The sequence below is a fragment of the Pimephales promelas genome, chromosome 14 (genome assembly GCF_988280905.1).
Source record: "Pimephales promelas chromosome 14, fPimPro1.hap1.1, whole genome shotgun sequence".
NCBI classification, from domain to species: domain Eukaryota; kingdom Metazoa; phylum Chordata; class Actinopteri; order Cypriniformes; family Leuciscidae; genus Pimephales; species Pimephales promelas.
In genome coordinates, this window is record NC_142782.1 from 14,395,067 (window position 1) to 14,539,245 (window position 144,179).

General features: G+C 37.9%; 1 protein-coding gene across 1 annotated transcript; it reads right to left on the reverse strand.

Moving 5' to 3' along the window:
* Nucleotides 1–3,875: 3,875 nt before the first annotated feature.
* gpat2 (glycerol-3-phosphate acyltransferase 2, mitochondrial) lies at nt 3,876–71,128 on the reverse strand. Its single transcript, XM_039663415.2, has 22 exons — nt 71,063–71,128; nt 60,309–60,404; nt 51,019–51,129; nt 48,549–48,622; nt 40,534–40,644; nt 39,269–39,403; nt 38,574–38,673; nt 34,095–34,228; nt 31,524–31,623; nt 26,182–26,367; nt 24,526–24,624; nt 22,686–22,768; nt 21,406–21,524; nt 21,231–21,301; nt 17,690–17,954; nt 13,135–13,277; nt 12,682–12,759; nt 9,840–9,965; nt 7,533–7,653; nt 7,316–7,384; nt 4,488–4,543; nt 3,876–4,293 (listed from the first exon to the last, which is right to left on the reverse strand). Exons 2-22 carry the CDS (start codon nt 60,360–60,362, stop codon nt 4,168–4,170), a joined length of 2,361 nt encoding a protein of 786 aa, XP_039519349.2. The 5' UTR covers nt 60,363–60,404; nt 71,063–71,128; the 3' UTR covers nt 3,876–4,167.
* Between the last annotated feature and the right edge of the window lie 73,051 nt (nt 71,129–144,179).

A 144,179-nucleotide genomic window follows, 5' to 3' on the forward strand; every position in this document is an offset into this window, starting at 1 on the left:
AGCTTTCTCTTTATGATTGAAAAATACTAGTGATGATGATTCTTCACTGAATGAATCATTCTTTTAAGCTGGAAACCAGTCGAGCCGGTTCAAAGAATCAAACTATGTAGCTCTGCTCCTTGTGCAGCTGGATGAACCAATGATGGCTTATTGAACCAAAGAACCAGTTCGAAATGACCGAATCAAAAAGAACCAAATGAGCTGGTTCAGTCAGTTTTCCTGGCGTTATCCTCGACAGTAGAACCAGATCATTCGTTTGTTTGTTGTTTAATTGGCCATGATGACTGAAAAGCTGACTTTTTCAACTCTGCTTGCAAGTTTGATTCATTCATGTCAATGCAGTTCTGTGGTTCAATAACCCATCTGGATATGCTTATTAGCTCATTAGGTGCCATTCACTCCTATTACTCATGAATGGGAGAAACTGCAATGCGGAATACTTTATTTTAAATGGCTGATTGGTTAAGTCATTGCGCAACTTCAGCTTAATTCAAGTTTCATTCTGACTTTAAAGGGGTCATGAACTGGCTCTTTAAATTTTATTATATTGTTTTTTTTTTATGTAATTTGCATTTAATGTAATGTTTAGTTTTGTTATGTAATTATTACTCAAAATATTGTATTGACCTATGTGGTTCCTATAATATGAAGGTGGAGGCCTGAATTCTTTCAATGTCCGGTGTTCTGCTTTGTGTTTTATGATGTATTGCGGACTTTTGTGGTTTTCACAATGAGGTAGGATGGACGGGTGGCAATGGGAAAGGGTTGATGTGTATGTGTGTGGATGTGTTAGAGTGTCGAGTATGGGTGTTTTTTTTTTTTTTGTGCGTGTTGCTCATACCTTGAGCGAATCTAGCTAGGGGCTGGAGGGTGGGTTTGGGTTGGGTAGGATATGGGGAGGAGAAGAGATACTGGCATCTGAACAAGCAATATTGTGTGCTTCTGTTATACTGGTAATGATGGTCAGCCTATTTCTCTCCTGTGAAAATGTTTCCCTCTCTAGTGTGTAAAGGATGATTGTAAGAAATTGAATAAATAATTGATCAAAAAAAAAAAAAAAAATTATTATATTGTTGTCTGAGGTCGACTTATGACGTTCGCTTGGTTTTTGCATTCAAAAACATCAAAATAAATAAGTAATAGGCTATTTTCTACCCTAGCTTTGACACCAGCTCAAAAACGGTCGGTTTTTAAGGCAGTCTCGCACTGAAGACTTGGAAGTAAACGCCCACTGCTGTGAGTGGATAACAGTTTTGCATATTATAATGAGTTTCAACTCACCCGTCGGTGTACGTGGGGGAAATTGTTTTGAAAACGTCCAATGTTGTAAAATGGCAACCAGAATGATTGGCCCATACATGTTCGACCCAGAGTCTGTGTGTTGCACAATTCCTGTCAGATCCAATGTAGACGGCACAGGACCGTTCTTTACTCTTAATCGGTCTGCAAATCCAGTCTTGTTTACAAAACAATCCTCAGTGAAATGAAACGAACAGACGGATAATGTTTTACCTCATCAGCTGGAACGTCATTAAAAATAAAGTTTATCCGTCCTATTTGAATCCAGAGGAAGCTTATGCAGCCACTGTCTTCTTCCACAATATTCTGTATTGCTCGGTAGCTCGATCCGGTTTGTCATCACGAGGTAGGCCTATGTTATTTAGCTATGCGTGTAATGTGCAAATCGGTGGGCGGGGCTAAACCGGCAATGCTGACGTAGGAGTTGATCTTCTTCTGCAGGGGTGGTGTTTTATCCTCTTTGACGTCATATTTCCCCACTTTGAAAACGAGTCGTTTGACCTCTTAGATATCAAAAGCTCAAGGAAAATTTGATTTCTCAGTTCATCACCTCTTTAAAACACTTGAATAAATGTATGAAGGAAAGTGGGACCGTAACACAGGGGACAGTGTTAATCCTGTGAATCCCAGAGAGCAGTTGCCAGCTGTTATTTCTCAAGCCATCTTATTTCTTGTTAATTACCCAATTCTTTTGCTGTCTCCAGCTTTCCCGCTCATGTGTTATTGATAGCCGGTTGTCCGCGGGTCGATTGTCTGGATGTCTCCAGAGAGCTTGTTCAGCATTTCTGCACTACGAGCAGCAGCCGTCCGTTAAGTCTTTTTGTTAAGACGGACGTGTTCAGGGCGACTCACTCGTGTGTTGCTCAGTATTAAGATACACAAGAATGATGTTCCTGGGTTAATGCACATTTAGAATGGTTCTCGTGTTGCATGGACGGGTGTTTATAGGCTATATGAGATTGTCAAGTGATAGATATATATAGAGCCAGTCATTTCCAGTGAGTGATCGGCACTGCTTGTGTCTCTGTAACCATCCATCATGCTTATTACCCGTCATTTAGTGAAAACCTGAAACTCAAGACCAATACACTGCTTCTTGAGACGCGGGACTTATTTAGGATTAATCTGTTATTCATTTACATTTTGAAGTATTACATTCTCTAAATGTCAAATGTCTATGATATGCTGTGAATCTAGCATTTAACTCTAGTTATGAGTATTATACGGGATGGTTTCAAAAGATTGTAGCTGTCTTTTGAATACAGAAAATCTTACAGTGGTGATACCATGACAACGTTCTCTTTAATCTGACATAATAATGAAAGCAGAGGCAAATTATCTAAAAATCTTTTGAATTTGTTTTGATGGCGGATTTGACTCGACTCATTTCCTCTCACCAATTACTGAGAGTTACTGAATAATTTCACAAGAGCCTGTGATGTTGAACACAACAGGTGGGGTAAAAAGGAAAAGATTTGATTTTGGTATTTGATTTTTTTTTTTTAAATAGTTTATAAAAACATCTTATGAACAGTATGAACGTGACTGAAAACTTGAACACCTCCCTCTCAGAACATGGTATATGTTCATCATATCATATACAGTATAAGATGTAGACGTGTTGGTCTGGGTTTTTATTTATTTATTTTTTTGAAAACGACACTTTTTTTTCATTTTTTTTTTTAAATATTAGTGTACAAGAACCTATTATTTATTTTTTGAAAACAACACTTTTTCATTAATTGTTTATATATTAGTGTACACAAACCTATATTTTTTACATAAGAATTGTCTAGATGATTTTTAGTGAATATTTATAGATATTTAAAGAATTATCATTTTGATTTGCAGTAAATAAAAAAACAAAAAAAAAAAACTTGAATACATCTCTCTCAGAACATGGTACAGTATATGTTCATCATATATAAGATGTAGACGTGTTGGTCTGTGTTTTTATTTATTTATTTATTTTTTTTTTTAAACGACACTTTTTTCATATTTTTTTAATATATTAGTGTACAAGAACCTGTTATGTATTTTTTGAAAACAACACCTTTTTCATTAATTCGTATATTAGTGTAAAAGAACCTATATTTTTAACATAAGAATTGTTTAGATGTTTTTTAGTGTGTATTTATAGATATTTAAAGAATTATCATTTTAATTTGCAGTAAATAAGATGTATATTCTAGTGATAATCCCATACTGATTTTAAAGCATGACAGGTTAGAGCGGGACATGTTTTGGTTTCAAGATTCAGTGGAATAGTTCTTAATGGTATTCAGTGTTTGTGCTAAAGGAAGCAGAATATGCATGGGAAGGAAATGTATGTGATACTTCATCCTAATGTTTTAGGTAATGTCATAAAGATAACGCAGAATGTTTGTGCATATGAAGATTCATGCAGTATATAGTGATGTGTGGAAAAACTATAAATCAAACCATGACAGAAACACTACAAACTGGATCAATTGTTAGAAACTTGTGTACGGAACAGAGCCATATATATTCATTATACAAGTAAACAAGACTCAAACAAAACCATTCAATGAAAAAAGAAGGGAAAAAAAAACATCTTGCCATTTATCTGCTCTTTATAAACAGAGAACAATATTTAACCATCTGAATGGTGATTATCTAACCAAAAACTAAACCAAATCTGGGCAACAATGAACAAAAAAAGCAACCTCAGCATCACATATGCTACAGAAATAAAGTGTGTTAGGTAATATGCATGTATAAACACACACACACACACACAAAATAACATGCATAATTAATTATTTAAACAACCCTGAAGAACTGAATAGTAAATTCAGAAGCGCCAACTGTTCTCATTCCCAGCTGAGACTGACTCCTTGGAGTCTTTTACTTTTCTCTTTTAGTAATGAACTGTTTGAAAAACTGCAAGAGTTTCTCTTTGTAAATAGACTGAGAGAAGAGAGGGCTGACGTCTAGATACACATCTTCTCTCTGTCTGTCCTCAGTCAACACCTGAAGTGCAGGAACAGAGAAATGGTGTTTAGTCAGGAGAGGCCAAATTAACTGTCCTTTATTACAACACCTGCTACAGTTTGTTACACTTTACTGTTCTCAGTGTATCTTGCCTTGGGTTTTTATTTACAGCTACTCTAGTTGTGTGTGTGGGGGGGTATATACAGTAAATCAGGATGTATAGAATCACTTACCCCAAGATCAATGAACGTACGGAGCGCCATTCCCACCAAGTCAATAGATGAGCTCTCTACAGAAGATTCACACAAACACATCAAATATACAGCACCCGAGCATCAAATGACACGAAGACCTCGGTCTTGAAGCATTATTTAATAATGCTGGAACACAATTTGATCTGCAGAAACTCTCTTATAAAACATCAAGGCTCTAGTCTTCAGCAGAGTTAGATTACCCAGTTACACAGAGCAGTGATTCATAAGTCTGTTATAGACAGCGGGATTAATAATACATTAAAGAAGCTCAAGTGAAGTTGTCAGCATCTATGTAGGGTGGAACGGCTAAAGCCACTTCATTTATTCTCTATCCAGGAGAGAAACTTAAAGGGATACTCCACTTTTTTTTTTGGAAATAGGCTCATTTTACCACTCCCCCAGAGTTAAACAGTTGAGTTTTACCGTTTTCAAATCCATTCAGCCGATTTTCTGATATTTAGAAGAATATCAGTAACCAGGCAGTTTCTGGTCTCATTGACTTCCATAGTATATATTTTTTCCTACTATGGAAGTCAATGAGAACAGAAACTGTCTGGTTACTGATATTCTTCTAAACTTAACTCGCGGACTTAACAAGACCAGGCTCCTATCTAAATGAATGGGCAGAGAGTCAGAACTGCACTTTCACTGGTCACCGAAAAATAAAAACTGCATGTATAGAAACAGTAATAAAATATGATAAAAATCGCTGAAAAAGTTTGATGACTTTGCACTAAAATAAGGTTTAAAACGCCGTTTTCCCACAGGTTATACTTTTACTGCGCATGCGCAAGGGTTCTCTCGCTCTCTGTCGCGAGTGCGCTGCACAGTTTAAAATGCGCGCTCTTGCTCGCTCGCACTAGATTCCGGGAGATTTGAACTAATTTGCGGGCATCAGGAGACACTCGGAACTTCTGGGAGACTTGGGATGTCTGATATTTACACAACGCACACATACACTGCATATCTAATCTGCCGCCTTTTCAAACAGTTACGTATTTAAATGTTTCCCGGCTTGAATGTTAAAAGCAGACGATTGGCTGTCCAACGGGAGGGGCGGGGCATTTGCATACAACCGCCATCTATGGTGTTACGGGTTTTCCCTACACATTTGTATTAAGGATTGAGGAAGTGGCATGTCTCTATAGAAATAGTCTCTGTTAATAGACAGTGTACGCACGTTGTGGACCCGCCAATAAACCTTATTCAGAGCAGCGCCATAACAGGTATGAAAGTGAGGCTGTGAGGGATAGACTTACCGTGTTTCCAATGGCATCCGCTGTAAAAAGCTGAATAAAGCTCCTAGATTACTTACAATTTTCCACAGCTTACATTGTCGGAAATTTTTTGTCAACTGAAATTTCTTAGGAAGATATTTTTCCAGTGTTTCATGAGCAGAACAATCCGAAAACACATTAAATAACAGTATAGCCCATTGAAGATATGCATGTCTATCCCTCACAGCCTCGCTTTCATTCTCATTAAAAATCAAAGATGGCGCTGCCGTGAATAAGGCGTATAGGCGCAAATTACTAATGTGTCCTTTAACCCTTATGCTGCATTAGGGACATTTTTGGTCTTTTGCAGTTTAATTTCTTTGACCATTTTGGCTGTTTTAATGCAAATGGTATGAAATTTGGCAAAATTGTGACTTTTTGGATACTTGTAAAAAATGTGATCCCATTTTGCAAAATATGTATAACACACACTGTGTAGATCAAATAGTAACACTCAGCACCATAAAGACCAAAAATGGCCCATTGAAACCCATTAAAACGTTGTTTAAATCTGAGGCTGTCAGTAATACATGAAACATGATTTTTGCACAAACATCCTTTCATTTTGAAGCAAAAGCATTATAGTTGCATTATATAGTGTATTCCACCAGATGACATCACTACATATTTATTCCCTATGGGTGGAAATGCACCTTATTTTAGGCAATAGGCAATGTTTAATAGGTGGCCATTTTTGGTCTCTAACGCGCTAAGTGGGATTTTTTAAATTTAAAGTTTTCTCTTTGCATTTAGTTTATTGAAAATAATTGAATTTTTGTGTTTTTTCCTCTTATACAAATCGATGGTTTCGCAAACAAAACTGGTAATTAAAGGGTTAAAATCCTGAAATTGAATAGATTTTTGGTAGTTATGATGAGGACTGATGCTGGTTAAAAGATTTAACTTGGTAAAAGTGGAAAATAATAATAATATATAATATTATTATTATAGGCAATGTTTAATATGTGGCCATTTTTGGTCCTTAATGCACTCAACGGTGTTAAAAATCTAATGCAGCACAGGGGTTAAATAACCCCAAAAAAGTAAATGATACTACGTCATTGACTTTACTAGACTGGGTTTCATTTGGTCAATGGCGCAGTCTATTTCAGTTGACAGAAGCGCCAACAATGTGCCTGAACACACCTCGTTGTCAGACCAGCATGCCCAAATTTATTTACTATTTAAGCAACGTGGCGCAGAACGTGAAAATTATAACTTAAGTATATTTATTTAAACAATTAATGCATTTCGACCTTCTCTCTCAGGCTTTCCCTCAGAATCAGACTACACTTGTACTGACATGTTTTTTTTTTCATACTCATCTGTGCTGCGTTAGGATGATTAAAGTCATGTGCATTTTTACCAACCTCAAAATGTGGTTGAAAAAAACATTTTGGACCATGTGTTGTTTACACCTGAATTTAGTGCTGACCACTTGTTATTGGATGACCACGTGGAAACATCTAATCCTTTAGCATCATGGTGGTGAGTGTAAAATGAAAAGCATGTTTGTTTTTTTTTTTTTACCATAGTGTGCGTTGTCCAGCTGAGCTCTGTTCTTCAAGTGTGTGTGTAGTTGGCTCAAACAGTCCGTCTCTAAAATAAACAGTTTTTAGGTTATAAACACTCATCTGTTCACACTCGGTGAGAATAGTGACAGAGATGCTGCCAAAGAACACTTACTCATCACAAATGGCAACAGCATTGTGTGGGCAGAGGTCAGAGTCTGTGTGTGTGTACTAACCTGTGATGGGTGTGGGGAGGTAATGAAGGCTTTCTAGCGCCCAGCACAGAGCTCTCAGCTGGACACTCAGTAAACTACAGAGAAAGAACAGCAGCTCTGGGCACTGAGACGGCTGACTCAACTAGAGAGAGAGAAGAGGCAGCAGAAGGGTAGAGGACAGTGAGAAAACATGTAAAGGTTATTAATTAGGAAACAGATGTTGTTTGGGCAGTAAAGACTTTTACATGGTTACCAAAAAATTATATTTCCAATAAATCAGTCCTCCGTTTGATCTTGGTAAGCATCTTTCAAAAATCTTACCAACCCCAATCTTCTGAATGCTGTTTTTGATCATATTTGTATAAAGGCTCATTTTCAATTGTTACATACACAGGTTTTCAAAATGCAATAAAGTGACAAATTATAAATATTTTTTTAATTCGAAATCCATGCACGATACCATGTTAACATGTTTGGATTTCTATAAAACAATAAAAGAAACACTTAATTATGATTATATTGTATGCTCTTAATATGTATCATTTTAAAATATGTATATTACGTATTCATTTACTGAAATTACACACAAGCCACTTTAGGTGCACCTGTTCAACTGCTCATTAAGGCAAATATCTAATCAGCCAATCACATGGCAGCCTGATGCATTTAGGCATGCACACATGATCAAGACGATCTGCTGAAGTTCGAACTGGGCATTAGAATGAGGAGGAAAAAGTGACTTTGAATGTATTATGGTTATTAGTGCCAGATGGGCTGCTCTGTGTATTTCAGAAACTGCTGATCTACTGGGATTTACATGAAACAATATGAAAGCTAGGATCCATATCCTGCCTTCTGTCAACGATTCAGGATATTTTATTGGCACATACCGGGCATCTTCGTACCCATTGAGCATCGTTTAAACGCCACAGCCTATTCGAGTGTTGTTGCTGACCATGTCCATCCCTTTATAACCAGTCTATCATCTTTTGATGGATACTTCCAGAAGGATAACATGCCAAGATCAAATCATCTCAAACTGGTATCTTGAACATGACAGTGAGTTCACTATACTACAGTAAAACACCAGATCTCAATCCAGTAGTGCACCTTTGAGATGTGCTGGAAGGGGAGATTTGCATCATGGATCTGCAGCAACTGTGTGACGCTATCTCGTTGAATCCGTCACAAAGGTTTAAGGAAGTTCAGAAGGCAAAAGCGGGTTCAACCCGGTACTAGCAAAGTTTACCTAATAAAGTCGCCAGTTAGAGTGTATATAAATATATAACATAATTAAACCATTTAAAATCCAAGTAAGTGTTCCTCAAAAAAAAAAAAAAAAAAAAGTAGTGTCTCAGTTGTAGCAAGAGTGTCCCTCATTTGTTTTGATTGTCTGTTTTATTGTTATATATATTTTTTTTTTTTATTATTATTGTTTTTTTTATACAGTCCACTTTGTGTACACAGACAGGAGCCATCTTTGGAAAACAGTCACGACTAGTCAAACCACGAATGACATGCTGAGTGAGCTGAACAGTATGAACGGCTTCGTGGTTCGACTTGTCGAGCCTGTTTTCCAAGATGGCTCCTGCCTGTATACACGAAGTGGACTGTCTTTATAAAATATCATCTTATTAAATGGTCTGTTTGTTCTCTGGTCTCTATGTTCTCAATGCTTCGGTTTGCATGTATGGACCCTCATTATGTTACTGTGTTAGTGTGGGGCTATTTTGAGCCTTTTTAGTGGTATAAACTAGCTATTTATTTTTACTTATTAAATGCCCCAATTACAAGCGTTATACGCTAAACCGATTTTAGAGATAAAACTCTTTACAAAATCTCAGAGAACGGTTGACTAGGTAGCACTGTGTAATTAAACCAAAAGGTTCATTTTGGGCCGGATTTCTCCTTTAAATAATCGTACAAAAGCTTTAACATGTAAACGGAAAGTACCACAAAATATCAATAAGGATAAAATAAGCTAAAACCTGAGGGAAAGCATAAACCTGTGCCCGAAATGTTTGGTTGAAGTTCTGAAGCAAGAGACGCCACTATTAACATTCCCTTCCTGTTCTCTTTCTGCTGGATTCATCGCAGATACCGAGCAACACCAATTTGCAGATAGAAGCACACTTCAAGGGCAGCAGAACTGTCTGTCTTAATTTTTGGGGCTGTTTGTCTGACCGTGTGCATCTACAAATGATGAATGAGGTTTGCATGTTAGTGGTTTTCATCTCAAAGTACTCGATGATGCGAGTATGAATCTCAATATATGATTATAAACACAAACTATATGTCCATTGATGATGGGTCTGTGGCTTAATGTACCTTGTAAGAGTGTTTGTCTGGTTCCTCACAGTCAGAATCGCTGCTCTGGTCAGGGTTGTCTGAAGCAGCCCATGACAACACGCCCTGCCTCTTCATGAAGTCACATGCTGGTGTATCCTTCTGAACCTGCATACACATAAAGTTCACATATCTAAAGAGACGTACAAACAAGGTGAATAATGATCAGTTTAGGGTTGAAATGACCTTTAACCACAGAAAACAAAGATAGCTCTCATCTCTGTGGGTGTTTATGAATCAGTCAGCTGAAAACTCTGGCGGCACTTGAAAATAAATAGGCACAGACTGAATGGTCAGTGTCAGAGATTAGATTGAGCCTGAGAGCTTGCTAGATGCCAGGGCAGTGGAGTGAAAACTGTATTTTTGGCCATGTCTCCTTGATTTTAGCTTGTTGTTTTGACCTAAGCATTGAAAACGTGTGTGTGTGTGTGTGTATGTATATATATATATATATATATATACACATTTAGAGAAACAAGATACCTGATATTTTGTGGGGTTTTTTGTTGTTGTTTTTTTAAGTTTTTAAGTTTAGTTAATGCAAATTATGGCCTTATTAGTGGAAAATATATTTCGAGATTCGAGAAGACTCGTAATGAAAAAAATACCGTGCAGCGAACCCAATGGGCAGTGAAATGCTTCGGTGACTGGTGTAGTGAAAAGGGTTGCAGCATAGATTTTAAACAAATCACCAAGACGGAACTGAACGCACTTCTCCGTGACTTCTACGGAACTGTCAGAAGCTCCACAGGAGAAAAATATGGGATCAGTAGCTATGTAGCGTTACGTGCGAGTCTGAACAGATTCCTGAATGATCCACCTTTGAGTTTGTCCTGGTGTCTGATGACAGCGAATTCACCTCATCCAATAATGTTTTCGTTGGCGTCGTAAAGACAATGAGAAGAGAGGCTCGTGATAAAACGGAGCATCGCACACCGATTTCTACTAAAGATTTCAGCACCATAAAACTGTCCGATGCGCTTAATCCCAACACTACACCAGTCACCAAAGTATTTTGGTCACCACGGTATTTTTTTTCATTACGAGTCTTCTCGAATGTATTACATTTCAGCACTTCAGCATGACGAAGTCTCTCCAAATTGTTCCTCAAACCACTTATCCATCGTCATGCCACCTAGTATAAATCGAAATTTACATTAAACATTTTAGCCTTTTTAAATTATGTCTGTGAGTGGACATAAGTGTAAAAGTACAGAGCTACTGGAGGCCAAACATAAAACAAAACAAAGAAAGCACTGGAGTGACATTCTTGCTGCAACAGAAAACACCGCTGAGCCCCAACTAAAGAGGAGGTTGAATATCACCACAGTGGAGCCGATTGAAATGAGTCAAATATTTAATGCGTGCACAATAAACGGAGATGTTCAAATAAATTTAAATAAACAACAATAAATAAAGTATCTCTCAAAATATGTGCCCTTGTGTTTTTTTTTTTTTTTTTTTATTTGTTAGTTTGCTGAGACATAAGCTATGCCTATTTGTGTGAGGAAATTTCACAAATTTTGTGTTGTAAAAAAATAAAAAGAATGAGTTTGTTGTTTTTTATTTGAGCTTTCCTGCATATTACACATTGGAACGTTGTTGTTCACAGTCAGGGACTATATTTTTCTAGCGGAAGGAATGTATTTATTGATTAAACTACATGAAAGTTGCACTAATACATTGTTTTTTATTTTAATATTGTGTGGCAACCGTTTTATAAAATAAGTATAACAAATGCTGTATATAACGGCTAAAAATAAGTAACGGCTGAAGGGGTTGCAGGCACTCCGCTTCGTGTCGTGCCTAACAACGCCCTTCAGCCGTTACTTATTCACGATACAGCAAAGCCTCTCATACCTTACTGCTTACATAATAATAAATAAATAAATAAGGTTTGTTTTGTTGTATTTTTAATCAAATAAAATGCAGCCTTGGTGAGCAAAATCTTGATGAGATAAAAAAAATCGTACTGTTCCCAAACTTTTGAACAGCAGTGTGTGTGTGTGTGTGTAATATATAGACTTATATAAATATATATAAATTGACTAATTAATCACACATTTTTTCTGTTATTAATCATGTTTAACCACACCAAACATTAACCTTTTTCATGTTTATATATTGTAATACTTTCACATTAAATCTCTAGATTTGATAGAATAGATTTTTACCTGCACTCTTAAAATGCACAAAAAAGGTTGTTGTTTTTCTCATTTTTGAAGAATGTAAACATTGTTTAAGATTTGTTGGTAGGTCTAACAGGCAAATATACAGATATAGTATAGTCTTCACTACATAATAATACATAGATTAATCCTTATTAAAGCTACACAAGTCATTCAGTGAACAGTGAGGTATTATCTCTTTGTATTTTGTTCTTTGATTGACATTAATAACAAGATGTCAATCGGAGGTTTATTAAGACCTGACGCTCATGACCCGGATCTGATACACACACGAAAAGAACTCAATGCGTTGCAACAGACACACACTGTCTGTATTTGTTCACAGATAGCCTTTTCTTTGCATATCGCACTTGAATGGTTTAATAGCACTTGACTGAATGATAGCATGATTATATATTTTACCACAACCAAAGGATGACAGCATTTTAATGTAACATTTGTATTAAATTGTACCATCTCTGTAGTAAATGAATCGGTACTATATAATACACAATTTCATAACATCAAACTGTAGCTACTCCGTACAAAACCCACTTCGACTGACCACTGATGAGGATTTAAAAAAATGTGCATGTGTGAAGACTAAGTATTGATCAGAGAATGAGAGCATTTGTTTGTTAATGCAGGTGTCTTACCTCCTCCATAACAAGAACCCCACAGTGCACCAGGCTGTCCACTACATCAAGTGCAAAGCTGTGAGCGTTCTGACACGGCTGAGAGACAGACAGACAGATATGAGAGAGAGCAGATAGTAAGAAGAAATAATTAGTTGTGTAGTGTTCTTGTTCTTCTTGACATTTCACAATAAGTGTTTATTTGCTGATGTAAGTATACAACGTGCCTGCAATAATTACACATTCTATTCCAGCCGCTGAAGAACCCTTGAAGGGGAAACTCGATTTAAGAGACAACGAGAGAGAACAGATGGGGAGAAACTGATCGATTGGAAGAGCGAGAAAGAAATTTGGAGACTGTTTGAAAAAATTGAGTTTTTTTTTTATTGGCTGAAGAACAAGACAGCTGTATGAATCACTACTTGCGTCAAAGTGATTATTAACGTCATATGTGCGTGTTTGAGCGAGACTCACCGGTATGTACCCGGGAGATAGTAAGTGTGTGAGTTGGAGGCTTTTATCTGTCAGCTCCTCCTGACCCAGGACAACATCAAACTCCTGGTCTTCACCTCCTCCACAGCCTACAACCTCACTCAGCATGGCTGAGACGGCACACGCTTCACACAAACACACATGCCTTCAGGGTTAGCATTGTCAATAAACCCTGCTGTGGTACAAACGTGACTCAACCCAAACACATCAACACCCTGAAGCGCCGTTTAAAAAAAAAAAAAAAAAAATCTTATATCATTAAAGGAATAGTTGCACAAATATTGTTGGTAAAAAAAGATTGGAGAAGACAGTTTAAAGTTAGAAAATGTTATTGGTTATTAAAATGCCAAGTTTTTTGGGTGGAGTTTGATTGATCGATACTTATAATCTCAAAATTATAAGATTATTCTAAATGACTTTTAAATTAAATTAAATAAATTGAGTGACAGTAAAGACATTTATAATCTCAAAAAAGATTTGTATTTCAAATAAATGCAGCTCTTTTGCATTTTTCATAAAAAAAATCCAGTGAGATGAAAATGAAATGATGTCAGTTTCCCCCCAAAAAATTAAGCAACTGTAACAAATGTTTTCAACATTAATAATAAGAAATGTTCCTTAAGCAGCAAATCATATTAGAATGATTTCTGAAGGATCATGTGACACTGAAGAGTAATGATAAATTACATTTAAAATAAATTAAAATAGAAAACAGTTATTTTAAATTGTGATAATACTTCACATTATTGTTTTCACTGTATTTTTGATCAAATAAATGCAGCCTTGGTGAGCATAAGACACTTCTCTACGTTTGAATGGTAGTGTGTGAATGTGAAATAGAGATAATAAATCAAATAAACCCAAATTAATTGGCAACGAATCAGGAAATCTGTATCAATATCAAGATTTGAACCCTGCTTGCTAGTCAAAAAACATGTCAATAGTCTAACATGCCGTATACATAAAAACTGTTAAGTTTTCCTTTTCTTTAGTCACATTAGAGTTTCACGATGTTCGATTTTTCACACCAAGGTTATTGTGGCCAAAAGAATTCATGATATCGATGTATCGCGATATCTATAGATATGGGACGGCAAGCATGTGAAGTTTATCTGGTTTCAAACTGAAGGGAAACACTGAAGTGAATAATTCTTGAAGAACTGAAAAGCTCTTAAACCTATTGTTGCGCCAGTCCGGCGACGACAATAAAGTCATGCAGATAGCAGATTTGAACAAAAAAGGTTAACTTGTCACGTTAACGTCACGTTTCCCATTCCAGGACTAGTAAAATAATCGCAATTTATTCTCTGTAAAATTGTGTAATCCGCAGGGTGATGGACACGGAGATGGCTAAAAAGGTTGGTGGCTACACATTCTGCAGCGCCACGTCACATGTAGGACAACTCGAGGTATCGCACACTAGAGCCAGACCGATATATCGGCCGATATCAAGCATTTTCCAAAATATCGGTATCGGCAGTTATAATAGCCGATAAATGAATACTTTAAAAATAAAATAAAAATGGACGAAACACGCTTCAATCATCTCTCCTTGGCCTGTTATATTGAAAATGTATGTTTTACAATTTGCAGTATGATGTTATCAATTGCTAAATTATGGCTCATCATAGACTAGCTAACCACAAAGCTAGCTAATGCCACTATCATCAGTGGAAGACCGCTAACGTTAACATTAATGAGCTTAGAAACCACAATGAACTTGTTCTGCCTAAATAAAGTAATGATTACTGTATTAATAACTAGCATATCTCTAGTTACAATCCCTGCATTGTAAAATGAAGTTATACTTGCGAGGAGTGAACATTTAGACATAGAAAAATGGTGCAGAAAAGTTAGCTTTTCTTTTACGCATGTGTGAAATCCAACAATATTTAATAAAAAAAATATTGGCCGATATATCGGATTTTAAAACCCAAAAATATTTGTATCGGTATCGGCCTTTATCGGTCGGGCTCTATCGCACACCGGATGCGCACTTTCTCAGAATAGAGCTGGTAAGTCCCGCCCATCCGTAAAGCTCCAAGTGGACCTCTAGATTGAAAAAGCGTCAATGAGACGCTTCAATGAGAAGCGTCAAAGTGAATGAGAGAAAATAATTATTTTCTGATCCCGTTTGAATAGTGCCATGAATGTGAACATATGTTATCTGTGAATTTTTAATATAATTTCTCATGTAACGAGTTTGACAGTTTATTGGATGATTCGTTGGCTAGCAGTTGTGGAATAGACATAACGAGAAAGACTACACGTCGCATTTGTGACGTCGCCTCACAACACATTTTACCTCCACAAATCACAGTGCGATAATCTAAGGAATTAGATCGAGATGCCTGTGTGTTTTGTACCCAAATGTCACCATTCAAACAATGGTTTGTTTAGCGGGATCCGTGTGCTAGTGGTGGTGACGTAAATCAAACGCGTCGAAAGCAGGAAGAGCTGTAGTCCACAAAGTGCTCTCACACAAAGTCTAACCGTATGAATAGCATTCTTTACACGAAAAATTATATAAAAAATTCACAGACAACATATGTTCGCATTCATTGCAAAACTCAAACGGGATTAGAAAATAATTATTTTCTCTCATTCACTTGTATTGACGATTTTTTAACCTAGAGGTCCAGCTGGGTTAGCGGAAGGGGCGGGACTTACCAGCTCTATATGGCCAGTAGAATTGTTATGTTTAAGGACATTATGAAATTAAGATAATGTCTGTACTATGTTATGATTATACTGTACAATTAAATACAATAGTTGCTAAGTCTGTTATCTGAACACTTTACCGCAGAGCAACCATTAAAGGGTTAGTTCACCAAAAAATGAAAATTAAGTAATTAATTACTCACCCCCATGCTGTTCCAACCCCGTAAGACCTTCGTTCATCTTCGGAACACAAATAAAGATATTTTTGATTGAATCTGAGAGCTGGATCAGTCCTACATAGACTGCCTAAGGGACTGGCTCTTGACGGCCCATAAAGTCATTAAAGAAAAGGTTTAAATATTCCATGTGCCTACAGCGGCTCAATTATAAGTTTATCAAGCGACGAGACTACTTTTTGTGCGAAAAAAAACATAAATAACGACTTTATTCGACTATTCTATTACTTCCTTATGGGCGCATGCGCGAGAACTGAGACGAGGACGGTCTCCTTCGACTTGTTACCGGCTGCTCACCGCTTAAGAGTTTTACCGCCCCCTACCGTATAAGATGATGTGCTGATATAGCTGGAAGCGCAAAACTTTCTGTTTACAAGCAGAGGAAGATGCGCGCTGTACATACGCTTTTCAATTTGCGTATTTTCCGCACTACAAGGTGCACTTAAAAGCCTTTAATCTTCTCAAAAAACGACAGTGTTCCTTATAATCCGGAGCGCCTTATATATGGATCATCATTTTATACAGTAGGTGGCGGTAAAACTCCTAAGTGGTGAGCAGCCGGTAACAAGAAGTGGACGAATGAGAACGTCCTCGTCTCAGTTCTCGCGCATGCGCCCATAAGGAAGTAATGGAATAGTGGAATAAAGTCGTTATTTATGTTTTTTTCCGCACAAAAAGTAGTCTCGTCGCTTGATAAACTTATAATTGAGCCGCTGTAGGCACATGGAATATTTAAACCTTTTCTTTAATGACTTTATGGGCCGTCAAGAGCCAGTCCCTTAGGCAGTCTATGTAGGACTGATCCAGCTCTCAGATTCAATCAAAAATATCTTTATTTGTGTTCCGAAGATGAACGAAGGTCTTACGGGGTTTGAACAGCATGGGGGTGAGTAATTAATGACTTAATTTTCATTTTTGGGTGAACGAACCCTTTAAGTAAATTAATTGAGAATATCACCTGAAAATCCGATAACATCAGCGATTTTCATTCAGGCAGCTGATTTCTGTAAATGGATGTAAAACTAAATGTGTATTGCAGCACAGGGTGAAGTCATTTACGATGATTTGAGACAAATATAATATAAATTTAATATAAAACTATGTAAATGGCGCTCTGTGTCGCGGCAGGATTTTGAACAGTCTTGAGCCTTTGCTGTGGGCTGCGGACAGAATGCCAATTGACAACGCCGTGTGTGTACACTCATAGAGAAAATGTGTGCGAATTTTAAAGACGTGGCGCTGCGCTTCTCGTTTGGTGTGCTCCTTTAAAGAGCTGTTTTCTTTTGAGCCGAAGAACTCTCATTCAGGCGAGCTTACTGTTATCAGCCGTGGACAGAGTGTTTCACTCTCTCGCTAAGACAACATTCTTCTCAGAGTAGCTGTGCGTCGTCTTGTTTGATAGGTGTCATAATGTTATATTCATTTTAAACATTGTAGTTATTGCCACACTCTGAAATGAACACGATGTCGATATGTCATGCTTTGAATATCACGATTATCGTCAACAACGGTATATTGCAACACCCCTTAGTCACATCTTATCTCACCAAGGTACAGTATACTAAATAAGCCTGCCTCTTATTGCCCTTCAAAAAAAGATTGGTACATGACGCCTGCCAACGCCAACACACTCTGCCCACCTCCTACAGCCTCGTGTATGAAGACATGAGTAAGCAAATGGCAGTGTTGGCTCAGTGTGAGCAGAGACTCTGGATCGGGCCGCGGTGCGATGATGGGTTCTCCCGTAGGCGGAGCTGCAGCCATGAGCAGATACGGGCGGAGCAGAGAGAGCGCGTGATGAACCAGCCCGACCAGAGAGCCGCCGAAACCCACGTCTGTGTTTCTGAACAACACCTCCTCCAACAGCCAACAGATGTCCCTGCACAGCACGGATACACGCACACCCTGAGAAAGAGGGAGAAGATTGTTACAATCATTAGCAAAATCATTCAAGCGAGCAGAATCATGTTTGGTGCTTGTATGAATCATCTACAACCAGTCGATGACTAATTAACCAATTACTGTACTATTATAGTACAGTAAATGATGAGAAAAATGTTGAAAGGTATCAGCGGGTAATTCTAGCATTGGTAATCCATCAGTTGTGATGGATCTGCCATGAGTCTTAGCAAATCACAACAAAAAAAAAAAAACTAGTCCATCGCCACAAAACGGAGTAAATTGGTCTTCAACTGTGACAGGTTAATGTCGCTTATGCAAGATAAAAAGCGACCTCAGAAGCCTCCGAGAGGTAAAAGGCCAAAAAAATTACAGTTAAAGACCATTTTGCTCCCTGTTTTGGGGCGATGGACTCATTTTTTTGTTGTGATTTGCTAAGGCTCATGGTACATCCATCATATACTGTATATATACACACACATTTAACATTTAAAAAATGTCAAAGAAACATAAAATTATTTCATTTGATTGGAGCTGTTCTTTTGAAGAGACAATTCTCTTTATATGATGAACAGATTTAATTTAGACTTTTATTAGAAACCGTTTAATAAAACATCATTTACATACATAGAACACAAAATCTGGAAAACACTTGAATTGTGATGATTATAACGTCTGTTATTTGAAAAGCAAATTAACTGACAAATATTGATAATCTATTGTCAAATATCAACAATATAAACAATATATAAATATATAAACAATTAGGGCTGGGTATTGAGACAAATTTCACAATTCGATTCGATTTCGATTCACAAGCTTGCAATTCGATTCGATTACGATTCGATTCGATTCAATATCGATTATTTTGGATATCAGTTACAATAAATGGCCATTTTTCTCAAGGGAATCAAATCTCTTAAATGCTGTAAACTATGGGAGTCTAGTTGTAGCCTACTAGGCTTCATTAGCCTAATATGAAGTTAATAATGAACTGTTTTGTAGCCATACAAACACTTAAATTACACTTTTATTTATTTTTATAATAAGAAGATTATATGAAATATAAACATTTAAATGGTGGCTGTCATAAAAACTTGCCAGATTTATTCAAATATGCATTAAATATTGAAGAACATTAAGATTATAATGCATATGTAATATGGTGTATATATTTAGCAAAATGCTCCTCTCTGGAGTTATTTTTTCTAGCTGACTAACGAGTTTATATGGGTTTTCTGAGGTAAATATGACGATACATTGATTACAAGCTGTTTAACTGACATCTTTCCTCGGTTGAGCGAATCAATGTGACATGATACGGATTTAGATAAGTTGTACTCTATCTTTTAACACACTTTCAGATGCTCATTCATGTTTTTTTCGTGCGGTAAATGGTATTATTAACCCGGAAGAGAGATCAGCGCTGCTGCTTTTCTTGAGCTGCGCCAGAGCGATCTCACGCCACAGCGCCACAACGCTATTTATGTTTTTGAATTTCTAAAGAAAATGGACGTAATTTGAAAATTGAGACTTTGTTTCATATCAATAGTAACAAAGCACAAAGATTATTGCGATTTTTTTGGATGTGCACAGCCGCAATACAATGTCCCATTAATTCAAAAGAAACAGGATGACTAATCGATTCTTGAGATTTAAGAATCGATATCGGTTCATAAAAATGAGAATCGATTAATATCGAGAAATCGATATTTATTACCCAGCCCTATAAACAATAGTGATTAGAAAAAATGTAATCTGCTTTTTTAAGCAAATTAGGTAAATAAAGCAAATTATATGTATGTGTCTGTGTGTGTGCGTGTAATTTGCTTTATTTACTTAATAAATCAATATTTTTCTAATATTTTTTTATAATCTAGCAACATTAAGAAAAAAGTAACTTAGATATGTTGTGTGTACATGTAAAAGTAATGCGCTACTTTTGTATGTAACTTGAAAAAAAGTAATCCGAATATGTAACTCACGTTAATTGTAATGTGTTAACCCAAAACACTGTTTTGGGTTAACGCATTAAAGCATTGGGTTAATGCATTGGTCGAAGTCCACAGTAGTCGATTGTCGAGTTTGTGCAATCATTGGTAACTAAGCAACAGTGGAGACTGACTGTCAGCTGTCAGCCGATGACGGTGCTGTGTGGTGTTCAGAGAATATCAGCTCAAATGGATAGTTCATCCGAATCAGATGTTGAACATCATTTAATTATCAATGATCGCGAGCAAACTCGACAATCGACTACTTTGGACTTCAACCGAAAACAGGAAGTAAATACAGGTTTGTGAGCTGGCTGAATTAACATCATTTTTATTAATATCTTTCACATCTACTGCAGTCAGATTGACCGTGATCACTCTTACTAACACCACTCACAATGGCTGTGCACTTGTAATGACCATAGACTGTAAAAAAAGATGGACGACGCCCCTTCGCTCTTTTCCATCAGAGAGAACCGAAGCCGCCAGTGTCTCGATATGACGCTGACATCTTGGGACCTAAGTCTGCGCACTTGCGTGTTTCGGGACCAGTCATGCGCAGTCGTGAGCAGGAAGTAAAGCCGCGAAATCAAGGCCGCGCCCTCATTCTCGCCGAATCAAACGCAAGCACACGCCCCGCACTTTCATTAAGTGGCCTCTGTCTGCTTCGTTCTTCTCCAATGATGTCTGCTGATTGCAAAACCTCGTAAAATAAGGTAAATACAACTACTAACCACATAATCAACATTATTAAAAAAGTCCGCTGGTGCTTCAGTGACTACCTCGCACAGAGAACCTGTCAATCACAGCTGTCAATCATGATGTCAGAGCACCGTTTTTATCATCACATAACTAACTAAAAACAAACTTATTTTAAAAACGAACACTTGAAATTACATCAACGTGATAGAAACTACAGTAAACGACAGAAACTATATTTGGAAAAAGGATATGTGAAGTGTAATTTAATTGTTTAGTTGGTCTCGCGTCCCATTGAATAACATGGGGAGGCGGGGGTTATGAGCTTTACTAGGACCGGTCACAGGGGGGCGATCGAGACGCTTTGGCTTTACTTTTGAGGGCTTGTGCGGCACGCTTGGTAATGACATATCAAGGATGTTAAGAGGCTAAAAGCAGGTTTACAACTTTAGAACAACGATTTTTGTTGGTACTGACAGCATTCCAAACGTACAAAAAAATGAGCTCAATGTTAAAATTGAGCGGAGTTCTCCTCTAACAGTGATATACTTCATATATGATGTGATGCCCAAAAGGAGTTTTTAAAACACACCCTGCGATGCTTGTGCAGCAGCAAACAGGACACCAGACTGGTAGACATGACGGCCATACTTGTAGTTGAAGCTAAAAAAAAAAAAATACAATAAGACACACACAAAACCTAGCCTCATAAATAAAACACATACTAAAGCGCAAGGGTTTGCGTGTGTTGTGTCGATCAGACTCACAGTACATTAAATGAAGAGTCAGTGCGATAGTCTGGTGTCTATCAGCGGGAGGCAGTTCAGGCATGACAGCTGGTGGGAGGAGCCAAGACACATCCTTCTGGTTGAAGATGGAGTCCATCCTGATGAAATAAACCACATTTCACTTTATTACAACATACTTTGGTTTAATATATAGGGGTGTACATGCTTTCATTCTCTGAATCCCAGCATTAAAATTACATTACAGTCCTCTGTAAACCTCACCTGTTCACGGTTCTCACTTCCTAATGTTTACAACAAAAGGCTTTAGAACAATTCATTACCAGCTGTCAGAATGCAAATCTCGAGCCCTGCAGGGCTGAATCTTCACCGCAAGGCCTCCCCTGCTGTGGATGTTCCGCTTTAAACGTATAACAGCGCCTGAGGCTCTTAGGAGACAGTGAAGAGCAGATGAGAAGCTCTCTGTAGATTTTCCAGGATATTCCAGCTCATCATGAGCCGGAGTTGGAATAACTTGCTTCTCCCGAGAACCTAAGTTGCTTGAAAGGAGTGTACTGCAGAAACATTTTATACACTCTGATTCAGCAGACTGGAGTGTTAGTGCTTTGCATCACATGAATAAATTATATTTTAATATATATTCAAATAGAAAACTTATTTTAAATTGTAATCATATTTCACAATATAAATGTTTTACTATAAACTTGATCAAATAAATGTAACCTTGGGGAGCATTAGAGACTTCTTTCAAAAACATTACAAAATCTTACAAACTCCAAACTTGTAAGTCTAGTGTGTATAAATATTGCTTCAATTTCTAATAATGATATGAATAATATTCATTCAGCAGACAGAATCAGACCTCCAGATCCACGTGCATAAAACATTTGTGCAACGTACTCGTTTTAAGCAACTCAGGTTACACAGGAAGCTCAAAGAAAGCGATACGTTGAACTGGCTAAAAGGTCTCGTTCATCATCCTCAACCAGAATCCCTCCATCACTATTTATTCTTCCTGTTTTTGTAGCTTTTTTTGTCTTACCAATTTGGTACAGCAGAGGTGTAACAAAGGTGAATACAACAAATAACAAAGGTGAAGAAGAACTGAACTGGAGGACCAGAACCCCAGGGACCTTCATGACTGACAAAAAAAGACTGCAGGATGGTGAAGGGAAGTGTGTGAGCTCTTTCGTCTATGATATGGCCCTATGTGGGGACAGATTCTAGGGTGTCAAATAGAAAGAGATGGATGATAAGTTGATTCTGCCAATGTGATACAGGAACAGAGGGATTGAAGAGACCTGTTGTTCAGTATGGCGGTCAACATCAGTTCCTGTAGGGGGCGCCCTCCATCCACACGACACCTTCCACTCTCGCACATCTCCTGAGAGAGAGAGAGAGAGAGAGAGAATGAGTCTAAAAACTTTTCCACAGTGCTCATACATAAGCTTCAAAAATTGAGATGTGGCATTAAGGCTAAACCGGTTCTGATTCAAGACCAGAGTTTGGACATCAAATGGCAGTACTGTACGAAAAGTTCTTAAAATCAAACATGGAATTTTATTAATATTACCAAACGCTGAACAGTCCAACAATGTAGTTTTCAAAACCAAAAAAGCAACACAACGAAAGAAACAGAACACCACCAAAGTACTGTATATCATCTCAATTCAATGCTAGAGTGGCGCTGTTAGACTTGTGACCAGCTGGCCACTCACATGGGTATTCATGCTCTGAAGAACACACCGAATCGTGTATCTGTGCAGTCTATGCTGTCATTCAAGTAGTTCATATAAATCAAACAATATTATTGGCGAGAAAACAAGTATCACTGCTCTTTGGATGGATAACTTTAGTAGCTCTAATAAAAACATGTCAAACAGCATCAAATTAGTATTATATCTAGATAAATGACTATTATATTTATTTAGCATTTTATTTGCACATTTTCCTTTGTTTTTATTTGTTCTATTGCCTGTAATTTGTAAATGTGTACTTATTTTATCACTGACTTTTCACTTGGTTTAAACAATTAATGGAGAAATTGAAGCAAAAAAAAAAAAACATAGTAAAATATTATTACCATTTAAAATAACTGTTTTCTATTTGAATATAGTTTAAAATGTCATTTAATCCTGTGATGGTAAAGCTGAATTCTCAGCATCATTACTCCAGTCCTTAGTCATGTGATCCTTCAGAAATCATTCTAAAATGCTGATTTGATGTTCAAAAAAACATTTCTTATGATCAATGTTGACACATATGCTTAATATTTTTGTGGAAATACATTTTTTTTTTCATTTTGTTCATCATACGAACAGCATTTATTTGAGATAGAAATAGTTTGTTTTAATTTGTATTAAAATTGTATTAATCGTACTAAAATTAAATAAATCTTACTGACCCCAAACTTCTGAACGGTACTCTAAGTATTTGACGTTTATTTTATGTAATTTGTCAAGTATATTGATATTTAACTTTTTAAATAGTGTGTTCAATAGAATATTAGCATATTTTCAGTATAATAATAGCATATTTTGCGGTATACAAATTATTTGTATTGAGAATCAGGAAATTCTGAAGAAAGTTTTTTAATACATATTTAAGGTATTAGGAACTGAAAATTTGGTATTGCGAAAACCCCAATATCACTCATATTTATAAGCTCTAGATAGATTTGCGAAACTACAAATGGTTTTCCTTCTTTTTAAAGGAATAGTTCACTTCAATGTGAAACATCTGTTATCATTTACTCACAAACCTGTACGAATTTCTTTCTTCTGCAGAAACACGAAGGAAGCTATTTAGAAGAATGTCGGTAACCAAACAGTTGTTGGACCCCATTGACTTCCATAGTAGGAAAAAACATACTATGGAAGTCAGTGAGGTCCATCAACTATTTGGTTACTGACATTCTTCATTTAGAAGTGAACTATTCCCAAAACTAACCTACTATGCATTATAATATAGCATGCATTTCAGTATTTGCATTTTGTATTATTTCCCTGCTGTCATGAATACACCACCCACCAGCCGAGAATCACTGCGCAAAGGCTCCGCATTTGAATGAAATTATTGTATTTTATTTGCGGGTGTATACAGATGAGCGAGCGTGTGTAATGCCATGCGTGTGAGTCATACCTTCAGAGAGAAAGCCTGAGCAAAATGGATCCTAACACTTCCTCTGTGATCACCCTTCAGCAGGGAGACCACAAACCGCAGAGCAGACATCACGCCGGCCTAGAGAGCACACAAACAAACGAAAAAATACGCTGCCACTCACACACACGAACTGAGGAAATGACTTGGATCTAATTCGAGAAAACTATTCTGATATTCACGGCGCTCTAATGGTGAAGAGCCATTAGAGGAGAAATTAGTGGCTGTAATCACCATAATACCTGGTGTTTATTTGAGATGGATGCATACAATAATATGGATTTCTCAGTTCCAATAATCCCTCTCTTCTACTCTAAATGTGAGACGGAATGTGAATTTCTTGCTGTGTCTTTACCAATGCTTGTTCGGAAAACACATCTCACAATCTGGATATTAAAAATCATTAAAGGAGAAATTAAGGTTTTTGATGAAAACATTCCAGGATTTTCTCCATATAATGGACTTCATTGGGAACCAAACGGTTCAAGGTCCAAATGAGAGTTTCAGTGCAGCTTCAAATGGCTTTAAACGACACCAGTCGATGAATAAGAGTCTTAATTAGAACCCCTCGAGTCATGACTCGAAAAAAAAATTGTTAATTTTGATGAAACAGTTTGAACAGGAGTCACAAAAGCTCATCACAGAACAGAGCAAGGCGAGCATTTGTGCTTATAAAACTTAAAACTTTTTTTATTTATTTATTAAATGACCGATCGTTTCGCTAGATAAGACCCTTATTCATCATCTGGTGTCGTTTAAAGTCCTTTGAAGCTGCACTGAAACTCTCGTTTGGACCTTGAACCAAACGGTTTTGGTTCCCAATGAACATCTTGGATGACATGGGGGTGAGTAAATTATCAGCAAAAGTTGTTTTTTTTTGTTTGTTTTTTAAAGTGAACTACTCCTTTAAATCAAAATGCAAAAACACAGCGTCTGGTTTTAATTAACTGAATATTGCTGCTAATTAGTGTGTAACTAATCAGTTCACCTCAGGAATTACAAATACAAAACTACATGACTACAATTCCTGTGCAAAACTTCTGTGTGGTTTATAACGCATTGCTGTATGTCGTTCCAAACCCGTAAGACATTCGTTCATCTTTGGAACACACATGAAGATCTTTTTATTGAAATCTGAGAGCTTTAAAGTAATCCATGTGACTTTAACCTCAATTTTATGAAGTGGCACGGCGGCTTCGTTTTAGTGCAAAAAAAAAAAAAAGCTCCACTTTATTTGCAAAATGTTCATCTCCAATGAACATTCACCCGACAACATCTGCTCAATTATGTTTTGTTTTTTTGTGTTTTTTTTTGCTCAAAGCATTTGTCACATCATAAAATTGAGGTAAAACGCCAGCAGATTGTCGAGTTTTGTTGATGGGCAAGTTTGAACGTTTTAATGCATTACTGATATTGGTAGCAAAACTGAGTAACATTACAAGTTTATTACTCAAGTTAAGAGTTTGGTAAATCCTTCCCCAATTAGTCAATGGCCATTATAATTATGATTATCATGTTTGCCTTTGTCAGGAAAAATGTGGATCTGCTTCTGTTTAATAGCCCTGGTGCACCGACGGTGATGGTGACTGCCGGGTCATTATGGAATGGAGTGTGCATTGTTAATATTAAGGTCATCACCTGTGGACGCATAAAGTAGCGTGGTAGGCAATCGTAGGAAACGCCCACTGGCACGATGCTAACATCAGGCACTAGACCGTCACTGATGGCCTGATGTACACGAGCCAGCCACTGCCCGCCGTGACCTCTGGCTGCGGTGATGCCCACGCTGAGAGCGGCGCCCTCTCGTAACAGCTCGCCAATGAACTGTGGAGTGGGACAAAAGAGGAGAAATGATGGATAAAAACGTTTGTGGGAAAGTAGATAGGCTGGATAGTTTTATGTAGAGGAGATATGAAGCAGAGAATAAACGAACTGCAATATCTGCTAAATCAGTCACATAAAAATGAATTGAAAGCGTGGTGTATGTTTGAGGAAAGTGTCTATATGGGAGAGGGGAGAGATAAAATGAGCAAGGGAGGTGGCAAGCTGACAAATCCATATGACTCACATGGAGAAATTCTGATGTCTGTTTTAGTGATATTACATGCAGTGGCCAAAGGGCTATACAGCTATTCCATAAAGGACATGAAAGCACCATAGAAATGGTTTGAGTGACTCATTTGCTATATTCCTAGTAGTGACCTGTCGGACTGAACATTAAGTCATTATAAAAATCTAGCTCTCATATCTTAAAGGGGTCATGAACTAGCTTTTTACATCAAAATGAATAAGTAATAGGCTATTTTCTACCCTAGTTTTGAGTCCAGCTCAAAAACGCGCGATTTTTATGGGCGTCTCGCATTGAAGACTTGGTAGTAAACGCCCACAGCTGTGAGTGGATAACAGTTTTGCATACTATAATGAGTTTCACTCTCGATCCGGTTTGTCATCACGAGGTAGGCACCTATGTTATTTAGCTATGCGTGTAATGCGTGAATCAGTGGGCGGGGCTAAACCGGCCGTGTTGAAGTAGGTGTTGATCTTCTTCTGCGGGGGTGGTGTTTTATCCTCTTTGACGTCATAGTTCCCCACTCTGAAAAACGAGTCGTTTGCTGAGGCTGGTGTCAATAAAAGCTTTTATTGGACTAACAAGGACGTTTTCAGTTCTGAAACTTACAGTATATTCTTATAATAAGATGACCTCTTAGATGTTAAAAGCTCAAGGAAACTTTGATTTCTCAGTTCATCACCCCTTTAATAATGCTTGTGCATATTCAAACCATTTAAGTGTAATTTTTAGTATTTATCCTCCTGAGAACCAGATTTGTTTAACTTTGTAGACATGGCCATACATACCAGTCCAATTCTATGCAATGTGTCGACACATTATCTAATCTGCATATTAATGTGTTCTTGGGGCAAAAAGACATGTAATAATTGGGAATATTGTCATTAGAATATCTCATAAGAATATTGATATCTCATTTATTTCCCTATTCGCTTGTTGTGTCACCAAATTGACAGTGGACGTGTAAGAAATCAATGCCCTATTTTGTATCAGAAAGCAATATACTGATTTGAAACCCCCGAGATGTTGATTTCTGACAAACAATTAGAAATTTAGTCTGATTTAAATGATAATTACAAAATATTATCATATTTCCATGTGTGCTAAGTTTTATCATTCAGTCATTTTTAAAGACCAATGCGAGGGAGTTGTCATGGTTACACCTCCAAACATTTGGTATCTCTGTAAATGTGCTCTTTACATGACACCCAGACTTAAAGCTGTGACATTCATGTTATCAGAGTAATTTGCTAAAATATAAATGTCCTCTACATAAGAACATTTTCTTTGAACATTGCTGGGTCTCAGGATATTTTGAATAATTCAAAATATCAAAATATCGAGTTTTCATTTTAATTTAAGCTTTAGTCATTTGTGTGTTTTTGTCATTTTTATTAATGTATTGTATTTTTTGGCAAATATTTTCAGTTTTCATTTTAATTTAAGCTTTAGTCATGTATGTGTGCTTTTGTCATTGTATTTTTTTTTCAAATATTTCTATTCAGCTTAAACTTAAATGTACGTATTTTAGTTGTCATTGCAACACATTTTTCAAGTTTATTTTCATCTAACATTTCCTCTTGTATATTTTTTTCATCTAAGCTTTAATTCAGTTAACTTTAGTTTAAGTTTACAGTTAAAAAAAACTAATTTAAACTTGCTGTTTCAAGAAGTTTTACAACCGATTTGACATCAAAGTCATTGCTCATTGTGTGCATCGAATATGTTTTAAGTAAAATCACGATTGCACATTTCCCATTCAGATGTGAGAGCGATATGATGAGTATGATGAATAGAGCCCACATCCGAGAGAAGCGAATGATGTATTACCCACCTTTAGATTTTATAACCATATGTTAAAGACACATTAGGACACATTCGTGTACATCTGACTGTTTTGATTGTTGTCTCTTTAATATTTCAATTCTATTCTTCATTAATCCTGACTCATTGTCAATTAAATGGATAGTTTAGCTAAACCAAAAATAAAAATTCTTAATTTACTCACCCACACATATTTAATGAAACCTACAATATGAGATTTGTGTTCCTCCTCTGGAAGTCCACCAAAATGCTGACGTTCCAATGAAGTGTCAACATTTTGGTAGAATGGACTTTCAATGGAAAGATTAAAAAAAAATCTCTCAGATTTAATTAAAAATATCTTCATTTGTGTTTCAAAAATGAGTAAAAGTCGTATGGGTTTGAAATGACACAAGGGGGAGTAGATTATGACAGAATTTTCATTTTGTGTTGGTGGGGGGTAAACTATCCATTTAACAGCCCCTGCTCTCAGTTTTTTAATATATGGGAAACAACAGCATCAATGCCAAAACATTTTGTCACTCACGCAATAAAGTAATTAATACATGTTTTCAATTAAATAAAGGTGAGTAAATGACTAAATGTAAATTTTGGAGTGAACTATTCCTTTAACTCTCTCTCATACATGCACACACACACACCAACACACACACACACACACACACACTCAAATCCTAAATCCATCTTGAGAAGCCTGATAAGCTCATATGCTTTTCCAGGCATGATTATTGCCTGGAATAGCATATTTATTTCCTCTGTTCATTCATGCCAATAAGAAGTCGCATATGCACATATCTAATCAAAGCCTATCTAATCAATAAGATGCTCCTCCAAAAAAATCAGATTAAAGTATGAAATCTGGAGGCTAGGGAGATTTATTATCCACCTCCAAGTATCAGTGAGGCAGAGTAATGGGTTCAGCGACTCATGCAACATCCCAGTGAAACATCTGCAGTCCGCAGGTGCCTCATTGTCATGGGAACCACTGTGCCCATTAAGGCCATGTTACTAATGTATTCTCACCCGTCCTGAAAACGTGGGGGACTGTCCGTCTTGAGACTAAACCTGGTATCAATGGCATTCGAAAGCAGTGTGTCTGTGTAAACGTCTTAAAGGGAGAGTTCACCAATGACGTCACCCTTGTGTCGTTCCAAACCCGTAAGACCTTCGTTCATCTTCAGAAAACAAATTAAGATATTTTTGATTAAACCCAAGGGGTTTCTGACCACACATTTGTAATATCATTGCAACTCTCAAGGCCCAGAAAGGTAGTCCATGTGACCACAGTGGTCCAACAGTGGTTTTAAATGTTAAAGAAGCATCGAGAATACTTTTTGTGTTCAACCATCCCTTCTCTTCCACATCACTCTCCTACTCTGTTGAAGTAGTGTAAACAGCGCAACGCTTCAGGGTTCTACGTCAGAACGCCACCTCACTGGCACGTGACGTGAGCCCCATGAAACCATGACGCAGGAGCTAGCCATAGCCAATAAGTATTCTCGTGGCTTCATGACATTAAAGCTACACTGTGTGATTTTTATCCCCATCTAGCGCTGAAAAGGTATCCATCCAGTAAATATTACTTTCTGTTCCTCTCAATTCCGATTTCGTTTTAACTCCTACGGTGGCCAATGTAGTCCAAGATTAACATGGCTTCCAGTTCAACCTCGTCCATGAGTGTTAACTGAAACGTTAACGCGAAAGGCGAAGCTTGAATTAACGGGTATGTCCCTCTTTGGCTAATGTACTTTCAAGATGGAGGGGCAACATGACGACCGACATTAGAACCCCTTACCCGTATGTATTTTCAATGGCATATTGTACACTCACGAGAATACTTTACTTTATTACTTGGACGAAGTAAATATACATTAATGAGCACATATATTTTTGAAAGAACGAAGTTTTTTTTTAGCTACGAATAAACCAAAAGGGTTACACAGTGTAGCTTTAAGGTTGAACCACTGTAGTCACATGAACTATTTTAATGATGTCTTTACTACCTTACTGGGACTTGAAAATGGCAATTAAATTGCTGTCTAAGGGTGGTTCAGAGACCTCTCGGATTTCATCAAAAATATCTTAAAGAATTAGTTCACTTTTCAAAAAACATTTGCTGATAATTTACTCACCCCCATGTCATCCAAGATGTCCATGTCTTTCTTTCTTCAGTCGAAAAGAAATTAAGCTTTTTAATGAAAATGTTCCAGGATTTTTCTCCATATAATGGACTTCAGTGGGAACCAGACGGTTCAAGGTCCAAAAGAAACTTTCAGTACAAACTGCAAACTTGTTCAAAGGGCTTTAAACGATTCCAGACGATAAATAAGGGTCTTATCAAGCGAAACGATCGCTCATTTTTAAAAAAAAATAACAAAGTTTTAGTTTTATAAGATCAAACGCTCGCCTTGCTCTGTTTTGTGACTCTCCTGTTCGAACTCGTTCAACAAAATGAACAAATCTTTTTCCGAATCAATTCGTTCGCTTCTTTCGCCGAATGAACCAAATGACTCGGAAAAAGATTTGTTCATTTTGATGAAAGAGTTCAAACAGGAGTGCGTTACAGAACAGAGCAAGGCGAGCGTTTGAGCTTATAAAACTTAAACTTTGTTATTTTTTTATAAAACGAGCGATCGTTTCGCTTGATAAGACCCTTATTTATCGTCTGGAATCGTTTAAAGCCCTTTGAACAAGTTTGCAGTTTGTACTGAAAGTTTCTTTTGGACCTTGACCCGTTTGGTTCCCACTGAAGTCCATTATATGGAGAAAAATCCTGGAATGTTTTCATCAAAAACCTTAATTTCTTTTCGACTGATGAAAGAAAGACATGGACATCTTGGATGACATGGGGGTGAGTAAATTATCAGCAAAAGTTTTTTTTAAAAGTGAACTACTCCTTTAACTTGTGTTTCGAAGGAGATGAGCGAAGGTTTTACGGGTTTGGAATGACATGAGGGTGAGTAACTAATGACATCCATTTCATTTTGGGTGAACAAACTCTTTAAGCAACAATCCGTTTTGAGTGTCTTATGTGCTGAATCTGAGCAGTTCAAGCAGAACAGCATACTCAGCCTTTGCGGGGGCTTACAGAGGTCATGACTGGAGAATAGAGGCAGTCCATCTCCACGTCTCGCTCCGAGTCAGTGCCTTCTGGGAGCAAGACGACACCCAGCCTCTGAAGGATGGACCTGAGAAGACAAAACGGCCTCAATTAACAATGACTAATGGGACATTCCTTTAGGTTATTCAGCCAAATAAACAGTCACCACAGATGAGGCTTCAAGGGGCCATATAAAAGCACTTCTGTAGCACTATTTCCCCCCCTGATGTCTACTTAGGGACAAGGTCAGAATTTAGGGTGTCACAATCCCATCCCTAGTTCAGTGGTAGGTGCACTGCTAAAGGGTTCAGCCATTTCTACATTTACATTTATTCATTTAGCTGACGCTTTTATCCAAAGCGACTTACAATTGTTATATATGTCAGAGGTCACACGCCTCTGGAGTGTCTTGCTCACAGTGGATTCGAACCCGGGTCTCTCACACCAAAGGCATGTTTCTTAGCCACTGCATTTATTATCAAAATAGTTAGATAACTGCAATGTTTTCTGCCTAGAAATTCCCAAAATGCACCATGAAAACCTGCAAGGCTATGGATTATATTGACTTGCAGGAAATGTCATCATAACTTCAGAGCCTTTCAAGTCATAGTCATGGTCAAACATGTATGAAGAAAAGCCTTCCTTTTATGTTTCTAATTATTGTTGACACGACTGTTCAAAGCTCGGTAAGCTTGTTTTTTCTTCATGTTTTTAAAATGAGTCTTTTATGATCATGAAAGCTGCATTCATGTTATCAATAATACAGTTAAAAAAAAAAAAATGATCAAGGTTCAAATACCTTTTTTATTTTTAAAATGTAATGTACGTGATGGTAAAGCTGAATTTTCAGCATCATTATTCCAGTCTTCAGTGTCACATGATCCTTCAGAAATATGCTTCTAATATTCTGATTTGCTGCTTAAGAAACAGTTGTACTAATGTATTCAAATCTTGTTTAACTGCTTTGTTCAATATAAAAAGGCAGAACAAGCGCATATATTTCATAATACTTTCTAACACCTACAACAAAGGTGTCATGCAGAGATGATAAATACCAGCTATCTTTTAACGCACGACCTTCATAATCGTGTTGCCGGCATATCGCAGGCTATTGAGTCATGAGTAGACTGTTGTTTAGTGGATAAGGTCCTTGCTAGAGCCTGAAATTGTGTTTTCTGATTCATCCACGTGAAATGACCATTTTCCACTTTTATACTGCTTTATTGTTATGAATTAAGAATCCAGGAACCAATAAAAATCCAGAGCTTAGCACGGAAATCACAAAGAAATCAACGATTCTTCATCCAACTCCAATTATTTCTCGTACTGGTTCCGGTTCCTTAATGATTCAATTAATGAGTCCTTGAACGGCAACTCATTTGACCGATTCAAACCAACAAGTATTTGTATTATTTCATCTCAGGCAGTCGTTTAGTCAGATTCAATTCAGACTAAGCTCACAACACCGCTAAAAAATAAATTTGGTGGCAGCACTTCACCAACATTTAATGATACAACTGCAGGAAACATGGAAACATGGAAAAGGGCCCAGGGCCCACTAGGGGGCCTCAGCAAACTTCAAATGGGGCTAGAAGACTAATACTTAATAATATGTTATATATATATATACAGTATATATATGTATATATATATAAATTAAATTGCTTAATTTAAAATAAAACAAGATGTAAACTGAAATCACATTTCCCCTTTTGTTGTTTCTAATCAAGAACATACAGTTCTTGATACTTCTGAAATGACAACATTATTTGTGTCTAATTAAATATATAAATGCGAAGATTGAGAACACAACACATTTAACTCTTTCAAAAGATCAAGACAAATCTAGTTTGTTTGTTTGTGTGTTCTTTCCCACAGTGAATCTGTGGCACATTTGAAACTTGAACTAGCAAATGAAAAAGTGTGAACTGTTCAAGCTGTATTTTTACATTTTTAATCATGTGTGCTCCACATCCAGTGACAATCAATCAAGCATAAGCTCGAAGCATATCATAAATACATTAACAATTACTGACAGGGCAATTTGTATGAACAGCTATTAAGTAATTATTGATGTAGCCTTGTAAATAAAGCACAAACTTCCCCACGGCTTGGAGTCGAAGTCTTCCGTTACCTGCAGCCTGCAGGAGAAAACTATTTACCCCCACCACTCCCTCGCCGCGGTCGACTGCCGTTTCCAGCACTCGGTGTCATGATTCTTTAAGAATTGTACGTTTCATTACTTACCGAACCATTATGCCCTGTTAAATGCGAACAAGTGCTTCTATTGGCTGTGTAACAGACTGAATAAGTGCACTGAACTTTAGAATATGCTGCGCTTGCACCAAACTAGTAAGAAACTAATGAACTATAATGATCTTTTTAACAATACTAGTACAGCTGACGCAAACAGAGTGGATATGTAAATGTACAATATTAGAGGACAGGCAGGGAATTAAACTTGCGAACCTTTCTAAGCAAACTATGCATCTGTGGGTGCTGCAAGATGAGTGAATTGTTTTTGAGAGAGAGTGTGTGTGTGTGTGTGTGTGTGTGTACCTTAGCCAGGTTTGTCGGACGTGGGCTGGATAAATGGTGTAGGGAACCCTCAAGTTGTGGCAGAAAAGAGTCAGACAAATGAGAGCATGATCGATGTCGCTCTGCCGAACACACACGTAGACCAGCGGAGCTTTCTACAACACACACACACACAGACAGACACGGACACAATTAGAGGACACTTCAGCGCAGGGAGAAATAAAATTCAGTGGTAAGTACGCACTTGAAAATGAACCCGTAAATGAACTGTTTTTGTACTTCAAAAAAGGTTTCTAGACCCTTTGTACCAACTGTGCTAATATTTCTGAACTGGTGCCTTCTTATTTAACAAACATTGAGAGAAAAGAGAACAGGTTAAAGGTCACAATATCCCTATTTCAGCACATAATAAGTGTTCATCTTAACTCTGATCAAGTTTTCTACGCATAATATTATAGAGACTACATGAAATCTCAAATCTATTGCCACATTCTTAAAGCTATTATTTAGAATAAATAAACAATTACATATGAACAGTAAAAATGTAAATGTTAATAAAGTCTAACCCCTAACTAAGAAATGATTTATTTTAAAATCATTTACACTCACATGAGATAGACGCATATCAGACTATATATATATATATATATATATATATATATATAGCCCGACCAATAAAGGATTTTGAGGGCCGATAACGATGCAAATATTTATTGGATTTAAAATACGATATTCCGATATATCGGCCGATATTTTTAAAAAATTATTTCAGAAACGCGCAACAAAACATTAACAGATTTCCCTAACATTAGTTATTTGTAGTTATTTATGAGTTTTAACTAAAATAATATGATAATGCATTTTATAAAGAAACTTTTTTCTTTTATTGTCACAGCAGAACAGACTGATGATAGTGGCATTAGCTAGCTTTGTAGTTAGCTAGTCTATGATGAGCCATAATTTAGCAATGGATAACGTCATACTGCAAATTGTAAAAAATACATTTTCAATATAACAGGCCAAGGAGAGATGATACGTCCCATTGCTATAACTGTCACGCGCTATTAAAGAAAATACTTCAGTCGCATTGTCAAAAGTTAAAAGGATAGTCAGTCAACTACACTGCAACAACGTAACGTAACTATTACTAGCTAATTCCGCTTCACTCTCGGCTTATTTAACAGCAGCAAAACTGGACATGAGTCACAAATTTTGTCGCTTATTTGAGTGAAGAGAACTGATGCGGATGTTCTTTTAATTGTTATTCTAGCAATGTATGTCTCGTGACCAACTCAACGAGTGTTGCCAACGGTGTAGAGTGCCCTCTCCTCTGGTGGACAAACTATACAACTCCAACACTCATGACATGGTTGAAGCGCGTTTCGTCAGTTTTTATTTTATTTTTGAAATATTCATTTATCGGCCATTATAACTGCCGATACCGATAGTTTGGAAAATGCCTAATATCGACCGATAATATCGGCCTGCCGATAAATCGGTCTGGCTCTATATATATATATATATATATATGAAGAGTTCAGATGCAAAAGCCTCTAAGTGCCATTTGAAATTCTCTTCTAGAATAATAATTTGTATCAAGCTTGTATATTTAAATTCAGTAATTTCACTTAAATGGCAATTCATAGGTAATCTTCATTGCCATTTAAGTGAAATTACTGAACTTAAATATACAAGTTTGATAAAAATTAACATTCTTGAAGAAAATTTCAAATGGCATTTAGAGGCTTTTGCATCTGAACTCTTCATATATATATATATATATATATATATATATATATATATATATATATATATTCAAAACAAGGCAAAAATGCCGATAATGAATATTATTTTGCATGATATGTCCTGAATCCTTTCAAACTCTCTATTTGTGGAGTTCAACTGAGTGGTGCAGAAATGTAGCAGTGCTATTCAGGTGGGCGGCAACTGGCAAGAAAGTGAACAGGTGAGCTCAATACTTTCCGGAGTCATGCACATGGACTGAGGCCAAAAAGATGATCTCTGGCTGTGCTGTAGAATGCATGTTTAATTGGTTATAAAACCACAAGCTAATGAGGTCTAATCGGTTCTCTGATGTTTTCTTTAATGTTGCACCAAATGTAAGAATCACACAATCGAATGCTACAAAAAAAGCTTTCAAAGTGTGCTTTAACTTCCATATAAAGGATTATGTGTGACCAAAAGCCTGAGGTGAAAAACCTGACTGCAATAAAAATAAATGTGTAAACAGGATAAATTGAGCAATAGTTTGAGAGAAGAAGAAAGAGAGAGAGAGGCACACACAAAAAGAGCATTTTGATATAGAGAGCAGCCTTCAGCTTCATACTGTATATTTAAATCGCAATATCATACTGTGAAATCGAGAATAACTGAGTTTGGGTCAGAAAAACACTGCAAATGTGAAAACTTGAGGAGAAACAGTGGTGAAAGAAGAAAAGCAGTTAAGACTAATACGATATGGGAAGAATGAAAGCATGCAATACATGAAGCAAAGGATGCCTACAAGGAAGGAAAGCTGTTAATATGAGAGAATGGGGTGAAGAAATACAACCCCAGTTCCAAAAAAATGGGACATTTTGTAAAATGTAATAAAATAAAGAATTGGTAACACTTTACTTGAAGGGGTGTGCATAAGACTGACATGACACCGTCATAATCATGACATGACACATGTCATGAATATGAAGGAGGTTTTTAATGCATGTTTATGACAACTTCCATTAAGTATCATCCGCTCAATTATGACATTTTAAATGCAAATATGACATTGTTGGAGATGTCTTTATCTGTATCTCTACACCTGTCAGTGTCTTTGTCATGACAACTTGACATTACTAAGACAACACAACCTGTCATAAACATGACAAACATGACATAGCAGATTAATTATCAAACTTAAAAAAAAAACACTTTATGAGTATTCATGACATTGGAGAAATCATAACATTTTAATGACAAATTCAATTTGTACCACTGCAGTTGAGGTCAAGAAAAAATTCATGACAGTTATAATGGCCTCATGACAGCCAATGTCATGATTACTCATAAAGTGTTTAAGTTTGATAATTAATCTGCTATGTCATGTTTATGACATATGTATGACAGGTTGTGTTGTCTTAGTAATTAAACACATAAAGCTAAGTGGTTTCTTAAGTTTGAAAATGAATCTGCTATGGCATGTATATGACATATTTATTTATGTTGTCTTGGTAATGCCAATTTGTAATTACCAAGACACTGACAGTTTATGAAGTACTGATTTATGTCAAGTTGTCATAAAGACATCTTAATGTCATATTTGCATTCAAAATGTCCTTATTAGGCGAATGACACTTAATGACATTTGTCATACATATGCTTAAAACCTCATGTCAAAACCATATGTCATGTCATGATTATGAAGGTGTCATGTCAGTCATATGCACACCCCTTCAAGTAAAGTGTTACCAAGGAATCTGTGATTTTTTTCCATTCTCTTAACTTCTTTTTACTGATAGTAGTACAAAGAAAAGAAATCCAATGTTTTCACTGACAAACTGTATTGAATTTTGTAAATCTAAACAAATATTGCTTGCTTTTGATGGCTGCAATACACTCCCAAAAATCTATCACATCACCTTTCCTTTTAATTGCACATTTAATTTAAATGTTTGGTAATTCAAGAATACTAATTGTTTTCCAGGGATTTTTGCCCAATCTCGCCTGATATAAGACAGTCGGTGGTCATCGTTATCCGATCCTCCTTTTCATGAGCCATACGTTTTTAATAAGAGACAGGTCTGGACTGATGGCAGGTCAGTCAAGCACATCCACTGTACGGTGTAGTTCTCCTCTCTTGTCCTACACAGACTGAGATTTCTCTGGATTCCCTGAATCTTTTCACTATAAGCAGCTAGATGCAGAAATACCAAACTACTTCGCAAACACGTATTGACAATTCCCTCATGGCACAGTGGTGAGCCATGACACATCTTTGCTTACAAAGACTGAGATGCTTCATTTAGTGAAGTGAAGCGAAGTGACATGATGTGAAGTGTCCTCTTCATTTAACCAATCCATGTTAGTGCAGGCATATTAGGAACAGTGAGTAGTGGACACACACACTGCAAGCCGTGGACATACACACCCGGAGCAGGGCATCAGTGCTCATGGGCACCTTAGTCAGTATTGCAAACTCTCTAACCATTAGGACCACGACTGGCCCTGCAGTGTTATCGCTTTATACCCAAACACGATACCCTTATTAATTACCAGTTCAACTGCTAATTATGGACCAAATCAAAACCATTTACCTTGGCGTTTCTGTGATCTTTTCACTTTTTTTTTGTCTCAGTCCCAAAATTAGTTTATATTTGCAAACTACAATTAAGTTGGCCAGTGAAAATATTGAAAATCTTTTTTTTTTTTTTGTACTGTCGTTAGTTTAATAAACGTTAAACAAAATGGAATTGGGGTTGTAAAAGCTGTATATTTGGTTACCAGTCGTGTGGCACGGTGTAAAGCTGCCAGCTGGTTGAGGTTGATCTGTACATTGCAGAACATTAAACTGAAGAACTTCAGCAGCATCCAGCTCGCAATCCTAAAAGAGTATGAGGAGACATCGATTGGAAAGATCAAAATATCTTAATAATAATCTGCAGAGGGACAGTTGACATGACATGTCAAGCAGTGACAGCAGTACCCTTAAGAATGTCATGCTACCCTTTCTTAAAAGCAATCATATTTTAGTTCTTTATAAATCAAATAGAGCAGTTATGTAGCCGCCATGACCTCATATTAATTAAAAGGCTACATGGAATATCTGAGCTTTTAAAAATTCATGTCACACTGCAGAACTGGACATAAAGATGATTGAAAAATACTTGTACAATGAGTTCACATGGTCAATGTCCCAAATTTGCTTAATTAGTGGCCTAGAAAAGCATGGGGTGAACTATTTCTTCATTTGACAAATTTCCTTAACTTTCAAAATCCCCAAAATGGATTTTAAATGTCAGATTTTCAATGTGGACTTTTGCAACCCACCAAGGGTAATTTTAAATTGTTACATTTTGAATGCTGAACAATCTATTTGTTTTTTAGACTTGTTAATTTTTGCAAACAAAAATCTCTGGCTGAATTTATTGCAGAAAGAGGAAAGAGATTTGCTTTCAGAATGAGAATTACGTTCAGACCTGAGTAAGCTGGGGGAGATGAAGGTCTGTGTAAGGTCCAGAAGTCTGCCTAAATAACCTCTGACCTTAGGCATCACCAAGTCCACCACCTTGGTCTCATCAGAGGAACATGTTGTTTCCAGAGCCTGCCTCACTCTGGATAAAAACACACACAGTCACAGGACAACAGACCGCAGAGAAAACAAAGAGAATATTGTGTGAAGGATCATCACATAAACACCACGGAACACACCGCTTATGGCCGCAGAGTGAAAAACACACCCATGCTGTTTGGGAATATAAAAGGTTATTTTAATGTTAGGGCCAAAATTGGGTTAGGTGAATGGAGGGAGGGTGTGGTAGCAGGGTTGAACTGAGGTTAGAAGCAAAAAGAAAAGTTAGCATGGCGTATGTGGCATACAGTTGACAGAAACATTAAAATAAATGCCATTCCAGTTGGCGATGGGACACAGTTGTCCAATAGTGCTCTGTCGAACTGCATGAATACATCTTATTTAATTGCTCCTATCAGATATGCATACAGTCAGGGTCAGGTAACTGTACCTGTATACAGGGCTTCATGACCGATTAGTCTTTCAAGCAACCCACCAAAGGGTCTGCCTCTTTTTCAAGTCTTTAAAATGTCATTTGACATTTCTTTAAACTTTAGTACTAAAACTTTGGATTTCTAGACTCTTTCAAAGGTTTTTTTTTTTTTTAACCGACAGAAAGGGAGAACATTTTACACCTCTGCTACATTTTGAATGCAAAGATAACATTATTGACAACTATTTATTTTGTTGCAATTCATTTTATTAACATCCATAATTATTACTTTTTTGTAGCAAAGGCTAAATTTACAGGTTAGCAGTGTTTTCTTTGTATTTTAAGATGGCATGATCTCTCAAAAGGTATAACCGTTTTATAAGTTTGTTTATATTAAAACAATATACACCAAATGGATCAATGGATCATTAGGCCTATATATATATATATATATATATATATATATATAAATACAAAGGGAATCATTATATTTGAAATTCTCTGTATGAAATCCCCTGTACTGGTCGATGTTGAAAATATGAAGGTTTTCACATCTCTGCATGCAAGCTAATGTAAGAATAAGTGGCTACCAATCTTCTATATTAACAGAGGAGAAAGACATCTGAATTAAATCTCAATGGGAGCGCCTTTCAATCCTCAAAAGCATCTCTCATCCTCTCACTCTCTCGCTACACGTGGCATGTCATCTAATCAGTGAAGAGTGCTCAAGCGAGCCGCACCTATCGCTGCCGTGGACTCTATGCCGTCTGTCTCCATCAGGGCTGGGGTGAACTTCACGACCCCAGACAAACAGCAAACAGCACACCCTCCTTACTAACCAGCCACGGTACCTGAAAACACACACACACACACTACATTCAAGTATGCCCGCTCTATTTTACCCAATTAGCAAAATAAAAGGAGCCCTTGTGTAAACAGATATTGTCTCACTCACCTTGGGACAATGAAAACAATCACTGGCCATTCAGCAATTGTATACAATTGAATACTCAGCATAATCAGGCTCCAAAATGTTAATTAGCGCTACCAATGAAAGAGCAGGCTCCGATTTGGTCCTATTAAATTAAGACGAATTAAACGCTTCAGCAGGATTTGCAGAGCTCGGCTTCTGACACTTTCTAAAGTGAGAGGATTGAAAAGAAGATAAACTGGGTGCTCACAGAGTCAGTCGCTGTGTGTTTTGATGCAGGAGAGCCGAATCCCATTTATTTGGCCTAATAAAGTGTTTTCTAGGAAGTTAGAAACCCCTCTTCATGAGAGCCCTTTCTTTTCTGAGAAACAATGACTGCATCACCACATGTCAGGATCTATCAGCAATGGCTTAAAGGGCCATTCACACAGAACACTGCGGTTAAAACACGAGATGCATCAGTGGAAAGAAAAAAATATGCTAGGTCTAGGGACGCGACGCATTTTGTTAAAAGTTGAAATTCTTTAACTTAAGCGCTGCATTTTGACCGTTATTTTTTTTGTCTCTTGACACACCGCAGCCACAGCACTGTTTGGCAGATGTATCGCTTTTATTTCACTTTTACTCTGGTGAAGTTACAAACACAATGTATCTGATATGAATAAAACACCTTGTCAATTTATAATTGAATGTATTGTCATTGCCGCTTCCATAGACAGTGTGTATTTTACAAACTATACATGTATTGTTTTGCTACTTATGTTCACTTAGGACATAAACGACTGTTTAAAAGGACACCCGCAAAGACGGCATTTTGATTTAAAGACTTAAAACTAGTGCTGTCAAACGATTAAATTATTTAATCGTGATTAATCGCATGAATGTCATAGTTAACTCGCGATTAATCGCACATTTTTATCTATTCTAAATGTCTTTTGATTTCTTTTTGTTACATTACAACTTATCAACATGGAAAAGTGGATTGGCTTGTTTAGTGCAAATGTTTTTTTTATTATTATTATTATTATTGAAAATAACATTGGAATAGTGCTCAATTTCACACTAACATATAATCTCTCACACAATGTAACACTGTCTATCAATAAAAGGGTGAAAGAAATACTGACGAGGTCCTGATATTGACGACGGGGTGGAGAATTCGCATTATCTGTGTGTCTGTGTGTTTGCTTGGCCATCATCAAGTGTTGTTTCAGACAACGTGCTCATTTCACAACAAAACACACAGATCACTTGGTCTTGTCAATGGGACAATTTGGCAACTTTTTAAAAGTAAACTTTCCATTCAGAATCTTAGGGCATCCATTTCGGCGTCTCGCGCTCGTCATCCACTCAAAACGTAACGTTACTATTTGGCCGGCTCGTAAGCCGAAACGAGTGTGTGCAGCACAAAACTTCCTCACGCTGGGTTCTAAAACCCATTCACTTCAATGGTTTGCGCCACGCGAGGATGTTTTGTTGCTTCTTCGACCAAAGCGCAAGCGGATCTAGACCGTAAACAAAACAACAGGCACGCCCCAAACACGTTTCGGCTTTTGAGCCGGCTTTGAGTGGATGACGAGCGCGAGACGCCAAAATGGATCAGGACGCATGCTGGATCCTGTTGCAAAAGCATGTGAAAAAACTACAAAGTTTGCTAGGACAAAAAGACTGTTAATCGCACGATAAAAAAATTAACGCCGTTTAAATTGGTTTGCGTTAACGCCATTAATAACGCGTTAAACTGACAGCCCTACTTAAAACATATTCAAACGATCAGCTTTCGTGACGCGCTCTACCATGATAGAGACGATAAGTCGACAAATTTCTATAGGTTAATCATGTCTACCGGTAAATAGCCCATCCCTAAAGTCATTGTAGTTTGACAAAGACAGCATAATGGTGGTTCTTCACCATTTAATAAATAGCCTTGTGGAAGTCTTGTTTGACCTAAACCGCATCCAGTAAAAACAACTTGGTCATAACAAGATTTGATATTAGGTTTAATATTCTTCTTATACTAGGATTTATTTCATGTAACTTATTTTCTTGGCATTTATGCCATTCCATTCTGCCATGTTATTAATACTTTATTACTGGTTTGAGATAAGAGGTTAGAATTTGACACTGAAATTAAAAGTCGATGTCTGCTTTCTCATTACCAGATTAACCAATATGACCTGGTACCAAAAAGAAAATGATACTGATGATTTTCTTGCATACCATATCTACTTTAGCTAAAATACTTAATTATGGGATGATCAGTCTTTACAGATTCAAGTCCCTGAAGGCAGGATTTTGAGTTGGTGGATTAAAAAATTGTCCAAATAAAAGTTCAGGTTTTTCAAGTAAGGTTTTATATAATTCTTTAGAGGCAATTAAGGGGAAGTGATATCCATATCGCCAAGTTTTATCATAAGCCTTCTAAAGGTCAAAGAACACAGCATGTTCTTTTTTTTGATAAAGGTATTGTAGTGTTACAAATATATTAAATGTTTAACTTAGGTTCCTGTACAATAGTATATAAACTGAGAAAGTCTACAAGACTGAATTTAGCATTTGATGTATAAATGTGCAATAGATTCTGCCAATCCTGGTCTCTTTATTGTAAGTTAAATGAATCAGATTACTGAGACTTTGTCTTTAATGGCTCTGGGAGCCCCTGGCTCAGTTTGAATAGTTATGCTTATTGGATTAAAATTGGTATCACTAAGTATAAGGGCAGGTTCCTAAACCTGTATACCTAATTTACATGCTTTGTTTCAGAGTGTCTCCACCTCTATGTAACCCCTCACCCTTGAAAGGTATATTAAATACAAGGTATTTTGGCTTAGCCAGACTTGGGTAAGAAGTTAGGATGAAGCAGACTTGGGAATACTACAGCGATGCAACAGCAATAAAGAACCCTGCCTAAAAGATACACCCGAGTCTTCGAACACAGTCTCACCCCAAGACGTCATACAACTGACACTTTTGACCATACGTCAACATCCGCCGTTTTACGGTACCCTTTAACGTCAGTTAGATGACGATCCTGGGGCGTCATCCAACTGACGCTTTACCATTAACGTCAGTTAGGTGACGGGATAGGTTCAGGTCTGGGGTAGGGTTAGGATTAGATAACGTCACAACAGCATCACATAAAAATTACTCCATTCTAATAAGACGATGGATCTAAAGTACTTTTACCTCGTCTAAAACCATATATTCGGTTCGACTACAGTATCCACAACAGACGTTTATTAACCATTCTCTCTGTTGTTTTGCAAAGGCAGCAATGCTATTGGGCAATAGTTGCTTGTATCAAAATGGTCCTTGCCTGGTTTAGGTAAAGGAAAAATTACGGCTTCTTGCCAAGATTGTGGTATATCTGTTATTGCAAAGATTGCGGTATATCTGCTATTCTCCAGATTGTATTCAAAATTGAGGAGGAGAAATAATACAGCATGGTTGCTTCAGAAACCCAACAGCAGTATTTATGGGAGCATTTAAGAGCACTTGAAAGCTCTTTCATAGTGAAGAGATCGTTATATGGTTCTGTGTCATTTGAGAAGTCGTCCAGATATTGAGTTCATATTGTTTGAAATTCAGGTTGTCAATTTTCTAATAAGGCATTCTTTTCAAAAGACTAACATTTGCTATTTCTTGATTGCCATTAAAAGAGTATCTCAATATTTAATTTGTATTTGTGATCCATCTTCTTTGATGATCATTTTTCGAAATGATATCCCAGATCTTGTTGCTCGGTGTGTTTGCAGTTAAACTTGATACAAAACTTTTCCAGCTCTGTCTCTTTGTGTTAATAACTCTGCATGTTTATACCTGACACATTTTAATCTTATCAGATTATCTGTTGTTGGATGTGTATTCATTCTTTCTGCTTTTTTAGGATCTCAATGACCTTTTTACAGTTTTAATAGAACCATGGGTTAGACCTACAACATGGCTTTGCTGAGAGTTTAGGAATAGCTTTGTTTGCCATTTTAGTAAGACTGTCAGTAAACCTTTTTACTGGATCTTGAAAATCTTGACGTGCCATGTGAAATTTTTGTAGCATAGTGTTTGAAAATATTAATAATTTGCTTTAAGTTGCCATCTTGGGATTCTTTGTTGGATTTCCAATTCTTCAGAGGCAAATAGCAAGGGGAAGTGGTCACTTTCACATAAATCATCCCAGGTCTTCAGTCCAAATTTCAATCAAATTTCAATTCGATTGAAAGGGGTGGTTTATTCCTTTCTAATCTAATCGAGAGAATATGAGAACATTTGATTGGATTGAAATCACTTGTGTTTCTCACGTCACAAACTACCTTGTAACCAATCACGTCAACGAGCCGGCAGGTTTAGCATATCATTAACTATTCACTGAAGCAGGGCTCAAGCCATCAAGAAAAGCCAGGTTATCCCGGTATATTTTTCTGTTAATTTGAAAAATCGTGTACATTTAACAATATAGCAGGTGAATTACGTATACAGTATATTACAATGTAATGATGAACTACAGTAGTCAACATTTGTTGACTACTGTATCTTTCTCCACTGACGTTGTTCAAGTTGTTTAAAGTGTTCCTGCGGATGCTGATATTTAGTAGGCAGCTGCCTGACTCGGAGATGCTGAGCGGAACATGGTTGTTGTGTGTAACATTAGCAAAACATTATTAGCTGTTTGATAACGCAGTCAAGCAAAAGGCTAATCATATTAATAGTGGTGCAACGGATCATCACTGATCCGTGATCCGTTCGGATCAATGTCTTCGGTTCGGCACACACGTGATCCGCGAATTGATTATGAAAAAAAAAAAAAACGTGCGCATGTTGTTCAGTCAACGCACAGCTTCGTCATAGCGAACGGAGGAACGGAGAAGCTTGAACGCCCCGCCCCCGCGTCATTTCAGGGCTCCAGACCAGACTGCGACCAAAATTTGAGAGTGTGCGACTGAATTTTACATCCAGTCGCACATGTGCGACCAGTAAATTTGCCACACGTTAAACGCATGGTAAAGCGGCGCGTCAATGAATCCGTGACAAGAATAGCGCGCGTAAACATCTGTGGGAGGGAGACGGAGACAAATATCACAACCTGATGTGCGTCTGAGCAATCAGCGATCTATCAACTCGTTAGTCGTTGCCTAGCAGCGAATGCAAACAAAATGAAAGTGGAACGAAAATACGCTACTCATTTATGATTAGGACCGTGGAGCAGCAGCAGCGATCCATTGACAAAATAAAGCCCCGAACTTGACAGTCGCTGGCCGATCTCGCTCACGCAACACTGTTACTAGGAGATCCAGTGAAGAAATCCATTGAATTCGCCTCAGAATTAATAACATCAACACCACGAGATCCAGTGAGAAACACTCCGATTCGGCGCAGGTTTCTGTTATAAACCATATCAGATCAAACAGAGCTGACGTGGAAACCAGGAGAAACACTTATAGAAGGCTTTCAGTCCACAAATCAGCCTATATATGATAATGTGTAAGAAATAGTCAAATGCTTACAAGTAGCCTACTACACATCTTTTCCCAGCACTTCAATAATATCATAAATAAATGTTTTATTTTTTTGAATTTTTTATGTGATTACCAACACATTTTTTGTTTATCCTTTAAAGATTGTCCTAAAATGAAAAAAGTACGATGATATTTTCACTACTTTTATTAATTGATATTAAGACATTATAAATGATAATAACTAAGTTAATTTCATCTACACCCTAAATTAATCTAAGTGATTTATTGTCAGCCCCAGTGCTACCAGAATTTTTTTTTTTTTTTTTTTTTTTGTAGAACTCGCTGTGAGTTCTCATTTGAGGTGATGCTGCCCTCAACTTTCAGTCTGGAACCCTGTGAAGTTAAAATAAAACAGAATATCATAATGTTAAGTCTATTTATTATTAAAGAATTTGTCAGTAGGCTATTACAGTTATTTTGGGGGAAATTTTTTTTTTTTTTTTTTTTTTTGCTGATCCGAAAAATGATCCGATCCGTGACCCTGATCCGAGAAACGATCCGATCCGTGAGTTTTTTGATCCGTTGCACCCCTACATATTAATTACTGTTACATTGCAAAGAGTGATACCATTGTGCAGCGTTTACTACAGTAAAGTTGACCGAGTGGAACTCTGAGCTGGTGTGAGTGAGTGGAGGCAGGGCTAATTTGCATATATTCATGGTACAGCATATACTTAATGATGTAAGGGTGTTTAGACTGAAGCTATTTTAAAGGGTTAGTTCACCCAAAAATGAAAATTATGCAATTAATTACTCATCCTAATGTCGTTCCAAACCCAGAACACCTTTGTTTTATCTTCGGAACAACATTTTTTTATAAAATCTAAGAGATTTCTGACCCCCATATAGACTGTATCGTAATTGCCACTTTGAAGGCCCAGAAAGGTAGTAAAGACACCGTTAAAATAGTCCACGTGACTACTGTAGTTCAACCTTAATTTTATAAAGCGTCAAGAATACTTTTTGTGTTCAATAACAGTAGTGTCAGTCTCTGATGCTGTTCACGTTGTAAACACAGTGCAGCGCTGTCCAAATGCCGGCTCAGTATCAAGTGAACAGTGTCAGACACAGACATGTAAGAAAAGAAATTGTTGAATAAAGTCGTTAATATAGTTTTTTCGCGTTCAAAAAGTATTCTTGTTGCTTCAGAAAATTAAGGTTAAAGCAGTTGAGGTTGCACTATTTATTTTTAATCTTTAACATCTGGACTACAACAAGCCCTAGAGATATTGATTTAAAATGTTCAGATTTTTTATTATTAATCGGTAGAACTTTATAATAAGGCTCTATTAGTTAAAATAAACTGACAATGAAAATTGCTTCTAAAGCCTGTATTAATCTAATGTTAGTTTCAACATTTAATAATACATTATTAAAATCAAAACCTGAGCGAACACGGACAAACAATGATCAGTTGCATTTTTTAACTAACATTATCAAAGAGTAATAACTTTTGTAACAAATGTAGCAATTTAACATTGTTCCCTGCCATTGACAAGTTTTTATGGCTTTTTTTGTGTTTTCACTGTTATAAGGCAGGGGCCGCTATTAAGCATCTCCTGAACAAGTACAGACTCTCCAAATCAAAATCACAGGCAAAGAAGAAGCAGAAAAGAGCGATCTCATATGAAAAAAAAAATGCAATCATCAACAATAAACAGCATATAAACCAGAACAGTAATGTTACAGAGTGAAATGCCAAACCAGGGAGTGGTTAGGACTGTGAAGCTTTGGCGGTGTTGATGGACTCCATCTATATTCTGATCATCATTCTGAATCCGATCTGGATTTAGTCTTTGACAAAAACGTGATTTTCTCCGCTTTTTGCTCAAAATGTTGCTTTTTTATGAAACTTACCCACAGTCAAGTGTTGATAAAAAAGAATGCATGTAGCTACAATAAAACTGTGTTTGAAACCGGAGAGAGCTAGAGTTTTTGTATTGTTTTACAGTATTTAAATGTTGTTTTTGGATATAAAAAAGTTATTAAACCTGTGCTTGTGCTTGGAAAGCTGCTTTAAAGTATCTTCCCCAGCTCTGATGTCTGATTGGCTAAAAGTGTACAAAAAGCGTACCCTTTTACAAAAGGGTAGCAGGATTGTGGAACTACACTTGATTGATTCTTAGATGTTAAAAATAAAGAGAAGTTATTCTAGGGCTCTTCATTTGGCGACTGAAGTACATGTGCCAGGCTTACGAGTCAAACACAAACAGTAATTACAGTTGAGCAGTTAGAAGCTGGAGTTGAGAGGTGCATTGTTATTTTAATGGCCCGGATGAGGAGGGCTAGAGTTGAGTGAAGGATGTGCACTTACCCGGTGTGTGTCTCGTTCACACACGTCAGGTTTTGAAAGCCCAGGGGAGGAGTGTTACACAGCAACTTCAGACCCTGAGAGTGGCAAGAGGATATTTGATCAAACTTGATGGAAAGCCTGCTAACCAGCCTCCATCACAGTACAGAGAGTCTACTCTGCCATCCTATATAGACGGAGATAAATGACACACTTTAAAGAAGCCTTTTAGTGTTCAAAATAGCACCCCATTAGTTCCACTATAAATCATAGCATGAAAGATGTTAAAAAATCGGGCCTAAATAAAATTCTTCGAAAATAAAACATAGTGACATCATGCGAGTAACACTATCATGAAGGTTTGTAAATGATTCAATACAACACTTAAAAACTGCTAGTCCCTGATTGCTTAGTTTTTGACTCCTTTTATTTGTTTAAAATACATTAATAAAGTAGATTAGGGTTGTACAGTACAAAGTAAAGTCAACAAAAAAAGGTGTATTTAATCTCTGTGAAAGGGTTAATTTAAGATTTTTCAAGCAGCTGCATCAGCTCCAAATAATTTAGCACTAAAAAGTATCTTTGAACAGACTTATTTGAAATGCTGTTAATATAATGTGGAACATTTTTTGCTGTCATTTGGGTCGACCATAACTAATCCCTTGGAGCATCAGCGCTCTTAAAAGCTTCTGGAAAAAAAAAAAAAAGACTAATTTGTAAAAGTTTGTTGAAAAAGTAAATTCATAACTCGAGTATTATATTTTCTGCAGCATATAAAGCACTCAGAAATGAAAAGGTGACATTTAGGTAACCATTCCCAAAAAATCTTATTATTTAGGAATTAAAATTGTGGGGTCAGTAAGAAATTTTTATCTTGTAAGCCTTTAGAAAAGACAATGTTTTGTGCTGTTCTCTTTTATTTTTCAGTGAAGAATCCTAAAGTTTTCAAAATTGACAATAATAAATGTTTCTTGAGCAGCAAATCAGCATATTAGAATAATTTCTGAAGGATCATGTAACACTAAAGACTGGAATAATGATGCTGAAAATTAAGATTTGCCACCACAGGAATACAAATACGTTTTAGAATAGAATAAAATAGAAAATGGTTATTTTAAATCAATACTGTATTTGCTGTATTTTTGATCACATAAATGCAGTCTTTGTGAAAAAAAAAAAAAAATTTAGCAACCCCACACTTTTTATCAGTTTGTTAAAACGGTTCCACACAATTGGCCACATAAATGTCACCGCACAACAGATATAAATCCAATCTTTAATTCCCGTGCTATATGCAAATTTAACGGCGGTCACGTCAGTCAAAAGCAACGGATATGTTCTGCATTTTACTTATCAGCTACTTTCAAGATTAAAACTCATCAGCGGCGACGCTCTCACATGTTTGTTTTCATTTCAGTAAATTTACATCCGGGTTTGTGGTTTAATTAAACAACCACATTTACATTTGTAGCGTTTTGCCAGAAATGCGTGAAGTGATTTCAGTGATGTGATTCTCTAAAACTTTTTGGCATTTACACCTGGTCTTTTCACAATCTATCGGATCAGAGAGGCGACGAGGTGTAAACAGGCCCTAAATTGAAAGTACAGAGCTAAATTGCAACTTTAGATCTTCCACAATCTGGTAATTGCAACTTATTTGCCTGGTTTCACAGACAATGCTTATATAGTAGGAATAGTTCAATAGTGCATTTTAAATTCTCTCACAATGTGACCATTTCTTATTTAAATGTCGCAAATATGTTTTTCTTTTACTTCAAGGCGTAAAATGAAAAAAGATACATCCTTCTAATCTTTTTTGCGCTCTACAGAATGACATAGCTGAGTAAATAACTCCTCATTTTAGGCACTGATTGTCATTAATTATCTCAGTAAAACTAGAGAGGGGGCAAATGAAGACATCTCATAGTACAATTATGGTAGTTTATATACGTACCTAGTTCAGTACAGATTTATTTGATAGGGCTGTTAAATAAAATCCAAGCTTGCTTTTTAAATGACTTTTAATACAAACACCAGATCGCTCAAATATGAATTATCTGGCTGGCTGGCCTGAGATTAATAGATTAGTTTAGGAGAGGTTCGATCCAATAACCCTCTGATTACTGCTCCATTAGCCTCACATCCCAGCTCTCAGCACCATGTGCCCACTGGGACCAGTGCTGCTGGAAACAAGCTTAGTCATCTGCAGTTTTCTGAAAAGCTCTTCATAGCATGTGGGGGGAACTATGCTCTTGAGTGTTCATTATTTTTCTCTCCAATACTAATCCCTTTTTTTTCTTGCTATCCCTACCATAAGTAACACGTTTGCCGGCGCTCTGCACTCCCTTTGATCGCCCCTCATGATATGGGTTTGTGAAAGCAGTGTCTGAGTTTTTTCAGGTAAGCCTAAATCTGTGTACTTCCCCCCTCTGCCTCTGGCTGTTTGTCCTTTTATTATCTTCAAATAATCCTTTCATCCCTCTCGTTTTCTCACCAGACTCTCTGGGGTGCATTGGTGACAGCACTGTCCAACCATCGGCCTGAACCTGCCCAGGAAGGGAGCCACGCTTTTCAATTTCCTCTTGATTTTCACACCCCACGAGAGCTACAAAAAGAAGAAACAGACACAGAGAAACATATAAAAGGGTTTGCAGGAACACAAAGAAAGAAACTGAGGATTTGAAACTGGGACTGGGCGTGATACAAGCGTCAGCACTTTCCACATGGAGAGAGATAAGAAGCAATGCTCATGGAACTAATGCCCGTGTTCTAATTTTATCTTTTCTATGATCGCTTCATTTGTTTCACATTTTTCAGCATCAAAGCGGGAAGGATCAATTTTTGAATGCAAAGAGGGATAGAATATGAAATCTATTCATGAGTAACCGTGTCGCAATTGATGGTACAATTTATTCGCAGTCAATTTGGGCCTTTTTGACAGAGTGCCGTCCCCTGAAAGATTTCAAATAAAGATGACATCAATTTAAATTGGTACTAATAATAACATTGTAGCACAGACAGATAAGAGACATGGCTGGAGACAGTAGGACTTATTTATCATCATTCAAAGCTGTCTCAACAACAGACGCCATTACAATCATCTGTGTGGGGAAATATCACTTACAGCAATCAATTATTAAATAAGACTGCATAATGGATGGGGGCTTCAGCACCCAGGTTAATTATTTTAATCTCCTTTTCAACAGAAAATGATTGCTGCTGGTAATGTTTCATTAGCTTGAGCTCACAGACATCATAATGTCTGTCTTTGGAGTAATAAAAGCAAAAAATATATATTCTGACATACAGAGGAATTGCTGTCATGGTTTTATTAAAATTCACTTCGGCTCAAATTTCAGAACAGATAAGAATCAAATGCTTTGGTTTTTAGAGTAAATGAGAAATAGTTTGCAAATAATAATACTATATGAATTAGACCAATCAAATTCATTAAATATTTCAATAATTAAATAATAAAAAAGTTCACACTTTAGGGGAACCCGATTATTCTTAAATTTGCTATTTCAGGTCAACTTTTAAAACTGCGAGGTACCACTTGCTATCTGTGCGATCGCAAAAGGCTGTAATTTTCTTTACTCATCTCAAATGTCAGATACATCTTTTTTTTAACTAAGTATCACTCAACTCAAATGTCAGATATATACAAACACATAAATTAGATATTAAATTTGTTCACACTACAGGGAATTTTTTATTTATTTTTTCAGGTCAAACTGCAAGGTATCACCTTTGCTATCAGGCACACGTTGGTTGTCATAGTAACAATGCAAACTTGTGAGGATTGTTCAAACTCTGACGCATTAACAAATATCGAATTTCAATGGGATTTCAAACCATTTACCAAGGTTGTTTGGCTCGTGCTTGTTAGAAATTGCATTTCATGTATGCATGTTTTTTTGCCATCTGACCTGAGATTTCTCATTTGGACAAAAATCAAAATTGTGATTATGGTTTTGTGCACTTATCCATCTCTGCATGTACTGAGGGTTTAACGTGAATTTGATCACGCAATGTGTGCCAGTTAAGCTTTAGTTTCACATTCCAACATTAGCATGGACATATGATTTACAGATGATTCATAATGAGAAGCATTTGCAAATTTGTCATAAAGTGGCAATGAAACTGACGAATTGTTATGCACACCTGAGTGCAATGGATTACAGGAAAACATTTTTTTCTATCTCCTGGATGTTGATATGTAGGCACCAGTGATGCGCGGGTTGATCCGAAATGAGCGGGTGCCTGCAGTTACGGGTCATCCAAAAATGTTTTTAATGATATTCGGGTCGCGGTCGGTCGGGTCGTTTGATAAAAGATGCCAATTAAACATTTGTATATAGTACTAGACACAATTTTTGATGAAATATACAGCCCTACACATTATTGGCTGAATAACTGGCACGAAGATAACACACAAGCTCAGTCTAAACAGTTCTCGGTTCTATACTGGTGATTCGAGAACCGCTGTCCCTGTGCGTACGCAGTATCAGCTGCTCGTGCTCATCACTTCTCTCAACAGTGGCACCAACATGTCTCGGTTCAGTGAACTGTTGGAGTTACTGGAGTAAAATATAATTCAGGATATTGATTTATTTAGATTCGGAGGCGACTGTCAGGCATGTCTGAAAGTGAGTAACTTTAGTAACTTGTGGATCAGCACTGATCCACTGAAGTGTTTCGAACGATTCAGTTCGAGTGTACTGGTTCGACCGGTTCACTAAAAAGAGCCGGTTCAAAAGAACGATTCGTTTACGAACCGGCCATGTCTACGATCACTACAGTCTGCAGAGAGATGGAGGCGGCAAGAGAAAAGGTGAAGACTGGGGAGTGGAAGCTCCGCAAATACACAAATAGAAAGAGTAAAAGTGTGGGAGACATTTGCTGAAATAATGAAAGATGATGACCAAAGTGCTGGCTTTGCCTTTGTTATGTGTAGGTCTTCTTGCGATGCTGTGTTGTTACACGTCTATGGCCCAATAACGCTCCGATGAACATTTACTACTTTAAAAAAATGCGGTCAGGAAGCGGGTCGGGTACAATGTTTTTTTTTTTTACTTTTTTTGCGGTCCGAGTTGCGGACGGGTAGCCGAAAACGTCGGTCGGTTGCGGGTTGTTTATACATTGACCCGCGCATCACTGGTAGGCACTCATATCTGAATGCAAGCTTACAGTCAGTAGTAAGAAAGGGGCAGGGTTTAAATGGACCAAATGATTGGAGAAGTTGTGAGTACATCTGGCGTTTTCACTAGAACAATGGTTCCCAAACTGGGGTATGTATTTCTACCAGGCAAAATGTCACCTAAAAACGGGAAAATGGTAGTGCTGTAAAATGTCAAATAACCTGTGACAAATGAACTGTTTACAAAGATCAGGAGAATTTTCATTTCATGCCAACTTTATAAGTCTCCCAGCAGTTTCCACCAAAATAAACATTTGCAATTGAAGAATAAAAAAGTATTGAGACTTGAAGAAACTCTTGCAATTGAAGAAATTAAGGCATAAATATTGCAAAAGTGTAAATTACAAAATTGAATATACTTACTATGACGTTTTTTTTTTGTTCGTTTGTTTTTTTTACAGTGCAGCTGTATTACAATAGTAAAATACATTGTATATCTGTATTTGAAATACTAATACTAATAATTACTGAGACACACTCTCACAAGTTAGAGTTGAGTCCACTTTAAAGTCCAGGTATAAGTCAACGAAAATATATATTTTTTATTCTGTTCAATTTGGTTTGTTGATGTAGATACATTTATGTTCCTTTTTATTATATATCTTATGATTTAAAAGAAATGTATTTGGCACTTGGAGCATCATTGACACCAAACGTTTGGGAAAAGACAAAAAATTATGGGAAACACAATTCTAAAGAATCCTTTTGGACAAAAAGTCTGGTTCTGGTTCTTCTACAGGTCCTTCTCAAACATTTAGCATATTGCGATAAAGTTCATTATTTTCCATAATGTAATGAGAAAAATTTAACTTTCATATATTTTAGATTCATTGCACACCAACTGAAATATTTCAGGTGTTTTACTTACTGATGATTTTGGCATACAGCTCATGAAAACCCAAAATTCCTATCTCAAAAAATTAACATATACATACATACATAAACGAGCTATTAACCTAATCATCTGAATCAACTAATTAACTCGAAACACCTACAAAAGATTCCTGAGGCTTTTAAAAACTCCCAGCCTGTTTCATTACTCAAAACCGCAATCATTGACACCCTCAAGCAAGAGGGTAAGACACAGAAAGAAATTTCTGAACAAATAGGCTGTTCCCAGAGTGCTGTATCAAGGCACCTCAGTGGGAAGTCTGTGGGAAGGAAAAAAGTGTGGCAAAAAACGCTGCACAACGAGAAGAGGTGACCGGACCCTGAGGAAGATTGTGGAGAAGGACCGATTCCAGACCTTGGGGGACCTGCGGAAGCAGTGGACTGAGTCTGGAGTAGAAACATCCAGAGCCACCGTGCACAGGCGTGTACAGGTGCCGCATTCCCCAGGTCAAGCCACTTTTGAACCAGAAAAAGCGGCAGAAGCGCCTGACCTGGGCTACATAGAAGCAGCACTGGACTGTTGCTCAGTGGTCCAAAGTACTTTTTTCAGATGAAAGCAAATTTTGCATTTCATTCGGAACTCAAGGTACCAGAGTCTGGAGGAAGACTGGGGAGAAGGAAATGCCAAAATGCCTGAAGTCCAGTGTCAAGTACCCACAGTCAGTGATGGTCTGGGGTGCTGGTGTTGGTCCACTGTGTTTTATCAAGGGCAGGGTCAATGCAGCAAGCTATCAGGAGATTTTGGAGCACTTCATGCTTCCATCTGCTGAAAAGCTTTATGGAGATTAAGATTTCATTTTTCAGCACGACCTGGGACCTGCTCACAGTGCCAAAACCACTGGTAAATGGTTTACTGACCATGGTATAACTGTGCTCAATTGGCCTGCCAACTCTCCTGACCTGAACCCCATAGAGAATCTGTGGGATATTGTGAAGAGAAAGTTGAGAGAAGCAAGACCCAACAATCTGGATGAGCTTAAGGCCGCTATCGAAGCATCCTGGGCCTCCATAACACCTCAGCAGTGCCACAGGCTGATTGCCTCCATGCCACGCCGCATTGAAGCAGTCATTTCTGCAAAAGGATTCCCCACCAAGTATTGAGTGCATAACTGAACATAATTATTTGAAGGTTTACTTTTTTTGTATTAAAAACACTTCTTTTATTGGTCGGATAAAATATGCTAATTTTTTTAGATAGGATAGATGTATGCCAAAATCATTAGTATTAAAAAAAATAAAAGACCTGAAATATTTCAGTTGGTGTGCAATGAATCTAAAATATATGAAAGTTTAATTTTTATCATTACATTATGGAAAATAATGTACTTTATCACAATATGCTGATTTTTTGAGAAGGACCTGTATATTCTCTCCAACCAAAGACTCGAGAAAAAAAAGGGGGAAATTGCTTGTTGTACCCTTGCTCAGAAAACTGTGTCCATTTCTGGGTAGTTCAATAATTTGGTAAAGTTATTATTTCTACAACTGCATCTAATTTGAAACGTTCCTAACCTCATTCCTGACCAGGTGAGTATTTATCGGGGGAAAAAAACAACACTTTTTGGCCGTGGGTGTGCATTTATTAACGGAGGCGAGAGCTACCTTGCACTTACCTGGTGCTGTGCTTTGAATCTGATTATGATAATCACCATCATTTCAAACACAGATAACATTTTTAAATCTGATACAGCAACACTAATGAACCAATCAAAAACGGAATACATTTCAGGTCATTTCCATCAGCGTTTGAGGGGAAACAGCTTCTGAGAAATGTATCAAAGAGCTTTTTGACTTTGTTCACAATGAATCCAATTTTATCTTGTTTTTCAAACAATTTTACAAGAGAAGAAATCAGATCTTTTCGTTTAGACAGTCATCATCTATAAAGGTTTCCATAGTAATGACAGGGCCAGGACACACCACTGAAATTTGATAGGACCGATCAGGGCTCATTTTAATCACATTTCCAAACCGTTTATTGTAGTTCATGTGACAAACAACAAAACAGGTTTGAGTGGGATACAAAAATCAGATTTTTGCTGCTCGTCTAAAGCTTTTGTCATCTTCAGTGTTCTTTTCTTGTCAACATCAGTTTCATCAAACACTATTGTCACATTGCATTTTTTACTACTCACGATACAGTGCTAATAGTTGGGGACACACAATACAGGATTCAGCAATATTATTGATTTGACTGTACTGACACTGAAAACCGAACGGAGCTGAACGATGACATCATTGTGTCTACATTCTGTCTTTATAGCTGAAATTGATCTTATTTCATTTTAGATGCTCTTTATACAGTTATTGAACAGAACAGAATCAATTCTGAACTGACATCAGCTGAACAATGACACTTTTCTCTTTAGAGCAGAATTGAATTATGTTTGCATCATTGAATCGTCATTTCATTATCTGTGATGAGACGACTCAACGCCGTCAACGCGATATGATTAACTAACTGTATTTTTCTATGCACATTTCTGAAATGCACTTTCTGTAAATCTGCTTTGAAACAATGTGTTTTGTGAAAAGCACAATAAAAAAAATTGGAATTGAACTGAATTTCCCTGTTGTCTTTACCCATGTAAAGCTGCTTTGAAACGTTCTGTATTATATAAAGTGATATATAAAGGTGAATTGACTTGACAGTAGCTCATTATTTGTGTTATGTATCCACCCTGCCCTTGAATAAGAGGATTACTAGATGATCAAAGACCCAATCAAGAACCCTCAAGTGGACTGAATCACAGATAATCTACATATGAGCATTGTTCAGGTGAACTCAAAGTCAGCAGCTCTTCGGGGTAAACCAACACTGCCAACAACAGCTGGGAGAAAATGGGATGGCATTTGGACTAATCGTCTGCAGCTGGTCTGAGTTATGAATTCAATTATCTTCGAGAAAGTAGGTGGATTTGGGGAGAGGTGGGATAAGTGAAAATATGAAAGCAAGAGCAGTCCTTTGTTTATAGATATCATAGCCTCTGTGTAGCATATTCTGCACACAGACCAGGCAATTTTGACACTGGATGCTAAGGGTGTAACGTACACAAAACTGACGGCTATGACATCACGGTTTGGTACAGCGGGAACTAAACATAAAACTGGCTTTTTTATATATTAAACAATGACTTCCTATACAAATTGTCTCTGTCTTTAAATTTATTGAGTTTTATACTTAAAGGTTTCTTAAGGATAATAAAAGTATCTTACATCAACATTACTATAATATTAAATGTTAACAACAGAGACCAAACTATTAGCCTAAATTCAGTAGCTATTTATTCTTAGATTTAATAATCAACACTCAAATATCAAATTGTATGCAAACTGCACAATTTAGTTATGTTATTACTCCAATTCGTTGTTGAAATATAAACATTTACATTTTCATGACACATTTTAAACATGATACAATAAATAATCAAGACATCAATAACAGATTAAGTAAAATATAAACAATACATTGGCTAATATAGTGCATATATTTAGCAAAAGTTTATATATATATATATATATATATATATATACATATACATACAGTGAGAAAATAAGTATTTGTCATTGTAGGTGCATGTCCACTGTGAGTGAGAGACATAATCTAAAAAAAAATCCTGAAATGTATGATTTTTTAAAACTATTTACTTGTATGATACAGCTGCAAATAAGTATCTGAACACCTGAGAAAATCAATTTGGTACAGTAGCCTTTGTTTGCAATCACAGAGGTCAAATTTTCCTGTAGTTTTTCACACACTGCAGGAGGGATTTTGGCTCCTCCACACAGATCTTCTCTAGATCAATCAGGTTTCTGGGCTGTTGCTGAGAGAAACAGAGTTTGGGCTCCCTCCAAAGACTCTCTATTGAGTTTAGGTCTGGAGACTGGCTAGGCCAAGCCAGAACCTTGAAATGCTTTTTACAGAGACACTCCTTGGTTATCCTGGCTGTGTGATTTGGGTCATTGTCATGTTGGAAGACCCAGCCTCGACCCATCTTCAATGCTCTAACTGAGGGAAGAAGGTTGTTCCCCAAAATCTCGCAATACATGGCCCCAGTCATCCTCTCCTTAATACTGTGCAGTCACCCTGTCCCATGTGCAGAAAAACGCCCCCAAAGCATGATGCTACCACCACCATGCTTTACAGTAGGGATGGTCCTCATCATTCTTCTCATCTGACCCCATGACTTTCTCCCATGACTCCTCTGGATCATCCAAATGGTCATTGGCAAATTTAAGATGGGCCTTGACATGTGCTGGTTTAAGCAGGGGAACCTTCCATGCCATGCGTGATTTCAAACCATGACGTCTTGTATATTACCATCAGTGTATTACCAACAGTAACTTTGGAAACAGTGGTCCCAGCTCTTTTCAGGTCATTGACCAGCTCCTCCCGTGTAGTCCTGGGCTGATTTCTCACCTTTCTTTGGATCATTGAGACCCCACGAGGTGAGATCTTGCATGGAGCTCCAGTCCGAGGGAGATTGACAGTCATGTTTAGCTTCTTCCAGTCATGTTTAGATTGCTCCAACAGTGGACTTTTTTTTCACCAAGCTGCTTGGCAATTTCCCCGTAGCCCTTTCCAGCCTTGTGGAAGTGTACAATTTTGTCTCTAGTGTCTTTGGACACCTCTTTGGTCTTAGCCATGTTAGTAGTTGGATTCTTACTGATTGTATGGGGTGGACAGGTGTCTTTATGCATATAATTTAGGATAATAAATGGAATGGAGGTGGACATTTTAAAGGCAGACTAACAATTTGGTGGTCAAATACTTATTTTCGTTACTGTATATACATATATATATACATATATATATATATATATATAAATGGGAGTTCATTTCGTTTGTTTAATGAACTAAATGACACGAAAAAAGATTTGTTCATTTTGATAAACAAGTTCGAACAGGAGAGTCACAAATGCACATTACAGAACAGAGCAAGGTGAGCATTTGAGCTTATACTTAAACTAGGGCTGGGCGATATGGCCTAAAAAAAAATCCCAGATTTTTTTACAAAAAATCCGATTTACGATTTAAATCGATTTTTTTCTGTCCCTACTTAAAATCAACCTGCAGATGACAAAGAAATTGTTCAAAACAAGTTTTAACTTTTTGTTTTGATATTCTCTTCTGTGATATTTGGATTAAAGTGCAATCAGAAACAACAAGCCAAAAAGACAAGAGGGCAGGCCCTGTCATTGTAAATAGTGTAAATGTAACATAACATGAAATGGGTGGGGGAAATTAGGCGCAAACTACAAATTCGAGTTAATCGATAAAATCGATTTATCGCCCAGCCCTAACTTAAACTTTGTTTTTTGTATTAAATTAGCGATCTTTTTGCTTGATAAGACCCTTACTCATCATCTGAAATCGTTTAAAGCCCTTTGAACAGTTTGCAGTTTGTACTGAAACTGTCTTTTGGACCTTGAACTGTTTGGTTCCCATTGAAGTCCATTAAATGGAGAAAAATCCTGGAATGTTTTTACCAAAAACCTTAATTTCTTTTCGACTGAAGAAAGAAAGACATGGACATCTTGGATGACATGGGGGTGAGTAAATTATCAGCAAAAGTTTTTTTTTAAAAGTGAACTACTCCTTTAATCTAAACATTCTGCAATTTTTAACATTCAGCACTTCTAGCCCCACATATATAACAGTAAGACATGTCATGTGAAATGAAAAATCTTACCGTGGGGCGTTTGGGCTGGAAAGAAACTGCAGTTTTACTGGAAGGATTTTCCATGATTCTTCAAACCAAGCTGCTACCTTGCCATCAGAAGTAATCCTGAAGAAATAAAAATGATAGATTATTAAAAATGCATTGTTTATCAAGAGGTGAGTTTCTGAGATACTCCAAGACTTCAAGTTAAACAGGAAGAACGACACACTTGACGCAACAAGATTGAGGCAATGTACATCTTTAAATGAGAAAGAAAAGAAGCAAATAGACGATATTCCTACATATATAATTTAGTGTGTTTTTAGTGATTTTAAAGCTTTAGCAGCTATAGCCACTAAAAGAGCTTTGTGAAATATCCTCAGAAACAGCATATGGTTTGGATTATTTGGAGAAAGTGGGCAGCACAAATCTTGAAAATTTAAGCCAATCGATCATCACTCCCAGGTGGTTGGTCCCAGTATGCAGTAGGTCATAAACCCTGCCCTCTCCATGTAATTAATACAAATTAATTTTTTTTTTTTTTTTTTTTTTTCATTTTAGGTATATATTTTTATCACGTTGATGCAAGTTCAAGTGTTCGTTTTTTTTAAACAAGTTTGATTTTAGTTAGTTATTTGACAGCTTCTATGAGCAAAGTAGTCACTGAGGAACCACCATACTTTTTTCGGGATCCTCAGGAGGAGATTGGAGCTTTAACTTTAATTTCCACATTTCCATAACAGTTTACTTCACACCGATTGATTGTAATGATTTGTTCTAAAAAGATTCTGCGGGAGTGTGGGCGGGGCCTTGAGTCTGTGGGATCAGCGCCATATCAAGACATTGGCGGCTTCACTTGTATTTAATGGAAAAGAGTGAAAGTGCATCGTCCATCTTTTTTACATTGAAATACATCATCCAATTTATCCTAAACATGAGACATGCTTTATATGGGCTTCAAAACAACGTGTAAGATATAGTTAACTGTAACAAGTATAGTTTAATGTATCTTAAAAACCTTTATAAATACAGATTTTTGTTTAATCCAAATAGGAAAAAAGTACAAAATAAATTAATATATATATATATATACATATACATATATACACACACACACTATATAGTAGATTTTTTTTTGGCCCATATCACCCAGCCCTACTACTAAATGACCTCTATTATCTGAAAAAGGTTAAGCTTAACATCAGTTCTGCTGAGCTGACTGCAAAATTATTGATGTCATCTAACTCCTTACCAAACACAGAATTCATGGTGAATACAAATCCTTTTTATTTACATAGCAGCATTTATTTAATAAAATGTATCCTTCTAGAAAGTTAATATTAATATCATTAATATTGAAATCCAATGAGCTTCTTCCTCTCTCCAATAATAACAGCACAAGCATAAACAAGACAGGATCCCATTCTCCTCAGCACCCTCAAAAACCTCATTATCCCCATCTCTCTCCAAAGCGGAGAGTATCTCACTGTTCATCAAACTTTGGCCCTATAGCTACAATTATTTCATGTCCGAACATCTCCTCATCTCTATTTAGTCCAGTTTTCATTTCTCACTCCTTTTCTTCACATCCACCTCTGAATTGCAGAAATGAACTATGCTCGTTTCATTTTGTTCATTGTTGCATTACGAAACGTGTCAGAAAACATAACAACGCAAGGAGTGCTATATGACGCAAGGTTCTATATATGTGTTTTATACATATATAGGTGTGTGTGTGTGTGTGTGGTTGTGTAAAGGACAATCCACGGTTTGGTCAGTTTTGATGATCATTGAGTTCCATAGATATACACACAGACAAAATATATTTTAGGATGATATGAGGGTGACTAAAAGAGGATAGAATCTTCTATTCTGAGAGAACTATCCTTTTAAAGTAATTTTTATAATAGCTAGTCACCTGAATAATAACAAATCCACTTTAATGGCACAAACATTTGAAGCTAACTACCACCCCATTAAGAACTAAGCGTTTTTACTGCAACAGAAGAGTGCACTTTTAAGTATGTTCAAGGGACCTGCCATCTGCATACTGAAATATGTTTCTGGCCTTGTTTCTATCTCATTATTCAATTTTCACTACCTAAGGGAGGAACAACACTGCCAAAAGCTCTGGCAAAAAATAAAATAAAATGTAAAAGTGTACCTTCAATAACCTGACTTTAAAACTATGTACTAATATGGAAAAAAATAAAAGTTGTGTGGGTCATTTCTGTTTTGCAGTACCTTTTGAACTCATGTTTTTTTTTTTTTTTTTTTACTAATGAGCACTTTGTATGCAGCAGAGATAATTTTCTAGATCATATTGTGGAGAATGTGCAGAGTACATGAATATCTACAGCATTTCTGTCACTCTTTATCTGTCTATAGGGCTGCATGATATTAGAAAAAAAAAATCTGACGTTTCAATGTTTCACCAGATAAATCAGTCTATTTGGAAAGAATTAATCTAGAATGATTGGGGTGATTTTGTAGTGGAGTGAATCTGCATTAAAAAAATATATATATATTTTTTTTTATATAAAGAGTTCAGATGCAAAAGCCTCTAAATGCCATTTGAAATTTTCTTCTTTAATGATGATTTTTATCAAACTTGTATATTTAAGTTCAGTAATTTCACTTAAATAACAATTAATAGGTAATTATCATTGCCATTTAAGTGAAATTACTGAACTTAAATATACAAGCTTGATAAAAATGATCATTCTAGAAGAAAATTTAAAATGGCACTTAGAGGCTTTTGCATCTGAACTCTTCAATATATATATATATATATATATATATATATATATTTATCATAATATATATATATATATATATATTTTTTTTTTTCAAGCATAAATACAAAAAAACAAAGATACCTGAAAAAAAAAAATAGGCGAAACAGTCCTTCCAGAAAAATTAGGAGTTTTTTTATGATTGTTGCGGGCAAAAATCCTTGATTATATGGCATGTTTTCTTAAAAAATACAATGGAATATGCGGGATGTTTATGCAATTTTATGCAATGAAATTGGGGGAACTTGCAAAAACTATGGTTTGGTGAAAAAAGAGAAAAAAATTGATTCACTTTTTGATTTCACTTTACATTAAAGTCAGCGTGAAACGGAAGTTGAGATTGTTATTTTTTCCTTGACACAACATATAGCTGAGTGAAACGGCTTCTGAAATTAGCAATAAATGTAGGGCAGGGCTTGATTTCGTCCTTCGGGAATTGATTGGATCATTAGAGGTTGGGCATTGCATAAAAAATGGAGGCAGATTTGAATGCGATTCTCTGAGAGGCGGTGCACTTATAGCCGCACCCTCTTCGGATATGGCCGCACCATTTCGCCATTCCACGTGAGCGAAATAGAAGAGAGGTCGTTTCGATGGGGGAGGGAAGGGTAATGTCTTTGATTAAAGATTATAAGGGTACATGAATTTTTAAAAAATAATGAAGTGGACAGATAAATAATTTATAATAAACACTACAGTAATACATATAGAAAAAAAGATTTGTCAAATTTGATTTCATGCCGACTTTAAGGCTACAACCTTAAAGGACAAGTTCGGTATTTTACAGTTAAAGCCCTGTTTTAAGATCGTTTCTGATTAAATAGAATGGTTAGGATTGTTTTTTAGACAGATGCTGCTGTCACGAGATTGTTTGGTTTCTGTGTTAGCAGACCTACTTTCTGTGTTAGCTACACCCCAGACCACTTGGTGAGTTTCACGTCTTTGTAAACTAAAGTTTTATGCGTTTTTATGAATGATTGTCCCAGTGCACCTATGCTACCATTATAAAGGTGGGGGGGTGCTAACAAAGAAACCAAAAAATCTTGTGACAGCAGCATCTGTCTAAAAAACAATCCTAACCATTCTATTTAATCAGAAACGATCTTAAAACACGGCTTTAATTGTAAAATACCGAACTTGTCCTTTAATGTAAAGAATAATTTCGTATTAGGCTGCTTCCTATGGTAAGCAACCATACTACATCATGCTGAGAATATTTAAGTTATCATCGTAAGTCATTGATGAGTCAAACAAGTTCTGTAGCTTTACAAAAGGAATATGCTACAACTTCTGTAAAAATGAAAAAAATTGTGTGCTTTCCGTTTTACAGAGTTAGCTAAAAACAGACATCTGTTAAAATAAATGCTTCCAATGCACAAAGTGCAATCTCTTACTATAACGTAAATTTACATCATTGAACACACTAGGAAACTGCTTTGCGTGGTCTTTTGCACTTATTTTCTTTTTGGCAAATGAGGCTGATTTGCGGGCTTAATCATGGCTTCATCGCAGGGTTTGTAAAATAGGGTTTGCAGCTTATCGATGAAGTTCATGTCGCGTAATTACGTCACTTCATAGCGTTTCCTTTGACACCAGGGAAACGGCTGCTCTTGTATGAATTAAACGCCAAATTTTTCAACTTTCTGCTAAAATAAGACTTTTTTTGCAGCGAAAATGCGGGGATTACGAAATCGACAATTTATGCGGCGAAAACGCGGTGTATTTGAAAAAAATGTGGCCCCCACATAAACATGCAGACTTTAGCTGATTTTGCACTAACTCATGATCGCATAATCACGTTTTTCTGGAAGGACTGGCTAAAGCACTCAGTTTCCTTTATCTTCCTCAAGTCTGACAGAATTGATATACAGATTTTGTATTAATCAAAGGTAAAATAACACTGTATAGTCTTCAATGAATAAATTAAATATAATTCATCTATGTCTACAAGTGTGACAATCTTTATATTTTACAGTTTTGTTAACATTAAAGGTACAATATGTAAGATTTTTGTAATAAAATATTCAAAAAACACTTTCAGAGTGTGATATATTTCATGCAGTTGTGTAATTTACATTATCCCAAAAGTTTCCAAGATCGTATTCGTTTTAATTCTCAGTTTTTAAACGAAAACGCAGTAGTGTGGAAGGGCCTGAGAGAGTGACGGCGATTAGACCATTTTGGTCGCATATGCTCCTGAAATTGAATCTGTGCAATAGTCTCGATAAGTAAAAAATTAGTCTCGATAAGTCAAACCACGAACGTCGTGCTGAGTGATCTGAACTGTATGAAGTTCAGCGAACTTCTGAACTGTATGAACGGCTTTCGGGGATCGACTTATCGAGACTATTTTTTAAGATGGCTCCTGTCTGTATACGCGAAGTGAACTGTCTTCAAAAAGTATCTTCTTATTAAACGGTCCGTACACTTACAAAGTTCTCAATGCTTCGTTTTGCATGTATGGAGCCTCATTATGTTACTGCGTTAGTGTGGGGCTAGTTTGAGCCTTGTTAGTGGTATAAACTAGCGATTTCTTTTTACTTAGTCAATGACCCATTTCTAGCATTATACGCTAAACAGTTTTTAGAGATAAAACTCTTTATATTCGATTATCATGAAAACAAAACTCAGAGAACGATTAACTAGGTAGCGATGTTTTATTAAACCAAAGGTTCATTGTTCGCTGGAGTTCTCCTTTAACTTTAAGGTAGATTTTGGATTGGTTAATATTAGCTGTTAATCATTCCCACTCCCTTTCACTGCGCTCCATTGTCACATGACAGGGAGCTGACTACCGCGTGAAATTGAAAAGGCTGAATAAGAGAGAAGATTAAACAAACGCTGACAGATTTCTTTTGTAAGCCATCACCTAAAGTCACAAATAATCCTGGTTCCACCAGCTGAAAATAAATCATACAGCTTTAGGAGAGAGTGGCCAGAAGATTTTGAGTGGCTCCGCTATGCTGATGGTTCAATGCATTGTGTTCACTGTAAAGCCTGTGGGACAGAGTTTGCAGGCAACAGCGTTCGTAACTGAATTAATACATTTTAAGTGCGAGAGAAATATAATTTTAAGAGCTACACGGATCAACTTTAACGATAACCATTCGTTTTCTTCAATTGTTTACGTTTTTGTAAGCTATAAGCGGTTCGGGTTGTGTTTACTTTGTTACTCATCAAGGCAGGCATTTTGAGATCATTTTGAGATCATTTTGAGATCACTTTGCATGTATGAGTCCGTTAAAGCACAAATAGATGAGAAAGAGAAATTAGTTGTTCATGTGCTTTCTGTGAATTTCAAATAGAGTTCTCTTTCGCATCTTTTTGCACTCAAATGGTTTAAATTTGCTTGAAAGTTTAAACTGACAGGACCCAAAACTTTTACTCTATGATTTGCAATTAATCAAAGATTTACATGCGTTTTTAAACCTGGTGCCTGGTCTATATGAATTGCATATCATCAACTACGATCCACTTGACATCGCACATCCGAACTATGGCAAAATGCACACATTGTGATATCGATGCTAAAACGCTATATCACGCAGCCCTACTAGCCGTTTCTTAATACCAAGTATGCCAAGTTCACACTTCCAGATTTAAACCGTAGTCCAGATTTGAACCGTGTTTTCCTAGATGTGAGATCTGAATCGGAACAGCACCTGCCCAGTGAATGATGACACTTTACAAGTTCACAAGAACACATATTGAGAAACTAATGACTCCAACCTAACTGTATAATTTAAATGAATTATTTCTATTGGTATAATGCTGTGTTTCTTTTATCATCTTTTGACAATCAGATTTGTGCAATTTCACAGAAAAGTTCAATTGTAATAGATCACTTCACAAATTTAAAATACCACAAATGCATTGCTGAGACTTACTGATTATTGTGCTTTAGTTTAGGATAATAAATAATAATCCATTCAGGGTGATTTAATCACTCTCTCAGATGCTCCAAATTGAAAGACTTTCCATGGAAAAAAAAAAAAACATTCTCAGTCACTCTTCACTTTCATCACTTTGTTTTCTTCCAAAAAAGACTGACACGTGACTGAGAATTCCCACAGAAGAAAGTCATGCAGGTTTTGGAAAAACACGAGGGTAAGCAAACATTGACAAAATTACAAACTGGTCACATGAGCGCGAGTAAAGGACTCAATTGTTATGATTGTGATTGCTATCACACAAAAATGTATAAAACTATTAATAGTAAACTACATTCTGAAGAAAATGTTTAGCTTGAAAATTCGCAATGCACTTAATCTTTATATTGTGATAAAGGAAAACTAACATGATTTTCATCTTTTAAACTGTTAAAAGTCAGCACAACACTCACTGAATTTGTGACTGTATTTTCTTCCCTAGCTGCTTGTTAAATACCCCTGTGGTGAAAATCAAGCTTTTAATGTTGTTTATGTCTATGTGATGTTTTTAATATGGTACGACAGATTCACAAGTCAACACCGTTGCTGAGTATTTTCTCTTTAAAACTGCAGTGAAAAAAAGCAGTTTGAAATGTGTTCTTATGTCACCAACGTATCCAATCACGTCAACGTGTGGCGGGCTTTAGCATAATCATTAACTATTCACTGAAGCAGGGGTCTCAAGAGAAGCCAGGTTATCCCCGTATATTTTTCTGTTAAAGGAATAGTTCACTTTGAAATTAATTTTTGACATGTTTTAGCTTACCTCAAGGGGATCTAAGATGTAGGTGTCTTTGTTTCCACAGCATTTTCAATTTTGAAATTTTTTGGTCAAACCATTGTTGTCTGTCAGTCATACACTGGAGGTGAAGGGGGTCCTCAATCGGTTCACCTCAAAGAGCATGCACAGAGAAGTCAAAACTAAACATGATTTAATGACTCGTACATGTAAGTACACATTGATGGCCTAAGACACGAAACGAGCAGTTTGTGTGAGAAAACGAACAGTATTTATATCGTTTTACCTCTTGTAATCATAGCCATGACAAAATGATCTGACGGCACGGCGCTTCGGTCTGCGCATGCGCTTGAAGTGATCGCTTGCGCAGATACGTCACTCTTTGTTTATACAGAGATTTCGGAAGTTTTACCTTTCACTAAACATATTTAGATATACGGGAAACTGCAATGAAAGACGATTTTGGTATATCTAAATATGTTTAGTAAAAGGTAAAACTTCCGAAATCTCAGCGTAAATATTGAGTGACGTCACACGCAAGCGATCATGTCCGGCGTAACATTGAACTGATTCAGTTCGGTTCAGTTGGACATTGAACAACTGATTCAAATCACTTGGATTACACGAGGTAAAAACGATATAAATACTGTTCATTTTCTCACAAAAACCGCTCGTTTCGGGTCTTAGGCCATCAATGTGTACTTACATTTACGAGTCATTAAATTATGTTTAATTTTGACTTCTCTGTGCATGCTTTTTGGTGGACCCCCTTAGCCTCCAGTGTATGACTGTCAGTCATAGACATCAACGGTTTGACTAAAAAATGTCAAAATTGAAAATGCTGTGGAAACAAAGACACCTAGCCTACATCTTGGATGCCCTTGAGGTAAGCTAAAACATATCAAAAATTAATTTCAAAGTGAACTATCCCTTTAATATGAAAAACCTTGGCTTGTACATTTAGCAATATAGCATATTACAATGTTAAAATGAATTATATTCCTTTTTCACTAATGTTCTAAGTTGTTCAAAGCGTTTCTGCGGCATAGTTTGTGTGTAACATTAGCAACACATTACTAGCTGTTTGATAACGCAGTCAAGCAAAAGGTTAATCATAATTAATTACTGTTATGTACCAGACGTTGTAAAGAGCACAGGCGTCAGTTTGGTTTGAAATGTGCTGGGGACAGAGACGCATTCGGAAGTGCATTTTCAAAAGTGCTGGGTACAAACTTGTCAAACTGTGCAGCCTCTCTGCTCAACCCGTAAATAAATGGTAAAGACCTATACAATTGTGCAGCGTTTACCTCTGTTGACCCAGTGGATCTCTGAGCTGGTGAGTAAGTGGACATGGGGCTAATTTGAATATTCATAAAAAATAAAAAATAAAAAACAATTTCACAGAAAAAAAAACACATTTTAATATGTCATTTTGGTGATCAAATATGAGTTTTAAGGGATACAATTATTGACAAAAGGGGCCTTTAAATGTGTAAAATGAATTGTGCACAAATAGTTCTCAGCATTCCTTATGTCATGACGAATTAACAAGCGTATTTTGACAAATCCGAGTGAAACTGCGTGTTGAAAAAGACAAATGTAGGACGGGACTTGATTTTGTCCATCAGGAATTGTTTGATTGGATGGTTGGATCATTGTGGTTTGCTATTGCTGTGATTTCATGTCATCAGAGAAGAGATGAGGGGTCACTGCAAGAGGGAGGGGAACTTATTTTGATTAAAGAGGACTTTTTAGTTCTTTTTACATTTTCAAACAAAGTGTACTCCAGACGGAGAGAGCCCGCTGTTTTGAAAAAGGGGTTTCATGGAGACAGGAACTAAAGAACCTTACTGGCAGACTGGGAAAACTCTATTTTTTTTTTTCATTCAAGCATGAAAAGGGCAAAATATAAGAGACCAGGGTTCGAATCCACTGTGAGACACCATTGTGTCCCTGAGCAAGAGATTTCCGCGACGCATGCGCAATAATTGCACAAGTAGCAGAATAATAATGTAATTCTTGCGCATAAGTCGTGGAAATCTCTTGAACTCTCGTCTCGGGCCCAGAAGGAAGAAAAGGAATAGTTGAATTACTTCTCTCTCTGCCTCGAGTCAGGTTACTAGTGTAAGTGTAACAGCGTAAGCTTCTGATATTGTACGTCACACGCATCACACACGTGACCAGCGTCGGCCAATAGTGAACCTACGTGTGACGTAGCTCTACGCAATCACACTACGTTAACTGACTAGAGGTCCATAGAGATGGAAGTGAATAGTTGAAATAAAGTCGTTATTTTTGTATGTTTTTGCGCACAAAAAGTATTTGCGTCGCTTGATAAAGTTAAGATTGAGCCACTTGGACTATTTTAACGATGTCTTTAATAACTTTTCGAGGCTGGCAAGTTTCAATTTCTCAAGAAGCCAATGAACTAGTATGCAGGAGTGATCCTTTGGATAAAAAGCATCACCTAACAATTAATAAATGTAATATGGCCTCTTATATATGCATAGACTGTTTATAATCAACACTGCATTATTCCTTAAAAATGATTCATTACTGTCAATATTGATTTCATGGTGACTTTTATATTTGACATATGAAAACGTACTACAAGACAATAATGATCCGCGTATTTTTATTTAACCAGCAAAGTGGTGTGAGACTCGCTCACCAACCCGGCATCACTCACGAGACCGATGAGCCGTGAGCACCTGAAGCTCGTGAGTCAGCTATACTTCACGCGCACAGGTCAACAAGGCGCATGCGCTGGGCTCATTTAAACCATAAAGCAGCACAGATGTAGCACGCACGGCACAACTCTTTTCTTTTTGATATGTGATTTAAGTTAGAAAACTCCAGTGTGTCATGATAATATTATTTATAAGAATAATATAATATAGATGGCTTAATCATCCGGCCCCAGCAGTTCCATCTATGGAAGTTAATTTAATATATCATTCAAGGCACGTTGCTTGCAAAAGCTTTCTGCTTCTTTGACGGACAAAAGTAAAACAGCTCAAGGGTACGAACTCCTTTAAACTGGGGTTATCCATTATGCAAAATTAGGACTAAGCGAGAATAAAACACTTCCCATGTTCCTAATCGACCCAGGCACATAAATATAAAAAGGCCTCAGCATTGATGTGGGAAGAAATCAAGCAAAACGAAGCTAACGTTAGATATCACTCGTTGCTAGTTAAAGTCCACCATGCTCCGCAAAATCCCCCAATATTTCACACAGTTCATATTCAAAGTTAAGCTATAAATTCAAAAAAATATATTGATCGAGTAAAGAAAGAACGACTGACAAGCAACACTCACCTGCAGCAATTAGATGAAACCTTACACTTGCTGTTACTAACGCAGCTCTACCGTTTATCGCCCCCTACAGGTGAGGACATTAAGGTTTCTTCTGCACTCATAGGTTTTCTGTTATGTTATGTTATGTTATGTTATGTTATGTTATGTTATGTTATGTTATGTTATGTTATGTTATGTTATGTTATGTTATGGAATAATTGACGACGACGGGCCGTTAACCCTTGTGCTGCATTAGATTTTTAACACCGTTGAGTGCATTAAGGACCAAAAATGGCCACATATTAAACATTGCCTAAAATATTATAGGCTATATTATTATTATTTTCCACTTTTACCAAGTTAAATCTTTTAACCAGCATCATTCCTCATCATAACTACCAAAAATGTATTCAATTTCAGGATTTTAACCCTTTAATTACCAGTTTTGTTTGCGAAACCATCGATTTGTATAAGAGGAAAAAACACAAAAATTCAATTATTTTCAATAAACTAAATGCAAAGAGAAAACTTTAGATTTGGATTATCACAGTCCCACTTTGCAAAAAATCCCACTTAGCGCGTTAGAGACCAAAAATGGCCACCTATTAAACATTGCCTATTGCCTAAAATAAGGTGCATTTCCACCCATAGGGAATAAATATGTAGTGACGTCATCTGGTGGAATACACTATATAATGCAAATATAATGCTTTTGCTTCAAAATGAAAGGATGTTTGTGCAAAAATCATGTTTCATGTATTACTGACAGCCTCAGATTTAAACAACGTTTTAATGGGTTTCAATGGGCCATTTTTGGTCTTTATGGTGCTGAGTGTTACTATTTGATCTACACAGTGTGTGTTATACATATTTTGCAAAATGGGATCACATTTTTTACATGTATCCAAAAAGTCACAATTTTGCCAAATTTCATACCATTTGCATTAAAACAGCCAAAATGGTCAAAGAAATTAAACTGCAAAAGACCAAAAATGTCCCTAATGCAGCATAAGGGTTAAATTATTAGAAAAATAATGCACACCTGTCTGAGGTGGTGGTAATGTGGCCACATCGCGAAGCGGAGTTGGCGAAGTGATATGGAATAATGCGGTCAAGACCTGCCTGGAACTACTTCAACCGTGTTTCCCTGAACATAATTGCAGAACTTTGGTCAACCCATCGGCATCAGAATCAAGTATTTAACAGCCCTATGTTATGTTATGTTATGTTATGTTATGTTGCTGAGTTATAGGATGGAGAAAAGAATAAATGAAATTACATTTGCTTCAGTTGTTTTTGCTTTAACCAGCTTCTGCATTATTTTCTTTGCAGTCAGTCTCACATCTTTAGTTCCACCACAACCTTCAGGATTTGTTCAGCGTTTAATATTATTCTCTTTTTTCCCTTTATTTTGACAAGGCCCGAAACTTCTTTTCTCCCTGCTGTATTGTCTTCTTTTTCATTCTGTTCAGATTTGTATTTATTTATTTATGGACTTTTTTTTTTTTTTTTGCCCTGCCTCTTGTCTTGTTTTGAACAGGATTACGCTGGATCGGATGTCCGGATGTTGAATAAGTCATCATGTTTGCCTAACTCTCCTGGAAATTGTAAAAAGTTCCCTGTCTGTTCAAAGGACATATTGAAGCCCAGGTCTCCATTTTATATAACCTTTCTTCTGGCTTGTAAAACGTTTGCAAGGTTGCCATCACTTCGTCTCACAACAATCCAACTAGTAATTTCATTGTAATACTTTTAAAATGAAATCATTTTGAAAGGTTTTTTTGATGCGTTTGATTTCTGCTCACCCAGAAATCATCCCATCTTTTTCTTCTTTTGATACAGTGCCATCCTTTGGCATAAGATGACCTGATACATAAAAGACCAGCTGCCCAGGTAATAAGAGATGCTTGCTGATTGCATTAGCAAACACTGTTTCATTTCAGTCCAAAAGCACAAACTCAATCTGAGTGAATTTATTATTACAGGCAAAACATGAATAAGTTGATATAATAAGGGATTAGACCTGGTTCAAAAAAGACTTTAAGATCTCCTGACATAAGTGAAATAGGATTTATCCTATTTTTTATAAATCCAACAGATTTTAAAATAATCTTGTCAATTATAAAACAAAGACAGACAACAAAGGGGTTACATATTAACATCACTAAGACAGATACTCAGCAAAGAAATTAAAAAAAAATCAGCAGATAAAGATAGTATCTTATTATGGGGTGGAAAACTTAACTCTTAACACATTCGGAATCATTTAAACCAGGGATTTTTGATCTTTTAGATCCCTATAGGACCACCAAATATTTAATCTTGGTGCATCTTAAAGGAGTAGTTCCCTTTAAAAAAAAAAACTTTTGCTGATAATTTACTCACCCCCATGTCATCCAAGATGTCCATGTCTTTCTTTCTTCAGTTGAAAAGAAATTAAGGTTTTTGATGAAAACATTCTAGGATTTTTCTCCATTTAATGCACTTTACTGGTGGTAACCAAACGGTTCAAGGTCCAAATGAGAGTTTCAGTGCAAACTGTTCAAAGGGTTTCAAACGATTCCAAACGATGAATAAGGGTCTTATCAAGCAAAAATATCGCTCATTAAAAGAAATAAAATAAATAACAAAGTTTAAGTTTTATAAGCTCAGATAGTCGCCTTGCTCTGTTCTGTGATGCGTGTTTGTGACTCTCCTGTTTGAACTCGTTCATCAAAATGAACAAATCTTTTTTCGTGTCATTTGGTTCATTCAATAAACGAAATGAACAAATTGACTTGGGAAAAGATTCGTTCATTGTTCTTTAATTCTTTTGAAATTTGGTGCTTTTAAGTTTGGAACTTGGTGCTTTTAAAATTTAAAATTCTATGTATTTTCATGCATTAAGAAGACATTTATGCTGTCATATTAAAAGTATTTTGCTAGTGATTTTTGCTTTTTTTAATGTATAGAAAATAGAATATATTTCAGAATATATAATGCGTAATTATTTTGAAAGTATGTTTCTGTTTCTGTTATTTTTCTACTCACTGTTGTGCTTTATTTATTTAGATTTATTTTAAATCAATGTTTAGCTTATTTTATTCATTTTATTTGGTTTGTATTGTAATTTGATTTATTTTCTTACATGTTTTACACTGTTTTATAGGCATTTCCACGGAGCATCCTCCTGCTTTAAAGCACATCCCTTGTTTTTCTTTAGTTCAAGCATTCATGCTCAATTTCTCCACACAGAGTTGACAGCTAAACCAAAAGCCGGTTGCTTTGAATGGTGCTTACGGGGGAAAAGGCATGCGGTTCACAAGACAAAAGCAGCACACAGATACTTAGTGCACATAATATCTATTGAAGAGGCCTCAAAATAGCTGGAGTGTTGTGAATAACACTGTGAGAGTGTCTGTAACCTATATGTTTTAATCGGTGACAATGTCAGATAATGTTCATTCGGAAAGGAAATTGCATGACGCCAATATCAGACATTGTCCAAAAGTATTATTTTTTTACACAGTGCAGCAGGTACTTGTATACCTCTTGCGCATTGTATGTGTTTACTGCACTATTGTGTGTGTGTGTGTGTGCACCATGTAGGTGTAAAAGTGGGTGCTTAAAAATTAGATATGACCCTGTCTGTTGAAAATAACAATATAGTGTGTTCTCTCTTTTGTCTCTTTTGTCTTTTTTCCCCTCACCCTTAAACCTTTTAGTGATTTTTGCTTTTTTTTTTTTTCACTTTTCCATTTTTCCACCCTCTCTAAAACATTCATCATCGCCCACATGTGTAAATATACACATTCTGGGGAAGTCTGATTTCTAAAAAGTGATTTTCACTGCTAGTTTAAGTCTTGGGACATTCTAGCAAGATCATTTTATTGTTATTTGATTATTAAAAATATAACAAACACAAATATAAAGGCTATAATGTTATAGATTTTTGTAATTCAAACATTATGTTGTATAAATTATAAAAATCTAATTGATTCGCATCTGCAGTATCTTAATTGTGAGGTATTTACGATTATTTTATAGAGATTTTGAGATTTTTTTGGGGGGATGTCTTATTTTTATTTATTCTGACATGTTTTTTCTCATATCCGAATGACAAGAAATCATTACCGAAAATGAACACACCATTATTCTGCATGCTATGCAAAAACATTTATTACAAACTCAAATATAAATTTTACATACATTTTACATTCCAGGTCTCTGATAATCAAAGGCCACCAGGGCATTAAAAGGATAGTCCATCCATAGCTGAAAATTCTGTCATCATTTCCTCACTGTCATGTCATTGCAAACCTGAATGACTTTCTTCTGTGAAACACAAAAATAGATCTTTTGAAAAATATCTCACCAATGCCCTTCAAAATATATTATTTTGTGTTCTGAAAGAGATTCATACAAGTTGGAAATGTAAAAGCATTTGCTTGGAAGTGAGCAAATGCATGACAAAATTTCATTTTTTGGGCGAACTATAGCTTTAAAATGTATAGTTTATTTATTTATTTATTTATTCTCTGATCTGCAGTGGAAAAAAGCAAGGAATTAAACACTGCAGACAATTAGTGAATACATTCCCAGTATAGTCTGATGAAATACTCATAAGACCAACAAAAAGGCTAAACTTAAATCTCTAGTAGAGCTAACGATGTGTTTCTGACACAGAGATTAATGAGTGTGGGCTTGTGTCTATATATAATTAAGACACAACTGCATGCATTAATACTGAAGAGAATAGGTTTGCTGATCAAATCCCAGTGAGAACATTGAGTTATACTGGCAAACATAGAGCAGTACCCACACAATAATCCACACGCTATACACACACATCAATAGGTTAAAACAGTGCTCTTGGCATCTCAGGATACTTTGAAAATCTATTAGTATTGAACAAGTCTCAGTGCAAATATGTGGGACAAAAGGACGATAAACAGAGTATGTGGATGTTTGTGTGAAGATAAGAGTTCCTGACACCACTAATACCCAATCAGAAGACTAATTCAGTCTTTATTCGTCATTATCCAGTCATCTGTTTCCTGAACCACAGTACCTGTGGGTTTTGATGAACCATTGAGAATTAGAAATAGATTGGGATTGGGAATCACTGGCATGGAAGGTGGGCTGCTAATTATATACCAGTGGTAATTAATGTGGGAAAGAGAGGATGAGAGAAGCCCTACAACTGGAGGGGAATGCTAAAGGGACACTCTAAGAGGGATCTAATTACTTCAGATGACATGAGAGGATCATGACCAGTGGGTTACTGATTTTTCTGCATTGGAATGTAATGAATGGCTTTACAGGAGTGTTTTTATGTTGTATATAATCACGCATGCTGTTAAACAAACTTCCTCTCAGGGTCAAAAACAGCAGCTTTGATTTGAAACATGCAGTGCCTAATGATGGGTTGAGCATTACATGTGTCCAGAAAAAAATAAATAAATAAATAATCCCTCAGCAGTGACAGCCAAGGGATGGATCATATTTAGAAATTTCTTTTAATTCCAGTAAAACTTCCATCAAAAATATAAATCATGATCATTCATTTAATAAAATGATTAAATAAATTTAGTAATAAATTATTAAAATAAAAGATGCATAATTAACATAAACACAATTCACATTTTTTATACAAAAATAAAATGCATAAAATATTATAAATTGTAAAAATGTATAATTGACCCGGTCTGATCCCCAAGGCGTCATAAAGGTGACGCTTTTGACATTGCATCTACATCCATTTAGCGTCAATATGAGGCACAGATATATATGGGCCAGAAGGCGCCCTCTAGTGTTCTAACCCTAACACTACCCCAGACCTAAACCTATCCAGAAGGCCATGTGCATCAGATTTAGACGCAATGTCAAAATCGGCACCTATATGACGCCCTGGATGAGAATGCGTTGAAATCATACACGATTTTGCTAAAAAATATGTATATTAAAATAATAAAACTGATGCAGGATCAACATAAAATTCTAAAAAATAAAACACATTTAGAATTAAAATAAATGTAGCATTAACATAAATCATAGTCATACGACAGAAAATGTGTTAATATATTTAAATTACCTATACATTTCTTTTACTTTCTGTCAAAATTTGTCAAAACTAATAGCCAATTAAGTAAAATGAATGCATTAATAAATTAATAATAAAATAACAACAATATATATATATATATATATATGAAGAGTTCAGATGCAAAAGCCTCTAAATGCCATTTGTAATTTTCTTCTTTAATGATGATTTTTATTAAACTTGTATATTTAAGTTCAGTAATTTCACTTAAATAACAATTAATAGGTAATTATCATTGCCATTTAAGTGAAATCACTGAACTTAAATATACAAGCTCGATAAAAATCATCATTAAAGAAGAAAATTTCAAATGGAATTTAGAGGCTTTTGCATCTGAACTCTTCATATATATATATATATATATGTGTGTAGAGTGAACGCTTTTCTACTTGAAACGTCCTGGTTGATGTCGATTGAATGGGAATCACGCTAAGGGAGCCTGTCTTCTTCATACTTACTTTAAGGCGGAGAAGGGACAGGGCTTAGGCCAGGCAAGTCACTGCTGTTCCTACAGGACCACTGGGAAAGCGTTCCCTGTATAAGAAAGGCCCACATGAGGGTGTGCCTTTGAAACCCTGCCCACATGAGGGTAACATGGAGAATACACATATGGACTGGGCGAATTGACGGGTATACTGTCACGAGGTCACGAACTGAAATTGTGCTCCCCTGGAACGGCATTAACGGAACACCGAGCCGGTTCCGGTTGTGCATCTGTCGCCATGGCAGTGGCGGCTGATGATAGATTAGTGTCAGGGGTGGATAATTTACGCGGGGATCTGCGATAGGGCTTTGTAGATGAATGGAGTGTATAAAAGGAGAGGGAAGAGACAGTCAAGCGTGGTGGTCCCACGGGAGAAATCGTTTCTTTGGCAGTGACATAGATTCGCTGAGATTGAGGGTGCAACAGTGATTGTGTGAACACGAGTTGAAAACGTCAAACGCATGGAAAGTGAGTGAATTGTGGAGATCGAGTCAAGACTGAAAAATGCCATCATCATTGAGAGGGAGATAAGTAGTATGACATCGGATCTATGTGAATGTATGCCCTGTACTGAGTTGAATATGAAGTTGTGAAGTGTATTGATCATGAGTGTAACTGTCACTTGAGAGTGTTTGGATTGAGTCATCATTGAAATCCTGATATCTTTCTTCTGAATGTGAGAGAGCACTGAAGACGCTTGTCCCCTGTCTCGTGAGAAGTCATCTGCACCTCTTCGTCCTCTGATGAGAACTGATTCAGCATAACAATGGAAGGATTGATCATTGGGTGAGTGCTGACCTTATTGCACTGAGAGTGAGAGTAGATGCAGTGCCCTAATTGAAGTATCACACAGTATTTGGCTTGAAGTGGTTGCAGTGTGTGGGATTTATATACATATTTAAGTATTCCCCCAGTTCATATTCTTGCCCGCTGTAACTGAAGAAGACCTCAAGTGTTAAATGTGCATGTTTCACCCCTGCATGTGAGAACAATGTGGGCACTTGTATAACTTCTTCTGTCTATTTAGTAGAAGATTCCTCCGCTAATGTTCTTTTGTGTGATGCCTGCCTGAAGGAGAGACACACCCTGGCCACATCGCTGTCTGCTTTACAGCAACACACTCCAGCTGCAAGCCCTCGTCTCCGTATTGAAGAGAAGTCTGCCTGCACTTGTATAACTTGTCCTGTCTATTTAATAGAAGATTCCTCCGCTAATGTCCCCTCGTGGGATGCCCGCCTGAAGGAGAGACACACACTGGCCATATCACTGTCTGCTTTGCAGCAACACACTCCAGCCGTAAGCCCTCGTCGGCGTATTGAAGAGAAGCGTACATGTACTTGTATAACTGTCTCTTAAATAGAGGATTCCTCTGCTAACGTGTGAAGCCCGCCTGAAGGAGAGATATACATTGGATACCTCCCTGTCCGCTGCAGGAAAACTCCCTCTAGCTGTAAGCGTTGATCTTGCCCAAAGAGCATCTGCCACGTATTATGAATTACTTACTTGTCTGTCTTGCAGAAGAATCCCTCACCTGTCTACTCAGCGAAGACCCTCCTCCATTACGAGACTTCGTTCTGCTCCGCTCATTGAGGTGGTATTTGTACCTGGCTACTCACCTATCTGGCGGAGAGTCCCATCCTGGCCAACAGCTCCTGTACTGGCCGCGCCCTGACCGCTCAACGGTCCGAGAAGGTTTGCTGACCTGGACACTCACCTGTCTGTCCAGTGAAGATCCTCCTCCATTACGAGACTCTGTACTGGGCGAATACCCTCCTCCATTATGAGACTCTCTGCCCCACTCATTGAGGAGGTATACATACTTGGCTACTCACCTGTCTGGCGGAAGAGTCCGACCCTGGCCATCAGTTCCTGTACTGGCCGTGCCCTGACCGCTCAACGGTCCGTGAAGGGTTGCTGACCTGGATACTCACCTGTCTGCCCAGCGAAGGTCCTCCTCCCTTACGAGACTCTGCCCTGCTCCACTCATTGAGGAGGTATACGTACCTGCCACTCACCCGTCTGGTGGAAGATTCCCCTCCTATCCATCAGTCTCTGTACCGGTCACATCCTGACTGTTCCATGGTCCGGCTTACCTGATATCCACCTCCCTGTTCAAAGGAAGACTCTCCGAACCACGAGACTCCGTTCCTGTTCTATGCCTCGAGAGGTTCTACTTTCCGGGATACTCACCTGTCTGCTGGACCGGCGGCCGACTTCCTCCCTCTTAGCCGATATGGCTAGCACGAGTTGCCGTGAAGAAGCCTACGCCTTGACCAGGGTCAGAGGTCTGGTTCCCGCACCTGTGGAGGGACACAGGAGCCTCATCAAGACTATTAAATTAATTTTATTCAATAAAACTTGTTAACTTTTAATCTACTGGTCTGTCTGGTCTTTGCGACGTTCATTGAGGTGGTCCTGGGTTTTAGGGGTGGGTGCAATCTGGCTTTGATCCCCCCCCCACACACACAACCTGTGACAGTACAACATATGGAATGTCACTGGGGAGGCTCCAGCCTATAACAGGGGGGAGCAAACTAATCAGTCAATGATGGCAGAAAGCTCTGCCTAGGGAAGACACAGGCTCGCAGCAGGGAGCCATATCGTGCAAGAATACACATATTGGATCACCGTGGGGGTCGCCACATATGGACCCAGCCTAGCACAAGTTCACCAGTGCATACGAGTGGTAGGCCTGGCTTTGGATGCTCCACCACGTCCATTGCTGGAGGGTGTGGAGGAACTCAACAGGCTTCAGTTTAAGAGGGAAATCCACTAGGGTGGACATCCCTACTCCACTAGGGTGGACATCCCTAGACCGACTGCGCGTGATGCTCGTGCCCGTGAATGCGAGGTCAGCAGCAGTGCGGATTTCACTCATGAGCGCACGGTCTAGACTACCCTTGTGGATGTCCATGAGTGTCTTGGCCTGATAGACCTGCAACAATGCCATGGCATGCAAAGAGGAGGCAAGCCAGCAAGCATTGTAAGCTCTGATCGTCAAACCTGACATGAGATCACAGGCCTGCAAGGGGAGACAAGGATCCCCCAGATGCAGCGGCCGTTGGACACAGGCGTGTTGCAACAGACTGCTCCACTAGAGGAATGGCCTCATAACCTTTCAGCATTCCTCCCTCAAGGGTAAAGAGGGGGGAAGAACCACTCAGGCAGTTTTTGGCAGTAAAAAGTTCCATCCACGACCTAGTAAGCTCTCCATGCACTTCGGGAAAGAAGGGCACTGGGGCGGTGGGCTGAGAACCAGCACAGCCCGCCCCGAGGTACCAATCATCCGACCGAGACTGAGCGCGACACGGTGGAGGGTTCCCCGACAGCCTCGGCAGCCCAATTCAGCATTGCTGATCTGGCTCGGGCAACGTTACCCTCCCAGAGGGAAATAAAGCACAGTTGTGCTGTTCACAACTTCTAGTGGGCCTCGAAACACACAAGCAGAACACATTTCTGTGTAAATCGGTCATAACAGAATGTTTGTATTTTTATTCATTTAGGAGACAGCTATCTATATCCAATTACATCACCTTTTCTAATCAAAAGTTTTCAATCGCATCCACATATAAGTATCTGGTAGTCTCTCTTGACTCACATCTTACTAATCGTGACCATGTCCAGCCCGTTCTCATCCTTTAACGTCATATAGAACGCTATATGCAAAAACGACGCTATACTACGCACATGGCACCCTTTATCGTTAATATAACGTGCGAACCCAAGACGTCATAAATCCTTTAGCGTGAATATGACACGCAGACCCTACCCCACACCTAAACTTAGCCCTCACAGCGCGTGTTATATTAACGATGACGGGTGCTATTTGCGTAGTATAGCGCCGTTTTTGCATATAGCGTTCTATATGACGTTAAAGGATGAAAATGCGTTGCCATGTCCAAACCTTAACCAGAAGGTTAAACCAAAAGTTATTTGTTTGTAGTAAATTTACACCGTATTTTTTGCTTTCTGTTTCTAACACATATCTTCATGCCATCATTATGTCCACTCTGTCGTATTGATTGCCTGTTTGCTCACTCACAATAAATGAGAAAATGAGATCCTTGAACCTGTAGCAACACTCTACAATAGAGCCTATAAGATCCACAACAGGCTTCCAGGCTGGACTCACCACTGTATTGCACTATTTTTGTGTGTTGTAGTATATGCAACCCTTGACATTTCAGAAGTATAAAATAAGCCATGGGATAAACTTGTATTATCAAATCTTAAATGGACACACCTCAGCAGCATTGACTGCATTGGTTCCAAAATTCAGCTCAGACTGGAGTGTGGAATGAGACTCACAGACACATCAGGGCTAGTAAGAGACGCATTTGATCTTACTAGGAGTACTCCTAAATTGCACTAAAATATTTTAGCTAGGAGTTGGCTCTTAAAAGTTATTCACAACGCCTTTCAGACTCTTAACGGAAAATGACAACTTCTAAACTAAGAGTGAGTCTTCATTGCTATGGATGACGTCAATTCTCATGCATGAGCTTCCTCGCAATGATCACAGTGATTGGTTGTTAGATGACAGGGCCATCATATGGAACATCTAAATATGTCTGTGTCCTATACAAAATAATAATAGTAATATAATCGAAATGCATATTAAGTTTGTGCAGGCCCCAGTGAAGTGTAAAAAAGGCAGAGAGAGAGAGAGAGAGAAAAGTCGTGAATTCAATTAAATCAAATCAATAGCGTAATACCCTAATGAAAACCGCCACAGTTGCCTAATAATGAAAAACGACACTTGCTTTAACACTTAATGCAAGCCAAAAGAGGCTAGGCCTACTCAGTGACTAGTCGGTGTATGAATGAGTGAGTAAATGGGTGAATGTGAGGCAAAAATGTAAAACGCGCCCATTGGGTCTGTGAAAGCGCTATATAAATGCAGTCCATTTACCATTTAAAGCAAATGTTGCTCCTATTGAAGTAATGTAGTTGAATGTAGTCCAGAACGGAAAAGAAAGCCCAACTGGACCCAGGATTACTGCTGCTGGCCCAGTTGGTGCTGAAAAAAAAGAAACACAATTAAAGGGAAATTCGGCACTGGGATATCAAGCAAAACTAAGCATGAGAATGGGAGAGAATTTGTTTGCAGATCAATGCAGCATTCCCGCTTCTGTCGCGGACCCCGGAGGACTGCGAGAGTTGGTGGTATGTGCTACAATCCTTTGTGAATAGGTCTTAGTGAGTTAGGAGTCCTCTCAACTTCTTTTAAGCTGTCCCAGACTTAGGTGTTACTTTTAGGGCTAACATGCTTTGTGAATTGCTCTTAGTTTAAAAAATGAGGAGTCCTAAAGTTAGGAGTGACACTCCCATTATTTTTAGGTGTTGCTCCTAAATTCGCCAGTTAGGAGCTACTTTCAGCCTAAAAATTCTTTGTGAATACTGCCCCTGAACTACAGTTTAACATCAATAAGATTATAATGTTTGTTCGCCATCTAATGGATCTGTGACTGAGATGGCTTCATGGCTTCCCTCTGATGGTTATTCTCTTGGATTGTGTGTTTGTTGCTGTCTTGTCTAGGAGTTCTGTTGTGTATGATGTATTTATATTCTGCAGAACAGGAACCTGTTGAAATCAGTTAAATGGATGCATCCCCTTACAAAATGATTTCATGATAAATTAAATTAATTTTTCTCATGCTTATTGAATAATTTCCACTATTTTCTTTCAGTTACGAACAACAGAATGTGTGTAGATGGAGCTTGAAGTTTACATGTCACAAGGCTTATCAAAATCTTCCCCCTAAACTAACCCCATCACATGATTCACATTATTCATCTTTAATACCTCCTTTCTTTATGCATGCCTATTTGATGTATCCATTACATTGTCAAAACACTTCACGAGATGCTACTTCACAAATTAGCAAGACGTCTATGACTGCAAATGCTGAAATCTAAATAGGAGACTTTTAGAAACATAAAGGGGATTTGTACATTTCAGCAAACAGAACAAGAGACATATATGGAATTTGAATAAGCCTGAACTCAATTGATTTTCCTTGGGTAATTTCACAATGTGCAGGCATTTGAGACTATCAATCTGTGCATTTTAAATGATCTTGGACTACTTCCCAATCAGTCTCCTCACATTTCTTTTGGAAAACAAGCTATCAAATTTCTAGACAAGACATTGCTTTTGCAACTAATGCATTTCTATTTTTTTTTTCTCTACTAAAAGTTCAAATCTGCAATGTCATGTTGTCCTTATAGGCAATTTCTTTTCTTTTCTTTTTTTTTTTTTTTAAATAGCTTTGATTTTTGCACAAAGCGTATTTGCAAGCACTTACAAAGAGCTTCACACATGAACTAAAAACCTTCGGAAGTCTTTCATTGTGGATTGTGCACAGACAGACTTTACAGACCTTAACTTCATGGGTAGTCTACTTTAATGAACTTTATCTCATTGATTACATTAGCCTCCACCCCACCCCTCAGTGCTATTTACTTTCCTCTTACATCATGATCCCGCTGATCTTCTTCAAATGCTGATTAAAACACTGTGCTCAAGTGAATGCAGACGTTGAAGGGTGACCTTTTAGTCATATAGTATAAGCTGGGCAACACTTGCCAATCAGCCCTCCATAAGAGGCAGTGTAAAGAAGCATTGCCTTTCTGTCATGCTGTCATACTGATTGCTAATGTATGCATGCCGTGATATCACATTCAGCATAAGATAAAGACAACTTTCAGCTGAGGCTTTATCTGAAGACTGGCTTGATAGAAGTGTCTGTTTACTTTGATGTTTTTATCTGAAATTGTGGCAGCATAACACTTTATATTCATATGCAAAGAAAAGAAAAAAAGAAAAAGGGGGTGAGGTTTTAGTTGAGTTGCTTTGTGTTGAAACTCAGTGTTGTAAGTGGTGTGACTTTTCTAAAACACATTCAAAGCTGTTGACAAATCACAACACACACTGATAAAGCCCTCCAACCATGGTCACATTCATCACATTTTTCAGAAGGAGTGGCTTCATAGAGACAGGAAGTTAAGTATTACTGAAAGACTGGGAAAAGAGGTGCTGCAACTATGTGTAATGTGTTTTTTTTTAACATTCACACATAAAACCTATTCTTGTAAACCCAAAAAGAACAGCAAGGCTTTATAAAAGCAGGCACTCAACTGAGATTGCCCTGCTCTCGGTTATTAAAGGTTATTACGGGAAACTGGAAAGTGCAGCCTCCCAATTTTCAGTGCTCATCTTGCTGGATCTGTTTGCTGCTTTTGACACATTTAACCATCAGATCCTCCTGTCAACACTCATGATGAAGGGCATCTCAGGAACTGGACTCCAGTGGTTCAAGTCTTATTTCTCAGGTAGGTCCTTTAGGGTATCTAAGGTGTCGAAGTCATAAAATCGAACTATTGGGGTGCCTCAGGGCTCAGTGCTTCAACCACTTCTGTTCTCCATCGACATGCTATCACTAGGATCTGTCATTCAGAAACATGTTTTTTTCTATCACTACTATGCTGCTCACATCTCAGCCTGCCTGGCAGACATTTCTTGTTGGATTTCTTGAGGTCACAGAACTGCTTGTCCCCTTAGTCACCCCAACATTTCATCACATCTTCTCTATTCAGCTAGGCTCATCAACCATAACTCCTTCCACGGCAACGAGTTGTGATTGATAATCACAAGATCAAACCCTTCAGAGAATGCTACACAACTTCTTGTCCAAGCTCTTGTTCTATCCTGACTGGACAATTGTGATGGTCTCTTGAACTGTCAGACTTCTGTAAATGATCTAGAATGCGGCAGCAAGCGCATGTCACGCCTCTCTTCGTCAATTTGCACTGGTTGCCAATAACCACTCACATCCCATTCAAGGCACTGATGCTTTGAACAACCACTGGCTCTGCACCACTATACCTAAACTCACTACTTCACACCAATGTGCCCACCAGAAGATTGATTTCTGAAAGTGAATGGCGCCTTGTGGTGCCGTCCCAAAAAGGCACAAAATCCCATTCACAGACCTTTTCCTGGACTGTTCCCTGCTGGTGGAATGACCTGCCCAACACAACCCGAGTCTTTCAAGAAACGGCTAAATACTATAACACCTTCTATTCTATTTCTATTTTTTTTTAAACACCTTGCTACGTGTGCTAAACTTACTAGAGTTACATATTGTTGTTCTAACTTCTTTTATTGCTCTCCTCATTTGTAAATCACTTGGACGGAATCATCTGCTAAATGATTAAACGTAAAAGGGCATGATAGGTCCTCTTTAACTGGTTAATCTCTAGAAATATATATCCAAAATAAAATAGTTGTGGTTCATAAACCATGTGGACTACATACATAATTGTGGTCTATTTTGAAAGCAGTTTGTTGTCCAAAATAATAAATAATAATTAATTATATAAATTATTATATTACATATAAACAAAAAGTTGTGTAAATTAATTTACTAAATAAATATTTATGATATAAAATGATGTTCAATGTTAAATAATGCACTTAAGTAATAACAAAATACATAATGAAAGTTTATTTTCATAAAATACTATTTCATATCTGAAGAATGAGCTTGTTTTGTTTTTTTTTAGAAAAGGAATAAAACAACAACAAAAAAAATCGTAATGTAAAGTTGGCTAAAACAAGCCATCTAGATGTTTTAAAGATGTGACCATGGTAATACATCTCTGTGAAAGTAATGGTGAACAGATGACAAATCTAGCACATTTTAAATTGGCATCATCAAAAAAATGTGTGATCTTTCTTATCTTGGTGATGTACAATCTTTCGTTATGATAACTTGCTTGCTGTAAATTATGAGAATTACATGAATCTATGCAGATTTCCATGATAGAAATGCCCATCAGTGACCTAATCGTCCACGTTCTGCTCCCATGCATGTTCATTCATTCTTAATTCATAAAAGTTTCTGAATAAATATCTTTCAGCTAAAAATATAGCTATTTAAATCCATATCATATATTTTTTATAACAAAGGGATTGGTGTGAGTCTATTTGTAATACTAAAGGGATATGAATAGTACAACATTTCTTTCAATGAATTAATAATTTTTTGAATTTAAGCTATATGCATAATGACTTTAATGTTATCCCACAGGTGAGATACACTAACAGAGTATAGTAGCCGAAAATTTGTTTAAAAATTTAAAGCAGCAATGGAATATGCATGAATATCTAAGCACACTAAGCTGCATATTGCAGTCTGTCCAAATGTACAAGATTTCACAGTTTATTATTTATATTGGTATTTCTTTTCTTCAGAAAAGTTATTCTTCCTGTCTGCACTTTCAATACTTTTTGTCTTGTTCCCCCTCCTCTAATACATTGCACATGTGTTTTGCATCTTCAGACATATAACCATATATACTCCTTTTGAAATGATCTGATCTGCCACCATAAGTCAGATCTCATATGTGATTTACTTCACTTTTTTATTTTTTTTAACCCTCCACTGTCGACTTTGAGTGAACACCGACTAGGAGTTATTTTTTGATCAACTGAGGAGTCCGAGTTCAAGAGTTCTAGAGTTCAGCAGCAGCACAGAAAGCCAATCATTCGGACAGGAATTTTGACCTCTAACAGTTCAAAGAGAGAGATAGATAGAGAAATAGGGAAAAGGGATAAAACAAATCATGGGGATTAGAAGTCACCAGGGCAGACGGAGAAAGGGATTCAGCACTTAAAAGTGTGAGCGGAAATATCAGGAAATTTAGAGGTCATCAGGCTTTAGGTGTTTACTGTGATTTACATCAGATGGAAGAAAACTCATCACAGATGAGAAACATAAAGCAAGGACGTTCTAGAAACAGGACAGCTTATGGTATGGAATCTTAGGCAACAGTTTTAACAACAGTTTGGGGTCATTAAGTTTTTTTAATGATTTATTTATTTTTACGTAAATTAATAGGCTACATTTATTCAGCAAGGATCCATTCTGGAAAAGTTTTCTGGTAACTGGTATTTCATGAATTTTCATTCAGACTCCCTACCTTGCATAACATATCCCAATAACGTTGGGGTCTGATGCCATGATTAAAAAAATTAAAACAAGATTAATCTATCCGAAATATTTAATAAACAAACATGCAAGGAGTTTTCTTACGTGCAGCCTAGTCATGGGGTATACGATCTGCTGAGGGACAAACAATCAAAAGAATTTGAAATGTAGCAAACTAAGTCATCATGTAAGATGGCTCCAATCATATATCCATAATAAAGGCTAGAGTCTCTATCGTCATCAATGTCGGCCATCTTGTCACAGGCAAGCTTTCTGGCAGGCTCTGTGGTACCTCATGTAAGATGATTGATCAGCACACAAATACGTGTTGAAATCTTGGTGGTTTTACAAACAGTTTGGTTTCTTACAAACGTTATTAAAGGATTAGTTCACTTTTGAAAAAAAAACTTTTGCTGATAATTTACTCACCCCCATGTCATCCAAGATGTCACCCATGTCTTTCTTTCCTCAGTCGAAAAGAAATTAAGGTTTTTGATGAAAACATTCCAGGATTTTTCTCCATATAATGGACTTCAATGGGAACCAGACAGTCCAAGGTCCAAAAGACAGTTAATAACAGTTTCAGATGCAGCTTCAAATGTCTTTAAATGACACCAGACGATGAATAAGGGTCTTATCATTCGAAACGATCGGTTATTTCAAAACTTATTCCAAAAATGTAACTTTTCTAAGGACAAATGCTAGCCTTGCTCTATGTGAGGAGCGTTTGTAACTAAAAAAAAAAAATGTGTTCCTTTAATTATCAAAGATGAGTTTTTAAAATTATTACTTAAAATTATTGACAATAGGGGGACTTTAATATACAAAGCAAACATACAGGCATATTTCTTTTGCATATATATTGGCCTACTTTACTGTAAATATCTACTTATTTCCCTTATTCCTCTAAATTGTATTGTATTATATTGCATATGCAGGAACTTCGACCTAAACATTTCAGGCCGCGTCCACACTACTGCGTTTTTGTTTAAAAACGGAGACCTTTTGCTATGTTTGCACCTCCCGTCCAGACTAAAACGGGAAAAACGAAGACCTAAAACAGAGAAGTTTAGAAACGCTGCAGCTCCGTTTTGCGTTTTGAATCTCCGGAGGGCATTTTAGTGTGGACGAGACAAAAGGTGTGTTCGACATCGCCAGCGCCTGGATGCAACCGATCGGCGAGAACAGCCGCGTGCAGGCGGGGAGGAGCTGCAAACGGAGACGTGAAGTCGGAAAATTTCTGGTTCCCGTAGCGACGGCTCACGTGGTGTTTGCATGCTTATACCACAGCTGAAGTGAAATAAATGCAACATTTGCCAAATAAACAGATATTTCAGAAACATTTTCCAGTGTTGTAGTACTCTGACTCGTCTCGGACTCGGTCTCGAGACCATATTTTAATGGTCTTGGTCTTGTCATGGACTCGTGTCCATTTGGACTCGGAATTGACTCGTATTCGAACATTTTTTTTTTTTTAGGACTCGGAATTATTCCCGAGTCCACTCGAGTTCAATTAAAAATATTTTTCAGGATTATTAATGTATGTTAATAAAATATTTCTTTAAATTGATTGACAAATTGATTTTCTAGGGCGCAACTGCGCATAACAAATTGTAATAAAATTACTTTTAACACCACCTACTATGTGGCCTTTTTACCCTAAACTGATCATATTTTTTAAACTCTAAGTAAATTCAGTAAAAAAAAAAGGATTTCTCTAAGTAAATAAAAGTAAATTAGGTAATCTGTTACGAATCACTGCTCTGAGAAAGGCAAGTTTAGATCCAAACGCAGCTTTATTTGAGGGCAATCCAGAGGCGTAATCCAATGTACAGGCAAGGGTCATAAATAGATAGGCAGTCCAAAACAGATAAACAAAGAAACAAACAAAACAGGCAGGGACCAGAGGCAAGAGAGTAATCCAGGGAACAGGGCAAGATATCCAAAACCAAGAGACCAGAAAACCATAAGAATGCTCAGAATTGCAGTGAAACACTTAAACAAGACTTCGCAGGGATTGAACAAATGAACCAGGTATATATAGACAGACAAACAGGATGATACACAGGTGAATGCTATCAGAGAACGAGGTACAGGTGAGTGTGATCAGTGAAGATGAGTCCGAGCAATGAGTTATGGGAAATGTAGTCTGAGAGTGATACAAGACTAATCTGGAGTGCCTTCTGGTGGGTATCAAGGGCACTCCAGCTGGTGACCGTTACATAGCCCCCCCTTTAAGGAGCGGATTCCAGACGCTCCTCAAAATGTCCAGGAGGGAGGTGGAGCAGAGGCGGACCTGGGGGCGTAATGGAGGGCCAGGCCCGTGGAGCGGAAGAGGACCTGGAGACTGCGGCGGAGCTGGCTGTGGAGGCGACCAGGTCGGAGCAGGCTGTGGAGGTGGCCAGGGCGGAGCTGGCTGTGCGGGAGACCAAGGCAGTGGAGACCCCTTGGGTGGCCACGGCGGTGAAGACCCCTCGGGCGGCCACGGCGGCGAAGACCCCTCGGGCGGCCACGGCGGCGAAGACCTCTCAGGACCAGACACCGGCTCAGGAACAGACACTACAACAGAAATGGTCACAAGGACAGATACAGACACAGAAACAAACACTGGATCGGGAGCAGACACTGGATCGGCCATCTTGTCCGGAGACACTGGATCGGCCATCTTGTCCGGAGACACTGGATCGGCCATCTTGTCCGGAGACACTGGATCGGCCATCTTGTCCGGAGACACTGGCTCGGAGGCGGCCATCTTGTGCGTAGACACTGGCTCGGAGGCGGCCATCTTGTGCGTAGACACTGGCTCGGAGGCGGCCATCTTGTCCGTAGACACTGGCTCGGAGGCGGCCATCTTGTCCGTAGACACTGGCTCGGAGACGTGAAGCGTCTCTGGCTCGGCAGAAGTGACGTGAACAGGCTCAGACTCGGCAGGGCTGACATGAAACTCAGGCTGGGCTGTCTCGGCAGGACGAGACTCTGGCTGGGCTGTCTCGGCGGGACGTGACTCTGGCTGGGCTGTCTCGGCGGGACGAGACTCTGGCTGGGCTGTCTCGGCGGGACGAGACTCTGGCTGGGCTGTCTCGGCGGGACGAGACTCTGGCTGGGCTGTCTCGGCGGGACGAGACTCTGGCTGGGCTGTCTCGGCGGGACGAGACTCTGGCTGGGCGGAAGTGACGTGAAGCGTCTCTGGCTCGGCAGAAGTGACGTGAAGCGTCTCTGGCTCGGCAGAAGTGACTTGAAGCGTCTCTGGCTCGGCAGAAGTGACGTGAAGCGTCTCTGGCTCGGCAGAGGTGACTTGAAGCGTCTCTGGCTCGGCAGAAGTGACGTGAAGCGTCTCTGGCTGGACGGTCTGGACGATCTCTGGCTGGATGGGCTGGACGGTCTCTGGCTGGACGGGTTGGACGGTCTCTCGCTGGACGGGCTGGACGGTCTCGGGCTGGACGGTCTGGACTGTCTCTGGCTGGACGGTCTTCTTGGCCCTCTGAACTGACATCAGCGGCGGCTGTGTCACGGTGGACATCAGTCCTGGACACCCATAAACGGATGCCATGGCTGGCTTGACGGCTGAAGTAACGTGAAGATTCTCAGGCAGTGCGGTTGTGAAAACCTCCTCCTCCACCTTCCCTACGGTGAAGGTGGATCCACAAAACTCCAGGACAAAGTCAATATACTGTGCCAGGGTCCAGCTGGGGTCTTCCTCTGGTAAATTTATCCTAATGTCCTGGTCTAGTCCACTCCAGAAACAATCTTTCATCATTGAATCATCACCGGGAACAAGATGACTATAAAAAAGAAACTCCTCCACATACTCCTCAATGATGCGATTGAACTGATAAATACTACACAATTCTCTCAGCGGGTCCTGAATGGTACCTGTTAGACTCATGTTGGTCAACGGTGCTGCTGGATCTCAGTGTGGCGAAGTCTTCTGTTACGAATCACTGCTCTGAGAAAGGCAAGTTTAGATCCAAACGCAGCTTTATTTGAGGGCAATCCAGAGGCGTAATCCAATGTACAGGCAAGGGTCATAAATAGATAGGCAGTCCAAAACAGATAAACAAAGAAACAAACAAAACAGGCAGGGACCAGAGGCAAGAGAGTAATCCAGGGAACAGGGCAAGATATCCAAAACCAAGAGACCAGAAAACCATAAGAATGCTCAGAATTGCAGTGAAACACTTAAACAAGACTTCGCAGGGATTGAACAAATGAACCAGGTATATATAGACAGACAAACAGGATGATACACAGGTGAATGCTATCAGAGAACGAGGTACAGGTGAGTGTGATCAGTGAAGATGAGTCCGAGCAATGAGTTATGGGAAATGTAGTCTGAGAGTGATACAAGACTAATCTGGAGTGCCTTCTGGTGGGTATCAAGGGCACTCCAGCTGGTGACCGTTACATAATCAACCCTCACTGGTCTCGGTCTCAACTCGGACTCGACTCGGACTCGACTCTCTATGGACTCGGTCTTGACTCGGACTCGACTCTCTCTGGTCTCGGTGTCGACTCGGACTCGAGTGAGGTGGTCTCGACTACAACACTGACATTTCCATTCAATACTTTACTGCCTCATACAGCATCTGTTTGAACTAGAATAAAGTTCAAAATAAGCCTATAATCAATGACGTGGAATCAACGTTTTTTTAATCAGTTTTATTTTGATAAACATGATAAACGTGACACAATATAACATTGCGACTACATGAAAAGACTGTTTACTGTTACAAAAAACTGATTTGTGAGCTTTAGTGGAACTAAAGGTGCGAGAATAAACACGAAACGTTACGCACGTGATCATTGTCATGCGTTGAATCCGGCGAATCGTGGAACAGCTGTGACATCATCAGAGCTTGTGCAGCCGCTCTTGAGAAACTGCGCTGGGGTGCATTTCCCGAAAGTGTCGTTAGCCAACTATGGTCGCAAGTTGGTCGCAATTCCCATTGAACTCTATTGGTAACGACGGAACTTGCGACCATAGTTGGCTAACGATGCTTTCGGGAAACGCACCCCTGGCTGAGTCCTCCGGCCATAGTCTCGAAATGCTCTCGCGGTACTTTGATGGCATATATCACAGTCACGTGGAGTCAGCGCTGCATCAAGTCGGACAAAATTTCGAACCGACGTGCACTGCTTCAAGTCAGCTACCGATCGGTCTGCGCAGTCTAAAGCGTAGGACTTCAGAAACGCTGACGCAGGGGCTGGCTCCATGATTGGGTGTTATCACTCATGACGTATCCTTCCCTGATTCGTCAAACACTGTTTACACCGGCACACGCATGCCCAGTGTTGGTGAATGGTCACGTGATCCGTGTTTTCAGTCGTTTTAATGTGGACAGAGATCATTTATACGCAGATAAAACGCTGATGTGGACGGAGATCGTATTCGTTTTAATTCTCCGTTTTTTAACGAAAACGCAGTAGTGTGGATGGGGCCTCAATGTACAAATTGTCACTGACATTTTGAAACTTGAAACATTCCTTAATTCAGCTCCTCTGAAGAAACCACTGATTCATAGTTTTAATAGACTGAAGTAATAGCCGCTATTAAAGTTGACTCACTGGATGGCATCACATGCTTTCCTTGGTGTCTTCTTTATGTAGAAAGATAAAAGTTAATAATAAAAAAAAGAACCTGCGGCTAAAGACACGACCACATGAAAGTCATTTAAACCACTATTTCTCGTGTAAAATCTTTAATATCAGCACACACACTTCAGTCACATCAACTGCATTGCCACACTGTCTAGATGACATAGCCACCATGTAATAAAAGAATACAATCTGCTCTTACACACTTGACTAATAAAAGAATACAATCTGCTCTTACACACTTGACTGAAACATCAACTGACCAGCAGACAAGGTTCAAATGTTACAGAAAGGGGAAGATTTAGTTGATCCAGGTCTTGTGATGGGCTATATAAAACAAGGAGGGGTTGATGATGATAATCCTCTAATACAATCAGCCCAACAGCAGACATGTGAGTTCTATCTACTGCAGGCACAAACATTAAACACTGCAACAAAACAAGAGATAAAAATATTTTTCTTCATTCCCGGGGAGAGGGAGAGAGCGTGATATCAGGAATTTAAGAAGGACATCTATAAAGGTCTGCGCTTGACATTAATTATCTGAAATAGACCAAGTAATAAACAGATTATACTGTAAAAAAATAAAAAGCTGAATTCAGTTGAAAACATGGCAACCAGCAGCAAAGCATTTTTGAAGAAGTAGTTGCACAGATGTGCATAACTTATTTTTCAATTGGTTGTAAGTAGGGAATGAATGAATGACTAGAGTTTGCAAGTTTAAACTGTGGTTTACCCCTGAAGTCCAGTAAACACATGGCGGTTAGCAGAACTCAAGATATTGAAGTAATCACGCACATCACAATTTTGAATTTAATAAACTCCAAGATTAAATCCATATAACTTTATATTGTTTTTTAAGCTAACTTTTACAATTTGATTGGTAACACTTTACAATATGGTCCCATTAGTTAACGTTAATACATTAACTGACAAAGACGTGCAGTATTTTTTAATCTTTGTTAATGTTAGTTAATAATTATAATAAAAAATGTTCATTGTTAGTTTGAGTTAGCTGAGGTCCAATATTAACAAATACAAATTTTGGTTTTAACCCTTAAAGAATCTCGGGTCCTTAGTGACCCGAGACATCATTTACCTCCTCCTCATTCATTTTTTAAAAAAAAAGTTAGACATCATTTAGATGTTTCCAGTGTCCCTCAATCAAGTCATTATAAACAACATAACAAGAAAAAAAAATACTGAATGCATGTCTTCACATTTATTTTATATAAAATTTGTATAGGGTCGCTAACAACCCAAGGTATGTAACAGTGTATATTTGAAGACTTCAGATGCAAAAGCCTCTAAATGCCATTTGAAATTTTCTTCTTTAATGATGATTTTTATCAAACTTGTATATTTAAGTTCAGTAATTTCACTTAAATAACAATTAATAGGTAATTATCATTGCCATTTAAGTGAAATCACTGAACTGAAATATACAAGCTTGATAAAAATGATCATTCTAGAAGAAAATTTCAAATGGCATTTAGAGGCTTTTGCATCTGAACTCTTCATTTTTTTCTGCATTACATTAATTCAATCTTTGATGATTGAATAAGTGTAATTTACCTCTAATTTCATAAGGTGGCAATGTCTGATACACAATGATAAAGTGACTTTTCCCTCATAGTTACAGGCAGAAAACAAAAAAATAGGAAGTATCATGCAGCAAAACATTGCGTCACTGTCACTTGATGGTGGATCTTCACTGTAAAAAAAAAAAAAAGATGGTTTAACTTAAAAAAGTAAGTAACCTGGTTGCCTTAAAATTTTAAGTTTATTGAACTGGAAAAAGTGAGTTAATACAACGAAGGAGAATGATTTAATCATCAGAAATTCAAAATTATATGTTATCTGACCTAAATAAATTATTTAAGTTGATTTGACAAAAGAAAAAATGTTGTGATAACTACACTGTAAAAAAATATTGTTGGTTTAACTTAAAAAAGTAAGTAACCTGGGTTGCCTTAAAATTTCAAATTGATTGAACTGGAAAAAAGTGAGTTAATACAATGAAGGAGATTAATTTAATCATCAGAAACTCAAAATAATAAGTTATCTCAACTAAATAAATTATTATAAAGTTGATTTGACAAAAGAAAACATGTTGTGATAACAAATCTTGAAAATATTTTTTTTACAGTGCTAATATCAGGAGAGATTTATATTATAACTGTGAGTGTTAGATATAAAAAAATATATCTATATAGACTACATAGTTATATAGTCGCTAAAGACAGTATGTAATAATAATTGGTGAAACATTAAATAAATAAATAAAAAATAAATAAATAAATACATTTAAAGTTTAAAGTAAATTTAAAATTTTTTATAAATTTAAAATTGAAAGTATGTAAATAAGTAAATAAAGTAAGTATGATAGTTTACTCATAAATCTATCTCTAAAGGGGCATAAACCAGAGGGGCATAAACAGATTGTATAAAAATGTAAGAATGATGTATGAAAATAAAATAAAACAAAAAACTAATTTGCCAAAATATATACTTAGAGTGTGTTAAATGTTCTCCACAGCAAGCTATCTTTTTTACCAAGTCACACTGCAGAAATGATAGTTTTCTGTTTTATTTATGTTCTTTAAATTCTTTCTCCAATTGAATTTTAATATGCAGAGAAAACTATTGGCCATTCATATTTTGAAAAAAAAGTGTAACACTGTGGCTCTGTGATATATAAAATAATTGCTCTGTTTCACCCTGACCAGCATATTAGCACAGCAACAGCTCAACCAATGGCGTGAGTTTGGGATGGGGCTACTTGTTTGACTGACCAATGGCAGTTTGAAAACTGTCTGAAAACACTCATTATTTTTATTTTTTCATTATGTTTCCTTTGAAACAGAAATGACAAACTTCAGCTTTAAAGATTGCAGGATACAAGATGGAGTTCTGTCATCATTACAGGTAATTAAGGAGTCTGATCATGACTATAATAGCTCAGGTAGATCAACATTAATCATGCACCACTCTTGTGAGACTAATAACATAATGTTTTATAAACTACATATTAACTCATAAAAATTAATGAGTTTAGAAGAGTAACCTAAATGCTTAACATCACAGTGAATGGATGGATGAGAGGCCAACTTGCTTCTTTTCTTGAACGAAGGCTTTCAGGTGTAAAATAGATCAAATTCTCTGGAGAGCTGCATATTGATGAGAAGCAGAGCAGGGAGTGAGATAGAGAATAAGAAGCAGAGAGAGAAAATTACCGCTGCATTTTTTTCTGCTCATTAAAGAAACTTTTCAAGGTTGGTCAAACATCTTGATCGATTTTTGTGGACGTTGCTAACAAATATATGTATAAATTGGGTCATACATCACTGAATCAAACACATATTTTAACAGACCATGATTGCTTGTAGCAATTTCTATATTTTGTGAAACATGTGATCCGCAAACAGAAAAGGCTTGGCAAAGAACAGCCAGTACATGTCCCAAACAATTAGGAGAAGTGTCTGAACATAACACCATCACACATTTCTAATGTTTTGCTCCAGAGGTGAAGCGAATGCATCACGGGCGTACGCAATCATTTAGTCAAAACTACTCACCAACAACACTGACATGCATTCAAGCCCTTTCACAGGCTTTATAGTTAAACCACAGCAGGTAATGTACTGTGAAAGTGTAAACATGTGAGGCAAATGGAAAGCAAACACTGGTGCTAAGCCAAACGCGACAATTTTATCCACTGCAGAACATCATCAGCGGATTTACCCTGCTGAAAACACTGACTTTATCCTGAAATCCATACTGGTTTGGTACTGGACAAACATAGCAAAACATAGCTAGTGAAGCTAATTGAGCAGCCTTGTAATCTAATTATCCAAACTATGATATAGACTAATATATTGAATATATCTACTGTATCAAAATTTGTCTCATATGGCATGTTTCCAGTTGCTAACTTCCCTGTGATTCACAAGAAATATTCTTGTATTTATGGAGCAAATTCAGTCCAGTTATAAGAAGACTGCAGAAAAAACATCATAGCTCCCATGCTGAGATAATGTCTGGAATTAATGCAACAGTGTTACTGTACTTATGTCCAGGCATTCCTGCAGAAGAATCAACTAATAATATATAATGCTTAACATGCTTAACTCCCACAGCCCCTTTAGAGCCCGAAAGAGATAATCAAGAGCATCTTGGGGGGAAAAGCAGTTTTGTCTGCAGTGTTTTTGAATAGTGCTGACTGTTCAGAAAGTAATAGAGCCATGTTTCATTCCAGAATATCCTAAACATGCAGTGAAGCTCATCCGCACTCTGAGACTGAAAACTGTGGAGTGTGCAGTTCATTCCTCCGGGATGGAGCACCTCCCCAGGTTCCTGCGACAGTGCTTCTGAAAGCTGTTAATTATCTGATATTAGCTAATACTGGATAGAATTGGGCATAACAAATGTGCTTGGGAATAGGAGAGTTGTGCTTTTTTAGGAACACCCACAATGCCTCTGTACAACAGATTGTTATTTTCATAGTTTTTTTATTACAGCATTAAATATGTAGATATGAAAAAGAGGGATTATTATTGGTACAAAATGAGATGTAGATGATATAGAAACAAAGAAAAAGAGAAAATCACCTCAACTATGCAGTTTACAACTGAAGATTATAGTAAAAATAAGAGTGCACTCTGAATATTGCAAGGGATGATAAAAGTCCAAGTGCAGTTAAAAAAAGTTAAATATAAATGTATATAACATAAAGAAAAGAATGTAGTTTTAATAAAAATCAAACCCAATCGCAAATGTTTTAGACACTTAAATACCGGCATCAATAATTCATTACATGTAATCTAATGAATAAGACCCCTTATTCATTCTCAAGGAAATAAGAATAATTTTAGTCTCTTCACAACAAATCTCCAGGAGCCTTACCTCTCAACCAATGACTGATGTTTACTTCAAGATTCCTGGGGATTCCTTTTACAACCAAGCATTGTCAGGATCATTGAGCCAAAACATAATTTCTCAAGACTGCAATGTGCCTTTTGCTGATAGATATTTTGTAACGGTCTGTTCAGAGGTCTGGATGGTCTCCACTCTTGCTTTGAATTGGTTTTGAGTGACAGCAGAGAAATACTAGAAAATACAAGAAAAGAGCTCAGCCTCTCGGCAGCAATCAACGGTATTGAAAATTGATATGTCTTTTGGAATGGTATATTGTTCAATTTATAATATGCATGCTTTAGAATGGTTTATAAAACTGGAATGAAATAGGACATATGAGCTGTTGAAAAAGCACAATAACTATAGATTCCAAAAATAGATTCTGGGAGGCTGAAGGTATCTGATGAGAAATGAAAGCTTATAGCTTGTTGTTTTCGCATTATTGCGTTTGATTGGCCAGTATACCTAAAAGCAGCAGGGAATGTGGGCTTCACTGTGTATGTTATAGAAAGAAAAAAAAAGATCAAACCCAAATGGATCATGGCAAGGTTACATTAAATATTATAGCTGTATTGAGTCTGCCCATGGAATTGAACTGTGTGTGAAAGACAAAGACCTAAAACATAAAAATAAAATGTAATCACCTCAATTACAATGGTGAGAAAAACAAAACATAGTTACTTTAATAATTCATTTCAATATTAAAAATTAATTTTTGCTTTTGTATGGTACTTATTTTAACTGCCAAGAATGAGTCTTTTAGGAATTGATATTTCATATATATATATATATATATAACTGGAAACTTTCAATTAAAAAAAAAAGATTAATTTTATTATTATTATTACTACTTTATTTCATAACTGTTAGGATATGAAAGAAGACAGAGGTAAGTGAATCCAAACACAGTTTTATTCAAGGTGACAAGAGTGCAAGGTATTCAGTGAGTTCAAGTGCAGATACGGTGAAGGTCACTCGGTGCAGGACGGGCAGAAGGTAAGCACAATCACTTCAGGAATGTAGATCTCAAGCAGTCACAATCCATGAATACTAGTCTCTTCTTTTAGATGCAGTTGAAAGCAAGCAAGCACGGATGACACACTGGAGGTTCGAAGAATACAGGATCACAGGCAATCGGAATTTCAAACAGGAATCCTGGAGACAACAGATCAATGATACAGAGGTTAGAGTTTCACAGGTGAATTTACATTAATCTAAGTAACCAGCATCAGAGGTTTAGAAGACAACGGTTTATTGTCTGTTCCTGTTGGAGGCTTGACACTGAACTGGGGCAATGGTGAGTGTTTTATAGACCATATGTATCCCCGCCCCTTTTCAGTGCTGCACTCGTTGTCTTTTGACTTCCTGTCTTTTCCTGTATTTTCACAGCGATCTTGCATAGGTATGAATGAACTGCTCGTAAAAAAATTCCTGCTCGACATTTGTTGAGACATCTGCTTATGATAAACATTACAATGCTCATGATAACTTTTGATAACTCTACAATAAGTAAATCCACTTCACCAGCTAATTACTCCTTGACAGCGATGCCATAGAAATATACAGAGCGACCGCAAAAACAGAAGTTCAAAGACAATATTCTAAAGATGACGGCGCCCATGTTTCTCTGGTGCATAAGGTGTGTGTGATTAGTAATCCGGAAAGAGTTATCATTGTGAGGTGGATGGAATCAAGCTTGATAGATCTCTGACAATACAATAACTACTTTTACAACGGCTTTGAATCGTCTATAGACCACCATCTTGGATTGTATCTTTTGCTCATGTTCATTTTCAACCGACATTTCAAATACATTGAAATTAAATGCAAAACTTTAGACAGCAGAATATAACAAATAAATAAATATTATAATATAATATAACATTAATATATTAATATTAAATATTATATATTTATTGGGTACCCTCGAGTGTACTGTGGAACATGTTAAAGCCCCTCTGTAATTAGTAATTTTATCCCTTAAAACTCATCTTTGATCACCAAAATCACATGTAAAAAATAATAATAATTGAAAAAAAAAAAATTGCTGGTGTTTATTGAGTGCTCTGAAAATCCAATAGTCCAGGAGTGAAGATATATACAAGTCTACAGTCCTCATGTAAAACAGATTACCAAACCAACAAACAAACCAAAACAACAAAAAGATAGTCAACACGTATACACTCTATAAAAGGGTTTTAGCATATTTTACTTAATGAAAATCTCTCACAAGGTGAAAAGATACAATGCTTTAAATTCTCTGTAACACCAGTTTTGCAGAAAAATGCAGCTCAGTTCATTTGCAAGTAACCCTGTGCGAACATGAGAACAATCCCAATCAAAAGAGACAGATAGAGAAGGTGAAGGAAATGAGTGCAGACAACCATAAGTAGGAGACCCTGACAAGTGGGGGAAAGAAGAAAAATCAAGGACTTTTGATGCATTTAAACTATAACATCAAAAACCAAAAAATGCACAAAGGAAGAAAAAAAATGTGAAAAAGGGTTGTGGAGGTGTAAGAACGCTGAAGAAAAATGAAAATAGAGTTTCACTTTATTTTGATGGTCCCTTTAACACTTTGTGTTGACTATAAGTAACATTACACCTACATGTCTACAAACTCTCATTAGAGTGTTTGTTGAGTATTAATAGACTGGTAGGGTTAGGAGATTAAGTTGACGTAGTTGCAAAATTACTTATAGTCAGTAAGTGTCTGTTGGAAAACCATCATATTAAATTTTGCAGCTATTAAGCAGACAATCTACTAATATTCTGATGAGAGTGAGTTGACACAGTTGCAAAGTTACTTATAGTCAACAGCACATTCAAAAGGGATCATCAAAATAAAGTGTTACTGAAAATAGCACTAGAGATCCTGGAAATCTGTTCTGGTTTAGTCCAGTAGAAAGCATGCACCCGCACATCTGAGTAAACAATGTTGAAATTGGGGCTCGACGAGAGGTCTCAACCAGTCATAACTCACAACAAGCTTTGTCACATTCCACCACCACCAAACCACAACATATCAGATTCTCAGACAAGTGCTAAATGCAGAATGCTTATAGACAGTAATGTAATTCTGATCTGGATGGGCTTTGATATTACCTTCTATCTCAATGTTAAAAATTTGCTGTGATATATCAGAGATGTATCTTGCATGTTTACCCACGTTTGTTGTGTTGCTGGTATTGGCACATAATTTAAATCAAATAACTCTGTGTAAAATAGTCACTGATGAAGAGGAATACAGAGTATTAATTCTCTGTCTATTCTGAGCTTTCTGGTGGATAAGTAATGCTAATCCCGGCTGTATTTATTTGATTAAAATGTAAAAACAGTAATATTTGTTTAATATTATTATGATTTAAGATTTTCAATTGATTTATCTCAAAATGCAATATATTCCTGTTATGCAAAGCTGAATTTTCAGCATTCTTTATTACTCCAGTTCTTAGTGTCACATGATCCTTCAGAAATCATTCTATAATAATATATTATGATGATTTGCAGCCCAAGAAATATTTCTAATCAATACTGAAAACAATTGTGCTGCTTAATATTTTGATGAAAACCGATGCTTTGATGAACAGAATATTCAAAAGAATCTTCTTTATATGAAACAGAGATTGTTTGTTACAATGTAAAAGTCTTTACTGTCAAATTTTAATGAACCATAGCTGAATAAAAGTATTTCTTTCTTTCAAAGCATTCAGAAATGTATATTCAAAATGATTCAAATTAAAATTGAGTTTGCTAGTAAAATGAACTTGAAACACATAATGGGTTTCAGAACATTAAAGGTAGGTACATCTATTCTAAGTCTGAATCATGGTTTATATCTCATTCAGAAAATGTAGGAGGCAACATGCAACAATATCTAAAGTACATAAAGGGCAATGGTAGCATTTGGCAATTAGACATTTTGTTCAGATTTTTTTTTTTTTAATTTAGCTGTGAAGAGATGAGGCTATTTTAAGAGAAAAGAAAAAGAAAAATTCTGGTTTACTGCATTTTATGAAAATAGCTTTATATAATAACAATAAAATGGCCTTTCATTAAAAAAGGTCAATTATGGACTTGATACAGTACATTTGTTATGAAACTGCCCTATAAAATGATCTAAATTTCTAAAAATAACATTCAGGTTAAAGACAGTGTTGCTATAACTCATAACACACAAAATACAGAGAAATTAAAACTAGATCAACATAACCATTGTGTCTCGTCTGGAATAGAGTCATGGTGACTAATATTGGCGTATCTCTCTCTCGGCCAACATTGCATCTATTTTCCCAGTGTATATTTCCTTCCTCCAGGACGTTCTCTTTTCCTCCTTCAGAGACAGATGATGGCACAGTGCCTTCTCTTTTCCTCTGCCAGCTGCATTTTACAGAGTGCCATGCTGACACCCTAAATGGGCACTGGACTCAGAATAAATACACTTAATTATTGTATAAACCATCAGTTCCCAGTCTTCAATCACACACACACACACACACAGACGGTTGTTTGTCATTATTCACGGTGAGCTGGCTGCTCGCTTCCTAGGTCTTGAATTTAGATCATTTTGCAGCAGGATAACACAGTCTATGTGCCACACTGAACCATTAATGTCATTCCCAATTTACAGTCTTTCACAGGGCAAAGCTGGCTTGACCCTGCAGCAATTCATTCTGTAAACATCCCCATCAAAATAACTTACGTTCCAACAAATACGTTCCAGCTTAAATCACATATTACACTCATCATTCCACAATGTCTATTGGCGCAGACAGGTTCCCTTTCGAATGGTGTCTGAAGCCCTGAATGGTCTGAATGGTGTCGAATGTCTGGTGTTTGAACACGACAATTTCGTTGGCCGACGACATTCCGTGATGTCACTACTTGTGCGCCCGAGAATATAAAGGACACCCGTAGTACATGTCATCAGTTTTTTTTTTTGTCTTCAGGAGCAATTTGTTTGCATACGTGTGAAGGCAAATACTATGCGAAAGCATGACTTGTGCATTATGTGCATAGGTGTCGAGCATGGACGTTCTGTTCTCACAAAGAAAGAAGAAGCTCTGGTCTCATTTGTCCATATTAGGCGTGCGGGACAGACTCGGGACCAGCGATGGCTGAGGTAAAACGAAGACAGAGTTCGTGGGGATCGCATGTTGAGTCAATTGAGGAATTCAAGGAAGGTATGTCCCTCTTCCCTTCTTCAGTCGCTAACTGTGGTGATGAGAGACAGATAGAGGACCCAAAAGCGTTTCCAGCAAAAAGTCAGTTTAATGAACGGAAAGAAGTCCACAGGTAAGGATAGGTTCTCAAAATAATATATAGTTCAACAAAGGTCGACCCGCAGAGCAGGTAACAGGCGAGACTCTCTTCCTTAGGCTGAACAGCGAGAGCGACAGGTGAAATCAGACACCGAAGATCCACAGCAACCCCGGCGAGCACGGGAGGAAGATCCCTCGGCTAGTGGAGGTGAGCTGGCATCAGACAGGGGCTCTGAAACAAGCACAGCTGAGTAGCGACGATGTAGCAGTGGAACAGACTCACAGTAGCTCAGTGCTGGACAGGACTGGACAGGACTCGCACAAGAGGTAACATACACAGACTAACACGTCTTGGCTCAAAGAATAATCTGGCAAAGAGATAGGGAAAAGCAGCGGAAATTAGAGAAAAGGGAGAGCAGGTGTGAAAGAATGATTGGATAACGAGCATAAAGCAGCCGCAGCTGTAGATAATGAAACAGCAGAGAAAGCGAGAACAGAAGCGAGAACACATGATAACCAACAGGGGGAGACAAAGAACCGAGAAAAGGGACCAGGATCATGACACTAACTCAATCGATCTACTAGATAAGGGTGTTCTTTCTCTCGAATCTTTGGGATGTTGCCTATCAACAACAAGGCAACTCCTATGTCTAATTGGGAATGGGACGCAAACGCAGGTTTGATCACCCTGTCGCTGGCCGCCTTTGGGGAGGGTGTATAGTGTGAAAGGCCGAAACACCCTATGAACCAAAGGTACACTACTGACGATGCGCTCCCCAAATTTATAAGGCTCACTGCTTGCACAAAGGATAGTAACATCTCATCCTGTGTTCTTGGAATCATATGGACAAATTTGATAGACAATGGACAGGTTCGATCTGGCTTGGTGGTTCTTGAGACGGGTGAAAATATATACTGTACCTCACTGTTACAAATCTGCACCAAAACCTCAGAGAAGCCTGGCCTGAGGACTGGAGGCTGGGCCACAGGGTTAGCGTTGCCACTCACACTGCTCCTCTTCCTAAGTGTAGGGCACAGAGGAGGTGGAACATGAGGAGGAAACAAGATATCAGGAAAGTGATTCAGTGAAAGCGGTCAAAGCGATCTCGATTCGTTGAGGAGAAATAGCATCTCCTCCTTCTCACTCATTCCTCTTCCGTCCGAATAAGGTCATGAATGGGGGTGAGAGAGACTTTTTCAAATGCTTACATCAGGCCCAACATGATGTTATGGTGCATATAATTTATTTATGATCTGTCTACTAATAGGTTTGGCACAGGATTAAAAAGTAAGCTGCAGGCTACCCTTGGTCTTCTGGGTGTGAAGTGTAGAGCAGTACCCTCCTCTATTACTGAGAGCCTAAGACAGGGTCCTCTGCTCCCCATAAGAGAAGTGATTTTTGCCTAGAATTTCAGGAGTGCTCGAGTCATGAGATCCTGGACATATCCATGAAGACAGCAGCATCGAGGTGTTGCAGATAGCTCTTTGTAAGCTCCCCTTGATAAGCAAATATTCAGGGTCGAGTGTACAGTAGAATTCTCCCCTGTGGTTAGGGTCTTAATGTAGGGTCTTTCGATCCCCTATGAGAATTTTCAGATCTCTGAGAAACCTGGTGAGAAGTGGGTTTTTGCCTGGAATTTTGCTCGACCAGAAGGTTATGCTGAGTCGTTAGGCTCACTCTAAGCCTCCTTGGTTACTGCCTGTACTATGGAGCATTGTTAGAGTCTCCTCTCGCTTTGTAGAGGCCTCCGCTCCTTAGAGCTCCGCCTGGATAGTAGTCTCAAGTAGCTAGGCTCTGCTGTAAGCCACCTTGCAGGTATCCTGAGTGTGGGGCATTGTTAGGTCTCCTCTCCATTTTTTAGAGAGTCATCAAGCTGAGGCCTCTGCTCCTAGAGCTCAGCTAATATTTGCTTAGGTTAAGTTGTTAGGTTCTCTTGACACTCCATGACTACTGTGAGTTTTGTTCGGCCTCCACTCACTAGAGAGAGTTATCTTCATTGAGGGCTCTGCTCCCTAGAGCTCCGCTAGGCAGAAGGGTAGTGCGCTAGGTTGTAGGCTCTTCTTGATCCTCCATGACTACTGACCCTTGTCTGGAGTTTTGCTCAGTTAGACTGAGTTATTTAGCTCTTTCTGAGTTTCCTCAAGAATGCCCCTGGTTAGAGTGTTGCTAAGCCACTTTTTTGAGACCTCCCCACTTCAGGGCTGCTTGATCAGAAATTTTGATTGTTAGGCTCTCTGTGTGCCACCTTGGACGCTGGCCTGAATCTGACCGTAGTTAGGCTTCCTCTTTTTGATATCATCCTGTTGAGGCCCCGTTCTCGAGAAGCTCTGGTTTATGATTGAGTTGTTGGTGTGCACCTTAGGGATGTGAGGACTCCTTTGAGTCTTTTGACTCAGTCAATATGGCACTCATCCCTTCAGCCTGGCAGCGATATTCTGTTCCTCATAGCGTCATCTATATAGGGTATGCAGCGCAAGTTCTCAGGTTACGCATGTAACCATGGTATATAGGGAATGAGACGCTGCGTCCCTGCTGCATCCCTTACACAGGTGCACTTTTGTTCTCACATTCGCACCAGTGGTGACGTCATATGCTGTCGCCAACCAATGTCAAGTTCATTGTCGTGTTTAGACACATGCTTCAGACACCAGTCATGCATGCCGGGGAGGCATTCCACATAGTGCCCTCTTGGGCGTTACTTATTCTCAGGGAACCATGATTATCTGTGTAACCTGAGACATTTTCAAGTTATTTGATTAAGTTATTATTGATTAAGTTATTTGCCTCTGGCTTGTTTGGTTGATTGGTTAGTTTGCTCTATTTAAGCCCTGAGTTTTGTTCAGTTCATTGTCTGTTTTTGTCTCATATTGCTGTTCGTTACTTTGAGTTTTTAAATAAATTGTGACATCTTTTTGCAATCACCACTAACATATTCATATTGTCTTTGACATATAGTTAATGTATTTTAATGTAATTTCTGTAAATAATAATTAATGTGTCATAACGTCTGATCTGCGTTATGTATGGTGTGTGTTGCTGCCTGTTCTACTATCATTTATATTATTACCACACAAACCTTTGTATTGGAAATATATTTTCATCTTCATTTGCTTTCCTGCAACCACCCACAACAACACTACAGTTCAAATTATAATTTATTACTTTACATGTGTGTAACAATGATTTACACACAGAAAAATATTGAATATGATGATTTTAAGCCGACATTAGCTTTTTTAATTTGGCAGTATTACAAATGCAGTTTTAAAAAGTGTACTGGAAACATAAGCATGAAAGTGTACTCTCTTTAAGTATACTTGACTGTCTTTTTATTTCAGTAATATTATATTATGTGCAAGTGCCTCTACAGGTTTTAATGATTCACTTTTAATTTCTGAATAATACTACAAGTACACATTTAAATTCAATTGAGTACACTTCTTTTTCACAATTTGAAACCATGTCATGAACTGAAATAAAGCTTTATCACACTTTACTGATAAAACATAAAACTCTTCTTTTTGTCATTGACTTTAACAGCAGGGAGTTTGATGGGGGTAATTGAGAATGAATGAGGGAATGTCTCGAATCGGCCTGAATGAAGATATTGATGCTGTTAATAGTAATTTAAAAGTAAACAACTCAACCACTCAGATTTCACCGCTTTATATCACATCAATATCTAATTTGAAAAAGCTGAAAATATGATTACTGCGGGGGTTTTAGTGAGCTATCAGCTAAGGTACATAGTTAAATTCAATAGGTGTTAAAATACAAAATAGAATTGTACTTGGTCTCTCTTTTTATGTAATGGTTATTTAATCAGGAAAATTAAGAGTAATAGGGACATACATTTCTTTTTGATGTACTGTATATTAAAAATGTGAGGACTTTGCCTCCTCATTTTAAAACACCATCGCAAACCATTGTACACAAAACATCAAGTTCAGCCACCAAATAAGCTAAACAAAGTAAATAAAAGTTATTAAATAAAAATAATTAAAAGACTTTTATCAAAGGTAAAAGTCCATTAACAGCCTCACTCCATCAAGATAGAGTATGTGAATTTGTGTCTTATGTCAGTGTGGAGTCTATTACCTCCTAATGGACTGCTGTTAACCTTTCAGACCTTTAACAATACAGAGAGAGAAAAAGAGTGAGATAACACACTCAAGACTAACCTTTCAAATGTTGGAGAGTATGAATAAGAGAGAGTTAGAGCGATAGAGAGTGTGAAAGGACCCAGAAACGATGAAACACAGAAAAGAAGAGTGCCAAGAAGGACGAAGTGAATGTTCTGTCAAGAGAGCCGCTCTCAGGGAAATAATCTTTTTACTATGGAGGATGGAGAGCTGCAGTGAGAAATGGAGAAGAGAGTGTGCCTGTATCAGCTCTCATACTTCTCAGATTGACAGAGAGAAAAGAACATTTTACGACCCATTTACAATCAAAATATAATAGCCTAATCAGTCTCATGGTACTGCAAGCTCCCACACATATAACATGAAGTCATTTTGCCATGCTTGGTAAAATGAAATATTCCAGTTGAGTTTGGTTTCAAAAGATTTACTTTTAACATTCAAAACATCTTTTTTTTCCAGTCTATCAATTTAATGATGAACATTTTACATAATCGCAATCTTCACAACTAGTGAAGATATTTAATGTGAATATTTAATGTGAAGAAAATGTGAGGTACCCGCATGCAATGCCATGCTGTTGGAACATTAAACTGCTGATTCTTGTTAGCTGTAACCAGACATGGGGACTTGTGACTTGGTGACTTGGACTCGAGTCGACTCGAGTCGCTATTTTTATGACTTGTGACTTGACTTGACAAAAAATAAAATACTTGAGACTTGACTCGGACTTGGAAGTTAAAGACTCGGGACTTGACTTGACTTGAGACACGATGACTTGAATGACTTGAGTGTTAATCACATCATGTTTTCAGTTTAAATATAAAATATATAAATTATGTAAAAAAAATAAAGTTGATCCAGCTGGAGCGCAGGCTGAGAATAGCGCTGTCATGACTGGATCACGAGATCATCAATCATGCCCTCTCTTGGTACCTTACGCACACCACGCCCACTTACATCAGATCACATCAACATGTCAGCCGGAGGGATACCGAGGGTCGTTGCTTTCGATTTAAAGAATTTCTCAAAACAAGATGGCAAAAGAATAGCGCTTTGCAAGACATGCAACGTTAAGATCGCAGACAGCCAGACGACAACCTCCAATTTCGTCCGTCATTTGAAGAGCCATTCTGCCCAGTAAGTGCTTGTCAATTTGTTAATGTTATCTTGTTAGCTCGTTCGTAGTTAGCTAGCTAATGTAAGTTAAAGGAGAACACCGGCGCAAAATTACACATTGTTACCTAGTCAACCGTTATCTGAGATTTGTTTTCATGATTGCCGAATGTAAATAGTTTAATCTATAAAAACAGTTTAGCCTATAACGCTAGTATAACGGTAGTATAGGGCATAGAGTAATGACAAATAAAAATCGCTTGTTATTACCACAAGGCTCAAAATAGCCCCACACTAACATAATAAGGGTCCCTACATTCAAAACGAAGCATTGAGAACTTTGTCAGAGTGTCCATACAGTTTAATAAGAAGTTATTTTATACACACAGTCAACTTCGCGAATACAGGAAGAAGCTCAGGGAGTTCAGTTTTCCTGTAGGAACCCCATAGCAATACTGCCCTACAAAGGCAAAGCGCAGTAACTACACATTTGGTCAAAAATAAGTTAAGACTTGTAATGGGCTTTATGACATGTGTTCTGTCTTGTGAAAAAATATCTGGGTTAAATTATGTCCCATTTCGGAGATGCATTACCACATAATCTACCCATAACATGTTTTACTGCCTATAACGTTCCGGAGGGAGGATTTCTACAATTTGCTTGAACAGTTCCATTTTATTCTGAAAACAAATTTTAAACACACACACCAGTCAACAATAAATCAGGTTTATATTTCATATATTTTCTTAAATGCATTTTAATAATAAAAATATACTAAACATTTATTTTTATCAAACTTGACTGGGAGTAATTACTGGGAGTAAGTGAGTAATGTCTAATGCTTTTTGAAAACTTAAGGCTTTTTTCATAAAACAAGTCAGGACATCATCTCATTTTTGTATAAATTTTTATTTCTTTAAATCAGTAAGCTAGTAAATGAATGCGTCATTGTACCCAAATACACTTCTGAATGCGCCTCTGTCCATTTCAAACCAAACTGATACCCATAGATGCACGTTTAGAAGAGTTTCAATTGCATGGGAGGGAGTAGCCAACTAGCTCTCTGTTTTGTTTGAACATCAACAGAAGTGATGTTACCCCGCCATTGCTGATACATTTAAAACATTTCAAATTGCTGAAAATTTAAAACATTTCAAACACTGTTGGCAGAAGTGAAAAATAAAGAATTTTATGAAGTTAAAATTTTGTTTGATTCCATTATGTATTTTACTGAACATGAGTATTTACAATGCAAATCCAAATTATTGTAATTTACTGGCAAATACTTATCTTGTCTTTCCACTTTATTAAGATCAGATTCTGCATGTAAAATTACAATAATAAGGTGACTTGACTTGCACTTGACTTAACCTACTACAAGACTTGACTTGACTTGACATAGCCTGTGACTTGACTTGACTTGACTTGACATAGCCTGTGACTTGACTTGACTTGACTTGCCCCCCAAAAAAATACTTGGGACTTACTTGAGACTTGACGGTTAAGACTTGAGACTTACTTGAGACTTGCACATGTGTGACTTGGTCCCATCTCTGGCTGTAACCATACCATACATGGTGAAAAAAATGGGGAACACTATACAATACACATTAATTAATGTTTAACTAATGCCCAGATAGTCATGAGTATGACTTATTGTCAAGATTTGCTCTTGTCTCTGTCACGTTTTTGTTTGTTCATGTCATGCTCCCTGTTTTTCATGTGATCCTACCATGTGTCTTGTCATTGGTTAATGGTCTGTTCATTGTTCACAGATGTCCGGTCATCAGTCTGTGTATTTAAGCCCTCATGTTTGCCATGTGTCTTGGTCAAGTATTGTTTCCTGTAACCTCTGTTGGCTAACGCCCCGTTTACACGAAGGGAAAACGCAGATATTTCCCTGCGGATTGGCGTCTCGTTTACACGAAAACCCCGTTTTTATCACAGAAAACGATTATTTCTAAAAACTCCGGCCAAAGTGGAGATTTCTGAAAATGCCGGTTATGTGTTGTCGTGTGAACTGGGAGAAACTGTGTTTTAGGTTCTCTCTTGTCGATTCTGAGGATTCTGATTGGCTTGCATGGCTTTATCCTTCTCCCTACACTGCCGCCGATAGGTTTGGAATAGTTATTATGGTGCTCGACGGCGTATTTATGCGGGTGTGTGAACGATGTTATTTTTGAAAACGGAGAGGGGGAAAATATTCGTTTCGCTAAATACCCGGCTTTGTGTAAATGTGGCCTAAGTCTATGTCCACAGTTTTGTTTCTTGTCATGTCATGCGTTGTTTTATGTTTTGATCTTGTTTTATGTTATTTTTGAATAAATACTGCACTAAACCATTAATTAATTATTACTGCATCAGCAACTAATAAAGAGTCTATATGATTAGTAGATTAAGTAATACATGAATTGCAATTAAGTCAATGTGTCATTGTGTATAATTCCTTAATAACATATCTTATTTACTAATAGTGTAAATTAATGTGTTAATTACCACAATTAGTCAAAGCTATGCACATCAACCTCCATTTGTCTGCTTTAATGAATCAGTGGCTAATGATTTGCAAAGGTATCATTATGTTATGATTTACTTGTTGAGGCACATGACTATTAACTAATTAAGTAATTTTCGTTTTGACATCCACACTATGGATTTCAATTTCTGCCTTCTACAACGGGGATTCCACTGTGCCAGATCAACCGCCGCATCCAACAGTTCATGGCACAGGAGAGTATCAGGTTAAGCTTGAGCTCTAGGATTTAAAGGAAGAACACTGAGAATATGCGGCCAGGCTGCATGTAAAAACTCCAACGTAATAAAATGCTGCCATATTCACGTTCATCTCTTCTAGAAAAAAAAAGAAACACTCCTTTAACGCGACTCACTGAATATTTCACTTTGAAACTGTCGTGAAACGTGCACGACGCAACGTATTTTGCACTTTGCTGCAATTTTGCCAAAAATTTTTAACTATGAAATGATTGTGTTTGTTCACTTTGGTGCCAAGGTTTTTGCTGCATGTCCATCAACAAATCTTTATTGTTTGAAAGGGTCTCATCTTCCTTTTTTTTTTTTTTTTTGTTCTTCTACATGTCTTTGGTCTGTGCTGCATTCATAAATCATTCGAGCCGCACCAGAGTTTGTTTGGAAGCGGACCAGGGTTCGGATGGCATCTTATTCAAATGAACCGCACTAACAAAGCAGTCGCACCAGGCTTCGTTTTAATCAAACCAAACTAGCCAAGTGTGAAGAAACCCTTGGTTGCACTCTTTGCTGGATAATAGTCAGCTGTGGTTCATAGTGACTGGAAAGGAGGCACTCTTTAGCACCCTCCTGAATCATGAGATGACAAATGGGACACGCCATAACCTTGTGTGTGAATAAAGACCATGCAACCATATTAAGCAATTTGGGACATGGCCTATGATATACATTAAAGATGGCTCCCTACAAAAGCCTCTGACTCAAAAAGCAAGCAAAAAAAAAATGGTACTTTGGATGGTTGGTCACTGGCCCAAGTCTTCTATTAAAGGTCCCTGCTTCAAAATAAATTTAGATTATGGCTGATGAAAAGATGAAAAATACTGCCTCCAAAGGTAATGTTAGGAAGGCAACAAGACACATCCGAATCCAATCATAGTGTCACATTCTGTCTAGTGAGACCTTCATCTGGTCGATTTTTCAAGATAGCACCCTTCCCCTAAAACTAATACTGTATATTCCATTTTTGATCAACGTTTTCCACCTTTGATGTAATTTTTATTGAGACTTTATTATTATTGTAGTAAAACAAAAAAATAAATAATAATAATTCACTAAGCTCTCTCTATTTGTCATAGTTCGTTAAACTGTTATGGTGCCTCTGAACTTCTGAAGTCTATCTGAAATTAGTTTTTTGATGTATGTGTGCAAATGCTGCCTGTAAAAGTCATTGCCTGATAAGATTTCAGAAGAAACTAAGTATTTTCATCTATTTTCTCATCCACCAAGCAAACATAATTTGTCTGATTGTTTATAATAGCATCACATTGTGTCCATATTAGGGCTGTGCGAATATTAATTGCGATTAATCACGTCCAAAATAAAAGTTTGTGTTTACATAATATATGTGTGTGTACTGTGCATAATTATTCTGTATATATTAAATGATATGCATGCATGTACTGTATATAGCCTACGCTATCTCACGACCAATTCGTACCAATTTATACAAGTGATTAAAAAGTGGCTAATTCGTACTAATTCATACGACCTCACTCGTACAAATTCGTACGATTTGTCCAAACCAACACAGTCTCATCCCAAAAAGTCATATAACTGACGTCTTGGGACGTCTTTTGACTATACGTCAATATCCGCCTTTTTAGGGCCCCCTTAAACGTCGGTAGATGGCGATCCCGGGCCGTCATACAACTGACGCTTTACCTTTAACGTCAGTTAGGTGACGGGTTAGGTTTAGGGTTAGGTTTGGGTAGAGTTAGGATCCCATAACCTCATCTACCGACGTTTAAGGGGGCCCTAAAAAGGCGAATATTGACGTATGGTCAAAAGACGTCCCAAAACGTCAGTTATATGACGTCTTGGGATGAGACCGGGTTGTCCAAACCCACGTGATGGGTATGGTTTAGGGGCGGGGTCAGGGGTAGTTCATTCGTACGAATTCATACGAATTTACCAATTCGTAAAATATGTACGATTTAGCAAAAATCATACTAATTCGTACGAGTGAGGTCGTACGAATTGTTACGAATTAGTCACCTCGTAAAATTTGTACAAATTCTCGTGAGATTGGGTTGATATTCATAGGGAGTAACGCATTACAAAAGTAATACATTACTGTAACATATTAGTTTTTGCTGTAACGCAGTAGTGTAAGGCATTACTAATCAATTTTCAGTAATATTTTACTCGTTACATGTTCAGTGAGGCTTGTATTACAGTTGTATTACAGTGTATTGTCTGCTTTTACTTCTTAAAGGCAACAGACTGTGTGAAAGTTTTAAAGCAGTCTTTTAGTGCCAGTTCAGAGCGGTCGCGTCTGTAACATTGTTATTTCCTCATAAATGCGAACACGAAAACTAAAATAAAATGAATATTTTAAGTTCTATGGAGACTGGAGAGCCAACCCTTCCTCATCCGATTTGCGCAGTGTAATTAACAGAATTACAAAAAATATATTTTGCCTCCTATTTTTTTGTCACGCATGAATGTGCGTCTTTTCCCTAATATTAAAAATAAAACATAGACTGATATTTGTCTAATGTCTGGAGTCCTTTAAGGAAGTAGCCTACAGTATATACGTTTCAATACATGTATTTTCTAAAAATTTTTATTTCAAGTTTTGACTGCAAATGTCATGTCCATAATGCTGGAGTTCCCCAATTTTCAATAATTTATCCTCAACTAGTTTTGTGGTTAACTTCAAATGTTAACTTCAAATAATACTGATAGCCTAATTTAAAGATAAGGCAGCATTGGATCTGGACGGTAAGGAGAATAACGCTGGAGTTGGAAGAGGTGTGTCGCGATTCTGTAGGTTCGTGGATCTGAGTCGTGTGACGAATCGCGATTTCGGTTTCATATTGCATATCGCTACAGCCCAAAAGTTAAGTTCTACTTAGTTATTTTGGTGAAAGTAACTCAAAAGTAATACACGAGTAATGTAACGCATTACAATTCTGAGACAGTAATATTGTAAGGTAATGAATTACTTTTAAATAACAGTAACAAGTAATACCTAATGTATTACAGTTTGGAAGTAACTTGCACAACACTGTTCATAGATAGCGAAATGGTTTCAGGATGATCCTACACACCAAAGTTTACGGTTATAGGTTTATTTCAGACCCAGCACGGCTCATTACAAAGGTTTTTCCATACGGTAGTATCCATTGTTCGGTGATTCAATAGCAACCATGAGCTAGAGAATAGAGACTGTCCGTTTTGAACACATTATCTGTCAGTGGTGTTGTAAGGGGCTGGCTGAAACAAATTTAATTTCGAATGCATGTCTCTAGAGCAGAGGCTTGTAAGTAATGGCCTGTGTGTTCTGAAACCACCTTTTGTGTGGCTGACATCAAACAAATGTGAAAGCATTCACCTGACTATGATCTGCGTATTCAACTCCGTTCTTTCCCCCTCCACATGGTTTGCTATTTTGTATTTTCTCGCATCACTGTTTTGTGAGTTGTGTACAATGCAGGTCTTTTCATTTGTACATCCACTTTTTTGCTCATGGTTATTTTTCTTTTCCTGTTTGCTTTACTCATAACTTCTCTATCACTTTTCCATCTCTCTCTCTCGCTCTCTTTCTCACACACACTAGCATCAAATTACCCTTCGGTTTAAACTCAACATTTCTCGCCTCTTCTATTGTTTTTGTCACTCAACTTCAATTTCTTTCCATTTCCTCCTGCCTACCCATTCATCTAGTCGATTATCGTTTTAGTTGTCTGTTTATTTGTTTCTCCCTTTATGTGTTTTCTAAAGTCCCTGCATTTTCTCCACAGGGGGCTAATCTGGCCTTGATTGATGATCTCATTTCTTTTCCATTTGCGCTAAAGCTACTTGAGTCACAGATCATAACATAAAATAACTTCATAAAAGTCCTCTCTCTCAATCGCACTAATTACGGTCATAAAAAAGTGCTACATAATTATCTTCACACGTACACCTTCTGTAATAGATTTACTAGCATTTCTTTTTCATACCTGCTAAAAAAGGGCTTAATAAACAGGGATGCAAATCAAACTTTGAAGCTGAACAGTGTTTGGTTTCACAATCAGAAAGATTGGAGGTAATTTGTAGGAATGGAAATCCAGCCTTGCAGTTAAAAGAGCAGATTGTGTTCACAAATTGCTGACAGATTATCATCAACAAAAATATGATTATCATTAACAGTAGGCACATTTTGAGTCAGACATGAACTTTTCAGTGAATTTTTAACTGGAGACTCTCTTCTCTCTATACAATCCACACCTCTCGAAATAAAGAGAAACAATACGTTTTGTTCATGAAATGCAGTGTAATAAAAAGTCTGATGATATGCTTTGAGTGTGTAGTGATCTAAAAAACAAACAAACAAAAAAAAAACAACAACAAAAAAAATAATAAAAAACACTTAAAATGTAAATGTGCTTAAAGGGATAGTTCACTTTGAAATTAATTTTTGGTATGTTTTTTGGTATGCTTCCAAGATGTAGTTGTTTTTGTTTCCGCAGTAGTTTCAATTTTGATATTTTTAGGTCAAACCGTTCTTGTCTGTCAGTCATATAATGCAGGTCTATGGTCACCACCTCAAAGAGCATGCACAGAGAAGTCCAAATTAAACATGATTTAATGACTCGTAAATCTAAGTACACACTGATGGCCTAAGACATGAAACAAGCGGTTTGTGTGAGAAAACAAACAGTATTTATGTCGTTTTTACCTCTTGTAACCACAGCCATGTCCAAGTGATCTGAGGCCGCGGGCGCTTTGTGGAAGAGGTAAAATTATATAAATACTGTCGTTTTCTCACACAAACTGCTCGTTTCGTGTCTTAGGCCAAGGTGTACTTACATTTATGAGTCATTAAATCTTTAATTTAATCTGGACTTCTCCGTGCATGCTTTTTGAGGTTTAATCTGAGTCTGTTTAATCTGGACTTCTCCGTGCATGCTTTTTGAGGTGGTGACCATAGACCTGCATTGACTGACAGACAAGAACGGTTTGACCTAAAAATATAAAAAAATTAAACTACTGCAGAAACAAAGACACCTACATCTTGGAAGCCTTTGAGGTAAGCTAAAACATACCAAAAAATAATTTCAAAGTGAACTATTAAGGGAAGTAAGAATGTAAAAATACTTCCACTGGTGCATTTTGTTAGGGATACATGTTCATACAGAAATACATTTTTTTCATCATGACTTTTAGACAGAAATGTCTTGAAACTAAACTTTCCTCAACTATGGTGAAAATAGCAAGAGCACTGGGTGAAGGGGTGAACAAACCAAAGACTCTGGGAATACAGTAGGTGGAAGGAATAATACTTAAAAAAAATAAGAAAATGGTCATATATTGATAATTTGAGATTCTTTTCTTCTTTGTAATGACAGCTTGGAGCAGGTCATCTCAAACTGAAGACGAACCTTTGCCACAGCCTGCGCTTTTTGTCCATCAAGATGTCTCGGTGGCACACAAAGTTCACAGCAAACCTGCACTTCACGGCAACGCACAATCCATCTGGGAAAAGTGGACTGGAGATTTTTCTTTGTTTTAGCCTGCCGTTTTGAAAGAGATTTCGGTATGTGATTTGTAAGAATAATGACAAGTTCAAATGTTAAATTAAAATTTAAACATATTCCCTCGTCCCAAATACATTGAGAAAAGGTGAATGGCCTGGAAAAAGGTTTTACAGTCAGTGTCCTTAAGGGGCCGAGCAAGTGGGAAAAGAAGAATACGAGAAATGAGATAGAAGGATCTATATTTCACGAACATTATGAACCTTCACGGTCTCCCTCGCAGCAACCAAAAGAAGATTTACTGACTGTGTAGATCCAAGTTTGGGGATGAGTGTGTGCGAGAGGGGAATGTCATTTTCAATCACAATTAATGTCCACCCTTATGGTGAGGCTGGTGAAGCGGTGCCTCGAGCAGGTGGCAGAGGTCTCTTCCTGCCTTCTTGTGTCTTCTTTTTTCTTAGAGTGATTCTTTATTCCTGGGTAGTGGGTGAAGAAACACTTACCTCAGCCAGAGAGAGAGAGAGAGAGAGAGAGAGAGAGAGAGAGAGAGAGAGAGGCATAACCTGTAGGAAAAAGAAATCACAAATGAGATCTCTATCTTTCCCCCTAAAACATATTTGTCAGGTTTTCTCTCTGGTAAATATATGTCGAGCAGACATAGTTTGTTAATTTAATGTATGTGTTTTTCCTCACCCAACCAAGAAAATTGCCTATTGTTTTTCAGTTAACTCTTGTGAGGGAACCAAATCCAATCCGGATGGGAATGTCTTTGGTTTCTTATTTTTCTCAATGCTTCTCCTCATTTATCCTGACTTTGTTGAACAGTGTAACTAAAACTAAATGTCTTGTTGCCCTTCCCATCACACTTTCATTATGATTTTTAGAAGCTTATATGTGAAATACATCAGGTAGTGGATCAAGTACTTCTGCCATCCCATTTGACATAAATAAGATATGAAATGTTCAGAACAGGCACTGTAGTAGCACCAGTACTGTTGTGATCCTCACTATAAGGGGTTTCAAGTTGCATGCATCCAGAACAAAATACCCTCCATAACGATCACATCCAGACAACAAATGCTCTCACTTCCAATAATTTTAACACAAACATCATTTCTGAATAGGGCTGTAGATGTACTGTAACCTGGCAAGTATTAAGTTTAAAAAAAAGACACAGTCGATATGGTCGGAGTCAAATTGTTCCTAATAGGATTAAAAGTAATTCATAAAACATCACTCCATGAAAAACAAACATCTCTCAAAGAACAATAAACCTGTAATATTACAGTTTTTCTCAATTGCTTAAACACTATAAACAGAATTTGAAATAAAATTTCAAAAGCGTAATGCCATTTATCAAAAAGCACATCCATTTCACTAAACTACAAACACTAATCCCTGTTTTGACACATGAGTCAGAATCTTTGAACTGTCACTGCAAAGCTCTAGACACAAATCCCTTAATATTTCATTGCCTAGATCATGTGGTCATTTAGAAAGCATAGCATTCAATACTGTTTACTCAAGTCAACATAGTTTCAGCTCAATTAGCACACAATTAGATAAAAACACTAAGAGTCACAATGAGTATTTTGTAATTTGTATTTTCTTTAAAGCCACACTGCAGAACTTTTGGCCACTAGATGGTGCTTGACCTGTAACTTTCACGTCTAGCGTCCCTAGAGGCCACAAGCTCTGCAGCACTGTCGCAAATTAAAGTCAACAAACAGTCAACCGGTCAGCCTCCCGTGTCTTTAGATTGTGTGTGCTTGCAGTTTTTGAGGCAGGCGCTCGATTCCCTTATAGCAGTCGGCTGAGAGAGAGCGAGTCGGGTGAGCCCCGTGGGGCTTATCATGTCTGTGAGTGAATGTGGGCGCGGGACAGCGGGCACATTCACTGCACTGAAAACACCGTCAGCCTGATCTGACTGTAATGTTATGTGTGTTGGTTTATTTTTACAGAAACCGTGGGACATGTGGTGTGTAACGTTAGTGTTTGTGGGTACTACTGAGTCGTGGGCACGTTCACTACATTTAATGTAACATTACATTTGACATCAGTCGATTTTATTAGTGCGAGCCCTGCGCTGAGGTGGGCTGTGTTTGTGTCAACATTGAACACTGGGCTGTGGGCATTTTATTACACTCATAACACCATTGGCTATGGCCGAAATACCAGAAAATACTACACTGCTTATATTAATTTATCTGGGTTACCTTGGAAACGGCATTTGTGTGCAGGCAAGCGTCCGCATCGGTCGAGCACCCTTCCTCTTTTAGTTCATGCCAGGGAGCGAAGCAAAAGCTAGACCAATGTGTTAATCCTCGTCCTGGCTTTTAATTTGTCACTCTCCCCTTTTCTTTTTTTAGTTTCCTCTGATAAAACCGTTGCGTTCTTCCTTGTAGCTGTTTTTCGGCCATGACGAAAACATACAGACGGCAATCAAATGCGAGTTGAGCACTAGTTTCAGAGTCTGAGGAAGTTGTGGGTGGTGGGGGAAGTGACGTATGCCATAAAGCTGTCGAATTTTGCAGTTCTTTTTGTGCTCGGGTTCCTACCCGAAACCCGAAGTTACGAAGTGCTAGTAAAAGCGATACAGACAATTTCAGGTGTCATTCAACCTATTGTAAAACCTCAATGGGTTTTGGTAATATGTTATAAAGGTTGAAGAGTTCCACAGTGTGGCTTTAACAAAAATAAATGAAATGAAATGTAATTTGTAATTGAATACTTAGAGAGAGTGTAATTTGTATTTAAAATAATTATTTAAATATATCATTTTATTGCACATATATTAACTTTCATTATCAGGCTTAAAGGGATAGTTCACCCAATAATAAAATTAGCCCATGATTTACTCACCCTGAAGCCATCCAAGAGTATTGTGTGACATTCTTCTTTCAGACGAATACAATCGGAGTTATATAAAAAATGTCATGGCTCTGCCAAGCTTTATAATGGCAGTTATTTAGTCGATAGTTACTATTTAACACTATCGACTAAAATAACTAGCTTCCGGCAGACGGCCGTACGCTCCGATTTACGGAGAAAACACTTGACCCGACCCTCTGGGTCGAGTTGCAGCTTCTCAACGAGGTTGAGTTGCAGATGGATGAATTTTGAGAATATTCTCTTACTGTTCCTGCAGCGAATGATTCATGACAAGCAGGACATGGCTGATGAGGGTGATAATCAGGTAGACCCTGAACCCTCTTAGACACCCTGCCCCATGTATAGTAATCTGGTAGATGTTATAGAACGTGCTGCTGTCAGGTTGCAGCTGCCGTGGCGGGGCATTAGGGGAGAGACCGTTCGCGGCAGGCTTGATGATCGGTTTCTCCATGGCCATAGACCACCAGCTCAGGCAAGCCTTCCCTTCTTTCCTGATCTTCACGCAGAGATCGAGAGGACATTGAAGAACCCAAACTCTGCCCGAAACCACCGACATCATTGGGCTAGTTTCGCTGATGTTGAGGGGATTGGACAGCATGGGTATGTGTCGATGCCTCCTATTGATGAGACGTTTGGAAACTATATTGTGTCTGGGCAGGCTGCGCTCAGCTGCTTTCAGAACTTGTATACCACTGAGATCCGGATCCACGCTCACACAGGCAGGGGGCCCTGGCCTTTCACAGTCCGAGGACAGAAGACGGGGCCAGAGAGCCAGTGTCATCTCTCGTGCGCCCCCTCCATGAAGGAGCTGGTTTCAGAAGACGCGTGACTCCATTGAGTCAGAGTGGCGTATGTTGGACTCCCCTTGCCCAAAGAGTGTTGCTTTGTTGATGAGCCTTTGGTCCAATAGTTATGTTGGGGTAGTATGGTTCCCAACAGTTTATGTTTGTAGCAGAATAGACTTGCTGTCAGCTAGTAGGCCCGACCAGGCCTCCCTGATAGGCAAGTCCCTAGCAGTGTGAAGATGGCTGACAGCACTGACTTGCTTCAGGCCTAGTAGGCCTCTTTAATCCTCTAATTGAGTCTGCGAGTAACGGATATATAAACAGCAGTGTTGATGGTCAGGCTCTGACCTTAGCAGGCCTTCTTAACCCTGAGCCCTATCATGGGGTGCTCGACTGTTATTTCACAGGCCAATCAGACAATTGGCCTAAGTGGGCCTCTCTGAAGACGAGTCCCGATTACAAGATTACAATCAGCCGAATAGGTTTGACCACTGTCAGGCGGTTGTTCTTATCAGGCCACCTGGTAGCTCAGTCCCAAACCTCTCTGGTTTGTGGCAATTAGTTTCTTACATAAGAAGACTTTCAGGAGGCCGGCTTTAACAGGCCACTCCAAAACTGAACCCAAGGACTGGCTGGCCTTAGCAAGCCGCCCTGGGACTGACAACCAGATTCAGGGTTCATAGCAGCCAGTTGTTTAGATTGCTATCAGGTAGCAGGCCTCACTAAGCCTCCCTGAAGGCGAATTCCCACATATGGTGGTGATTGGATAGTAGGCCTCACCAGGCCTCCCTGAGGGCTAAGTCCCAAGGGCAGGCAACTGGACAGCTAGCCTGACTAGCTATCAGATAGTAGGCCTCACCAGGCCTCCTGTAAGAGGAGTTTCCTCATTTCGTGGTTGTGAGGAAGTAGACCTCACCAGGCCTCCCTGTAAGTGGTTTCCCAGCGATGCTGAGTTCGGGCAGCTAGTGGCTATTACTACTATTAGTTCAGCTGGCCTTAGCAGGCAGCTTCTGAAGGTGAGCTTGCTCCCTGGCTCGGCTAAAGTGTTCATTCTCTGCTACTGGTTCCCTCCTGGAACCTCTTTTTATCCTGCCTACAGCCTGGTTTGCCTACCATGTGGACCATGTGCTTCCCTTACTAGGGGTCACTATGAGTACGCAGACTTCTGAGTCAGATGGTCGTAGGCCTATCTTGAGGCCTCCCAGTTAGATCAGCCCTTAGCCGTTAGCCCAGTTCAGGGCTTCCTGGTGGCATTTCGGGTGAGTATGTTCCCCTAAATAGGGATTGGCTGGGACTCCTTGGGGTACCTAGCTAATTCCTTAGAAGGGACCCTTTATAATTTGAAGCTGTGGTTAGAGGCAATTGAGTAGGCCCAGGTAGGCCTTTCGGTAAACTATGTTTATGGAGGTTTTCCTGTAAGGCTTTTAGCTTGGGCTTTACCATAGGGAATGCTGTCTCTCACAGCCCAGTGTGACCTGAGGGTGAGTGGTTCTAGCGTTTCATTAGAATTAGCTTTTTCTGACAGTTGTCACTTGGCATGCACTCCCCTCTGCATGGTGGCGTGGGTATATCATTCCTCAAAGCGTCATTTGACGCAGTGCGAGTTCCCTTTTGAAAGGGAACGTCTCAGGTTATGACTGAGAACAGGGAACAAGACACAGCGTCTCCTTGCCATGCCTCGGGGCCTGCCTACCAAACAGTCCCTTTAGACGATAAGATGAATGTCATGTTTGGAAGGCGCCCCTTTTATACTTCTACTTTTCGTACTCGATACGCACTTTGAAGCTTCAGTGTCAAGTGTAACATCACTCTCTCAGTGCTGTTAGGAAGCTTGTAGAGTGAGTTGGTTTCTTGTTGTTGCCCTGTTTTGGGTCAATTTATTAGCATAGCCAAAAGTGACATTCTTCTTTCAGATGAATACAATTGGAATTATATAAAAAAAATGTCCTGGCCCTTCCAAGCTTTATAATTGGATTGAATGGCTATATGCCTTTGGAAGTCCATCAAAGCGCATCTATTCATGATAAAAGTGATCCGCGCATATCGGGGGTTACTGTAATAAAGACCTTCTGAATTGAAGCGATGTGTTCGTATAAGAAACATATTCATATTTAAAATGTATCGACTACTAGGGTGAGTAAATCATGTGCTAAATTTCCTTTTTGGGTGAACTATCTCTTTAATTGATAATGTAAAAAGGCAAATTTTCATTCTCTTCAACTTCAAGTGTTTCAATGGCTGTGTGAAAATGTTTTGGAAAAGTCCAAGCTGATGCTTTGTCTGGTGATCAGTCTGTTTCTCTGTTTCACTCATTTTCCACACTTGGCCCCTCTGTGGAGATGTATAGGTTTATAAAAGCAGTGAAATTGAATCTCACTGTTTCTGCAGCGATGGTTTTATTGCAGAATCTCAATCACTGTTTTATCACCTTTGCCTTCAGCGGAGTAACACTAGCACCCCTCCTTCAACCCCAACAAAACTGTGCTGTTAGCACTACCGGAACAACAAACACATTAGTACAATAAAAACACCCTCTTACACAATACAACGTAAAACACAATGGTTATTCTTGGGGGCGATGATGTTTGGTTGTAGCTGTACACAAAAGCAGAGAAACAAGAATAAAATATCCAGCCTTTCTTTATTTCAACACTATTTATTCTGCAGGCAGTGATGGAAAAATCACTGCATAATGGGGGGAAGTGATGAGTCAAAGAACTTGTGTTTTCAGCAATACAAAGTTTAGGTAAATTCTTTCAACATGTTGCCAGTCTTTTAGCATTTACTTAAGGGTTAGAATCAGTTTGGCTGTCTAATGATGGCTTTTAGTGAATGGCCAATTAATTGCAGACTCGGTTAATTAATCTGTTCATGTGTTCTGGATTAGAAATCATTGATAAGGACTCTAATGGAAAAGGTCATGTCCATTCATAAAGTTGAAATGAGAGAAGTTGGCAGCTCATTACACCAACTGCAAATGGCAATGGATCTAAATATAACCGTAATATAACACAAATGTTTAAAATTGTATAACATTAAACATAATATAACACATTGATGCTCAAGATGGTGCCAGGTTGTGTGCTGGCTTGCTGTCGCTACACATTTAGGATGTCTGTTTTTTGTTTGTTTGTATTACTTTCATGTTTTATCATTTGGATTGCTCACAGTTGATCTGTGATCGCCTTTCGTCTTTAAGCCTTCGATCTACGGCTTTGGATATGTGCAGCCATGATTTGAACTTGAATTTGTTCGCTGAACAGCCACACATCTTCCAGCTGGACGGAACATTACAATGAACATTATAAATTCAAATTATACACTCTAAAAAATGCTGGTTTGTTTTAACCCAACTTTGGGTCAAATATGGACTAACCCAGCCATTGGGTTAAATTTTTACATTACATTTTTAACCCAACATTTCGGGTTTGTCCATATTTGACCCAAAATTGGGTTAAAACAACCCAGCATCTTTTAGAGTGTAACATGTTATGGGATCTCAATAAAACAACCAAAACAAATGTGTGTGAACTTTTAATATTTCTTCTGTTTTATTATACATCTAAAAGAGCCTGGTCAAATTGACCCCAAGGAACACCGATGCTGCAAAATGTGTACAGTACTTAAAAATGTCGTTTCGAAAAATGTTTTGAAATGTTTCGACCTCCCTTAGGCAAATTACCCATGGTTTTATGCAAAAAAAAAAAAAAAAAAAAAAATGTAAATAGTTAATGTTGTTAAAATATGATAACCACAAATTACTACAATTTAACAATAATAAAACCATGGCCTTTTAACACATCCATTTAAAATGTGCTAGCTGAATCCTCAACTTGTGTCACAATTTGGGTCCATGAAGAAGACATGGAGAAAAATGGCAGTTCGAAATAACAGCTAAGTTTTAATAACTCCATCAAAGCTTTCCATCAAAGCGCATCTATTCATGATAAAAGTGATCCGTGCATATCGGGGGGTTACTGTAATAAAGACCTTCTGAATTGAAGCGATGTGTTCGTATAAGAAACATATTCATATTTAAAATTTATCGACTACTATAGGGTAAACGCTACAACCAGGCTTTTGAACAAAAACGTCAAAACCATAACACTGTTTATCAAAAAGCACACCCATTTCCTTAAACTATAAACACTATTCCTGTTTTGACAAATGAGTTTGTTGAACTGTCACTGCAAAACTCGACACACAAATTTCTTATTGCCTACACCATTTTGTCATTTAGAAAGCACTTGAATTCAATAATGTTTACTCAAGTCAGAACAACTCAGCTCAATTAGCGCACAATTAGCCAGGTGTAAACACCAAGAGTCAAAATTGATCACACACCAATCAGAACCTTCAATAGATAGTTTGGAACAATGGATCCAGAGAAATGTGATATTAAGAACACCAAAGAAGAAGAGAAGAAAAAGCAGTAGAGTGGAGGAAGAGGATGAGAAGAGGAGAAAGAGCAGTACAGTCGAGGACGAAGTCAAAGTCAAAGGACAAGAACAAGAAGAAGACACGTCTCGGATTATATTTGTGCCACTCTGACCATGTCCTTGTCCATGGTATGACTATGAGGGAGGTTAGGCAATGAGTACAGTAAACTTGAGTCGCTTCACCGTCACCTCAATCATAAGAACCTTCGGGGGAAAACTGGTAGGTGTGCTTCATACTGCTTCCTGAGTACTTTACTCTGTGCTGTTACAACACATACATAAACTTAGTAGATATGGAGTGAAGGATGTTGCCTTGAGATGGTTTAGAAGCTACTTAGCTAATAGAGAGCAATATGTTAATCTGGAAGACTATGATTCTATGAAGTCACAAATTAAGATTGGGGTCCCTCAAGGATCAATTCTAGGGCCTCTTTTATTTTTAATTTATATTAATGATATGCCTATGACTTGTACTAAACTCCTCCCAGTTCTATTCGCTGATGATACAAATCTTGTAGCTTCGCACCATGACTTCAATATTCTAATAAAAATGGTTAACGAGGAACTATCATATATGATGGAATGGTTTCAATCGAACAAACTTACTCTCAATATAAAAAAATGCAACTTTATGATTTTTTGTAATACTCACAAACATTACCCTATTGAATTATCTAAGATCTACATTAATAATACTCTAATCGAATTGGTTCAGCATACCAGATTTTTAGGAGTCATTATTGATAGTGGTCTTAATTGGTCTAACCATATTAATTTTGTTTCTAAGAGGTCAGCTAAAATGTTGGGTATATTAAGGAGGGTTTGTCCTTTGGTTCATTCCTCAGCATTTTTAACCTTATATTATAGTTTTTTGTTTCCATTTATTAATTATTGCAACATTGTTTGGGCAGCTACTTATCCTACCCACCTTAATAAATTATTAGTTATACAGAAAAAGTATCTTAGATTTATTTCCCATTCAAACAGATATGCACCTTCGGTCCCTCTTTTTAATAAATTTAAAGTTCTCCCTATTGATAAGGTAAATATTTATCAAACATGCTTACTTATGCATAAGTTTATTTATAGGAAACAAGATCTACCAGACTCTTTCCAGAATTTGTTTATTCCTATCTCACATGTTCATTCATTGCACACTAGACATAGCAATAATAACTTAGTCTTACCAATCGCACGTACCACAAGACACCAATTTAATATTTCTTTTAGAGGTCCTAAGCTTTGGAGTGAGTTAAGTCCATCGTTGCAATCAATGTCCTCTTATTCAGCTTTTACAAAGCATTTGAAGAGTTTACTATCGCTAGCTTGATGCCTTTTTATGTTGTAGTTTTTTATTTATTTTATTATTATTATATATTTTTTCCTCTCTTTTCTTTTCTAAGCACATTTGTTTGTATTGAATTGCTTTCTATCATTTGTTGTTTATTTTTATTTTTCATCTTTTGTTTTGTGTGTTTTGTTTTTTGTTGTTGTTCTTCTTTTTTTTTCTGTGATGCTTAGTCTGCATATCTCGTGAGTTAATAGGAATAGGAGTGGAACTTTGTACAAGCCTAGTCTGGCTTCGTTCCCTCCTAGCATTGTTCTGTACTTGTACTAAACGTGCTAAACAAATAAACCTAAACCTAAACATGTACTAGCTGTTGCCCTATATTACAGTAATGAATCAAATATCCCTACATACAGATAGAGTTTCTGTATGCTTTAATTTTTTTAAAGGAAGTTACAGTAATCAGAACTTCAGTTTTTGTTGGAAACAGATGATGGATTGGAAGAAGCTTGCCTTGATATTTTAGTTGATCTATGCCAGGGGTGGATCAAGTTTGGATTTTACCCCTGTTTCCTGGCTTGGACCAATATAGCCAGTGATGTTACAGTTTTTCTTAATTGTTTACACACAAATGGTACTTTAGACACTGCAACCACAACACGTAACTCGCGCACCAACCGCAGAACCAATTATGCTAAACTACAAGCACAATTCCTGCTTTACACAAATTTCAGTTCTAAAACATATTTTTTCAAAACACTACACACTCTGCGTTTGGCACACTTTTCATGCAGAAAATCTCACTGAGCACACTGATTATCACATGGGCAAACACCTGTTGCACAGTTTTACAATTCGCAAACAGAACTTTAGCATAAAAGGGCAACAGGTGAGCTCTTCTGTTTTGGAGCAATGGATGCCAACATTTGGAAACGGAGGCAGAGCCAGATGAGGACGGCCAAGGACCGTAATTTCTAATGAGATCCAAGCCACTTTGGTAGACCATGTGGTCAACTATGGTCTAACAATGAGGGAGGGCGGCAAAGAGTACAGCCAAATTTGAGCAGGTAGCATCCATTATCTGGACTTTCTGAAACGTTAAATAGGTAAGAAATCTACTCTCACTAGAAAACTGCAGTACTGCATATCAATATAGTTCTCAATGAGTACCCAGATAGCAAACTGACATTGAATCAACGTGGAAACGACGTGTCTCATGACATTGAAACAACGTTGATTTTGCTCATCGAATTAACGTTGAACCAACGTCAGACGCGGCATTCTTCAAAGCTAAATGAAAATCGAAAATTGGTTTGCTTTCATAACGTTGAAACAACGCGTTGATTTCAAGTTGATTTTGCGTTAGTTTTGAAAGAATGACGCGTCTGACGTTGGTTCAACGTTAATTCGATGAGCAAAACAATGTCAGATCAACGTTGTTTCGATGTCATATTTCCACGTTGATTCAATGTCAGTTTGCTATCTGGGTACAGTATTGAATGTTTACTGTTCTGTAAGACTGTAAAAATAAAGTATGTTTAAAGTTTTTGGGAAATGTATTCCTACGTCATATTTACAGTATTTTACTATTTTTTTTTTTTGGCAGAACTGAAAGGTCATGACAAGTTGGTCGGGAACGTGTTCTGTCTCCTGAACAGGAAACTGAAATCATGAACATAGTCCAAGAAAATAACAGATAGAAAAGTATTAGAAAACAATGAGATTTCAAAATATTGATAGGGTAAGCTTGTCAACACTGGACCATGTCTTGTGCAAAAATAATTTGAGGATGAAGCAGGTCTACAAAGTGCCATTTGAACGCAATTCAGAAAGAGTCAAAGATATAACTATGTGGAAGTGAGTCCTATACAATCCCACAATTGATGCATACTCTCAACAAATGTGTAAATTATACATACCGGTATTTCAGCGTTGTAATCATAATGATTGTGCTTCACAATAGTGACCACTCTATGTCTATTTCTGATATTGTCATGTGTGTCAGAGAGTCCTTGAATAGAGGTGGCTGCAGTGGAGCATCCGGTTCATCTTCATTGATTCAACCTCACAAAACGATGAAAAAGGGGAAGGAATATCATTGGCCAGTGTGCCTTTGTCAAAGTCCCTGGCCAGCGTGGAGGGAACATCACAATGTGTGCAGCGATTACCCAACACGGCGTCATCCATCACCATGCTACTGTTGCCCCCTACAACACTGTCCATCATTCTTGGACACCCTACACAACACACTCATTCCACCAGATCAGATAGACAGCCCAGAGCAGTTCAGGTACACTGTCATTTGGGACCATGTAAGTTTCCACCGGGACAGAAGAGAGGATGCAGCATAATTGTTTTTTTTTTGTTTTATTATTATTATTTGTTTTACTGTAACTGTATATAATAAATGCGTCTGTTGTTTTGTATGTAGACCACTGTATGTTAGGGTGACCACCCATCCTGCTTCGCATTGTACCGCACAGCATTTTTACCCCTTGTCCCGCACGTCGCATATTGAGAAAATGTCCCGCATTGTCATCAGTCTGTTGTTTTTTAATTATCCTATTAAAAAAACATGCATTCGTTCTTTTGCCTTTTTGAGAAAGCATTTTATTCACTTTTTGCAGCATAGCTTTTCACCTGTATTTAACTGCGCGTCGTCAGAAGTACAAATGCAATAGCGTTTAAAACAAATCCTATCCAATGGTTGTAAGGAAAGGAGTAAACACGGTCACTGGTAGGTTGTGTCGGCCGTCAATCAAAATGTGGAGCGGTGATTTGTTCCATGTGTTCCCTTTCAGAAAACAAATAGTTAATTCAATCAATTCGGCATAATTACAACAAAAAAGAGAAAATGTTCTTTAGGTGAAGACTGGGCTAGTACATATACCTGAGGCCAATAGAAGGGGATACCAAACGAGTGTTTTACTGTAGCTGCCAGCAGAGACAGTTGCATAATTTTAAAAGTTTAAAAGTTTCATAAAATAATAGTAACCTATCATATCATAACATATTTATATTTTTCTGCATTACTTTTATTTTGAAATATATGTACAAGCTGACTGTAGGCTTCTTTAGCGGAACTATTGTTCTGAGGTTCGGTTGATTCAGACGTTTATTGATGTTACATTAGCATCGGAGAATGCCATGCAGAGCTAACTGTGGCTTGTTAAGTTTTTGGTAATGTCAATACGTTTGTAAGTTCTTTGATAGACACACGGAAAAGAAGTTGCCTTTGTCACCTCTTTGTTTCACTCCCTTGGAGTTAACGTGGCCAGTGAGGTATGCATAGTTCTTTTAATGTGTAATTCTCAATGTAAAGCATAACTGTGTGATGGTCAATCTAACACTGCATTTTTTATTTATTAATGTGCTATTCTCTGTGAGAATATAATTATTTCTGTAACTTGTCATGTAAATTTTGTTTTATTTAGTTCTCACGGCATGTTTGATGGCATCGAGGACGGCATCATTTGATTAATAAATGCCCGTAAAAAGGAACGCCTTGTGTCCGTGTCTGTTAACTGGAGGGAGCTACATTTACAGTCTATGTAAAAGCAGCTTTTCTATTTCACATGGAGGAGAATATGACGTTAGGTCGTCACAGCACATGTGAATCACACAAGAAAAGGGAACTACAGAAAGAAACATCCAAGTCAATGAAATCATTCCTTATATCCAAGGAGGATGGCCAGGTTGATAAAATCACAGCAGCTGAGGTAACCAGTGTTTATCACAGTGTGCAGCATGCGCAGGAGTGCAATCATACAGATCCCCCAACTGTGGTAGTAAGCTTGCCCCGGTCATTTTCCCAGACTCTGAGATTGCAAAGAAAATGTCATGTGGTCGAACGAAAGCAGCATCCATAATAACAGACGTACTTGCTCCTTCTTCTGGAAAGCTGTTTAAGAGAATTAAGATCACCGCTGGTTCAGGTGAGGAGAAAAAAAAAAAAAAATCACACACACCTTTTTTTTTTTTCTTTCTGTGGCTTCCGACCCATCAAATCACGGCAGCATAAAACCTTTCCCACTGTCACTGAGATACTGGACGCCAGAGCTGGGATTAAAAAGCAAGCTATTCGATTTTTCTGAAGACAGTGATGAATCATCAACTTCAATACACTGCCAGATAACAAACAAGCTAAAAGAAAATGACCTACAGCTTGAAATAATTTCTGCTTACACTGCTGATAATGCAAGTGTAAATTATGGCAAACACAACTCTGTTTTCCAAAAACTAAAAACAGAAAACTCTGGCATTACAAAGGCAAACTGTATGCCTCAGATTGTGCACAACTGTGCAAAATTGTCACGACACACACGGGAGAGAGACAGCAGATCCAATTGCAGTTTGGTGTTATTTATTGGGTATTGGGCAGTCAAGGCTTATTTTTTGTCACTGGGGGAAGAACATTGTCTACAATGGGGCCAAAAAGTATTTAGTCAGCCTCTGATTGTGCAAGTTCTCCTACTTAGAATAATGAGAGAGGTTTGTAATTTTCATCGTAGGTACACTTCAACTATGAGAGACAAAATGAGAAAAAAAAAATCCAAGAAATCACATTGTACGATTTTATCGTTTATAGATTTATCAATTTTATCGTTTATTTTAAAATTTATTTGTAAATTATGGTGGAAAATAAGTATTTGGTCACCCACAAACCAGCAAGATGTATGGCTCTCACAGACCTGTAACTTCTTCTTTAGGAAGCTATTCTGTCCTCCACTCGTTACCTGTATTATTGGCACCTGTTTGAACACGTTATCTCTGTATAAAAGATACCTGTCCACAGCCTTAAACAGTCACACTCCAAACTCAACCATGGCCAAGACCAAAGAGCTGTCGAAGGACACCAGAAAGAAAATTTTAGACCTGCACCAGGCTGGGAATAGTGAATCTACAATAGGCAAGCAGCTCGGTGTGAAAAAATCAACTGTGGGAGCAATTGTAAGAAAACGGAAGACATACAAGACCACTGATAATCTCCCTCGATCTGGGGCTCCGCAAGATCTCATCCCATGGGGTCAAAATGATCATGAGAATGGTGAGCAAAAATCCCAGAACTACACGGAGGGACCTGATGAATGACCTGCAGAGAGCTGGGACCAAAGTAACAAAGGCTACCATAAGTAACACACTACACCGAGAGGGACTCAAATCCTGCAGTGCCAGGCGTGCCCCCCTGCTTAAGTCTGTACATGTCCAGGCCCGTCTGAAGTTTGCCAGAGAGCATATGGGAGAATATCATGTGGTCAAATGAAACTAAAATAGAACTTTTTGGTAAAAACTCAACTCGTCATGTTTGGAGGAAGAAGAATGCAGAGTTGCATCCCAAGAACACCACACCTACTATGAAGCATGGGGGAGGAAACATCATGCTTTGGGGCTGTTTTTCTACAAAGGGGACAGGAAAACTGATCCGTGTTGAGGGAAGAATGAACAGGGCCATGTATCGTGAGATTTAAGCCAAAACCTCCTTCCATCAGTGAGAGCCTTGAAGATGAAACGTGGCATTGGAAGGCAAGCGTTGTGTGGCCACTGGGATAGGGTGTGTCAGAAAGCCTCCGTCTGCACCTGGGCGGTGGAGAACTGTTAGGTTGCAGCTCCCTGCCACGTCGACGAACAACCCAACCTGGGAAATTGGGGAGTCCAGGAACCGAACCTTGTCCACATCCGCCATCTCCACCAGGCTGAGCCAACGATGTTGCTCCTGGACTACTAGGGTGGAAATTGCTAGACAAACCGCACACGCTGCGACACTAGTACCCCAGAGAGCGAGGCCAACAGCAGTGCAGAGCTAACTCATGAGCGCCTGGTCTAGACTACCCCTGTCTGGTAGACCTGCAACAACGACAAGGCATGCAAAGAGGAAGCAGCTTGCCCGCAAGCTTTGTAAGTTCTGGCCACCAAACCTGACGCTAACTCACAGGCCTGCGAGGGGAAACAAGGATCCCCCATCCAGGACGCAGTGGCTGTTGGACACAGCTGTGTCGTAACAGATCGCTCCACCAGAGGGATAGCCTCATAACCGCTCCTCCAGAAAGGATAGCGAAGGAGGAAGAACTACTTCGATCGTTTTCAGCAGTAAAATGTGCTTTCCATGACTGAGTAAGCTCTCCATGCACTTCGGGAAAGAAGGGCACTTGGGCAACAGGCTGAGAACCAGCACGGCCCGCCCGAGATACCAATCATCCAACCACTACTGAGCGGGACACTTTGGAGGGTTCCACTCGAGCCCGACAGCCTAGGCGTCCTGCTTCAGCATAGCTGATAATTCTCGATCTGGCTCGTGGAATGTTGTGCTCCCAGTGGGATACAATGCAGCTGAGTCATCATCTCCAGAATTCAGCTCACCCTCCGATGCTGCAATCAGCGTCCTGTCCTCTAGGGGAGCCCTGGGTGAAAGCACAAGTCCACCCATCACAGAAGGAACGGCAAGCAAGCAACATGGGCGGCTCCAGCGGTTGCAGTGGAAAGGAGGAGTGAGGAGTACACAACATCCAACACTATCCTCTGCTCACCCATCCCACATGGCACCCGAGGGTGGGGCATGGTAATGGAGACTCACTCTTTTCGGACGAAGGCGAGTCTCGCCCTTAACACTATGACAGTCATATTCCCACAATAAAAACATGAAATGTCCACAAAAGCTGCCTCAGTGTGCTGTAACCCCAAACACGTGATACAACAATTGTGCCCATCAAAGAGAGACAGGGAACAACCGCATCCAGGAACGCACGGGCGGAATGACATCTTGAAAAAGATGCAAATGCACCCCTGTGTGCTCTAGTGCCAGCGCACACAGGGGAACGACCGCGACAACACAACCAGCAGTAAAACACACACACACACAACACTAAAATTGCGACGGTTTCACTACTTTGACTGGAGATGGCTCAGTGCAAAACTAGGAGGATAACATGACGACGTTGCCCAGCATACCGTACAGGGCTCGTACTTTGCTCCTACTTCGTGCAATCGATAGCATTAGATGGAAAAGCAATGGACAACTTGAAAGCTTCCGAAGCATATCAATATCTGCACAGCAACAAAGTCGGTTGTGTCATGTCAAACAAACATGATTGTTTTGTTGAAAAAGCAAATGTAGAAACCTGAAAGTAAATGTAGAGCCTAGCCAGTGTTTGAACAATGCGTGGCATAATGCTTGGGTGCTGGTAATTGAAGCTGGAGAAATCAAAACTGCGGGATGTACGTGTCTTGCTGGACCAGGGAGATCTTATTCCCTGAACATAAGCTTGTGATTCTGATTCTTAAATATGTGTAAGTGAATGTGTTTTGTAATTTAAATAATGATATGTTAGTTGATCTATAACAAGATTATGTCAACCATGTTGGTGTCAATTGCAATGCAATTCAGAGAATTGGAACTGTCTCATTTACCCTCCAGGGACCAGCCTAGACTGATCTCACTGTTGTGATTGTACGTGTTAAAGGTTAATTTTCATAGGGGTTTAATCACAAATAAATAAGAAAACCAACATAAAGTCCAGGCCTTTTCCTCTCTCATCTTCCAGACCAAACCCACAGGTCTCTGGTCGGGGAGGGAGGATCACTCCTCCTGGATGAGATAGAAGGTACCTCCTGACCAGAATCTGCAGAGGAGAGCCATCGAGTGAGGGATACTAGGTCCGATAACCTTAACCGGCTCTGCAAGTACAGTGTTACTAGCAGTAAACTTATTAAACGTCATTGATGCAGCGCAATTTATCTCAAAAGGGAACAGTAATTTATTTTGTTAACTTACCTCTCTCTTCAGTTGCTTTATTTGGCATATCCTGTTCTGATTTAATTTGACTCCTGCACTGATTGTCAAGCACATCAACCCCCTCCCTCGCTCCTGCTAGACTCAGAGCCTGATCGCTGCTGCTCCGCCTGTCAGTCTTAATCTACTGAGGGCGAACTTTGAAATCAGTTAGGGAGCGTGTAAGTGTGGGGGAAGCTATATGTCGATACACACTCTTAAACTCTACCCAAGCCATTGCTGCTCAACCACCTCCTGTTTTGTAAACTGACTATGCAAAGGTCATCAATTAAATAAACCAGCGATATGTGACATTGATATTGATGAATACTGTATTTTTTAATTGCACTGTCAAGAACGGTTTGTGGTTTAGGACGCAGAATGTGTTTGCTGACATTTTTGACACTCTATTTGAGTAGACCTCCTTGCCACAAGAACGTTTTAAAGGTATTGAAAAGTGTGAAGAGTGAAGTGGAATGAAATAACACACAGCTCTGACTGGCCTTTTGCATCCACATCACTTAGTGTTGTAGCCGTACACTTTCCATGAACACTCAAACTCTTAAAGTGTTCCAAAGTGACTTTTAACAGTTAAAACAAAACATCCCTTTGTTTTTAATCACATTTGACTACCTTTTCAATTTTACATAAGCAGTGGCTAGCTGCTAACATTCAGGCTCCCTAGAGTTGAACGTTTTCTCAGAAGCAAAATTACTATAATAATGCAAAGCAATGCCCTCATTGGAGACACCAAATGTGGTAGAGACAATTGGTTTGTGTCTGTGAAAGAAAAAGGTCTGAATAAATTCACGGTTACTATCAGACAATACACCAATAGAAAAAAAAAAGCTTAAAAATACTTCTGTACACTGAACCTGCATAAAACAATATTCAACAAAAATAATAATTACTTTTGTAGACATCAAGCACTCACAACATGAGAATCCGTGTGTGAGTGTGTGGGAGAAAACATCCTATATCCAGATGGCATGTTTAGATGGATTTGGCATGTTATGCCACTAAGATTAATTCTCAGCATGCTTTGCGTATGAATGAACTGGGAGAGTTAATGTTGAAAACATTTGTTTAAATGTAAAAAAAATATATACATAATAAACTAAAAAGAAATAATAAAAAAATTTAGTACATTATGCTTAGTTTTATGTTGGAGTTTCTGTTATGTTGAACTAAATTAAGAAAAACAAATGTGTGTGTTACCAACCTTAAAAAAATATCGAAAATATAAACCAACATCAGTGGCTTATATCTAATGCAAACCAAAAATATATTTAATTTCATACAAATATAGGTAAATAGAAATTGTTAGCCTGAAATGTAAATGCTCATTATCTGCCTAAGGTCTGGACCTCACTATACATTAAAAAAGATGGCAAGATGGAAAGATCAAAAGTCATCCTATAGGTCTAAAGCCACTACACCTTTTCCCAGGGCCCATACATTTTGTATTTTGCAGACAGTATAAATGTATAATGTTTTTTTATATATAATAAATCAGCTGCATCGGGATAAGGAGTGTAAGTCACTACACAAAACTGCTGAAAAAGCAATAAAATCTAAATTCTGCCAAAAGAACAAATGCGAAATCTTTGCATGATTGCATAAAGAGTAAACAGCCAATGAACAAATGTGTCTGTAAAGTCTCGGGGGGACAAAGGTGTCAGGCCATCCATTTTACACAACATTTTTCTTTGTTGCTATGATTCTTTTTTTTTTCTTTTCTTTTTTTCGAATGCAGTTTCATAATTTATTTTTACTACCTTATCATGAATATTTTGCCAACAGTTATGCAGACTTTACTGCTTCATCCTTGTCCCTGATTCAGACATCAATCATAGTTCCATATAAGAATTCAATCATAATTCTAAATCATTTCCATTTATTTATAATTTTTTAATGTGCTTTTTTTCAAGTCAAGTTATCATTTTGTCAGTAAGGAAACATTATTTACACTTAGAATATATAAAATGCTATCAATTAAATGTCCACAAAATTTAAAATATTAGATGTGACAGGGAAATACACATGTTTATTTTTAAATAGGCCTACATATTAAAAGTATGGATAATTTATCTAGAAAGTTATTAATAAAGTACCTCATAAAGTATTTATTAACAAGACAATTCATGTGTGTTTACATTTGTAGATCCAATTGTATTGATATTAGGGCTGCCAATTTTAAAAATGAATTAATTAATGAAATAAATTCATGTAATGCATGAAAACGCTTGTGATGAAATATGAAATGTGTGTAAACAAAGAAAAATCAATGTAATATTTACTTATGTGCAGAGAATTCTATCTATCAATCCCAATCCAGTTGATATTTATGCAAAAAGTGTTCAAAAATATTATTTACATTTAGGATATATGAAATGATAATCAATGAAATGTCCACAAACATTGTAGATTGTCCACAAAACGTGTAGATTTTTTTTAAAATAAATGCAAAAATTATGAATCATTTATTTGCAAAGTTATGAATAAAGAAGCTTATAATTTGACATAAAGTGAAAATACACGTCAATTGTTACGTTTTGGGTTTTGTCCACGGAAGGTCCACAGGAAGGTGGACCTGGGGACAGGGACGCATTCGGGAGTGCATTTTCAGAAGTGCTGGGTACAAACTTGTCAAACTGTGCCTTTCTGCTCAATCCGTAGATAAATCATAGATCCAGCATAGAGAAGCATTTGTTTGAGATCTTTTGCCAAGAGTGCCAGAGGTTACGGGTTCTAATCCGCCCTCGCTATAGTTTTTTTTTTTTTTCTCTCATCAAAACTGAATATGTTCATCAGTGGTTACAGTCTATATCAAGTAAGGACACGTTTGTGTGCTTTTTTAGTGATTTCACTGGAATGAATAGAGTCTCCACAACGGCGATTGAAGTGCTGGATGTAACTGGAGATGTTTTATTTGTATAGACCATTTCACAAGATGTAAACAACACTGGTCCAGAAGCACTTCCTGTTTCAGTTTGTAACTGTTTTCTTTATTTCACATGTAAAGAAAACATCTTAAAGATGTTTGTTTGACTTTTTGATTCAGTTTTAAATGTTCTGTTGGTTGTATTTTATCCCAGCTTTTATGTAGTGTTAAAAAACTGAAACAGGAAGTGCTTCTGGACCAGTGTTGTTTACATCTTGTGAAATGGTCTATTACAGCATCCTTGCCAAAAGTGTGGCGGGTAAAAAATAACTAATAACAAAATCGCTGTGCACGTGCTCGCTCTAGATTACAGGATATTTTAACTACTTTGGCGTATAACTAGTCGATCACGAGTCGCTCAACAGGTAGATCTATGGATAGGCTCATCTTTCAGGTATTTGACCAACCGGGGGTGCATTTCCCGAAAGCATCGTTAGCCAACTATGGTCGCAAGTTGGTCACAATTTCCATTGAACTCTATTGGTAATGACGGAGCTTGCGACCATAGTTGGCGAACGATGCTTTCGGGAAACGCACCCCTGGTTGACACTTCAACGTGAGAAAATGGGGGTGTGGCGTGAGAGCGCGAGAATTGGGTCAATTGCGTGAGTCTCACGCTGAATGCGTGAGAGTTAGTAGCCCTGTCATTGGTTTGTTGTTTCATTGTTCACAGGTGTCCCATATCTAGTCACTAGTCTTGTGTATTTAAAGGGATACTCCACTTTTTTTGGAAATAGGCTCATTTTACAACTCCCCCCAGAGTTAAACAGTTGAGTTTTACCTTTTTTGAATCCTTTCAGCCAATTTTCTGATATTTAGAAGAATATCGATAATCAGACACTTTCTGGTCTCATTGACTTCCATAGTATATTTTTTTCCTGGATAAAAATCGAAAATCCTGGAGAAAATTGGCTGGATGCATTCGAAATCGGTAAAACTCAACTGTTTAACTCTGCGGGAGTTGTAAAATGAGCCTATTTCCCAAAAAAGTGGAGTATCCCTTTAAGCCCTCATGTTTGCCCTCTTTATTTGTCTAGTATTGATTTTGGTAGCCCTGTCAATGTCCTTGTTCTTGTTCTGAGTTCCATGCCTCTGTTTTATGTTTAATCACGTTTCGTTAATTAAAGTTGCACTTGGGTTCTCACTTCAACTTGGCTCCAGAGGATTTATTACATCAATATTGGTATTACAAGTGTTTTGCTTTTTGCCAAATAAAAAAAAATAAACACGATGTGCATTCTGCCATCTCTCCCAATGTGAAGCCCATTCTGAAAAGCATCCGAAAATGAACAGTAACTCAGCAAATACTCAGTCAGGCATACAGGCACAAAGGAATAGTGTCTCGGTTACGTATGTAACCCTTTTTCCCTGAGTATAGAGAACAAAGACGTGTCGTCGGGGGAGTTATTTGAAATATAAATATATAACACAGTCTCATCCCAAAAAGTCATATAACTGACGTTTTGGGACGTATTTTGACCATACGTCAATGTCAGCCTTTTTAGGGCCCCCTTAAACGTCGGTAGATGGGGATCCCGGGCCGTCATACAACTGACGCTTTACCTTTAACGTCAGTTAGGTGACGGGTTAGGTTTAGGGTTAGGTTTAGGTATGGGGTAGAGTTAGGATCCCATAACCTCATCTACCGACGTTTAAAGGGGCCCTAAAAAGGCGAATATTGACGTATGGTCAAAAGACGTCCCAAAACGTCAGTTATATGACGTCTTGGGGTGAGACCGGGTTGAAATATACACACTTGATGTATTGTCAAAATTGTAATTGTTGTTGATTTACTTTTTAATAAATTAGCAAAAAGTATATATTTACAAGGTAGATGTAAGTAACATCTTAATAGGTCAATTATAAGCCTTCTCGTTAAATTATTTATTATTGTTTTTTATTAGTGACACATTTGGGGAGAGGATACTGTATAGTCCAAAACTTTCTGAAAATAAAGTATGAGAATTAACTGCAGTTACTAGAAATGTTTACCGTTTGTAAATACAATATTATACAATTCGCATGTATACAAAATACGTCCTTACATTATTTTGTGTGGTACCCAGTGACACACCTGAATGAAAGGCTCATTATGCAGCTCATTGTCTTCTTGGGTGTAAATCAGAGCATTATTAATGATCATTCACAGTCATTCACACCCCACACATATAGCCTTTCCAAACTTAACGTATCTTACAAAGTTTAATTCAATATACAGTATTTTTTTGTGTGTAAATGATCAGGCAGGATGATTTTCAGATCATTTTGAAGCAAAACTCTAGGCGACAACATCCATCAAATGTCTTGTGGACACATATTTAGTATGTGTTTAGTGACCTTATTTCAGAAACTTTAATGTTTGGGTTTTTTTCAATAAGCATGCATAAACATTATTCACTCAAAAATTCAACCATGTACATGCATGTTGCTCACATATTATGGTAGCCCTGTTTGTGCTAAATAGAGTGTAATTACACCTTTGCCATTAATGTGTTTATAAGCAACTGCAAAAACACACATGTTGTTACAAACAAGTTGTAATTTTGTCATACTGTGCAAAAAGTGTTAAAAAACATTTAAATTTAGGATACATAAATGCTACCAGTGAAATTAGACATAGCAAGACAGAGGGGTCTGGCATTTTATTCCAAAATGTAACATCCAGCATGGTCATTTCCATCCATTTCCAAAAGTAGCCATATTAGAGAAGACACCCTTACACAGAGAGAGCTGAGTAATTTTGCCAGTCTGAGTGTAGTCTGGAGTATGCCATGGCATGCTGTGACAATTAGCGTTCCATCATTTAGTGTTGGCACGGTAACGTATGCTTTCATTATCAGCACTGCACACACGCTGGGGCAGAGTCCCATAAAGCATGTCACTTTCATCCATTAGAACACTCAGACACACATAAACACACACATAAACACACACTCATTCAACAACACACAAAAGGCTAATCTGAAACAAATAGACACCTCAACCAATAGGAAAAATGTTAAGTTTCTCTAAAGGCCACCTAAAACTACACACACACACACACACACACACACACACACACGCACGCACGCACGCACGCACGCACGCACGCACGCACGCACGCACGCACGCACGCACGCACGCACGCACGCACACACACACACACACACACACACACACACACACACACACACACACACACAGTACAGTACAACTCAAGCCTTGTACAAAGAAACAAGAAACCAGAAACAAGTTCTCCACAAAAAGACAATTTCCTTCAAACACTCTCTGAAAATGAACATTCACTCACTCTCAGGCTGGTGAAATCACACACCAAAACACAGAATGAGAAAAGGAGAGGACAGCGTCATAAAGTGAACTGCCCAGCAGTCTATTACAGCCATACATCAGGACCGTTGTTGAGTGTGTGTGTGTTGGAGCTTAAGAGCCCTTCACACCAGCTGAATGTTTCCATACAGACACAAATTGAAAATGGAATCTGATTCTATATATCTGCTGTCACCCAAGCGCACTCTAGAGATTTACATCCTTAAATCTAAATGAAGGACTAAAACCATATGACCGTTAATCTATTTAACACAGTGGTTCTCAACCTTTTTATGTCCAAGAAGCCCCATTGTTTTCAGCAGATTTTCCCAATATGGGGTTGTGAGGGATTTGCAAGGTGTTTGTGAGTTGATAAAAGCTAATAACAATTGGATACTATTGTGGTTGTCTGCTACAGAGATAGCCAATGTGCTATTTTTCATGTATTTACAGTTTTTTTTTATTCGCTTTGGTACTATTTTCACTAAGTAAGGTGTACATTTTCAAAACTCTTAGTGCTAATATCACAACAGATCATCAAAAGTGCACTTTTTTCAAACATTTCATCATGTTTTCAACTGTGTTAGTATAAAGTATCCTTTTCAAAACACAAAATAAGTGTTTCATCTACATTATTGTTTCATTCACAGTAACTGCCTTTCATAAAGCAAACTTTTGATTTGCATCTCTTTTTGTTCAGTTTAATACTTTTGTCTATTATTTAATCCAACAGATCTTAATATCAATTAATCATTTGGTAAACCTATAGATTTTCATTTCAGAAATAGAGTATATGGATTTTGAGAACAACAGAAATAAAATGTGTGTTTGTATGAATATTTAAATGACATGTAACCACACATGATGAATACTCGTTATAGCTAATGTATTTTCACATAGTGGTAACCACAATTGGCCACTATATACAGTACAGTAAATTACGTATTGTAGAGGATGTCTTCATTGATCCTTCACTTGATTACATATATGATGGATATTTGGAAATTATAGATTATGTAAATGTTGGGTACTGTAAGTGTATTGCCTAATGTTACAGTAAAACTGTGTAATCTGTCTTTTATAGTAGGCTACTGTAGCATATTCATTTCAGCAATTCTAAGGCCGATTTGAAACATGTATCTTGCATTGTTTGCTGTTGGATGAACTGATTGTTAAAAGTACTAAACTGAAAGAAGATCATATTGTTGTGTTTCAGTGATTAAACCAAATGTTCTCATTACATATTACAATAATCTTGTGTTTGAAATAATGATTATGTGGACTGAAAACATGTGTAACTGACTGAAAGCATTACATCAGGTTTTGAAAGACTGACTAGCTGCGTTTCAAGTGATCCGTTTGGATTTTTGTACTAAGAGTTTTGAAAATGTACACCTTACTTGTGAAAATAGTACCAAAGCGAATAAAAAAAAACTGTAATCTGTTGACTTCAAATATGGCAATTAAAACAATTACTGATTAGCAACGGTTTTTAGATTTTACATGTATGTATATTATGTAGATAGTACCGGTCACCTGTCCTGTTTATCTATCACTTTAAAAATAAGAAAAGGGTTAAATAATTCAATTTATTTTGACTTGTCTCTTGTATTCATAAGTGAGCATCTCTTGTCACTTTCCAACAATAGTGTTCAAGCATTGATGGGCTGCATTTGCTCCATTTAACGTTATATGCACTGTTTACACAAGTACGAGGCATCTCTGCTCACTTTGGCTGAGCAGAAATGTGTCCCTTTGCAAAATGAACACTGAAAAAAATAAGAGAGCCCCACAATATACTGAATTCCTGGAGGGCCACAGCCATGCAGAGTTTAGCTTCAGCCCTAATTAAACACACCTGATCCAGCTCATTATGTCCTTCAGGCGTAAAACTACAGGTATGTGAGGCTATGTTTATGGAAACGTAAACATAGCCTCGTTTACGATGGCTATGTTTCGATTCTGAAGAGAAAACGCAAAACGATTTTCTCTTCAGAGAAAAACGATTCTGAAGAGAAAACGCAAAAGTGGCGTTGCGTCATCACTTTTTACTCTCCGCTTAGACGAGCGTTTTGGGTGGGAAATCCGCGTGCATATGATGACGCAAAAGTGTGTGAAATTCAATGTAGTATGCACTTCAGGTGGATAGGAGTGCATACTACAACAACACCAAGTCCGCGCGCTTGCGTACAACCTTCACTGTCAAGCAGACTTTTGCGTTTTTACCCTTTACACCGGAAAGCGGAATTTTTAAGATTTCCACTCTGGAGGGTGGTTTCACTTTTTTGCGTTTTTAAGCCCCCAAAACGCTGTCGCCGTGTAAACGAAAGGCACATCCGATAAAATATTTTTACGTTTTCACCCGCGAGCGTTCTCTTAATGATATTAGATATTATGCGGCAATTTCCCAGGAAGTGACGATTTTGTTCTCTTGAACACGTGGAATGGAAATCACTTATTCGCAAATGTTTTATGCCATATTCAAAATTTGCAACTTTGGATAGAAACGCAGCTATTGAAACATACAATAGTGATGTATTGACAGCACTGACGCGTAAATTATTTTATGCATGAAAAACTTTATAGGTGTACAAATGTATACAAATCTTTATTTATAGATAAATAAATAGATAGGCAGAGAGCCAAAGGGGTGGAGGTTCGAGGCAAAGCCGGAGACCCAGAAGTCTGTGGTGGAGGCAGAACGACGGCTGACAGAGGTTGAGCCAGACAGCCCATTCTCACCCCCAACCGTCACCTAACTGACGCTTTGGGAAGCATTTGACCATGCTTCAATATCTGACGCTTTAGGCGCCCTTTAGCGTCAGTTAGATGACGCACTAGGATCGCGTGTAACCCTACCCCCACCCCACACCTAAACCTAACCACGTCATCTTACTGCTGTAGGATCGCGTAATGTAACTGACGCTAAAGGGCGCCTAAAACGTCAAATATTGAAGCATGGTCAAAGGTGACGTCTTGGGGTGAGAATGCGTTGAGCCAGAGGCATGAGGGAGGCCGGAGAAGTCTCAGGGCTGACGGGTCACGGCGGAGACTAGGGAATGTACAGCTGAATGTTGACAGGTCAAAGTGGAGACATGAGCCTGGTCTGAGGTAAAACTGGAGACTCAACCTCATGCCGAGCTGGATGGTCGTGTAGCCTGAAACGGAGCCAAAGAGTCGCACAAAGTTAGAAGCAGGGACAGAGCTGAGGCATTGGGCACCAGTGGAGCCGACAGATACAAGGGACTGGACATAACGAGTGGAGTAGATGGGACCAAGAGGTTCAGAAACATAGGAGGAGGAAGATCTCCGGACAAGACCAGCTTAGAAGTAGTTGATTTGATGGTGGGGACTCAGGAGGGATCTGGATCAACTAAGTGCACGTCAACTATGACGCAGGTGGGAGGCTCTAGTAATAGGTCTGAGGTAGATGCATATGCCTCGCAGATGGAAATCAAGGAATGCTTTACTGGAGCACCCATCCAAGGTACTCATGGAGGAGACAATGCAGTGCTGGTAAGTCCATTTATTTTTGTTTCTTACTCGGAAAGAGAGGGTGAGGATAAGTAACATGAATGAACTAGGAATACAGTCTTTAATAGGTCGTAAACAGCACATTACATAACAACAATAACTGACAGAGGACAAAAGTGAACAGGGAGTACGTATGCAGGGATTAACAAGGAACAAAATACGACACATATATTTCAACGCATTCTCATCCTAGGACGTCATATAATGACGCTTTTGAAATTTCGTCTAAATACAACGCACATGGCACACTTTAATGTCAATATAACTCGCACAGAGCTTTGTTCGGTTATTGCTAGGTTTAGTTCTGGGGTAGGTTTAGGGTTACACCACTAGGAGGCGCCTTCTGGCCCATATATTTCTGCGTCT

What these genes read in the sequence shown, in the direction of transcription:
- gpat2 (XM_039663415.2), bottom strand. Translation starts at nt 60,362, where the DNA reads ATGGAAAATCCTTCCAGTAAAACTGCAGTTTCTTTCCAGCCCAAACGC. An exon ending in TACACCGTGCCACACGACTG is followed by an intron (nt 34,229 to 38,573) that starts GTAACCAAATAT and finishes TGTGTGTTGTAG; the next exon opens with AAAGCTCCGCTGGTCTACGT. An exon ending in CAGACAAACACTCTTACAAG is followed by an intron (nt 7,654 to 9,839) that starts GTACATTAAGCC and finishes CTCTCTCTCTAG; the next exon opens with TTGAGTCAGCCGTCTCAGTG.